The 143,611-nt window shown below is 43.5% G+C and overlaps 5 protein-coding genes and 1 pseudogene across 6 annotated transcripts; 5 read left to right on the top strand and 1 right to left on the bottom strand.

Moving 5' to 3' along the window:
• The first annotated feature begins 1,794 nt into the window (after positions 1–1,794).
• On the top strand, positions 1,795–19,376 carry CILP (cartilage intermediate layer protein). Its single transcript, XM_070420741.1, has 9 exons — positions 1,795–1,867; positions 3,333–3,503; positions 5,399–5,491; positions 6,350–6,619; positions 7,736–7,915; positions 8,532–8,846; positions 10,361–10,469; positions 11,623–11,780; positions 15,009–19,376. Exons 2-9 carry the CDS (start codon positions 3,416–3,418, stop codon positions 17,375–17,377), a joined length of 3,582 nt encoding a protein of 1,193 aa, XP_070276842.1. The 5' UTR covers positions 1,795–1,867; positions 3,333–3,415; the 3' UTR covers positions 17,378–19,376.
• A 16,732-nt stretch (positions 19,377–36,108) lies between these two features.
• CLPX (caseinolytic mitochondrial matrix peptidase chaperone subunit X) lies at positions 36,109–81,660 on the top strand. Of its 2 annotated transcripts, XM_070420755.1 has the most exons (14): positions 36,109–36,384; positions 43,354–43,514; positions 44,421–44,538; positions 56,010–56,164; positions 57,989–58,148; positions 59,769–59,810; positions 63,898–64,074; positions 64,682–64,846; positions 65,867–65,955; positions 66,937–67,101; positions 72,513–72,812; positions 75,143–75,235; positions 77,625–77,731; positions 79,642–81,660. In XM_070420755.1, exons 1-14 carry the CDS (start codon positions 36,306–36,308, stop codon positions 79,730–79,732), a joined length of 1,902 nt encoding a protein of 633 aa, XP_070276856.1. In that variant the 5' UTR covers positions 36,109–36,305; the 3' UTR covers positions 79,733–81,660. The 2 variants fall into 2 exon arrangements, with proteins under 2 accessions (XP_070276856.1, XP_070276863.1); XM_070420762.1 differs by lacking the exon at positions 59,769–59,810.
• LOC139012681 (deoxyuridine 5'-triphosphate nucleotidohydrolase, mitochondrial-like) lies at positions 45,435–48,026 on the bottom strand (annotated as a pseudogene).
• A 6,036-nt stretch (positions 81,661–87,696) lies between the features above and the next one.
• PDCD7 (programmed cell death 7) lies at positions 87,697–99,196 on the top strand. The gene is made up of 5 exons (XM_070420773.1): positions 87,697–88,604; positions 91,300–91,438; positions 96,221–96,457; positions 96,700–96,787; positions 98,198–99,196. Exons 1-5 carry the CDS (start codon positions 87,732–87,734, stop codon positions 98,319–98,321), a joined length of 1,461 nt encoding a protein of 486 aa, XP_070276874.1. The 5' UTR covers positions 87,697–87,731; the 3' UTR covers positions 98,322–99,196.
• An 8,107-nt stretch (positions 99,197–107,303) lies between these two features.
• UBAP1L (ubiquitin associated protein 1 like) lies at positions 107,304–121,897 on the top strand. The gene is made up of 5 exons (XM_070404150.1): positions 107,304–107,423; positions 112,542–113,120; positions 115,429–115,635; positions 120,045–120,146; positions 121,041–121,897. The coding sequence occupies exons 1-5, from the start codon at positions 107,304–107,306 to the stop codon at positions 121,173–121,175; spliced, it is 1,143 nt and encodes a 380-aa protein (XP_070260251.1). The 3' UTR covers positions 121,176–121,897.
• Positions 121,898–126,520: 4,623 nt separating this feature from the next.
• On the top strand, positions 126,521–128,184 carry LOC139001995 (protein SON-like). Its single transcript, XM_070403483.1, is given in 2 exon segments — positions 126,521–126,887; positions 126,890–128,184. Coding segments are annotated over 2 exon segments (1,650 nt in total). The 5' UTR covers positions 126,521–126,532.
• Positions 128,185–143,611: the final 15,427 nt, after the last annotated feature.

Consider the following 143,611-nt stretch of genomic DNA (forward strand, 5'->3'; position numbering starts at 1 on the left):
GCCCTTGATGGTCACTTAGAGCTTTCGTCAAGTCCTCCAGGCCTCAGGGATCATCAGTGGCCTGTCCTTAGCCAGGCCTGCAAAGCCTCCCCAGGCCACAGGGGGCGATGACGGGAGCATGGGAGAGGGCTCAGACCGTATCCTCCTCTGGAGCCACCAGCATCAGGTCAGACCCCTCCCACTGTTCACAAGCTCCTTTCCCCTCAGCAGCATGAGAACCCCTGGCCATAGCTTGGGTCACAGGTGGCCTGGCTACACTGGGCCCTAAGCCCCCCAGTCCCCATCCTCTGGAGAGGGGTGGGGTGATTGATGGGTTTTCAGTGTGTTCCAGGCAGAGGCTTGGAGCTGCTGCAGACTAGCCTGGCTTGCCTAAGCCCCAGGGGGGCACTCATGGCTCGGGCTGACCCATCCAGGTCAAGTCCTGGGCAGTCCAGACCTGTGGCTGCCTCCCAAGCCCTGTCTGTCTGTCTGTCTGTCTGTCTGTCCTGGGGTTCTGGCTGAGGAGAGCAGCAGCCTCTCCCACCAAGGAGTCCTTAGAGGAGGGGTTAGGGGTAGTCTCAGATTCCCCCAATCTAGCCCTGTGTATCTCACAGCTCAGGCCACTTGGGGACAGGAAAGGATCCTTGTGGCCTCTCAGTGCTCAGCCCCACATAGGAGCTCAATGAGGGTATGTGGAAAAACAGAGCTGATGCTGGGGTGGGGGCAAGGCCACAGGTGCCGGACCTCCATCTCCAGGCCCGGCATGAGGCAGGAAGACCACCTGGGCCAGATGAGCCCAGGACCTGAGGCAGGCCCTTCCCCATCTTCTGCCTCCAACTGGGATTCTATCCTTGTGCAGTTCATGAACCAGAATCTTCCATAGCACTTGGGAGCTTTTAGAAATGCAGACCTACTGAATCAGAAACTCTGGGCATGGGGCACCGCAATCTGTGTTTTAAGAAGCCTTCCAGGGGCTTCTGACAAGTGTTCAAATTGTAGGACCATTGTCTGAGACAACAGGCAAACTCATGCTGAGGGGGAGGTGGGTGAAGTCCTGAGCACAGGCGGCTGCTTACGCCACCTATGGGTGAGACTGGCTGTTCATACGCTGGTGGGTGTCTATACCCAGAGTCAGACGCATACTCACAGATCAACACAGAGAATCCACATGCAGGGGCCCTGGGGTCCAATGGGCACAGACAGGCATCCAGATGGAAGTAGGTAGGGTCAGAGAAGAGCTGTTCTCACCAGGTGACACCCTGTGCCCCACAACGCCTTTGTCCCTTGTCCCTTCTGGGGTTCTCTGCGTGCACCCTCAGAGGCCAGAGAAGCTGAGTAGTTGTCCAGTTCTAACCAGGCACCCCCCAGCTGGAAGGTCAGGTGGCCTGTGTGCCTAAGAGAGTTGGATTATGTGATAAAACCAACAGTCCTTTCTCAGCATGAGTGGGCCACGGCCAGGGGAGGGTGGGGGATCAGCAAGCAAAGTTTAGGCGAGAGCACACCACCCCCTGAGCGATGAAATCCTGCCCAGATGTACAATTCCCCTTGGCCCCTTCCCAGCGCGTCTCAGTGCCCACCCCAGCTCCCCACCCATCTCTCCGCTCTGGCCTGTGGAGCCCCAGGCCGCTGTCCACTTGGCCCATCACCAGGCCCCGCGGCATCTTCCCATAAGGATCTGGAAGTGAAATCCCAGCCTCTGGGAGCTGCCTGGGACGTGGGGAGGGGAGAGAGAGGCCGAGCTTCCTTATGCTCAGATCTGGTTTCGCCGCTTCCCGTGGCGCACTGCCACAGGCTGAGCCACCAGCTGTGCTATATAAGGCCCAGAGGCTGGACCGCTGGAGAGACAGAGACTTGGACCCCCCAGCTGAGGACTCCCACTCAGGACACGGTGAGCTCCACTCCCATTCTCCTCGCCCCAACCCTGCACCCCCTGCCCGGCTCAGCTATTCCTGCCCTCCCCTGATCACTCCTCAACCCCCTTAAGAATACCCCCCTTGCCGCTTTAGAGTTCTCTTTTCCCTCATTGGCCCAAAGTCCTCTCCTTCCCCCATCTGAGGTCAGGGGCCCTCAAATGACCCCAGTCAGGATCTTTGTAGCTCTGGGCGCCCTGCTTCTTTCCTGCGGTCAGCCCGTCTGCTTTGTCCGAGAGTTCTGAGGAGTGTGGGATGGGGAGCCTACCCAGCAGACATGTGCCGAGGAAACTTCCGTGGGCTGCCAGATGGGAAATGGTTTTTCCACAAGGTGCCTCAGGCCACCTTGGCCTCCCAGACAGTCCCGGAGCGGTCTCAGACTGAACGCCGTGCAGGCCCGTGGAGCGCTCTGCTCCCTGCTCAGAGCCCGGAGCTTGGGGTAAGACACACAAGAGTGGAGACCTTGCGGAGGCCCGTGCCGCTGTTCCCTGGGCTGAGAAGCAGCTGGTGGTGGGGATAGTAGATGGTCTGCAGTGTGGGATTGGTCTGTTCTTCCCCTGGGACAACGGAGTATTTTCGAATCTTTTTTCCAGAAAGGAGGAGTCTCCCCCCTTCCCACTATACCCTGGACTTTGGCGGTTGAAGGGAAGCATTTTTTTAAATCTCTAAGAACTGGTCAGGTTCTGGGTTGACCAGAGCTCTGGGGAGAGAGACAACAGGAGCCTGGACCATGCCCCACGGGCCCGAGTCCTTATTGCCTGGCTGCTTTCCTCGTCCTACTCCTGCAGCCTCTGACCCACAGCCAGCAGTTACTGGGGAGCCCTGGACTCTAACGGTGCAGCCCCCCTGCTCTCCTTCAGGGGGCTCCTGGTTGTGTAACTCCCAGCTAGACCCCAAACAAACAGGCCAGAAATGTGTTCCAGCTGCAGCCCGTGCACATCTGGGAATGTGTTCATGGAGGGGGCATGTCTGAAGCATCTGTGCCCTCCAGCTTGCTTGCCGTGTCACTATAGTCGGGGTTGGGGTTTCACAGCCTTAATATTGTAGCTTCTTTATGAAAGAATGTGAGCCCCCTGAAAGGGGAGCAAAAACATGCCCCCACACCCAGGTCTCGGAAGTAATTAATGACTCACCCAGAAGTCGCTGGGAGGGAGCCCAGGCCTCTCCTCATTGGCAAGGAACCTGCTCTCCCTTGTGCCCCATCTCGATGTGGGGCCCTGGCACCTGGACCTTGGGGTGAATCCAGGTCTGCCTCATCTGAACCCACATTCTGAGCCTCCGCACCGCCCTCGCTGCCTGCATTTGCAACTTTGGCAGGTGTCACCTTCCACAAGACTTCATTCTGTGCACTCTCCCACCCTTGACAGGTCAAGAAATAATTCTGCTGAAGCTGTAAGAGGTGACTCAGAAACACGGGACCTGACAAGCTCTGTTTCTTTGCAGGTCACTGGGTCTGAGACGCTTCCTAGGGGACCACGTTCCAGGGACAACCTGACGTGGTGAAGCACCTTCACGCATCTTCCGTCATGTTCCCCACAGAGCCCGGGGGAAAGATGGTGGGGACCAAGGCCTGGGTGCTCTTCTTCCTGGGCCTGGAGATCACCTCTGTGCTGGGTACAGGCTAAGTATCTGCTGTCTCCCAAATCCCCGACTTGACACAGTGAAGTCATGTCTGGTTTGGAACTCAACTACGCATCTGCCTTAAGCCCTGAGGCTGGTTTATAGATGTATTTAACATTTATACCCTGCTTGTTTCTCCAAAGGATTTGAGATAGTTCCCGATATTAAAACTCACAGAACAGAATATTTTAAGTGAGGAGAAGAATGAGCTGTCATTCAGAGGGAGGAAAAAAGATAAGAGGTCTACCACCCCTGAGTGATAAATTTAGCTCTGAGCTTCCTGGCAGCCAAAGCAAAAGGAAATAGCAAGGGATTATTTTCTCAGAAGTAGATTTTGGGGTCGATCTGGTTTTAGTTTCATGGAAATTCTTTTGGCCTAAAGCTCAATTTTATTTAGACCCTGCAGCCAAATTTCACAGACTAGAGAACCCCTTCTGGTCTCCTTGTCCTCTAACCCCATCTTCTGGTGACACTGAGTTCTCAAAGGAATAGGTAGAATTTGCTTACTAGACTCTCCAAGGCATCTAAGTGTCAGAACTCCTAGTCCTATCCTGTGTACTCCCTCCCATCTGCCCTTTCTCTCCTGATCTCTAACCACATACTCAGGTAAAGCAAAAAAAAAAAAATATATATTTTTAAATGCTTAAACCTCTCTTTTAAAGCTGCATGCCCTGCAGGCTTAGTGACCACAGATGCAGGAACAAAGACTGGCTCGGCGTCTTGCCAAACCCTGTGTGCCACCTCCTGCCTTGTTTGTTCTTTTCACCCTGACAGCTGCTGCTGTGTAGCTGATTAAAATTCAACCATCTGAGGGGAAATCAGAGTCGTCTGATTAGAGGAGCTCCTATCACCCCAATTAAAGAATTCTGATTTGGCTCCTCACATGAAAGTTAATTGCCTCTTAAAGCTTTTGCAGCCCTCTGCTCTCCTTTCTCTTTCCCATTCTGGAGCCCCAACCCAGCCTCGGGTGGGTGGGGCTGGAAGCGATCTTGTACCCACCCTAAGGCAGAACCCTCCACGCTGGGGTCAGAAAATTGACAACTCTGCTCCAATTAGGCCAAGTAAGTCCTTTAGGGGGAGGATGGACTCTCAAAGCCAACTTTGCCAAGAGAAGGGAAATGGACATCTATGGTCCAGGCATTGAGCTAACAGGAGTGGTTGCTAACGCTTACTCAGCAGGCACTACGTATGAGGCGTTGTTCTGGGTGGATTTTATGAATGTGTTTATTTAATCTCCACAATCCTCTGAGGCAGGAACTATTATAATCCTCTGTTTATGATGAGGGAACAGGGGTCAGATGAGTTAAGTATCTGGTCCAAGGTCACACAGGTAGGAAGTGGCAGAGTCTCTGGATCTCATGTTCTCAATCTTCATATACTTTAGAGATGTCCACTTGTGTTACCTCACAGACTCCTCATGCCAACCGGACCACCCTGTGAAGTGGGAATTAATATCTCCATCTTGCAGATGAGGAAATTAAGCCTCTATTCTTTCTGGCAAGGACAGGGCAGGACCCTAATGTAGGAGCTCTCACCCACTGGCTGCTCCCCATCATCCAAAGATCCATTTCTAGAACACGAGCAAAAAGAAAATGACCGTTTGTTGAGCATGCACTACAGGCCAGCTCCCTTTCCACTCGTTATCGCCCTGAACATGCCCCAGGGCCCTATGATGTAGGATTATTAATACAGCCCTATTATGTGGGGAAGCAGATTTAGAGGAATAAAGCTCTTAATGAGGTTGCAGAGCCAGTAAGTGGCAGAGTAGGGATTTGAACACATGTCCTGTGTTTATGCTCCATCCACTATTCTTGAGAGGCTAGTAAGAGGACCCGCTGGGCCCTGATAACTAACAGTTCTGGCCTCCCCCTTCCCCTCCTGGCCCCCAGGGAGGCAGATGATGCTCACCCAGTCTGTGAGAAGAGTCCGACCTGGGAAGAGGACCCCCAGCAACTTTGCCAAGCCTGCGAGTCCCCTGGAGAGTGAGTTGTGGCTGGAACTGGGAGGGGCCACCAGGGGGGTGTTTACTGAGCTTGGGCATGATTTCAGGGTTGTATGAAAACCCGCTTTTAAAAAGTTATGTTTTTATTGATTTCAAAGAGCGGGAGGGAGAGGGAGAGAGAGAGGTAGAAACATCAATGCTGAGAATCATTGATCAGCTGCCTCCTGCACACCCCCTACTGGGGACTGAGCCCACAACCTGGTGTGTGCCGTGACCAGGAATCCAGTCATGACTTCCTGGTTCATGGGTTGACGCTCAACCACTGAGCCACATTGGCCGGACTGGAAACCCACTTTTACAAGGCACTTGGCCTACGTCTTTGTCCAGGCAGAGGCACCTACTAAATAGAACAGTCCAGAATCGTGAATCTGCCTGATATGTTTCAGGAATGCTGGAGGGCTTGCTGGGGCCAGAGCATAGGCTGGTGGGGAGAGAGTCGGGGAGATGAGGATGGAGAGAGAGCAGGGGCCAGCTCATACCACCCTAAATGCTTGGCCAACGGAGTTAAAGCTGGGAGTGTGGGATCAACCCACATGAAGAAAGCTCACCCTGACTGCCGTGTTGGGGGTGGGGTCGGAGGGAAATTGAGGTAGAGAGACCAGGCAGAAAGCCAGGCTGCTAATATGGAGTCCTTGGCGGGAGTGGAGGGATGCGGAAGGGCAGGAGATTGGAGAGATGCTGGAGAGACAGATGCGATGGGCCCTGAGACCAACAGAGGGCGTGGGGCGGGAGCATGAGTGATATCAGGGATGACTCCCAGAACGGAACAGAAAAGGGAATTGGAGCTCACCTGGGGCTCCAGGGCCTGGCTCCTCCCCAACCTGGCTCTATCTCTCAGCTCCTGGCGAGTGGACTACATGGTTCAACGTTGACCACCCAGGCGGGCAGGGTGACTTCGAGCGGCTGGATGCCATTCACTTCTACTATGGGGACCGTGTGTGTGCTCGGCCCCTGCGGCTGGAGGCTCGGACCACTGACTGGATACCCGCGGGCAGCACTGGCCAGGTGGTCCACGGCAGCCCCCGTGAGGGCTTCTGGTGCCTCAACAGGGAGCAGCGGCCCGGCCAGAACTGCTCCAATTACACCGTGCGCTTCCTCTGCCGACCAGGTGAGCCTGTGAGGCCCCCACCCTTACCTGCCTCTGGCCATGAGATCTCTGGATATCACACATACACAGGCCTTGATTCCCTAGTAATAACCAGCCAGTGTCATGAGAGCCCGAATCTTCCTGTTGTGTGTTTCTGGGTGCTCTTCGTTCACTCCACGTCACTGGGGACGTGTGCCCATGTGGTGAAAACCACAGACTCTGGAGCTGGGCTGCTTGGTCCCAGCCTGGGCCGGGAACTCTATTCCTTAGTCCCTGGGCCTCAGGTTCCTCACACGTAGAACAGGTAATATTAGTAAATCTTCATAGGTTTGTTTTTTTAATGAGGATTAAGATAATGAATATAGAGGGCTTAGCCCAGGTAACATTCACTAAATGTTAGTTTCCATTTAGTCCCTTTGTGCCGGATACTGTGCTGGTGATCAACATCATTCAGACTTTACAACTGGCCTGTGAGGAATCACTATATTCAGAGAGGCTAGATAACTTCTCATGATCACACAGCTGTAAGTGGAGAGCGGAGGTCTGAACCCATGTCCGTGTCTGCAGAGTCCAAAAGTCTATGCTCTTTACTTCCTCCCTCCCCACACTGGGTAACACAGAGCAAGCTGCCGGCTGCCCACTTTGTGGATGGGTACCCTCACCTCTTGGGGTTCCGTCAGTGCTCACAAGGCCCAGGTGGCGGTGATGGTCATCTGGAGTTGGGAGCTCAGGCTGGGCAAGGTCTGAAGCCCCCATTATTGCACAGAGACCTTAGACCAGAGGTGAGGAGGGTAGGCAAAAGGGGGTTTGATGTCTGAATCACCACAGCCCCAGGCCCTGGTGGCTGTTTCCACACTGGTGGACAGAGAAGATGATGCTAACCCTGCACAGCCTGGGGCAGCATATCAGCTCCCAGTGTTTGACCATATGGTGTCTTTGTGCAAATTAGCGATGCCACTTCCTCAAGGCTCTTGACTTCCTTCCATTGGAAAAATCATTGTAGTAAATATGAATATCAGTGACATCTGTGATGTAAGTAAAGTCCTGCTCTCTGAGCAAAACTAGCCTCAGGGTCAGATTTCCTGACAGAGTTCCCCTGGGAGGGAAGTCAGACTGTCTGCCGATCCTGCTTTGCAGGATCCTTGCGCCGAGACACAGACCGGACCTGGAGCTCATGGTCCCCCTGGAGCAAGTGTTCTGCTGCCTGTGGTCACACTGGGGTCCAGACCCGAACACGCACCTGCTTGGCAGAGACAGTGTCACTGTGCAGCGAGGCCACTGAGGAGGGCCGGCTCTGTATGGACCAGGCCTGTACAGGTACCACTCTTGCTCCTGGTACGAGGCAGGGAATGGCGTGGAGGCTGAAGCAGCCTTTAGTAGGTTAAAGGGTCAGATTGAGATGGATTCATTCATTCATGCATTCACCAAGTATTAACTGAGCATCTATTATGTGCTCTGATGGGGGTTAGCTAGGGCTATAAGGGGTAATGTGGGAGGACAGAGGTCCATTATCATAGCTTAGGGCCGTGGTAGGCAAACTTCGGCTCGCAAGCCACATGCGGCTCTTTGGCCCCTTGAGTGTGGCTCTTCCTAAGCCTTAGGAGTACCCTAATTAATAACAATGTGCCTACCTATATAGTTTAAGTTTAAAAAATTTGGCTCTCAAAAGAAATTGCAATCGTCGTACTGTTGATATTTGGCTCTGTTGACTAATGAGTTTGCCGACCACTGGGGAATCAAAGAGGACTTCCTAGAGAAGGTGTCCCGAGCTAAGTCTTGAAAGATAGGTAGGAATTAGTCGTGCAGGCTGATAAGGAAGGGTAACAAAGGCCTAAGGGGGAGGGGAAGCATATGTGAGTCCACAGGCTGAGATGGGGCTAGGGGAGGGCCCGGATCCACATAAGCCCTCCTGACGTGGCCCCTTCTTCCACAGCCTGTGACCTGATCTGCCACATGGGCCAGGTGAACGCTGACTGTGATGCCTGCATGTGCCAGGACTTCGTGCTGCATGGGGCTGTCTCCCTCCCTGGGGGTGCCCCAGCCTCAGGGGCCACTGTCTACCTGATGACCAAGACACTGAAGCCACTGACCCGGACGGACAGTAGTGGGAGATTCCGAGTCCCTGGCTTGTGCCCAGATGGCAAAAGCACCCTGAAGATCACAAAGACCAAGTTTGCTCCCATCAAGCTCACAATGCCCAGGACTAGCCTGAAGTCAGCCACCATCAATGCAGAGTTCGTGAGAGCAGGTACTTAAGCTCTCTGGGGTAGGGTGGGACTTTTAAATAAAAGGACTGCAGTGTTAAGAACTGGTTTCCCAGTTTGCTTAGACCAGTGGTCGGCAAACTGCGGCTTGCAAGCCACATGCGGCTCTTTGGCCCCTTGAGTGTGGCTCTTCCACAAAATACCGACTTCAGCGCACGGGCCACAAAGTTTCAATCGCACTGTACGTGTGTGCCCGCATGTGGTATTTTGTGGTATTTTGTGGAAGAGCCATACTCAAGGGGCCAAAGAGCCGCATGTGGCTCTCGAGCCGCAGTTTGCCGACCACGGGGCCTTAGACTAAAACTCTAAATCAGTGGTTCTCAACCTCCCTAATGCCACGACCCTTTAATACAGTTCCTCATGTTGTGGTGACCCCCAATTTCATTGTTACAAATTGAACATAATTAAAGCATAGTGATTAATCACAAAAACAATATGTAATTATATATGTATTTTCTGATGGTCTTAGGCGACCCCTGTGAAAGGGTCGTTCGACCCCCAAAGGGGTCGCGACCTACAGGTTGAGAATCGCTGCTCTAAATCCTTACCATGACCTACAAGGCCCAACATCATCTGCTCCACCCCCCATTACTTCTCTGCTCTGCTCTTCTATTGTCCTCCTGTCTGCCCCCACTGAGTCACTCTACTCCAGCCACAACGTCCTCCTATCTATTCCTCACACACACAGGCACACTCCTGCCTCAGGACCTTTGCACTTGCTATATACTCTGTTTAGATATTGGCATGGCTTGCTCCCTGAAATGAGTTCTTCCCTGGACCACCTGATTCAAATAGTCATTACAATACAGTGTGAGGTTTGGAGGTCAGGAAGAGACAGAGGGAGTCTGGGGAGTTCAGAAGTGGTACAGAATGGCTAGAAAATTCTGCTGGAGGCAGCACAACAGGAATATCGTATTATTTAAAACAACCACTCTCTTTCTTTTTTTCTTTTAAGAAACTGGAAGTCTTTTATATATATTTTTTTTTTTTATTAATTTTTTACAGAGAGGAAGGGAGAGGGAGAGAGAGTTAGAAACATCGATGAGAGAGAAACATCAATCAGCTGCCTCCTGCACACTCCCTACTGGGGATGTGCCCGCAACCAAGGTACATGCCCTTGACTGGAATCGAACCTGGGACCCTTGAGTCCACAGGCCGATGCTCTATCCACTGAGCCAAACTGGTTAAGGCCCAACTCTGTTTCAATGGCCGTGCTTGGGAATCTTGGCTGGCACAAGATCCCCTTGGTTTTCCATTGCCTCACCTGGATGCTGCTTGAGAGGCCCTGGAAGCAGGCCCTAAGGTAGAAGAGGTGGGCTCCATTCTGGATCAGTACCCTAATTAGGATCTTTACAGAGGGGCAGGTGGGGTGTGGGGTGGTGGGATGTGTGTCAAGTCATACAATTTTAGCACTTGTCAAAGAACCCGAGGAAGCAAGGCTCTGGAGAATCTGTCACAAAGGAAAACCCAAAGCACCATTTCTCCTCTTCTGTCCCAGAGATTCCATACATTGTGAAGAACCCCGAGACAAAAGCACGGAGAGCTGGGCAGAGCGTGGCCCTGTGCTGTAAGGCCACGGGGAAGCCCAGTCCAGACCAGTATTTCTGGTGAGTATTCTGCCAGCTACCCTGCCCGATTCTTCTCGGGGCAACCAGGTCTTTCTTGCATTCGGTCTGGTCTTATTTTTATTTTATTTTATTAAAAATTGATTTCAGAGAGGAAGGGAGAGGGAGAGAGAGATAGAAACGTCAAAGATGAAAGAGAATCCTCAATCGGCTGCTTCCTGCATGCCCCGCACTGGGGATCGCGCCTGCAACCGGGGCATGTACCCTGACCGGGAATCAAACCATGACTTCCTGGTTCATGGGTTGACACCAGCTGGGTGGCCTGATCTTATTAATCATAATACTAACCAATAGAATAAAGTTACAAGTAAGGCCCAGGTTCAGAGCCCAGAAGTTGGCACTTATGTTTTTTTGTTAATCCTCACCTGAGGATATTTTTCTGTTGATTTTTAGGGAGAGTGGAAGAGAGAGGGACAGGAAACATCAATGTGAGAAAAACACATCAATTGGTTGCCTCCTGCATGAGCCCTGACCAGGGCTGGGGCCAGGGAGGGAGCCTGCAACCCAGGTACATGCCCTTGACTGGAATCAAACCTGGGACCCTTCAGTCTGCAGGCCAACCCTCTATCCACTGAGCCAAATTGGCGAGGGCCGGAAGTTCGCACTTACAAGTGGGGGCCACAGGGTTGAGGCCACACAGACAACCAGAAAGCCCTGTGTGGCCTTCTCGAGGCTGAGGTCCCTACAGAGCGGCTCTGGTCTCTGGGTCATGACTTGCGTATCCTCAGGATACAGAACAAGGTTCCTCAGCCCTGCTTCCCCGACAAAGGCAAACGAGGTCAGCGTCTCCTGTGGCTGTGAGTCCTTCACCCCTCAACCCTCACAAACATTTTACAGCCGTTCTCTTGTTAGACTGCCCAGTGTTGCTGTGATGTCAGCTAGGAGGCACGGCTCCCATTTTATTGATCAGGAAGCTGATGCTAAGGAAGGTGAAATGATTTGTCCAAGGATCCATAGCCAGCGAGTGATGGGGCTGAGACTCAAGCAAGTCCCTTGACTCCCAGGCCAATCAGTGCTCTTGGATGAGCTATGTCACAGGTGGTATTGGCATCGGCAGGGACCCATCCGCCATCTGTCTCTCTGGCTGCTTGCTATGGCGCTGCCCCCTCAGGCTGCACCTCTCCATCCCCTGCAGGTATCACAACAACACGCTGCTGGACCCCTCCCTCTACAAGCACGACGGCAAGCTGTTACTGAAGAACCTACAGCGGGACCAGGCTGGGGAGTACTTCTGCAAGGCCCAGAGCGACGCGGGGGCTGTGAAGTCCCAGGTCGCCCAGCTGATTGTCATAGGTAAGCCTGGCAGGCTCCCTGGGGAACCTCTACTGCAGGACTGGGGAGCACCTCAGTGGACATAACTGGGCAGTAAAAACCCCAGTTTTCCTGTGCTATGTACAGTGCTATGTCCTCTGGGATACAAAGATGTCACAGACCCCAATTCTACCCTCTCAGAGCTGCCACCCCAGGAGAGGCAAGGAACTGTAATGAAGGGACGAGTAAAGATAGACAAATGCAGTTAAAGCAAGAGATAATGGGCTGTGGACTTTCTAGACGAGAAATAGAAACTTTCCAGGCAGGAGTGACTATGGATGGCTCTTTGAGAGAGCAGCATTTCAACTGGGGCTTAAATAGTGGTTCTTAGATTTGGATGCCCAGTGAGTTCACCTGGTTGGTGGTGTTAACAAAAACCCAGATGCCTGGAGCTTACCCCCTTCTCCCTCCCCAAGAGAGTTTTTTAAAGAAAACATATTTTTATTGATTTCAGAGAGGGAAGGAGAGGGAGAGATTGAAACATCAATGATGAGAGAGAATCATTGATCGGCTGCCTCCTGCATGCCCACACTGGGAATCAAGTTCAAAACTTGGATATGTGCCCTGACTGGAATCAAACCATGACCTCCTGATTCATAGGTCGACGCTCAACCACTGAGCCCTGCTGGCCAGGCACCCCCAGAGAGTTTTATTTCATTGGCTTGGGATGTGGGCTGGGTATGCACAGTTTAAAAGCTTTCCCAGCTGATTCTAATTTACAGCCAAAGTTATAAAGCCCTGACCTTAAAGCAGTGGTTCTCAACCTTGGCTGCACATTAGAATCACCTGGGAATCTTTTTAAAATCCTGATTGCTGGGCCTCATCCTCTGGAAATTCTGTTTCTTTGTTATGGGGTGGGGCCACAATATTAGTAACAAAGAAACAGAATTTCCCGAGGATGAGGCCCAGCAATCAGGATTTGAAAAAGATTCCCAGGTGATTCTAATGTGCAGCCAAGGTTGAGAACCACTGCCTTAAAGAATGGCCAGATTAAGGGGCCAGTGTGAGCAAAGGTATAGAAGTAGCAAGTTGAGAGGCTTTACAGAGGTTCTCAACCTGTGGGTCGTGACCCCTTTGGGGGTCGAACGACCCTTTCACAGGGGTCACCTAAGACCATCCTGCATATCAGATATTTACATTACGATTCATGACAGTAGCAACATTACAGTTGTGAAGTAGCAACGAAAATAATTTTATGGTTGGGTCACAACATGAGGAACTGTATTTAAAGGGCCAGAAGGTTGAGAACCACTGCTTTATAAGAAAGGGTGACCTGATTAGAGCTGGCTTTAAGGAGTTGGTGCCCTAGCTGGTTTGGTTCAGTGGATAGAGCGTTGGCCTGAGGACTGAAGGGTCCCAGGTTCAACTCCAGTGAAGGGCACATGCCCGAATTGCAGGCTCAATCCCCAGTTGGGGGCGTGCAGCAGGCAGCCGATCAATGATTCTCTCTCATCATTGATGTTTCTATCTCTCTCTCCCTCTCCCTTCTTCTCTGAAATCAGTAAAAATGTTTTTAAGAAAAGAAAAAGAAGTGCGCTTGAGGGGAAAGACTTAAGGTCAAAATCACTCAGGAACCTGTACTTGGAAAGTGAGAGAGAAGGCTGATAGCTTAGTAATTGGCCTAAACAAAACCAAACAAAAGGCAGAGGAAGAGAAAATTTATTGGAAGGGTTCTGGAATAGTTTACAGACTCCAAGAAAGTTGAGCAACAGACCTCAAGGCACAGGACAGTTGGACCTTGGCAACAGTGGAGCCCTGTCAGCTGTGGTTCCCAACCCATAACACCAATGCTCCCCCTTTGTCACAGTTATTTTTAATACTTCAAATGTTTAACACTTCACATTTACAAAATATTTTCTATTCTGAAGTTAAATTTATGGATAATAAGTTAACTACATATAATTGCCAAGTATATATGCACACATCCCAAACTATCCCATAAAGGAGAAATAAAAAGAAAATAATTTTAGTACAAAATAATATGTGTTTCAATATCTAAATGCCGGTGTGTGTTTCTCGGCATCTGCAAGGGGTTCCAGGAATCTGGAGAAGGCTCTGTGTGTAAATTAATCAATAGTCCAGAGACAAACATAATTTTGGAAGGCATTTTGGTTTCTTAGCTAAAGAAACCAAGTTCTCCTGTCTCTCTGGACCCCTTGCTTTTTATTAACACAAATTGTCCTAAAGCAAGGTAGATGTACATATATCAAAGGCCAAGGTTTAGTATACAGAATCAATTGTCAGATTGGAGGAATTGCCTCTGGCTGTTCAGGTGTTTGGCCAATAGGAGGCAGTAACATGTAGATTGAAATGCCCTCAGCTGTCTGGCAGCCAAGCAATCATTTATGCATCCTTTTCAGGTTTGGGGAAATGCCCTCAGCCATCCCAGCAGGCAATAACATATGTGATTCAGCCCTTGCTGAGTCCCCAAGTTCCACCAACCTTTTGCTGAAACTCTTGCATTTGTGACATGCTGGAATTGGCTTCCGGCATCTAAAGGCTTTGGCATAATTGCACAAGAAAGCCAACCGAGAGGTCACATACTTGCACTGTGAATGTGGCAGCTGCAAACACTGAGGGATGCAGGGGTATCATTGTGGTGGTTCACATTCCTTGGGTAAGGCAGTAAGTACATGATTTTTCTGAGACAAGGAACAATCCTTGGTATTTTCCCAAGCTAAACAAAGTATAATCCTAGCTTGATTTTTATGGTAGCTGCATTTTTGGAAAAATTCAAAGTATGGTAAAGTCGCATAAAAAAAATACTAGGCTCTGATCATTTTAAACAAGTTTTCCACCTACATGAATGTCTGGTGGGATATGTGAAAGTCATGCAGGATACAGAAAAAGTCCTTATGCAGAAAAGGGCCAGGCTTTCCGGGTCACAGAGCAGTAATGCCCCCACCCACTACATGCCAGCAGCACTCCCAATTCGGGTGGTAACTCAACATACCCTCACAGATTTTAATGGCTCATCTCCAATAAGAGCCATTACTGTAGTGGTCTCAGCAACCAACTCTACTTCTCCATGTATAAAAGGGGCTTAGCAACAACAGCTGCTCATCTTTCTCAGAGAAATTTGGTGAGAATCAGGATCATGGATATGCAAGTACTTTGAAAACGATAAAGCACTGTATAGAGGTGAGGTTAAGGTATCTTTTGTGTAGGATGTGAACTTACATTTAATAGCCACACCGTTTCCCTCCACAGCCTCTGATGAGACTCCGTGCAACCCAACCCCTGAGAGCTACCTTATCCGGTTGCCTCATGACTGCTTCCAGAATGCCACCAACTCCTTCTACTATGACGTGGGCCGTTGCCCTGTCAAGACCTGCGCAGGGCAACAGGATAATGGGATCAGGTGCCGGGATGCTGTGGAGCACTGCTGTGGCATCTCCAAAACAGAGGAGAGGGAGATCCAGTGCAGTGGGTACACGCTGCCCACCAAGGTGGCCAAGGAGTGTAACTGCCAGCGGTGCACGGAGACCCGGAGTATTGTGCGGGGCCGCGTCAGCGCTGCTGACAATGGGGAACCCATGCGCTTTGGCCACGTGTACATGGGGAGCAACCGTGTGAGCATGACTGGCTACAAGGGCACTTTCACCCTCCACATCCCCCAGGACACGGAGAGGCTGGTGCTCACATTTGTGGACAGGCTGCAGAAGTTCGTCAACACTACCAAGGTGCTGCCCTTCAACAAGAAGGGGAGTGCAGTGTTCCATGAGATCAAGATGCTTCGGCGGAAAGAGCCCATCACCTTGGAGGCCACGGAGACCAACATCATCCCCCTGGGGGAGGTGGATGGTGAAGACCCGGTGGCGGAGTTGGAGATCCCTTCCAAGAGTTTCTACAAGCAGAACGGGGAGCCCTACACAGGAAAAGTAAAGGCCAGCGTGACCTTCCTGGATCCCCGCAATATTTCCACAGCCACGGCCACCCAGAGTGACCTGAACTTCATCAATGATGACGGAGACACCTTCCCCCTTCGAACATATGGCATGTTTTCTGTGGACTTCAGAGATGAGGCCACCTCGGAGTCACTCAATGCTGGCAAGGTGAAGGTTCACCTTGACTCGACCCAGGTCAAGATGCCAGAGCATGTGTCCACGATGAAACTCTGGTCGCTCAACCCAGACACGGGGCTATGGGAAGAGGAAGGTGACTTTAAATTTGAAAACCAAAGGCGGAACAAGAGGGAAGAGAGAACCTTCCTGGTGGGCAACATGGAGATCCGAGAAAGGAGGCTTTTTAACTTGGATGTCCCTGAAAGCAGGAGGTGCTTTATCAAGGTGAGGACCTACAGGAGTGAGAGGTTCTTGCCCAGTGAGCAGATCCAGGGGGTTGTGGTCTCTGTGATCAACCTGGAGCCCAGGACTGGCTTCTCATCCAACCCCAGGGCCTGGGGCCGCTTTGACAGTGTCATCACGGGCCCCAATGGGGCCTGTCTGCCTGCCTTCTGTGATGACCAGTCTCCTGATGCCTACTCTGCCTATGTCTTGGCAAGCCTGGCTGGGGAAGAACTGGAAGCAGTGGCATCTTCTCCTAAATTCAATCCAAATGCAATTGGTGTCCCTCAGCCCTACCTCAACAAGCTCAAGTACCGTCGGACAGACCATGAGGACCCACGGGTTAAGAAGACGGCTTTCCAGATCAGCATGGCCAAGCCAAGGCCCAACTCAGCTGAGGAGAGCAATGGACCCATCTATGCCTTTGAGAATCTCCGGGCATGCGAGGAGGCACCGCCTAGTGCAGCCCACTTCCGGTTCTACCGGATTGAGGGGGATCGATATGACTACAATACTGTCCCCTTCAATGAAGACGATCCCATGAGCTGGACTGAAGACTACCTGGCATGGTGGCCCAAGCCAATGGAGTTCAGGGCCTGCTACATTAAGGTGAAGATCGTGGGGCCAGTGGAGGTGAATGTGCGATCCCGCAACATGGGGGGCACCCACCGACAGACTGTGGGGAAGCTGTATGGCATCCGGGATGTCAAAAGCACACGGGATAGGGACCAGCCCAATGTCTCATCTGCTTGTTTGGAGTTCAAGTGCAGTGGGATGCTCTATGACCAGGATCGTGTGGACCGCACATTAGTGAAGATCATTCCCCAAGGCAGCTGCCATCGAGCCAGTGTGAATTCCATGCTGCATGAGTACCTGGTCAACCACCTACCACTGGCAGTCAACAATGACACCAGTGAGTACACCATGCTGGCGCCCCTGGATCCACTGGGCCACAACTATGGAATCTACACGGTCACTGACCAGGACCCTCGTGTGGCCAAGGAGATCGCTCTTGGCCGGTGCTTTGATGGCACGTCGGATGGCTCCTCCAGAGTCATGAAAAGCAACGTGGGAGTGGCCCTCACCTTTAACTGCGTAGAGAGGCAGGTGGGTCGCCAGAGTGCCTTCCAGTACCTCCAAAGTATCCCAGTCCAGACCCCTGCCCCCAGCACTATCAGAGGAAGAGTGCCCACCAGGAGGCAGCAGCGGGCAAGTAGGGGTGGCCAGCGCCGGGCTGGAGGGATGGCCTCTCTGAGGTTTCGTGGGGCTGCTCAGCAGCCTCTAAACAACTAAGTCTTGTGGTACTTCTCTTCTCCCCCGACCTCACGTGACAGCCATTGTGAGACTGACGCACAAACTGTCACTTGGTTAATTTAAGCACATCTGTTCTGGTGCAGTTTGCTTGTTTGTTTCTTCATGCCTTTACTTACTGTCTTTGTCCCATGATACTGATTGGCGCGTAGCCCCCAAAATGGCAAAATAAAGCCTCTTTGATCTGTTCTTTAAAAGAAACACCAGAAATTGGCCATTGGCAAACTTTGTGGCTTTGACTGTTTTTCATCTGGTGCCATCAATAGAAGTCCCCTTCCTTTTCTTTTTGCATGGTTTTGCCCACCTTTACGATCATGATAATCTGAAGTTGAAGGTGAAATAACCAATATAAAGTATACTTCCTGGTCTTGCTCCACAGGACGTAAGCAAGGTCTTCATCACTGTTCATACGTATAAATGGTGGTAAAATAAAATAATAAACTCCAATATTTTTACTTGAAATGTAAATAAGTTATTTCTTTACTGGATCTGGAACTCTTAGTGCACATTTCATGTTAAGCTATTGAATATAGGATCATTTCTCCATCGAGTCTGGAAAGTACATCTCGTATCCAATGCACCAGGTTGGTAATTACATTAGCATGTTTCCCTTTACATTTGCTTTGTTCTTGCTAGAAGCCCAGTGCAGCTCAGAGCAGATGTCAATAAATGTACGTTTTGTACTTGATTTTGAGACCGCTATCCTGTCTTTTAACCCCAGCTGCTCAGGGAGAGGAGGGGACTCTGGAAAGTGATCACAAGGTGGCATGAGCCACTGCCCCCTGTAAGTGGCAGGGCTGGGGAATTAGACACACACTCCACGGTCGAGTTTGCACTCATGGATCATATTTTCCACTCACAGAGAAGAGCAGAGATTCTTGGAGTTGTGAGCATGTTCTGGACTCCTGAGCAAAGCTAAACACATGTCCCAATATGTTTTTTTTTCCTTTCTTTCCAATACTGGGAAACGTATACAATGGCTGGGCCCATGGTCTGGTGAGCTGGCCGAGTGGTCTTTCAGCAACCCCCACAGCCTGCTGCCTTCTCCAGCTGGGCTGGCTGGCCTCACTCAGAAATTTGGACTTTGTCTTTCTTTCTTTCTTTCTTTTTTTTTTGCGCCTCCAAGCTCTTCTAAAGACATCCACCTTTTCCAGACACCAGATTTCTATTGTGTGACAGCCCCTGTTCCTTGAGTAAAATAACTGGCCCAAATGAATAGGGCTTTGTTTTTGGAAAAGAGGTTTGGTTTAAAATAGTAAATCAGAGGCTGGCGGATGGTTCCAAAGTGATCTTGGAGACATGGACAGTCAGGGCAGAGGGTGTGGGGTTGGGTAAGATGCACTGACTGCCCCTCTCCCAATCCCTCCTGTCAGGAAGGAGGCCATGGGGATTGGGAGAGGAAAGAGCGTTATTTATAATCAGGACAAAAAGCTTTCCTTGATCCCCTGGCTGGCCCAGTGCAGCTCCTTTTGGCCGCCTCTGGCCTGGACTGGATTTGTACTCTTGGATCAGTATCTGCCCAACTCCCAGGGGTTTGGTTCATAATCAATTAGAAATGTCTCTGGCGGAGCACCCCTTCCCCATGACCTCTGAGAAAGGGAGCACATGCAGGGTTGGGCCCAGTGGCTTATGATTGATTGCTCCTTGACTCACTTCCAGACGATGCTTCCCAGGGAGCAGCTCTCACTGACTGCTTGGGGGTGGGGCTTGACTGACCTTCCCAAAGGGTCAGTGTTCAACTATCTGCAGCACAGACGCCTTGCCATACTGCTTTAGGAGTCAGTGCGTGCTGCTTCCACCTTCCACCAGTTCCCTTCCAGCTCACCGGGAGGGGTGCTGGGAGCGTGAGCTGGCTGGGCTCCCATCCCATGACCTTTCTGTTCTTCATTGAGGGCCTGAATAACTGGACTCCAGCAGGTGGCAGCTGGCACCTGACTTCTTCACTTATCAAACATTTATTGAGTATCTATCTACTCTATGCCAAGCCATGTGTATAGGTGGACTGGATTGTATGAGTATATAAAATATACCATACAGAGTGGCACTACCACTTGAGGTGGTAGTCAGAGGGGGCTTCTTGGAGGAGGTGACATCTAATTTAAGGACTAAATGCTAGCTAGGAGCTTAAGCTGTGGCTGTCAGGAGCAAGGAGCACAAGCAGAAACAGCTTGGAGGCTGGGAGGGAATGGCAAATACCTCGCTTTCAGAAAAGGAAACACTGTTGAGCTCATGGCACCTAATTTCTAAGCACCTTGCTTCCAAAGACAGGTGTGCTGCCTGCTAGCTGCATGACTTTGGTCCATTTCCCTGGACCTCATTTTCCATATCTATAAATGAAGGAGTTGGTTATACACTAAAATTAATATAATGTTAGAGGTAGAAGAGGGTGTAGGGGGATAAATGGTAATGGGAAAAATATTTAAAAATAAAGAAAAAAACTAATATAATGTTATATGTCAATTATATCTCAATAGCTTTTTTGCTTTTTTTTTTTTTTAAGTGAAGGAGTCAGTCTAGCCTAGAATCTAAACCATCTCTAAAGTCCTTTCCATGATTTTCAGTGAGGCTAAGAGCACAGTTCCCAGGATGCCTTCGCTTGACCAAACTGCTGATGACTCATCGGGTGTTTCCTTACCCCGTGGAGACTCTGCACACTGGATGGACAAAACGTTCATTTCAGAAAAACCCTGGGGTTTCGGTCTCAGCCTGCTGTATACTGGCTGGTCACCCAGTTACTGAGCGTGAACTGTATGGGGATGGACAGCAGATGGCAGGGAGGAAGGGCACAGGCCGAAAGATAGCAGGGCCAATCAGGCTGCTTCTGCTCCAACCAAGGGAGCTTTCCAGGCAGAATGCTCTCTATAGTTTGGAGCGCTCTAGCAGCTAGGGTGATAGAGCAAAATGTCAGTGAGATATCAGGACAAGAACAGAGTCTTGAAAGATTGAGAAAACTTAGACAAGCCAAGTTGGAGGCAGTGCAGGGATAGGTGGTTTCCAGCACAGTGATTGCCCAGAACCAAGGAATGGAGGTGGGACTGAACAAGGAAAGGCTTTTAGTTACAAGTAACTGGGGTGCCGGTAGACAACAGGAAGGACTGGAACCAGGAACCGCAATGCCATTGAACCCAGGCCATCACTCTCTCTGGTTTTGATTCTCTCATTCCCTCACACTCAGTGGTTTTTCTCTCTCTCAGTCTCTAACCCAGTCTTGCTCTACTTCTCAGATGGGCTCTCTGACTGTTTCTCCCTCCTCTTTCTAGGTCTCTCTCTGGTCAGCCTATTTTGCAGTCTCTTCTTTTTGCAGGCACCCTTAGATTCTCTTTGCAGATCAGCTATCTTGCTAGCCTGGATTCATAGAAGAGGTGGCCATTTCTCAAGTCAAAGAAGAGTCCTGTCCTAAGCCCAGATTTCTTGGAGAGAGAATCTGATTGGCTCAGTTTGAAATGGGGCTCCACCTCTGGTCTAACCAACTGTGGCTAGAGTCAGGGTGGGGTGAGGGGGATGCTTAGGGGCAGTCCTATTAGTCATGGTTGCTGAGGAGATGGGGCAATTCTTAGAGAAAGGGAATCCTGGCGAATTGGGGAGACACTGCAAAAGGTGACTACTTCAGGTGACAGTGAACAGATCATTGTGGGCTTACTGGAAGTTAGGGTTTTTCATTTCCAAACATCAAGAGATTTTAAATACATCAAATGAGATCTGTGTGGTACCTGTTCTTTGAAATCTGATGTCTTGCTTCATGACTTAGCGCTTGATCAGTTTTTGTAGTTTCCATGTGCGATTGAAAAAAAAAAAGTGTATTCCCTAATCATCGAGTGCAGGTTTCTACATAAGACCATTAACTCAAACTTGTTAATTGTTCTGTTCAGTAAGTAAGGAGTGTGTTGAAATTGTCCACTAGATGATGCATTTGTCCATTTCTCTCTGTGATCCTCAATTCGGCTTTACATATTTGGAGGTTATTTTAATGGTTGCCTATTATGTATTGAATTTTTATGCCTTCTTGTAAGTTGAATCTTTTATTGTTATATGTATAACTATGTTGTTTGTTCTCATAATGCTTTTTTGTCTTACAGCCTATTTTGTATAATAATATATCTCCAAATTTTCTTTTGGTTAGTATTTGCTCAGTATATCTTTTAACATCTTTTTGCTTTTAACCTTATGTATCATTTTTTTGTTAGTTTATTTTGTTCATAAGATTCCACATATAAATGAAATCATATGGTATTTGTCTTTCTCTGACTGGCTTATTTCACTTAGCATAGACCCTCCTGATCCATCCATGCAATTGCAAAGGGTACTATTTCCTTCCTTTTTTTTTTATGGTGAGATGGTACTCCATTGTGTAAATATACCATAGCTGTTTTATCCACTTATCTACTGATGGGCACTTGGATTGCTTCCAGATCTTGGCTATTGTAAATAACACTGCAATGAACATAGGGGTGCATGTATTCTTTCGAATTAGTGTTGTGGATTTCTTTGGATATATTCCCAGAAGTGGAATCACTGGGCTTCTGTGTCTTTTAAAAATGTGTTTCTTGTAAACCGTATATAGCTGAGTTTTAGTTTATCTAATCTAATAATCTGTCTTTTAACTAGCAAGTCTCATAAATATATATGGTAATTAATTGTGTTTGCACTTGTTTTTATCATCTTACCTGTTGATTTTTTAAAATCACCTTTTCTCTTTTACTGTTAGCATTATGGTTGAGCAATAGTTTTCTTATTCAGTTTTTCCCCTTATATTGATATGGGAGTCTTACACTTTTTCTGTCCTTTTAGTGTTTTTTCTTGAATTATTTTTATAAACAGACTTTAACAAAATCAAAGTTAAATAGTATCTTCAGCCCTCACCGGTGTGGGTCACTTGGCTGGGCATCATCCTGTGCACCAAAAGGTTGCTGGTTCCATTCCTGGTCAGGGCACATGCACAGGTTTCAGCCTCGATCCCCAGGAGGGGGCGTGTGGCGGCAGTCAACCCATGTTGCTCTGTTGGCCCTAACTCTCTCTCTAAAAATCAATAAACTATTTTAAAGAACTGTATCTTCGCCCCTCAGAATATTTTAGTTATTTTTTGCCCCTCAAAGCAAGCATTTTAATATTACCATGTTTGTTTAGATTTATTTACATGTTTATCACCTTAGGCCTTACTTTTAAGGTTATTTTTCTTCTTCCTGAAAAATATCTTTTTTTAAAAAATATATTTTATTGATTTTTTACAGAGAGGAAGAGAGAGGGACAGAGAGTTAGAAACATCGATGAGAGAGAAACATCTATCAGCTGCCTCCTGCACACTCCCCACTGGGGATGTGCCCGCAACCAAGGTACATGCCCTACACCAAAATTGAACCTGGGACCCTTGAGTCCGCAGGCCGACGCTCTATCCAGTGAGCCAAACTGGTTAGGGCCTGAAAAATATCTTTTAGATATTATTTTAGTGAAGGTCTGTTGTTGGTAGAATTATCGGGTTTTTGAAATTAGAATATAATTCATATACCATAAAATTCAACATTTTAAATTGTACAATTTAAAAACTCAGTATATTCACTGAGTTTTAAAAACCACTATCACTGTCTATTTCCAAAACATTTTCATCCCAGGAAGAAATCCCATACCCAGTTGCTCCCTAATCCTCCTCCCCCACTCCCCTGGCAACTACTTTGTCTTTATGGATTAGCCTATTCTGGACATTTCCCATAAATGCATTCATATAATATGTGGTCTTTTATGTTTGGCTTCTTTCATTTAGCATGTTTTCAAGGTTCATTCATATTGCAGTATGTATCAATATTTCATTACTTTTTATGGTTGAATAACATTCCATTGTATGGACATACCACATTTTATCTATTATACAGTTGAATATTTGAGCTGTGTCCACTTTTTCCCTATTTTGAATAATGCTGGTATAAACATTTATGTACATGTTTTTGTATGAACATATATTTTCAATTCTCTTAGGTATATATCCAGGAGTGGAATTGCTAGGTCATGTAGTAACTCTATGTTTAAGTTTTGAATAACTATAAAATTGTTTTCCACAGCAGCCATCCATTTTACATTCCACCAGCACTATATGTGGGTTCTAGTTTCTCCATGTCCTTGCTAATACTTGGCGTTTTTGTTTTAAGTCACAGCCATCTAGTAAGTGTAAAGTGGTACCTCATTGTGGTTTTGATTTGCATTTTACTAGTGGCAAATAATGTTGAGCATATTTTCATGCACTTATTCATATCATTTGTATATCTTCCTTGGAGAAATGTCTATTCAAATCCTTTGCCCATTGTCTTAGTCTGTTCAGGCTGCTATAACAAAAATAGCAAAGACCAGGTGGCTTATAAGCAAGAAAGAAATGGATTTCTCAGTTCTGGAGGCTGGGGAGTCCAAGATCAAAGTGCTGACAATGTGGTGTCTGGTGAGAGTTTGCTTCCTGGTTCATATAGATCAGTGATGGTGAACCTATGACACGCGTGTCAGAGGTGACACGCGAACTCATTTTTTTGGTTGATTTTTCTTTGTTAAATGGCATTTAAATATATAAAATAAATATCAAAAATATAAGTCTTTGTTTTACTATGGTTGCAAATATCAAAAAATTTCTATATGTGACATGGCACCAGAGTTAAGTTAGGGTTTTTCAAAATGCTGACATGCCGAGCTCAAACAGTTCGCCATCACTGATATAAATGCATGGTGGGAGGGGCAAGGGAGCTCTCTGAGGTTTCGTTTAATAAGGGCACTAATCACATTTATGAAGGTCCCACACTCATGACTTAATTACCTCCCAAAGCCTCATCTCCTAATACCATTACATTGGGGATTAGTTTTCAACATATGAATTTGGAGTGGGAGGTGGGGGACACAAACATACAGTCTATAACCCATTTAAAAAATTGGATTATTTGTCTTTTTATTGTTGAGTTTTAAGAGGTCTTTGTATATTCTGAATGCTAGATCCTTATCAATATTTTCCTGTGGGTTGTCTTTTTTAGTTCTTGATAGTGTCTTTTGAAGTACAACTTTTTTTATTTCGAGGAAGTGTAATTCATTTATTTCTGGTTGCGTATGCTTTTAGTATCATATCTAAGGAACTGTTGCCTCAGATAATCCAAGATCATAAACTTAACACCTACATTTTCTTTTAAGAGCTTTATAGTCTTAGCATTTACATTTAGGTTTTTGATTCATTTTGAGTTAAATTATGTACATGTATATAGGTAGGGTTCCAACTTCATTTGTATGTGGATATCCAGTTGACCAGCACCATTTGGTGAAAAGATTCTTCTTTCCCATTGAATGGGCTCGGCACCCTTGTTGAAAAGCAATTGACTATAAATGTAAGGGTTTCCTTCTGGACTCTTAAATATATTATATTGCTCTATTTGTCTATTCTTATGACAGTACCACTTTGCCTTTTTTTTTTTTTTACTCCTCACCCGAGGACATGTTCATTGATTTTTTTTTTTTTTTTTTAGAGAGAGACAGGGAGGTGGGGGAGAGAAAGAAACACTGGTTGGTTACCTCCAACCAGGGATTGAACCTGCAACCTACGTATGACAATACCAGGAATGAAACCCTCAACCTTTTGGTGTATGGGACGATGCTTCAGCCAACTGAGCCACCCAGCCAGGCTGTACCACTCTGTCATGATTATTGTAGCTTTGAAGTTGGTTTTAAAACCAGGAAGTGTGAGTCCTCCAACTTTGTTATATCTAGTTTTTATTATCTGAAAATGTCTTTATTTTGTCCTAATGCTTAAGATAGTTTTGCCACGACATAAATACTAATTCAATTTATCCATATAATTTTAACAATTATATTTTTCATCTTAAAAAAAGATTTGCAAAAGAACAACAACAAAAACCATCTGGTCATGTTTGATAACCTCCAATTACTTGATCATTTTAAAAACAATTCCTGAGTTTAGTTTTGATTCTTTAAAACATTTACATCATAAATTTTCATTAGTAGAGGAGAATGGCGGGTTACAACCGTATTTATACATTGCCATCAAAGGAAAGGGGCGTAGGTGGGTTACAAGAAATCCATTGGTGATAGACTAGAGAGGCGGGAGAAAGCAAAGGGGGGGGCAGGGAGGGGGGGACCACTGGGATTGGATAAAAAGTAAAATGATAGACACATACTTAGGTGGGTGCAGGAACAATTAACATGATAATGAAGGAATCTGTGGTATCTGTTCTGGCTCCCAGCATATTAGGTTGTGCCCCAAGGGGTCTTGGGGGGGGGGGGTTACAAGTTACCCAGACATTTCAGATATGTTATCTTAGATGCAAAAAGACAAATGGGCTCAGTAAAGATCTAAGTTGATCTTTGTCAGGGAAAATACTGGCCTAGGACATGACTACCCACTATAACCTGTTTTTAGTTAAAGTTTAATTTCAGACCATCCTTTGTGGTTACTCTAGGTCTCTGATTTTGCAAGACTGCCATGCAGGCCTTCCCTGAGCTTGTCAGGTTAGCATGTGGCTCCTTTTGTCCACAATAGGCATAAAAGGAAAGCCATAAATTACACACTGCACAGCAAAAAATATATTATTTATGAAGCAATGGATCAAAGAATCATTTATTTCTCACATTAACCCTAGGAGGTCAACACCCCCATTTATAGTTGAAAAAACAGGCTTTTGAAGTAACTTGTCTGAAGTCACACAGCTGGTAAGTGACTCAGCTGGGATCCACGCACCAGTGATGCTACCATTGACATCTGGACCCTTTAGAAAAAAATGAAACAAGTATTTCCTAGCACTGTCTTCAAGAGTGGGTATTCCATTTCCAATGATTAGCTTTGAGAACACTTCCCATCCCCCAACTCCATTCAAAGAGGGAAGACATGGTGAGTTAGTGCCACCTGCTGGCCATTTCCCTGAACATTAGAAAGAAGGACTGACCTTTAATTGAGGACCGGGGGAGGGGAGGGCGGGGATCCTGTGCTATCTGGTTACCACCAGCCCTCAAGGATAGGTCTAAGAGGATGATGAGCATCCTGCAGTAGATCCCATTGTTCTCCCTACAATATCAAGACTGGGCAGTGAGTCTCAGAGGGAGGAAGTGGTGGCAACTGCGGGGAGCCTAAAAAAGAGACCTTTAGAAGTAAAAGCACAGGCTTTTACCACCAAAGTGAAAATTCACCTTATTCGTTTCTACAAATACACCTTAGCGTCTCTCGATTTTAGTATTCTAGAAAAACAGATTCCCATGCCCACTCCAGACTATTTTATCAAAACCTTTAGTGGAGGGGCCTAGGTATATTTTATTTTATTATTATTTAACTAGAGGCCCAGCACACAAAATAGTGTGCAGTTAGAGTCCCTAGGCCTAGCCTGTCCTCCAGCACATGGCCTCTGCCGCCCTGCGACGCTATATGACGCTCCGTGAACCCCGCGACTGCTCCACTAGGCTCCACCCCCCTCCCCCCCAGCCCCTCTACTGCTCCTCAGGCTACCCCACGAAGCAGCCAGCCACCCGTTGCTCAACAGTCCCCAGGCCCACCCCACCACCAGCCCCCCCTCATGGTGAGCAGCTTGGGGGCCGTGGGAAGGGGGGGACCGAGAGGTGCTCCATGGGCTTCATGGTGACTGGTCGCCCGTTCGGTCATGAGGGCACCTAGCTCTTTATATATATTAGGATCTTTATTGTTGAAAGTATTACAAATGTCCACATTTTCCCCCATTGACCTCTTCTAGCCTGCACCTGCCCCTGCTCCCGGCCTCCACCACACTGTTGTCTGTGTCCATGGGTTATGCATAAAAGCATACAAGTTCTTTGGGTAATTTCTTCCCACCCACCGGAGCCTTCCCTCTGAGATTTGACAGTCTGTTCCAGGCTTCTATGTCTCTGGATCTGTTTTGTTCATCAGTTTATTTTGCTCTTTAGATTCCACATATGAGTGAGATGATGTGATACTTGCCTTTCTCTGACTGGCTTGTTTCACTTAGCATAATACTCTCCAGGTCCCTCCATGCAGTCTCAAAGGGTAAGAGATCCTTCTATTTTAGCCCAAGTCAGTGATCGGCAAACTGTGGCTCAGCAAACCGCGGCTCACGAGACACATGCGGCTCTATGGCCCCTTCAGTGTGGCTCTTCCACAAAATACCGGCTCTTCCACAAAATACCGACTTCTGCGCATGGGCCACGAAGTTTCAATTGCACTGTACGTGCACGCCCGCACGTGGTATTTTGTGGAAGAGCCACACTCAAGGGGCCAAAGAGCCACATGTGGCTCGCGAGCCGCCGTTTGCTGACCACGGGCCTGAGTATACCCAGGTCATTCTTTTGTTAATCCTCACCCGAGGATATTTTTTCATTGATTTTTAGAGAGAGTGGAAGGGAGAGGGAGAGACAGAGAGGGAGAAACACTGATGACTGAGGTACATGTCCTTGACTAGAATTGAACCTGGGATCCTTCAGTCTGCTGGTCGATGCTCTATCCACTGAATCAAACCGGCCAGGGCAACCCAGGTCATTCTTAAGGAAAAATAAGGAAGGGGGGTAAGGGGGGCGGTTACTGCCTTAATGGAATGGCAGCTTTATAGTCTCTGATGTGAGATATTTATGGGTAGGATGTGGGAATTATACAGACCTTTTAAATCTTACCGGCTTTTGGAGGAGGATATAGGAAGTGATGAAAAAGGTGAGTCCTGGTTCTGCTGTGACCCTGGGGAGTCGCTTAAACCCTCTATGTCTGGATTTCCTCAGCTGCAAACTGGAACGCAGACAACAATACCTCACTTGCTGAGACTCAAGATGAGAATAGAGTGAAAGTGCCTGGCCAGTGTGGCTCAGTGGTTGGGCGTCAGCCCATGAATCAAGATCTCACCTGTTCCATTCTCTGTCAGGCTGGGTTTCTGGCCAATCCCTAGTGGGAGTGTATGTGTGCAGGAGGCAGCTGATCTATGTTTCTATCTATCCCTCTCCCTTCCTCTCTCAAAATCAATAAAAACATATTTAAAAAAATAAAAGAGAATAGCGAAAGTATTCAGTACAGTCCTATACAGTGTTGTATTATTTGAATCTCATACTACCTATCGACATAAGCCCTTTTTTTAAGTCCTTATCTTTTAAAAGGTAAATGTTGAGTTCCTGTTACGTGCCTGGCAGCATCAATGTCTGATCACTAGTATCTGAAGGATCAGTGTTCAGCCATAAAAAAAGAAATGCCTTTATTCAGAAGATACAGTGATTCCCAACAGAATGATGGCTCTCTGAGAGGCTGTACCAAAATCTTTGGTGGAGAGGTAAGATTTTTATGTTTATTAGAAGGAGTTTTAGGTTCAAAAAGAAAAGATTAAGAAACAAAGTTTTGGTAGAAACCAAGATGGCGGCATAGGTTAACGCCGGAGTTTGCTGCCTCGAACAACCACTTCAAAAATACAACTAAAAGACGGAACGGACATCATCCAGAACCACAGGAAGGCTGGCTGAATGGAAGTTCTACAACTAGGAGGAACCGAGAATCAGAGGAGGCGCAGTGCTGAAGTAAAATACTAAGGTGCGGAGTGCGCGCAGCGCGGGCTGGTGGCTGAGGGTGCGGTTGTCTGTTTCAATCCGGAGGGAGCCTCAGACTCAGAGCTCCAGATCCGGGCGAGTCTCTAGGGACCCAGACTCAATCGGGAGGAGCAGGACTGTCTGGCTACGGTCCCTCCTAGGTTTACAGCTGTTGCTGGGACAGAGAGGCAGAGCCCCTGGGGACGGACTGAGAGCAGCCATAACTGCTCCCTCCTCCGCCCTGTTGATCCCGTGGGACCCACCCCGCCCAAGCCCTGCACAGAGGCATTTGCCGGATTGCCTCAGGCAAAGGCTAGATTAGCACCTCCCTAGAGGACACAAGTTCTTCCACTGCAAACACAGCTGATTATCACAGCCAGTCGGCCTGGAGGTCAAATCCCTCTAGTATTAACTATAACAATCAAGGCTTAACTACAACAAGACTGCGCACAAAGACCACTAGGGGGTGTACCAAGAAAGCGTAAAAAAATGCAGAGACAAAGAAACAGGACAAAACTATCAAGGGAGGATATTGAGTTCAGAACCACACTTTTGAGGTCTCTCAAGAGGCTTCTAGAGTCTGTCGATAAACTTGATGAGATGTACAGGAAATCTAATGAGACCCTCGATGGTGTGATAAAGAACCATCTAGAAAGTAAGCATACACTGACTGAAATAAAGAATATTATACAGACTCCCAACAGCAGACCAGAGGAGCGCAAGAATCAAGTCAAAGATTTGAAATATGAAAAAGCAAAAAACACCCAACCGGAAAAGCAAAATGAAAAAAGAACCCAAAAATATGAAGATAGTGTAAGGAGCCTCTGGGACAGCTTCAAACGTACAAACATCAGAATTATAGGGGTACCAGAAGATGAGAGAGAGCAAGATATTGAAAACCTATTTGAAGAAATAATGACAGAAAACTTCCCCCACCTGGTGAAAGAAATAGACTTACAGGTCCAGGAAGCGCAGAGAACCCCAAACAAAAGGAATCCAAAGAGGACCACACCAAGACACATCATCATTAAAATGCCAAGAGCAAAAGACAAAGAGAGAATCTTAAAAGCAGCAAGAGAAAGAGACTCAGTTACCTACAAGGGAATACCCATACGACTGTCAGCTGATTTCTCAACAGAAACTTTGCAGGCCAGAAGGGAGTGGCAAGAAATATTCAAAGTGATGAATGCCAAGAACCTACAACCAAGATTACTTTATCCAGCAAAGCTATCATTCAGAATTGAAGGTCAGATAAAGACCTTCACAGATAAGGAAAAGCTAAAGGAGTTCATCACCACCAAACCAGGATTATACGAAATGCTGAAAGGTATCCTTTAAGAAGAGGAAGAAGAAGAAAAAGGTAAAGATACAAATTATGAACAACAAACATGCATCTATCAACAAGTGAATCTAAGAATCAAGGGAATAAATAATCTGATGTACAGAATGAACTGGTGATTATAATAGAATCAGGGACATAGAAAGGGAATGGACTGACAATTCTTGGGGGGAAAAGGGGTGTGGGAGATGTGGGAAGAGACTGGACAAAAATCGTGCACCTATGGATGAGGACAGTGGGTGGGGAGTGAGGGCGGAGGGTGGGGTGGGAGCTGGAAGGAGGGGAGTTATGGGGGGAAAAAAGAGGAACAAATGTAATAATCTGAACAATAAAGATTTAATAATAAAAAAAAAGAAACAAAGTTTTAAAATCAGAAGACTTGAACTCTATTTCTCTTTCTATTTCTGACTCATGTCACCTTGGTCAAGTCCCTGCTTTTTCACATGCCTATTACCTCATCTGAAAAATCCAGTGCTAAATTGGATGACTCCCTGACTCTAACCTATAAAACATTTTTCACTTAGCAACTCACAGTGTTCACAATCTTAGAAGGTAGAATCAAGTGTTAAAGGGGGAAAAAAGACTTTTTTTTTTTTTTAAATATATTTTATTGATTTTTTTACAGAGAGGAAGGGAGAGAGATAGTTAGAAACATCGATGAGAGAAACATCGATCAGCCGCCTCCTGCACATCCCCTACTGGGGATGTGCCCGCAACCCAGGTACATGCCCTTGACCGGAATCGAACCCGGGACCTTTCAATCCGCAGGCTGACGCTCTATCCACTGAGCCAAACCGGTTTCGGCAGAAAAAAAGACTTTTATGTAAAATGGAGACATGTAAAGTTATGTGTGTTCAGCTATGTTGTTCACAAGAGGTAAATAACTCAAGATAAGGAGTGGAGTAGATCCTGGAAACTATTTGAGCTGGAAAATTGCATTTGACTTTCTTTTTAAAGCATCATTAACCTGTCAGAACAGAGCTGAAAGTACGTGTGATGTGAACGTATTTTGTTCCAAAGAGTTGATAAGATGTGGCCACAGGTATTTCTATCACTCTTCTAATAGAGGAGCCATTTTATTACAAGGAAAATCTCAAATGAATCTGTTTCCAAATCCATAACTTGTGGGGATGGCTTGATAGGAATCTGGCCAGAGGTTATCCATGAATTGCCAAGTGAGAGAGAAGGGTCCTAGTGTGCCTCTGGAACCTCATTGCCCTTTGCCCAGATGCCAAGCTCAGCTCCATCTCATGGCTGTGTGGCTATACCCTGGAGCAAGGACACTGTCCCAATGCCGGAGCTGACCGGCAGACCCTGAATGATGGATGAATGATTACTTGACACACATTTCTGTGAAAGAGAAGGCTAAGGGGCTGATTTGCTTTAGAAGCAAATAGCCTTGATTGCCTGCCTCCTTAGGCTTTTATTGTAACAACAGCTTGAACTAAAATTAACTATTAGATACAATCAGCAGGGTAAGTATCCTTGAGAAAGCACATGCTTCTATAAGGTCGGGTTTGAAGACTAAACATAGAGATTCCAGTAAAACACCCAAGAGCTCGGACTTGTTGGGAAAAGTCAAGGCAGAGGCTGCCGCCTTCACAAGGTCCCCCTGAGAGGCCCTCAACCTTTCGGAGAATCTTCCTTACAGACTTTCTAACCATGTCCCGTGCTTCCCCACATCCCAACCTGTGAATTTCAGCTCAGGGAATGTACACTTGCAAAATGGAACATGCTCCTTTGTCAAACAGTCACATGGTTCCTAAAGAATGATCCTTTTGCTGAAACTGGTTTGGCTCAGTGGATGGAGCGTCGGCCTGCGGACTGAAGGGTCCCAGGTTCGATTCCGGTCAAGGGCATGTACCTGGGTTGCGGGCACATCTCCAGTAGATGTGCAGGAGGCAGCTGATCAATGTTTCTCTCTCATCAATGTTTCTGACTCTCTATCTCTCTCCCTTCTCTCTGTAAAAAAATCAATAAAAAATATATATAAAAAAAAGAATGATCCTTTACATTCAAACCCTTTCCAATATAGATGTTATTTTATTTAAACTTAACACTCCTCTAACAAACAAAAACCAAAACAAACAAGCAAATAAAAACTTAACACCCCTCTGTGCTCAAACACCAAATGGGAAGTCTTGGTATATCTCTGCCGGAAGCCGTTCCACCCTTACTGCTTGACACAGTTGCTGTAGGGAAGAAACATCTGCACAGCATATGTTTCAAGGGACCTGGCGTATATGGCATACTGTTCTTAATATGTTTGCTCCCCTTCTTAGCGCTATGTGTTATAACCAGAGCCACCTCCCCGAGAAAGGTTGTTTCCTCAGGTGGGAATGTTTCCCTGGAGTTAAGGATTAACAGGGCTAGGGAAGGGAATAAATCAGTAAAACCCCTTAACTAAGTCCCAGGCGGGTAGTTAATCACCTTAACTACGAACAATCATGCTTAAGCTACATAATCATTACTTAGGCCATAGAATAAAAAAATTTCCTTCAGTTATTTCCTAATAGTTAACAGTAGAATAATAGGATAATGACCTTGGAATAGAGACAACAAACTAGCCCTTATAATGGAACACAGAGACTAACCTAGACAAGATTAAAATCAACAGAGCTAGATAGAGAGAAGATTTTTATCAAAGGTCAGATAAACTATAAACATAAAACAAGGAACTGTAGAAGGTAAAAGGAGGACCCAAAATATATGATGATATAACTATAGAGGCATGCTTATAGGATCAAATGGTATAAATACAGATGTAACAGGACAATAAACAGAGAACCTGGCTATGCTGATCATTTGAACACTGTCTCCATGTCCTTCATTCTTCACCGACTCTGTCCACACCTTTGGGAACCCCTGGACCACTGGGGCTGAACCCCGGCAATCTCCATGGTACAAGTTCCCCAATTTGAACACAACTATAAGACCTACACCAACAAAGAGCCTAGTACACAGGTAGTGTCCCAATCCATGCTTGTTGGGTGATGATCCTAATAATCAAGGTATATTCTGACCTACAGAGCACAGATTTGGGGTGATATATTGAAACTACCAAAATCATGTTGCCGGTGTGATGAAACCATCACCAGTCTAATGCCAGAGCCACATGACCCTTGTTCACATTACTGAGAAAAAGTTAAACAGTTGTGTACAGATCCCTTTGTTTTTGTATTTTCTAGGGCAAAGTCTACACTCTTCTAATCAGGAATCTCCTGGGAATTTCTTCTGAGACACTCAGTCAGTTGGATTAACCGTTGTACAAATTTGTGTCTATTAACACTCACTTCTTTGTCAATTATAATTTGCTCTGATTATATGACAGATTTTCTGGCCTAGGTATATAATAAAATACCTGCCTTCAAAGAGCTCATAGTCGTTGGGATACAGGCAAAACAGAAAACATCAGCCCATAAATAAAATGAAACGCTCAATTGTCCTGCGAGTAACATAAGAATATATTACACAACAATATAAGGATATCTATGTCATCATATCAGTGGAATATATATATATATATATATTTACTTACTGTCTTATATTTCCCCACTACAATAGAAGATCCATGAGGGAAACATTTTTGTGTGTATGTGATTCAATGTTATTTCCTCAGTGCCCAGCATGTAATAAATAGTGCTTAATAAATAGTCATTGACAGAATGAATGAGAAATCCAGCTCTTAGAATAGACAGAGAAAGGGAAAGCTCCATGGAGTGTTCCCAGATGAGCCTTAACTTCATTAAGCTTTTATTTAGCTTCCTTTATAGCAATCTATAGATTTTATTTAAAAATTCATTATTTGTAGACAAAGGAGTGTTGTAGGCATTTAGACAGACGTGAGCAGAGCAAGAACGATGAGCCAGGTAGAGAAGGTCACCAGGATGGAAAGCCCCAGGTGCCTAGCAATGGACAATCAATTGTAGGGTGGGACCTTGCCCCCAGGATGACTTTCTCTCCCCTAGCATATTGCTGGTTGGGCCATTGTGTGGTTTGGACCCCCTGACCTTTTGTCCTTAGAGAGAATATCTGTGCCTCAGTTGTATTTCAGCTCCAGGCTCAGATAAGCAATAAAATCAGCCATATCTGGCCCTAGCCGGTTTTGCTCAATGGTTGGAGTGTCACCCCTTCGACTGAGGGGGTCCCAGGTTCAATTCTGGTCAAGGACACGTATTTCCTTTGGTTGCAGAATCCACAAAATATCAGCTGACATCAGGACCAGCGTGATCTCCTTGGCCACTTGAGGGTCCTTCCTGGACTCTGAATTATTTTCTAGCCAGAACCCAAGTACCAAGGTTGCTGAACCCAGGTTTGATCTGACCCCACCGGTCATACAACTGGTGCCATTCCTGCCACCTACAACAGAAAGAAATGTGCATGTAATTGAAATAGAAGGTAGGGGAGGATGAATATTTAAGTTGGGTGTTAGGATCCATGTGACCTGCTTAGGTCATTGCTAAAAGGAAAGGTTTGTCCTAGAATCAATGGTTTTGAAACATTGCTTTAGAGCTAAAGAACTCTATTTCCAAACAAAACCCTAATACATTAAACAGATAAAAGCAGAGCTGTTTTAATTGACCTTGGGGTGGGATAAGAGACAGAGGAGGTCCTCTTAGTCTCCTCACCCCCACCAGAGAGCAATGGTTTCTGAAGGATTCTAAGAACATAATTTGAAAACACTGTATTGAGAGAACTTTAGAGTCTTTCCTTCCTCAAAATTATATTAATGGAGGCAGCTGAGGAAGACCTGGGCGCTGGTTCTGGTGTCTGCCACTTTAAACTGAGGGAATACCAGGAGTCAGCTCCCTTAGAAGAAACACAACACCACGTGCTGGGCCTGGGCCTGGGCCAAGGCCAATGCCCCATTCTCATGGCCAGACCCTCGGAACTAGAAGCCACATTTCTCTAATCCAAGACTGATGAGGGCTAAATAGCTTGGGTGGCCTAGTCCTGACTCTAGCTTGACCAATCCCCCCAAATTCAGAACTAGAAGCATCCAAGATCACTTGGCAATTTCTCTGGGCTTCTGAGTTAATCAAAATCTTAATACACAAATAGTCTGGCGCCAACTCAGATGGTAAGAGTCTGATTAATTTGTCACCATCCTGCACCTTGTACAGGGTCGATCTGTTTTAGCTGTCCAGAGAGGAACCAGCCATGCAGACAGAGGACTCAAAGAGAGTTAATGAAGGAACGATTTACCAGAGTGTGATCAGGTTGAAGGGAACCATCAAAGGATTGTAAAGCAGTCAGGGACTAGCAACAGTACTGGCTTATAAAACAAAGAGAGCCATCATCCAACAGTTGTTGCTAGGGGGACTCGGTAAAAAGAAGAAAAAAAAAAGCCACTTCCATGTTACAAGTAGGAAAACAAGGAGCCAAGATATGGAATCCCCACGAAAGGAATTTCTGAAACATCCCGCGGCAGCCAAAGGCCTTTAAAGACTCCACTTGGGGCTGGCTAAGCCACCGGTCTCACTTTCATCTTCCCTGCCACCAATCGAAAAGGACTAGGACTTGACTGCGACGGGTTCGGACTACAACTCCCGGCCTGCACCTCTGTGTTTACCTCCAATTTTTTTCCCAACACTAGGATTAAAGTTGCTTCCGGAAGAATTGCCTTTCGGGACTTGGAGTTCCTGCAGTTAGGGCCAGCCACCATCGCAGCGTGCTCATTGGCTCCGAGGTCTCCGCCCCCTTCCCCTCGCCGTACGACGGTGTCTCACGTACACACACGTAGCACGTGCCAACGCCCCTCCCTAGGCCTAGGACGCAGGCGCGCGCACGCTCCCCGGGCCCGGTAGGCGGGTGTCGGGTCGGGGGGTGGGGAGGAGGAGGAGGGGAGGGAGGGAGAGGGGTTAGGTGTCTACAGTATTGGGTACACGACCGAGGGCTGCTGAGAACGCGCAGACCTGGCTTCCTGGCAGGCGAAGTCTGCACTGGGCCTAGGGGTTGGCGGGAAGGTCCGGAGCCTGGTCAGCGCGCCCTGCAAGTAGGAGTCGGCCCCCAGAGACTCGGAGGAGAGCCGGGGAGAAGCCCGGCCTAGGCCCCGCGGAGATGTCTGGCTGCGGCGCTTGTAGTTGCGGAGCGGTCGCCGCGCGGCTCATCACTTCCTCGCTTGCCTCCGCGCCGAGAGGTAACTAAGTAGTACTTCCCCTGAGCCTTGGGACCCGGGCTGTCCCGGCCGACGGTGGGGACCCGGGGAGAACCAGAGGCCTACCCATGGCGAGAGAGTGCGGGATCCGCGGCGCTTCGCCTGGCGCTCTGCTTTCCCGGGAGAGCGGCGCTCTGCCAGCCTCTAGGGCAGCTGTTCCTCAAACTGGAAGTAAACTCCGGTGCTCCCCCGCTCGCGCACTTTCCAGCCTCCGGACTTGAGGGCCAGAATGGGCCCACTTCGCAGACACCCCGAAAGGCACAAAATGCTCCTCCTCTCCTTAAAAATGTCCCCGGGCCCTACGCAAAGCTCCTCCAAAGACTGCTGCCTGCCCCGCTGCGATTCCTCTTCCGGAGCGCGACCGGGCTCCCTGCGGGCCTGTCGGGAGCTCAGAGGAGGCTCCGGTGGGGGGCTGCCCGGTAGGGGCCGCGGGGCGCCGGGCCGCTGTCCCAGCCGCAGGCCGCGCGGGACGCGCCGAGTCACTGCCATTGTGCGGCCGCCGACGCCCGCAGGGACGCGGGTTGCGGGAAACTTGCCGGGGAGCGGCGGGGGCTCGGGAAATGGTTCAGGTGCTCAGGTCTCGGCAGTTGTCATCACAACTGGACGGTCTCCTAGTCTCTCCGGGGCGGCGCTGTTTGCCTCTCCTTCTGTTTATCAGCAGCTGTGAAAGTGGCACTGCAGCCGGGAGGTCCCGGAAAAGAAACCCATGTTTTCTCTTCCCCGAATTTATGACTCTCAGACTATGAGGCTGGATCCTGTTATAATCACCTCACTTCTAGACACACCCGTTTCACTTTTGGGTTGACAGCTTATGACCCTTGGATAAATTTTTTAAAAGCCCCCTTTTTCTAAATGTTAGGTTAATGATAAAATTTTTGTTGTTTACTACATGTGCATTTTTTTCTGACAGTTTATTTCACAGAGGAATTAAATGAGCATGTGGGCAGAAGCATTTGTAAAGTGATCTATAAATGTAAAGGTGTGAGTTTAGTCCCAAGGCCTTGTTAAACCTGAGCAAGTACATGCCCCTATTCCAGGAATTTGAGTTGCAAACACTTGGAAGTGACAGATTTAACCCCTAGAGTGCCGGGGAGCGCAATCGCGCTCCTGTCTTTCTCCGAAAGTACCGGGAGCGCTATCAAAGCTTCGAAATGGCGTCCAGTTCTAAGTCTGCTTTTATTAGTGATGATGATATTGCTAAATATGTCAATGTAGCAGAGGTTTCCTTAAGTTTTTGAATATGTAACTTCATTTACTTGCGATTCATAATTTTTTTCCTAAACTGCTGTAAAAGCAGCAAAAATGGCTTGGCAATTTTAGCATAGTCCCTAGGATATTGGTTGGCACTCAAAGGGTTAAATGTTTTCCTTGACATGTATTTGTTGAGGGCCTGCTGGGCTGTGTTGGCGCTGGAGGTGGAATGGTGAACAAGGCCTCACCTTCAAGTTTCAATCTGGTAGAGCAGACAATAATACTGTTTCTCGGAATGGACAAAGTATATGTGTGTTCAAGGTCATTATAGAATTTCATATTTTTACATGACAAACAGCAAAATACTTTTCACATTGATTTAAGACTTTCCCAAAACATAATTACATAAAATGTTTATTTTTCATAGTAGAAAAGTCTAAAAAAGTCTGTAATAATATAGAGATATTTTCTTTAAGGACTTAAAAAAACACCAGGAGGATTATTTTTATTCAAAACTCCTGAAAAAAGGGAAGAAAGGCAAAAGATAGAAAAATCTGAATTGAACTTTAACTAGTTTATTCTTATAAACAGTAGAGTTAAGAATTTCAACAACATAATAAAAACAAAAGAACTTGATCCAATTAGTCTTCTAACACAAAATTGTAAAATGAATTAAGAATAAAAGGGGACATTTCAGAGCTCTGAAGTACAGTGTTATTCTTTATTTCCATTGGTCTGTCATGTTAGACTTTAAATATGTTATATGGTAGTTTGAAAAATTATTTGGAAAATTAAATTGTCATCCTAGATACTGGATCTATTTTCTTTTCCTGATGTCCTATGTGTACCCAGTTTAATGTGTTTTTCCTCATTAGTTTCTTTGAATATGAAACCTATGGTAAAGAGAAATTTTAAATATTTTTTCTACCCACATCACGTGTATTTTTAAATTTTAGTGTATATTTTAAAAAATGTGCTTTGCATGTATAAGTAAATTTGTTTTCTAAATATGTGTATTCAGAAATGCTTGATTCCATTTAAAAGATTCTGAGTGGCAGTATTTGGTCTGAATTTGGCTGTGAGACTTGTAGGATCAGAATTGTGATTTCTGGCTGCTTTCTGTCCTTGTCTGTTTAAACATTACACCTCATGAAGGTGTAATGATATGAAGATGCTTGAACATGTCCATAATTTTCATGATTGTTACATAATATGCCTAGACTATAATTTTAATTCTCTCTTTCTCTGTAGTTAAATACAGTACAGTTTAAGTAAGGCAAAGTGAATAAATGATACAATATCTTTATTTCTTTTCAATATCTTTATTTCTTAACGTTTCTGTTTTGTTGGCGTGTTTATCTTCAGAGCAGCAGACTAGCCTTAGTGAAAACCTGTCAAACATTTTTAAACTTGAAGAAAGCTATCATAGGAGTGATGCTATTTTTTTTCTTAAGAAGTATTTCAAATTCATGAAACAACCTGGGCATAATATGAAAATTTGAGGTTAAAAGCAGTAAGCATGTACTAAATTGCTGATTTTGTTTGTGAGTTTTGAATTTTCCCCCAATTTGTGTTAGAGGTTAGAGGCCAAGTGTTTAAGTGATCATTTACCTTGATTTGCCATTTCATCAATCGTTATGCACTTAAATATTGTCACAGCAAATAGTTTAAATTTTTCATTAGTTCTATATTTCTAAAATATAAATTAAAGATTGGTCTATCTTTTAAACTGAATCATTTGTATGTTTTGGAGAATGCTTAATTCAAGATTGAATATACGCAGTCAAATATTTAAAAGTTGAATAAATAACTCACCTACTTTGTAATAGCCCGAAAATAAGTGTACCTTATTCTAATATTTCTTTTTAAAAACACTTATTCTGAAACTCAGAAAGCTTTATCTATATAACAGAAGTTTGTAAATGGTTTAACTTTTAACTGTCTTTTGTCATGGCTGCCAAGTAATCTTTTGAAATACACTTCACAAAAATACTTTTCTTTTTGGCTTTAGGATTTTTTCATTTGGAGTTTACAGGCCTCCAAAAGGGTCTGGGGATAGAATTCAGAGGTTCCATGAACTTTATTTTCACTAATCTTGATGTGAAATACAGCATTTCCTTCAATTCTGAATGAAGGCAACAAATCTACAGTAGCCGCAGTATCTGAATTTGTCACCAATCAAAATTACAAATATTTTCATGTCATTACAGTTGCATATATCTCAAAATATATTGTTTATACTTTTCACATCTTTGAAATCATGGTAGTTATAATAGCTGTTAGGTCTTACTTAATTCTGTTAGTAAAGAAGAATATTTTTTAAATATTTTGATAACTTCAGTATAATTGGTTTTCTTTATTGTGTATTCTATACATTTAAAAACATTCTGAGAAGGGGCCTGTCTGTAGGCTTCACCTGACTGCCAAAGGGGTTCATGGCTCAAAAAGGGTTAAAAACTCCTGATTAGTTTGCTGCAGTGATTTCTGTGAAGATTTATATGATTGGTGAATGGTTATTTAAATTGTTTAGAAGTACGTACAGTGGTTTAAAAGTGTGGTTTCCAGACCAGCAGCATCAGTATCACCTGGGAACTTGTTAGAAATGCAAGTTCCACCTCATACCTTCGGAATCAGAACCAGGGAAGGTCCCCTACTATGTTTTAACAAGCTCTCCAGGTGATTTTGATGCGTGCTCAAGTTTGAGAGCCATAGGTTTAGTATTAATGGCATCTTGTTGGTATAGCGGCTATAGCCCATAGATTATAGAAAGTTAAAACAGCACTACAGTACCATACCATTAGGGCCAGCAAAGAAATTCTTAAACTTTGAAGTTTAAATGACACAAACACGTTTTTCAGATAGTATTTTCTGGGGTGACTGTATAGTTGCATTAATAAGTTATTTAAGGGGACTTATTTTTTTTTCTATTCAAGTAGACTTTAAAAGGATTATGTTCACAGTTTTTATTTCTCTTAAATTTCCAAAGATAATTTCCTTTCACCTTATTTTCTAATAATATTAGGTACTGTAAATTGTTAAACACTATTTTAAAAGATATATTTTATTGTAAATGGGAAAAAATATATCCACTGTATGTGATAATTCAGGGTAGTTTTGTCTAAACATCTAAGTAAAATAGCCTCACATAATTTTGTTATAATTGTAGTTTTCTTTTTGAATACATTGTAATGGCTCAATTTAAAAAGCTATACTTGTTACATAGATTATAATTTTATTTTGCTACCTTTCATATTAATTTATTATGAACATTTTCATACACACACAAAATAGACAATGAACTGCCAAATACCCATCACCTAGCCTCAATGTCCATTAACTTTCTGCATTTCTTGATTTCCTCTCCCCATTATTTTTTCTAGACTTGATTTTTATATTGTCATAGTCTTTAAATCATATTCTGTCCTTGGAAAAACATTAAACATGTTTAGCTTAAAATGTATGAATTACCTTAAATCTCATTTTTATGAGGGAGTAATGGCAATTGTCATTTACTGCAAAAAATGAAATGTTGCATTTGAAAAAATTTGAAATGTCTTTTGAAAACATTACTTAAGAGAAATCATCAATTGTATTTTTTAAAATTAATTTTCAAGTTTAATTGTGTTAAGCAAAGTTTTACAGTCTAGATTAGGGATTGGGGTGTCAAACCTTAAACCGTTTTCGGTATTTATATAGAGATGAAAAAATTTGGTTCCTCTTATTTGTATCTTTCCCGAGAAGTTTGATGCATTCAGTTTTGTACTTTGTGGAACAGATGATGGCCTAGGGCAGCAATTTTCAACCTTTTTCATCTCATGGCACACATAAATAATTACTAAAATTTTGTGGCATACCAAAAAACATATATTTTGCTGATCTGACAAAAAATAGGTATACTTCTGATTGATTTATAAAAAATAATAGTAATTACCTACCCTTTTTGCTCCAAAATGACTTAAAGTTTGTGTGTTTGTTTGTTTTTTAAATTTGTTGATTTTAGAGAGGGAAGAAGGGAGAGAGAAACATCTTATTTATTGTACCACTTATTTATGCATTCATTAGTTGATTCTTGTATGTACCCTGACTGGGGATCGAACAAGCAACCTTGGTGAATCAGAATGATGTTCTAACCAACTGAGCTACTCAGCCAAGGCTCAAAGTGACTTTTTAAAAAATCAGGTGCATATACTTGTATATAAAGCTTTCTAATACCAAGAATTAACCAGTCAGACCCAACCTTATGCGACGTAACCAATAAGATGCAACTCTGTTGTATGGCCTATATATTTATGGTTCAAGATAAAGCATTCACACTGGACTGCTGTTGTTATGTTGGCTGTTGTCATTTTTTTATTTAACAATCTAAGGGAAAAGAGGTCAGTGCCCCTGCTAAATAGTCAGGTATTGCACATTTTAGAAATTCTTGTGGCGCACTGGTTGAAAATCGCTGGCCTAGGGTGATAAATAGCTAAAGAAATTAGTTATTCTAACATTGCATACTGTTGGAAAATTGGAATTAATAAACTAGTTATATAACTAAGCAATTTATTTGTTTGAAGGACTTAATTTTAAACCAGTTTTTGGCTTTGGATACAATACATACATATGTGCATGAGCTCCTAAAAGCTCTAACAGGTGTAGAAATAAAAATTTAAAGCCTGAGTTGAGAATTTTGCAGGGAATTAAATGAGGGAGGCAAAAAAATACAATATGTATCTTAAATTTATTTGAATATTAACATAAACACACATACCCTTTCTGTTGTTTATTTTATTATCTCCTAAGAGCACTCTGGTAAACTGATGGGGAACTTCCTTCTTGGCAGTTCATTAATGTAGGTTAGCTTATGCAAGGTTCTGAATATCCCTTCAGTACTGAAATATATGGCATTTTCTTTAATCTAGGATCATTCAATTTTCTTGTGTAAGGAATACTTTTAAAGTCCAGCTTGGGAAATGCTGCCTCATAGTATGCAGTATGGCTCTTTTGTTGTTGCCTATAATTTATTTTGGATTTATTTTGTATTTATGTAAGAAAAATGAGGGGTCAGCAAACAATGATCCCATGGATCAAATCTGGCCACACCCATTTGTTTACATATTGTTTACATTTACTTTCCTGTTATAGGCAATAGACTGAGACTATGTGGCCCACAAAGCTGAAAATATTTACTATCCTGGTCCTTTACAGGAAAAGTTTGCTGAATAATAACTTACATTCTATTAAAGAATTTTAACTTTCTGTCAGAAAGTTAAAATCCTTGAAAGCAGAATGGTGGTTACACAGTATTTACTGAATTCTATTTTTTCCTGTAGGATTGAAATATTTCATTAGGCCAGGCTGAGGACCCTCCCTCCCCCCCAGTGCACAAATGTCGTGCGCCAGGCCTCTAGTATAAGAAGAATAAGAATATAGGACATAAATGGTCTTTTCCCCCTACAAGCAAGGCAGATGTTGAACTACTTATCTCAAACTTTGAGTCACTCATTGTTATGACCTTGGTGGTCTTTCCTCACTTCCAAAAGACAGGCTTGGGAAGAAAAAAAATTTTTTACTCACCTGGAATCTGTCCAAGGCCCAGGTCTGGCCTGTATTTGAGAGGGCTTTGCCTCTAATGATATTAGTTTATTTACCAGTTTGTACTACTGTGAAAACTAACTTTTTCAACCTCTTGTGCTTAACAAATTTTTGTTTCCAGGGTATTTATTGAAAGAATGTTAATATTTGATGTGCAGACTAATAAATTTTTTATACTTTCAGGTATTTCTTGTGGTCGCATTCATATACCTGTTTTAGGAAGGCTTGGGACCTTTGAAACTCAGATTCTACGAAGAGTTCCTTTTAGAACCTTTACAGAAACACCAGCATGCTTAGCCTCAAAAGATGGAATAAGTAAAGATGGCTCTGGAGATGGAAATAAGGTATTGGCATCTATGTACATATTTGAGTTCCCTTGTTTAAGCAATCTATATACCTAAAATCCTAAGCAACTGTTATGACCGGTTGGGTTGACCAAATGACCGGTTGCTATGACAATGCACTGACCACCAGGTGGCAGACGTTCAATGCAGGAACTGCTCCCTGGTGGTCAGTGCGTTCCTACAGCCAACCTCCCGCGGTAACACCCCCCCTCCGAAAAAAAAAAGCTGTAAAGAAGCTTCATTAAGTAACCTATGTAATTAGTCTGTAGGGTTGAATTAGGAATAGCCATCACTTCCTACTTTCATACAACTTTTACAACTCATAACTGTAAACCCCACTTCATCCTCTACTAAAAATCTTGGATATCTTTATGACAATGCTGGGCTACTCTGTAGCTAGCAAGTAGATAATTGGTGATTGTATTGGGTCAGTGAATTATCAAATTTTTTATTATGTTAATTTGACTGACACTTGAGTTAATATTAAATGCGAGACAAAATGCTTGGTGCTTTCATATTTGTACTTAATCCTAACAGTGACTCTGAAGTAGGTGATATCTTTATTTTAGAGATGAAAAAAGTTAGATTCAAGAAAGTGAAGAATCACTACTTGCCATGGTAATAACACCCAATTCAATTTAATTGAAATGTAGTTTTATATTTACAGAAATTTTTTTCCTAGTTCTTATTGAGTCATTAAAAGAAAACTTTTTATTATACATGCTGGCACATACCTACATGTGCCAGCAATAGTAGAAATATCAATTATGCAAATGATTTCATTCTAGAAATTGTAAAAATTGTAAGATTAATTATAAACTATATTGTTTATATTTGTTTACATATAAAATGGTTGCCCGAAATTAATAATTGACACTCTCCTTTTTCCTTCTCCAAAACCTTTAGAAATCAGCAAGTGAGGGAAGCAGTAAAAAATCAGGCTCTGGGAATTCTGGGAAAGGTGGAAACCAACTACGCTGCCCTAAATGTGGTGACTTGTGCACACATGTAGAGACCTTTGTGTGTAAGTATTACTTCTATTGTTGTTCTTTTTCTCTACCTTTTCTATAAATTGTTAACTGCATAGAAATATATAAATTATATAAACCGAAGTTATTTTCTTCCTGAACTTACATGATTCTCTCCTATGTTCACCAGATACTAAAAATCCCCAGGACTAGTAATATTTTACACTGTGTATAGGAGAGAATTTAAGAAAACTATTTGCTTCTTTATTTGGTTAAGTGTTTATTTTAAATTTGGATCTTAAGAATTTTTTATTATACTTTATTTGTTTGTATTATATATTATATCTGTAAAATAATTCAAGTTTATTGAATGAGGCCCTGGCCATGTAGCTCAGTTGGTTAGAGCGTCATCCTGATACGCCAAGGTTTTGGGTTCAGTCCCTAGTCAGGGTACATACAAGAATAAACCAATGAATGCTTAAATAAGTGGAACAACAAACTGATGATGTCTCTCTCTCTCTCTCTCCCCCTCTTTCCCTCTCTCCCCCCTCCCTCCCTCCCTTCCTCTCTCTCTAAAATCAATTTTAAAAATTTATTGAATGAAAGGCTTTGCTTATAATTTATAAAACAATAAAAAAATAAGTTGTTGAAGGGGTAGCATTTAGTGAATGAAATAATATAGTTCTGGGAGGAGGGATCTGTGATTGATATACATTTGATTGAATAAAGAAACTGTATTAGGTTACCGTGCAGATATATACCACAGTCAAATGTAGAAAAACACAAGAAAGTATAAGTTCTGTGATCCCAACAGGGTACTCTTTCTTTGATATAAGAACACCAAATATTTTTAGAAGCTAAAGCTATTAAGTTCACAGAAGTGCAAAACACTAAACAAAAACACTTTATTTTTAAGAAAAAAGTACATTTTTTTCATTTTCTGTTCTTGGCATCAATTTTCATTCTTTCCAGTGGAATCAAAACCTCTTGAACCCCTTTCAGTGTCATCCAAAACTTGAACTTACTCTATTTCTGGTTTTAAAAATCCATTCACAAATGAGCTGTGTAATTTGGTCACCCTTTTTTACTTATAACTTTTCTTTACCAAAATTAAACAGTACAACAAGATTTGCTATAATTTTCATTTATGACACCAGCTCCTACATCTATGAAATGTTTGCAGCCAAGACAGAACATGAAACTACTCTTCCATAGCACCCAGAAGGAAGAGCTATCTGAATGTTGGTTTTCGCAAGGGTTTTCTCTATAGGTGGTACTGTATAATCATAGGCACTGTACAGGTCATAGCCTGCTACCCATGCAGATCCCGTGGTCGGGCAGTGGCATGCTCCAAAAGCCCGGCAAAGTCACTTGCTGAGAGATGGCAAGTATCTCTTCAGAGCACAGCATGGCAGAGCAGAACAAGAGTGGTGAGGGGGGTGGGGAGAGAGGCAGAGAGGGAACGAGAAGGTGCAGGGTCGGTTTTTGTAACCATGAAGCTATACAAGAACCAAGGCTTGCTTATTCTGTATTTATTATTCTGTTCTTCACCTACCTATTGATCGTGTCATAAAACTGGAGAAGGGGTGCCGAAACCGGTTTGGCTCAGTGGATAGAGCGTCGGCCTGCGGACTGAAGGGTCCCAGGTTCGATTCCGGTCAAGGGCATGTACCTGGGTTGCGGGCACATCCCCAGTGGGAGATGTGCAGGAGGCAGCTGATCGATGTTTCTAACTCTCTATCTCTCTCCCTTCCTCTCTGTAAAAAATCAATAAAATATATTAAAAAAAAAAAACTGGAGAAGGGGTCATTCAAATATTAAGGTATTTTCCTTCTCTAAGTACTTTTCAGAGGAGCAATGCTCTCAATTCTAGAAAATGTCTGATAATCATGATTCAGACACTAAGAGAAAGAAGAAATTAACAGTCCTACTTTTGCTTAGTGTCAGTAATTCTCTCTGAAATGGAACAGATATTTTGTTTAATGAATCAAATAACTAATTTCCTATATGATCAGAGTTAATGGTAATGACTTGAGTAAATTACATTATACTAACATGTCAGCCTTCCTATACAGTCCAGTTATGAAAAGGTTGATGGTAAGGTGTGGCAGAAGTTTCAGTTTCTGATTATTAACTGGAGAGGATTCTCTGTATTCTAACCCAAATAACTTCAGTTTCACATTTATCAGTGCTATTAATTGGCCACTATATGAAAAAGTACTATATGTAGCATGTTTTCACAGTTTTAGAAAGACTTTAAAGTAGTTCCATTCTGTAGCTGCAATGTTAGAGGTTCTGTTTGTAGTTTTTACCTAGTAAGAGGTCAAAGAGAAAAATCAATCTGAATGAACAGTAATTTGAATTGCAGTATAAAATGAAAGTAGTAGAACTGGATGATATAACTTCTAAATAACATTTTCTATTAACAAAATTTGGTGTGATATACTAAAATTCTCAAAAATCTGAGAATTGCTCAATTCATAATGGTAATGTCATATTATATATATATATATTTTTAATATATATATTTTTAATAAACTAGGTCCTCTCAAGATTAAGTTTAGTTTTCTTTTATGCAGTGTTTTCAAAACCTGCCAGGTCACTGTTGTTTAACAGTGATTAAGTGAACACTTTAAATATTAAAGCTATTTTTTTAAAAAAATGAGCACTGAGGGTGATTGTTAACCATAGATTCCCTCCTTCCCTAGAGATTAACATTCTGTAGATATTGGGTAGGATCCTAGAATCTGTAAATATAATAATGAGACCAAGTGTGGAAAACACTATACACTAATCAGCTCAGTTCTGAGGTGGTCTATTTTCTTTGGGACTTCTAATGGGGGAGGGGGATGTGGAAGAGAAAAGTAAAAGAAGAATACATACTCAAACATCTGTTGAGTCAGACACACTGCTGGGCTCAGAAAATTCACAGATGAGCATGACACTGTTCCTGTTCTCTGATCTTTACTACTGAGGAGTAACAGGCCCCAGCAGTGAGACTAGGCCCTCCTCCTTTGGTTTTTTTGACCCATAATAAAAGTCTCTTCAGAATGAATCCCTTTTGAATGCAGTGGATTTTCTGTCTACTTATTGAAAATTTGGTCATCCTAGTTCTAAATAGTTTTGTTTTATCTTGGGCGATTTATTTTATTTAAATCTGTATTTATATAGTTATTAGTTCATAAACATCTTTAATTGATTTTAGAGAAGAAAGGAGAGAGAGAGGAAACACTGATGAAGAAAGAGAAACATTACTTACTTGGTTGCCTCCTGCAGGCCCCCCTATTGGGGATGGAGCCTGAAACCTGGGCATGTGCCTGGACCAGGAATGGAACCGATGACCTCTCAGTGCATGGACCATTAGTTCAACCAACTGAGCTACACTGGCCAGGGCCATAAACATCTTTTTATGTGCTTTTTGTCACTTATAGTTCTTTTATGAATGGCCTGTTTAAGTAATTGTCTACTTTTTTGTCATTTTAAATTATTTTTAATTACCTGAGGAATACACGTATATGTCCCTCTTCATGAAAAAGTAGAGCATTATAGATAAAGTTAAAGATATATTTTGTAATATATCTTCATTGAACATAAAACTTTTTAAAAGCATAAGTGCTATCATATTCAAGTTTTTGTTTTCTTTCAACTCAGCAATGTTTTGAGAGCTATATATGTTAATACATACAGATCTAGTCCTTTTCCTTTTTAAGAATTTTTTTGAGGTTTTAGTTTCTTGTTTTTTTTTTAATCCTTACCCAAGGATGTTTTTTATTGATTCTAGAGAGAGAGGAAGGGAGAGGAAGAGAAAGAGAAACATCTGTGTGAGAGAGAAACATTGATCGTTTGCCTCCCATATGCCCTGACGGGATCGAACCCATAACCTTTTAGTGTCCAGAACCATGCTCCAACTGACTGAACCACCTGTCCAGGGCTGTGTCTGACTTCTTTTATTTAGCACTAGAGGCCTGATGCACAAAAATTAATGCAAGAGTAGGCCTTCCTTCCTCCAGCTTCCGGCACTGGCTTCCCTCCACCGGCTTCCCTTCGGCACCCGGGCCCTGGGCTTCCCTTCTCCAGCCACCAGCAGGCACCCAGGACCCAGGCTGGCTTCCCTCGGGCTGCCCACAGGCACCCAGGGCCAGACTGGCTTCCCTCCGGCCCCAGCTTCGTCATGAAGGACTTCCGAATGACACCCAGAAGACACCCGGTTTAATTAGCATATTACCCTTTTTTTATTGTAGATATTTTTAAGGTTCATTTGTGTTGCATTATGTATCAGTCCTTCATTGCTTTTTATGGTTGAATAGTAGTATTTCATTGTCCATTCATCTATTGATGGACATTTGAGTTGCTTCTACTTGTTAGCTATTATGAATAATGCTACAATGTCCAGGCCAGTGTGGTTAAGTGGTTAAAACATTGGCCCACGCACTGAAGGGTCATGGGTTCGATTCCCAGTCAAGGGCACTTAGTTTGCAGGTTTGATCCCTGACCCCATTGGGGTGCATACCGAGCAATGTGTGTCTCTCACATTTTTTTTCTCTCTCTGTCTCTCCTTTCCCTTTCTCTCCCTGTTTCTCTCTCGCCCGTCCTCCCTCCCTTCCACTCTGTAAAAAAAAAAAAAAATCAGTGGAAAAATTATCTTCAGGTGAGGATTAACCAAAAAAAAGCAATGCTACTATGAACATTTGTGTACACATTTTTTGTGTTTTTACTTGGGCATCTGCTTAGGAACGGAATTGCTGAGTGAAATGGTAACTATGTTTAGCTTTATTAAAAAAAATTTATTTTTATTTTTTATTTATTGATTGGGGAAGGGAGGAGGTATGGAGGGAGGGAGGGAGAGAGAGAGAGAGAGAGAGAGAGAGACAGACATCGATTTGTTATTCCACTTATTTATTTCTCAATTGGTTGCTTCTCGTATGAGAGAGAGAGAGACATCGATTTGTTGTTCCACTTATTTATTACTCGGTTGCTTCTCGTATGTGGCCTGACCTGGGATCAAACCTGTAACCTTGGCGTATCAGGCGGATGCTCTTACCAACTGAACTACCTGGCCAGGGCCTATGTGTAGCTTTTTAAGAAACTGCCAAACTGTTTTTCAAAGAGACTATACCATCCTACAACCCAACTAACAATGTATAAGGGTTCCAATTATTCCACATCATTTTCAACACTTACCTTTTTTATTGTAGCCATCATAGGAATTTGATTTATACTTCCCTAATGAGTAAAGATATTAAACATCTTTTAATGTGTTTATTGGCCATTTGTATGTCTTTTTTGGAGGAAAGAATAGTATTTAAGTCCTTTGTTCATTTTTATAAGACCAGTGCTCTAATCCTGAGCTATAGGGCCCACTCCTATGTTCATTTTTAAATTGGGTTGTCTGTATTGTTAAGTTATGAGTTCTTTATATATTTTGAATGCTAGACCCTTATCCAGATATGTGATTTGCAAATATTTTCTCTCATTCTATGGGTTGTTCTTCCCTTTTAAATGCTGTATAGCAGGAGTGAGCAAATAGTAAATATTTTAGGCTTTGTGGGCCATATGGTCTCTATTGCAACTATTCTCCTTTATAGTTATAGTGCAAAAACAACCACAGACAATGTAAATGAATGAGGACGCTGTGTTCCAATAAAACTTTGTATATGGCTCTGACTGGTTTGGCTCAGTGGATAGAGCGTCGGCCTGCGGACTGAAAGGTCCCAGGTTCGATTCCAGTCAAGGGCATGTACCTGGGTTGCGGGCACATCCCCAGTGTGGGGTGTGCAAGAGGCAGCTGATCGATGTTTCTCTCTCATCGATGTTTCTAACTCTCTATCCCTCTCCCTTCCTCTCTGTAAAAAATCAATAAAATATATTTTAAAAAAAAAAAACTTTGTATATGGACACTGAAATTTGAATTTCATAAATTTTCATTGTCATTTTTAGCTCATGGACCTTGCTGTATATATTTAATCTAACAGGTTTGTTTGTAGTAATGTTTGTTTTCTTATAGTAGTATTACTCTTGCTTGTCTTTGTTGAAATAAAATACCATTTTTATAGATACCATTATGAATATATAGAAAATCATCAGAAATTGAAATTAAGAATAATATCTAAGAAAGTTGATTATAATGACTAAGATATACTATTCTTTAGCCCATTTAAAAAATAACTTGTCAAACATGAATAGACTCCCCTCTTTAATTTAGAGCCTTTAGTTGTTCTTTTTTTTTTTTTTTTTTAATTAAATCTTTATTGTTCAGATTATTACATTTGTTCCTCTTTTTTCCCCCCATAACTCCCCTCCTTCCAGCTCCCACCCCACCCTCCACCCTCACTCCCCACCCACTGTGTTCATCCATAGGTGCATGATTTTTGTCCAGTCACTTCCCGCATCTCCCACACCCCTTTTCCCCCCAAGAATAGTCAGTCTATTCCCTTTCTATGTCCCTGATTCTATTATAATCACCAGTTCATTCTGTACATCAGGTTATTTATTCACTTGATTCTTAGATTCATTTGTTGATAGATGCATGTTTGTTGTTCATAATTTGTATCTTTACCTTTTTCTTCTTCTTCCTCTTCTTAAAGGATACCTTTCAGCATTTCATATAATACTGGTTTGGCGGTGATGAACTCCTTTAGCTTTTCCTTATCTGTGAAGCTCTTTATCTGACCTTCAATTCTGAATGATAGCTTTGCTGGATAAAGTAATCTTGGTTGTAGGTTCTTGGTATTCAGCACTTTGAATATTTCTTGCCGTTCCCTTCTGGCCTGCAAAGTTTCTGTTGAGAAATCAGCTGACAGTCGTATGGGTATTCCCTTGTAGGTAATTGAGCCTCTTTCTCTTGCTGCTTTTAAGATTTTCTCTTTGTCTTTTGCTCTTGGCATTTTAATGATGATGTGTCTTGGTGTGGTCCTCTTTGGATTCCTTTTGTTTGGGGTTCTCTGCGCTTCTTGGACCTGTAAGTCCATTTCTTTCACCAGGTGGGGGAAGTTTTCTGCCATTATTTCTTGAAATAGGTTTTCAATATCTTGCTGTCTCTCATCTTCTGGCACTCCAGTGACTCTGATATTAGACTGCTTAAAGCTGTCCCAGAGGCTCCTTACACTATCTTCACACTTTCGGATTCTTTTTTCATTTTGCTTTTCCAATTGGGTGTTTTTTGTCGAATCTTTTGTTTGATTATTGTACTCCTCTGGTCTGCTATTGGGTATAATATTCTTTATTTCAGTCTGTGTATGCTTACTTTCTAATTTCTTTATCGTAGCATCGAGGGTCTCATTAGTTTTCGTGAGGCTCTGCACAAATTTATGGCAAGCCCTCAAAATTGCGATTCTTAGCTCCATATCCTCCATTTCTGTCATGTTTTTTTGTCTCCGCATCTTTTATGCTTTCTTGGTGCACCCCCTTGTGGTCTCTGTGCGCAGTCTTGTTCTAGCCAAGCCTTAATTGTTGTAGTTAACACTAGAGGGATTTGACCCCCAGGCCGACTGGCTATAGGAATCAGCTGTAAGGAAAACGTCTGCCTTCTGGGGAGGCGCTAATCCAGCCTTTGCCTGAGGCGATCGGCAAATGGCTGTGCGCAGGCTTTGGGCGGGGCGGGCTCAACAGGGCGGGCGGAGGGAGCAGTTATGGCCACGCTCAGTCCCGTTCCCAGAGGCTCTGCTTCTCAGAACCCCGGCAGCCGCTGCAAACCTCGGAGAGAAAGCTGCCCTCAGGTTCCAACTGATGCCAGATAATCCCGCTTCTCCCGTTTGAGTCTGGGTCCCTAGAGACTCGCCCGGATCTGGAGCCCAGAGTCTGAGACTCACTCCCGACAGAAAACGACAACCGCGCCCTCAGCCACGAGCCCGCTTTGCGCGCGCACCTCGGTACCTTTGTATTTTCCACACTGCGCCGCCTCTGAGCCTCGATTTGCTGTTCTCTTTCCTTCTAGTTGTAGAGTCTCTCTTCAGCCAGCCTTCCTGTGGTTCTGGGTGATGTCCGTTCAGTCTTTTAGTTGTATTTTTGAAATGGTTGTTTGCGGCAGCGGTCTCCGGTGTTTACCTACGCCGCCATCTTGGTCTCTCTAGTTGTTCTTATTTTTATGTATGTAATACTTTTTGAATGCTTACTGCACTTATCTGTTTCATAGGGCGGAAAATAAACTTTTCTGCAGTGTTTTGGAAATTTTGTATTGGATCCTGAAACTTGTTTAAAATCATGAGAAACTTTCATTTAAACAAATTTCCTAAAAAAGTTTTTACTAAGGTAGACTTTCTGTTGTTGGCATACTATACAAGCATGTTTACTGGGATCAGTATTCTGTATATAAAGGAATATAGAGTACTTGTAGTAATCATTTAAAGAAAAGACATTTAACCCAGCCAGAGTGGCTCAGTGATTGAGCATTGAACCAGGAGGTCATGGTTTGATTCCCAGTCAGGGTACATCCTGGGGTTGCAGGCTCCGTCCCCGGTGAGGGGCATGCAAGAGGCAGCCGATTGATGATTCTCTCTCATAATTATGTTTCTATCTCTCTGTACCACACACACTAATAAAAGGGTAATGTGCTAATTAGACCGGACATCCTTCCGGACAAAGCTACGGTGGCAGGGGCCAAGGCAGAGGCAGTTAGGGGCGATCAGGCCAGCAGGGAAGGGCAGTTAGGGATGATCAGGTCGGCAGGGGAGTGGTTAGGGGCGATCAGGCAGGCAGGCAGGTGAGTGGTTAGGAGTCAGCGGTCCCGGATTGCGAGAGGGATGTCGGACATCCCCTGACAGGTCCCGGATTGGAGAGGGTACAGGCTGGGCTAAGAGGCCCCCCCCCCACATGAATTTCGTGCACCGGGCCTCTAGTATATATATATCTAAACTAATAAAAGGGTAATGTACTAATTAGAGCAGACGTCTTCCTGATGTCCATCCAGACAAAGCCCCAGGAGCTGCGAGGGCCTAGGGCCAGCGGCAGCACGGGAGAGGCGTGCTGCGGGGGAGGAGGCTGCTCCAACGAGGGAGCAGGAGTGGAGGCGGGGCCACGGTGGGAGCAGGAGTAGAGGAGGCGCCTCCCCAGGAGCAGAGGCGGGGCTGTGGGGCCAGGGTCGCGCGAGCAGAGGAGGCAGCACAGCACCTCCACAGGAGCAGAGGAGGCGGTGCTGCCGTGGGAGCGGGAGTGGAGGCAGGGCTGCGGGAGCGGAAGTGGGCCTAAGCAGTCAGTAGAACTTCCCCTGAGGGCTTCCGGACTGTGAGAAGGGGTAGGCCCGGCTGAGGGACCCCCCACAGTTCACGAATTTTCGTGCACCAGGCGTCTAGTATATATATAAATAGAGGGTTCTAGCTGGTTTGGCTCAGTGGATAGAGCATTGGCCTGTGGACTGAAGGGTCCTGGGTTCAGTTCCTGTCATGGGCACATGCCTGGTTGCAGGCTCAATCCCAGTTGGGGTGCATGCAGGAGGCAGCCAACTGATGGTTCTCTCTCATCATTATGTTTCTATCTCTCTCTACCTTTCCCTTCCTCTCTGAAATCAATACAAAAAATATATATATATATTTTTTAAAATATATTTTATTGATTTTTTACAGAGAGGAAGGGAGAAGGATAGAGAGTTAGATGCATCGATGAGAGAGAAACATCGATCAGCTGCCTCCTGCACACTCCCTACTGGGGATGTGCCCGCAACCAAGGTACATGCCCTTGATTGGAATCGAACCTGGGACCCTTGAGTCCTCAAGCTGACGCTCTATCCACTGAGCCAAACCAGCTAGGGCCAAAAAATATTTTTAAAGAAGGTTTTATCCCCTTATAATTTAGCAAATTTAGATTTTTGCTCTTAGTTTTTAAGAGTAAAATATGCATTGCAATGCTTTTTTTTAAAAAAAAAATAAGCATTTCAATAAATAAAATTGAATCTTTGAATTTGGGTATAAGTTGAATATGTTTCAGTGTAAAATTGTATTGCAAATATTCAAGTGGAATTTAAGCAACCCTTTAACAGTAAGCAAAAAAGGATGATTGTTGATGTTTAATCTCTTCCCCTTTGACCTAATTTCTTTAGAGAAATGTTTTGTTTGTATGTTCTCAAGCCAGATTTTCTTGTCACACAGCCTGAATTAAATCAGAGGCTTCTCTGCCCTTTAATCCTTGCCCTGTTTACCATCACTAACAATTGTAAGCTGGTGCCTCATAAAATAGAGGCACTGACTTTTCCCTGTTGATGGGAAATGGTGATCATGTATTTGGGCTTGGGTTAATTGAAGGTACTTGGAATAGTTTGATATTTTCTTTAGATAATCATTCTGTCTTCTGGTTTAAAATTTGCTGCTATAATTTATCCTGAATGAATTTTTAATTGGCCTGTGTTTAAGAAGGAACACCTAAGAATCAAATTGATTGGATTAATAATTACATTTATGTTTCATTTGTGGGATTGTCTATTGTATAAAATTTAGATTATTTTCTGAAGATTTAGGTGTATTTGCCAGTGAAGTTTTTCTTGTAATCTGTGTTATAATATTTCCAAAGGAGAGAGATTATCATATTTTTAAAAATTATTTTAAAACTATGTTTAGTTTTATTAAAATTCACCTTAGTTATATTACACAAAAAATATATTACCTAGACCTACCAACATGTAACTAGTTTCTATGCATCTTTTGCTTTGAATCTGTGTAGTCTGTATGGATTTCTCTACTATCATGCTGCTTTCTGAGTTCCCTAGTTACCTTTAGTAAAGGTAGGCTTAGAAAAGGTTAAGAGTTTATGGCCATATGTCTATATCCTAAAGCTGTGTTTTAGAAAGAGAGAAAGGAAGAAGTCACTTTTGGCTTAACACAGGATATTATGTAGTTGATGTATTGCCATTAAGAAAGCATTTTTACCCTCACTTTTAACTGCCCTTGTGTTGTTTTCAAAAGCTGTATGATTATCTTTAAATGAAGTAAATATGGCTGAGAATATTGTTACTTTGTTAGTTTCTCAGTGGTTTTTAAGTCAGAGACATAGGAATCAGTGGAAGTATTAAAGATAAAAATAAGGAAGGTATGAAATAATTTTATCTTCTTACCAAGTTAGTTTTAGGCTTGAAGAACCTAAAAAATATACTTTTTTATATTTTGGGGAGATTAAAATAGATTTCTCTCTCTCAGCTTCTGTGTATGAAATTTTTAATAATAAAATATTAGGGAAATAGATTAATTTACTTGTATTTTACTTTTTTTACAGTTCACATATTTCAATGAAATAAACAATATTTTAATATTCTTATGGTGGTTTTAAAAATTAACTTTAGTGTTTGGGAAGTTGAAAGGTCAGTCAGTCTTTTAATGTGTTAAGATTACAAAATGACAGAACCTAGTGGAAATGAAGAAAATGTAGTTGACTAAATTCATCTATCTTTATCACCTGTCTTAGATGTAAACTAGGCTGTTTGTGGCTAGTGGAGTGAGCTACAAGCCTACTTTTTGTCAAGTACATAGTTTTATTTTTCATTGAATCTTTGAGGTGAAATACTATTTGAGTTATTTCTTTTTCTCTGCTGACTCTTCTTTTACAGCATCCACCCGTTTTGTGAAGTGCGAAAAATGTCATCATTTTTTTGTTGTGCTATCTGAAGCAGACTCAAAGAAAAGCATAATTAAAGAACCAGAATCCGCAGCAGAAGCTGTAAAATTGGCATTCCAACAGAAACCACCTCCTCCCCCCAAGAAGGTATAAAGTCTTACAAGCATTTGATCTTGAAAGCATTTCATTGCTCCCCTCTCCTCAGTCTATAGTGTATCCTAATACTAGTACCTAAACACATATTCTAAGTTATTAATATGGACTATATTTGGCCAAATAGTTTTTGATATTTGATACTTGGAATTTAGGTATGGAGTTCGTTGCTTTTTTCCCCATGTCATGATTACTCTATTCAGTAGCAATGAAATGTAGTTGGATGATTACTAAAATAGTGTTAATACTAAATTAATCTAAAATGATAACCTTCAAATAGAGCAACTATGGATTTATTTTTGTTAGTTTGACCACCTAAATAATACCAGCCTGCAATTCCCCTCCCCCCATTAAATTAGTGTATGGTAAAATAACCTCAGGCTAACAGTGGAAGCGAATAATTTTTTTTTATGGCACTCTCCTCGATAGCTGTGGCTCTTTCCAGGAGTCTCAGACAGATTGTGATTTGGCTGTGTGAAACACAACAGAGTGTACCACCAGCCCCATTGGGTGGGTACTTGATGTGCACCTTCTGCGAACAGGGAGCCCTGCTCCTGGGCTGTGTGCCCTGTGTTCTGGCCATGTTTCAGATGTTTGTACTCTTCGCTTATTTCTCATCCTCTGTCTTGGTGTAGCTTTCTTCAACTCTATTTTGATACCAATGCATTTGTCTCTTCATCTAAACTTGCTGAGGCAGATTTAATAATTCATGAGTGTAATTTGTGAAGAATGAAGATTTTTTTTTAAACCTAATGCATATGGTCAACAACTAAAGAATTTGTCATGTAAAAATAAATGATGTAATAGAAAATGTAGCTATTAAGCTTTATATTCTCCTCTGATTTATATAGACTTTAGATATTCGAGTCAAAGTTCTAGAAAATAATTAGGCAATTTAACTTTTTTTCCAGAGTTAGTTAATATTAACAGTTAATTTCTACTTACTAAAAGCTGAAGGAATTTACCCCACGTCCCAAGCTGTTGGCAGTATCCAAGAATCAAATAGAACTTTAGTTTTTTCGAAGAATAAAGCTTTTATATTGCCATGTAGATAAATAAGTAGCTTTAAAGTTAATATCAGAAAAAGCTAAATGCTTGTATTAAAACGCATAGATACTGGTAGTATAATGGCTTTTGATTATATAGTGCCTATTTTTTAAAAGGATACCTTTATCTCTTTTTAAAATATATTTTTATTGATTTCAAAGAGGAAGGGAAGTGGGGATAGAAACATCAATAATGAGAGAGAATTATTGATCAACTGCCTCCTGCATGCCCCCCACTGGGGATTGAGCTCACAACCCGGACATGTGCCCTGACCTGGTTCATAGGTCAACAGCTCAACCACTGAGCCACCGCAGCTGGGGAAGGATACTTTTATATATATTGTCTTTGTGAAGAATATTATTCCTATGATTGAGAAAGGTTTAGAAAGGATTAATTGTAATGTTTATATTAATGATAATATCTTTAGACTCTTGGTGGCATATGTAGGTATTCTAAGTGACTTTAATATTAACTTTTAAAAATTAGGATCAGTGCCATTGTTTATAGAATAGAAACTAGCGTAGCACTAGAAGAGGCCAGTGATACTTTGTTAGGCTAGAGAACAAATAAATTGTGTTTTTGTACATGTAGGGTTTGGGACCTTGAATCATTGCTACATAATGTATCGTGCCCTTGCATTGTGTTTTTGATGATGTGTCTTTGTTCAAACTTAAAACTGGAAGCAAATATGCTCACTGTATAACTTTCTTTTAAATGTGTGTTATTTTATGATAGCTCACATTAAATTATTCATACCTGATTATTTTTCAGATTTATAACTACCTCGACAAGTATGTTGTTGGCCAGTCATTTGCTAAGAAGGTGCTTTCAGTTGCCGTGTACAATCATTACAAGAGAATATATAATAATATTCCAACTAATCTGAGGCAGCAAGCAGAAGTTGAGAAGCAGACATCATTAACACCTAGAGGTTAGTGTTTTGATAATTGACCAAAATAGAGATTACTATGCCTAGAAGTAATACTTATTGCAACTCCTTGTTTTTGTCTTAAGATGCTTTTAGCATAGTACAGCGTTTTTCAAAGTACTGAAATGATTTTGGCATTAAAAAAAGTTAATAGATATTAATAGAAAATACCAGAGTGCATTTAACTGTATTGTTTAAAACTTTTTCTTTTAGTCATATGTGCATGGGTTCTCAGTCACAGAGTAAAATGTATTTCTTACCAAGGTTCTCAGTGAAAAATGTTTGAAAGTTACTGAGGTAGAGATTGAGATAACACCTTTGAATTATAGACCTCACCACAACTAGTTCCCCATGAACCTATCTTTGCAGTGCTCTTTTTGACTCTGAGTTCTCTTCTCTTTTGAGTTCAGGATACAGAATTTCATTTGCCTAAGTCATATACATATATATATAATTCTTGGAGAATGTATAGCATTCTTTTCTTTTTGGACCCCTACTACAGTGCACAAGGTTAGGGGCAAATTTGTAAGTGATTCAAAGTATAATTCCTATTAATGATTGATTCTACTATACCAATAAACTGTGTAATCTCAACATTCTGTGCACAATAATGTGTCGTGTATATTTTTTATAGAATAGTTTATTGATTATGGGAAGGAAGGGAGAAGGAGAAACATTGATGTGAGAGCACAACATCTATTGACTGCCTCCTGCACGAACCCTATCCAGAATTGAGCCTGCAACCTCGGCATGTGCCCTTGACCAGGAGTGGAACTGGCAACCTCCATGGTGCACAGGATGATGCTCAACCAACTGAGCCATACTGGCCAGGGCAATGTGTGTTATACTAATAGAATGACTTTATTTTTTAAAAAACTGAATAGAGTAAAATGTTAATATTTAAAATTTTGTTGTTATGGGCCATGGAGTCCTGATTTCTTACTTAGGCCTACAGCTATCATTTTATATTCTTTTAGTCATCATTTTACAATTTGAGGGAGTTCTGCTAACTACTTACATTTATAAAACTACAATATCTTTTGATTTCTTTCAGTAGCTACTAAATATAGAACTAGCTCAATGAAAACACTTGTTCACTTGTTGAACTTACTGCAAAATAGTTATGTGGTAGCATCAGTTACTCTATTTTTAGAAAGCATAAGTCATAATAACTAATGAAGATTTAAAACCTTCATTTTATAAGGTCCAAATAGCACGGCCTAGTCATGAAGCAAAAGGATTTTTTCTGGTTTCTTCAGTCAACAAATCAGTAATTAGCTGTTCTAGTTCTAGAAAAATAAATGGTTATGAAGTATTTATAGTATGAGGGGTTTAAACACTTATTGAAGACTTAAATTATTACTACTCTTTTCTTAAAATAGACTTTATATTTGACAAATGTGAACATTAGCAACTGGACAGCCATCATTAAGTATGCTTGGGTTGTTGTTTTTTAATGTAGAAAGGATGCAGCATATAGATTCTTCATAATGTTTGAAAAGCTAAAGAAAGTTAATGAACATATTCTTTATTTGCAAGAGACAAGAAGTGGACTACTCCTTGTTTGTTCCCCTAAACAAATATATAATATTTTCATGTTGCCATTTTCATCCTCTTTCTTAGAGTTAGAAATAAGAAGACGAGAGGATGAGTACAGATTTACAAGTAAGTGACCTTTCCTCAGGTCCTCTGTAATCATTCTTCCCTTTGAGATTTACCTCAGTGAAGTATGTCAGCAATAGTAATGGGGGACATGTATCTGTTTGTGTATTACCAAGAAAGATGTTGTATATTATATAAACATGTTTATCATATATGGTATATATAACTTTGGAATAGTTTTTCATAACTAATTTGTGTAGTTTGTATATATTGGCTTATTTCAGATGGTTGATTTGATCTATTTTGTTGTATATTGTAAAGCATAATGTAGAGAGATAAAAAATATTATATATAGTTTTTCTCTATAAATGTAGACCTACATAATAACAGGAGTTGTATTTGTAAAAATCTATAGTTTGCCATATATATATTTTTTTTTCTTATTTTATTTTTTTTTTGCTTTACAGTTAGAGTTGGTCTGCATAATTGTAAGTGACAGAAATTTTGGGAAAAGTCGATTATTTTATGGCTACTCTTTGCCAAAAACCACTTTATTTTTTAGTGTATATGAAGCTTAGTGTAGCTTGTAAATTATGAATAAACCCAACTCACTGTTTCCAGCCCTTGATTGCCCCTATAAGCATCAGAAGGTCTGATTGAGGGTGTGGAACAGGGGTCCTCAAACTTTTTAAACAGGGGCCAGTTCACTGTCCCTCAGACCATGGAGGGCCGGACTATAGTTTAAAAAAAAACTATGAACAAATTCCTATGCATACTGCACATATCTTATTTTGAAGTAAAAAAACAAAACGGGAACAAATACAATAGTTGTATTTGCATGTGGCCCATAGGCCGTAGTTTGAGGACCCCTGGTGTGGAAGGACCTGATACATCAAGGATAGTGGCTATTCTGATTTCTTGCACCCATTCCTTTGGAGGTGGATATAATTGCTACACAGAGAGGGTGAAGATTCCAGGGATATCATAAAAAGATTTATGTGGCCTTTGTTTCAGTAATTAAAATAACACAAGTAAACAGATAATAAACCAGTATGAACATTTTTCACTTATTCACTTAAGTTTGATACTTTTACTTTGCCTTTGACTAATCAGTATTATATACCTACTAATTGAAGTGGTACTATATATATAGGATGTGCCATGAGAACATATCAGTTTACCAACTCTGGCATAAGATTTATTATAAGTAATAGAATGATATTATCTCTAGTTATTTTTAAATTGTATGGAAATGATTATACCATGCATGATAAAATTAAGAAACACAGTAAGTGCAATAGAATTAGATTACATACTGTAAGACTGTGAGATCTAAATAATACAGTTTAAGTGCATGTATAATACATATTTTATAACCTAAAAATATAATCAAATATGCTGTCAATATTCATAAATTTGGGCAGATGGCTTGTAAAACTAGTAAAGAAAAATTTATAGTGAATATAAATATATATGACATATGTAGTGATTTAATGTAATTTAAATGTTAACAAGTAATACTACTTACAAACCTAGGTAAAAGCAATTTATAATTATATATATATATATATTGATTGACTTGGAAATTAATATATTGAAAGCTTAAATAGAATTTATTTTCAGTATAATTTAGTCTTGTCCTATGTGGGGCTTTAAGTTCTAAAGTTAGGGCATTAGGCCAAAGACATATATAATCAAAATATTCTTGAAAGTTCCTTTGGAAATCACATGATACCAACATACTACATAATAAAACTGACGACTGATGGTAGATGTACCCCATGCCATAAAAATTTACAGTCTGTATTTGGAACAAAGTGACTGGAAACTGGGACTGCGACATTATTCAGGTCTTGTCCATGAGCTTGTTCATTTCCTTGTACAAAAAGAAGAGAAAACCAACTAAAAAAAAAAAGGTGATAGTTTTTTCTCCATCATTGGAACAGATGTTTTTCTTAAGCTGAGCATTAGATGAAATAGTTGGCTTGCATTTAAGGGCTATATTATAGAAATAATTAAACACTAGCAAAATAGCAATGCTGATAGCAAATTCTTCTATGACACTTATAAAACTACTAGAGGCCCGGTGCACGAAATCCCCTCCCCCCCAGCCTGCACCCTCTCGTAGTTCGGGAGCCCTTGGCGGGGAGCGGGCCTAAGCCGGCAATTGGACATCTTTAGTGCTGCTGTGGAGGTGGGAGAGGCTCCTGCCACCGCCTGCACTCACCAGCCTGGCCAGCTCAGGGCTTATGGCTGAGTGGCGCTCCCCCTGTGGGAGTGCACTGACCACCAGGGGGCAGCTCCTGCGTGGAGCATCTTCCCCTGGTGGTCAGTGCACATCATAGCGACCGGTCGTTCTGCCGTTCAGTCAATTTGCATATTAGCCTTTTATTATAGGATCTGCCAGGCACATATATTACATATATTAACTCATTTAATCTTTCCAATACCTGTAAGACAAAAATGTATTTTCACTCTCATTTTACAGATGAGAAAATTGAAGAACAGAAATTTTAAGTAATTTGTCCAGGGCCACACACAGCTGATGATGTTCATGCATCTAATCACTGTGCTAGCCTGCCTGTCCATAGTTCTGCCCATTATAGAGAGGTGCTTTTGCAGGGAGAGATATGCAGAAACAGAGACTAACCAAAAGAACAGGAGAGTTATCCCAAGCTTACTGTGGCATATTTTCATAAAATGTAATAATTAACATAACTGTTCTGCACTATTTAAAGAATTCCTCTTTTTAAAACTTAAATCATTGAGTAGGTTAAATACATGCATCATGTGACTCCATTGTAGTTAATGTGCTTCTTGTGACTTTATTCAAATTATTCACCTAAATTATTTTTTCCTTATGGGACAGACCTATACTTGAGCCAGCCTCTTCTTATATTGTCACAATTTCTATCTAGATTTTGCTGAAATTTAAAAAACAAACAATTTTGTTAGGGACAACTAGCTAATTTCACTAAAATAGGGGACTGCATTTTTTTTTTTGCATGATGTGGATTGTAATGAGGCATAGCATTGTGAGTTAGTCAATCATTAATTCTCAACTGTAGTGCAATTTACTTAAATTCAAATGTTTATTAAATCCTATTATTTCTGATGAATAGAATAACACTTTACCTTAAGTGTGACCACTAAGATAGTTTGAAAGTGACCGCCAGATGGAAAGGACCGTAAATATTTGTGTCTGCTCACACTATTGGTTTCATTAAAATAATGCATTGGAAAGTACTGATATTCTTAGCCCATTTATTAGAAACAACCTAAAAATAAATTCAGAATATATAAGCAAGTATAATTAGTTTTAGAGATCTGCTGATAAACTGATAGTTCACCAACAATATCAGTCCCATCCACTTAAGCTTTGTATCTTTAATAAACGGACTAGAAATATCCAGTGGAGATTCTATAAAATTAGATTCAGATAGGGCCAGGGATAGTGAGTCTTACCATATTTGGTTTCTCTGGGAGACTCACAGAATTATTCTTAGATGTGGAAGAGACTGGAGATCATATGGCTCAGTATTTTCACTTTATAGTAAGGTAGCAGGCCCAGTAAAGTTAAGTGACTTGCCATGGACCTCTGAGACCAGAACCAAGTCCTGTCTTTCTTAGTTCAGTGTTTTCCTCTACGGCTATGCTTCTTTTCATATGTACTGAAAAAAAAAAAAAAAATCTTTCAAGTGCCTCCAAATCAATTGCATTTTATTCTTTTACTTAATTGTTGCCATTTTATAGATTAGGAAACAGCACTAACTTTATAGACTTGCCCCAAATCATATAGCCATTTACAGACAAAGGATCAAAACTAAGATTTTCTGACTCCTAACACTGTTCTCTTTCCATTATATTGCCTTCCCTTGAGTGAAGGGCTTTCTTCATACAGGTTTACATAAATAAGGAGGGGAGGATAAAAAGAATCAATTTTCTTTGCTTGAGGTTCCCTAAATAATCACTGTGCCTTGTAATTTTGTCACTAGATAACTGGAAATTTTCTTTCTTTTTAGGTAAGACAGATTCCCAAAATACTTAAATTTTTCTAAATAAGTGATTGGTTTTAGACATAAGGTTTTATGAGGCATTTTTTCAAATAAAATAAAATGAAACTCTAGTAATTCCTTTGACTTTTTTTCAGAATTGCTTCAGATAGCTGGAATTAGTCCACATGGTAATGCTTTAGGAGCATCAATGCAGCAACAGGTAAATCAACAAATGCCTCAGGAAAAACGAGGAGGTGAAGTATTGGATTCTGCCCATGATGACATAAAACTTGAAAAGAGTAATATTTTGCTGCTTGGACCAACTGGGTCAGGTAAATAACTTCCTGAAAAAATGTACTACTCATTTTAAAAAATAGAATGTAAATGATTTTGTAACCTGTGTTTTGTGATTGAGAGACCTTGGCTCTTGAGAAAAAAATCTAAGGCCAATCTTATTCATACATTATCAATATTTCTGCATAGGCTTCAAGCTGAATTTGAGACCTTGGTATTGCCCTTTAGGCCAATTTCTAACATCTTGTTAGGAATAATAAAAGTAAAATGGCATTAGATCTGAATAATAGTGGAGAAAAGATGTAGCAGTGATTTTCTTTTTTTTATAATTTTTTTTTTTTTATTGATTTCAGAGAGGAAGAGAGAGGGAGAGAGAGAAACATCAATGATGAGAGAGAATCATTGATTGGCTGCCTCCTGCACACCCCCTACTGGGGATCAAGCCCACAACCTGGGCATCTGCCCTTGACAGGAATCAAACCTGTAACTCTTCAGGCTGTACCGACGCTCTATCCGCTGAGCCAAACCGGCTAGGGCTCAGTGATTTTCTTCTTATATACCATTCCAATTTATTTTGTATTTTAGTAGAAAATTTGTACTTCAACATATTTTCAGTAAACTTTTAGTTACTGTTTCTATTTGTAGGTAAAACTCTGCTGGCACAAACTCTAGCTAAATGCCTTGATGTTCCTTTTGCTATCTGTGACTGTACAACTTTGACTCAGGCTGGATATGTAGGTGAAGATATTGAATCTGTGATTGCCAAACTGCTCCAAGATGCCAATTACAATGTAGAAAAAGCACAACAAGGTATGTTTTCAGAATAACTTGCTTGTCTATCCCCAGATGTAGTCTATTGAGGAAGCAGTCTAATATTCAGTAAGAGCTAATGTAATTATTATTTTGAATCGAGTAAAATTCTGTAATTACATATAAGTACCTATGTTAAATGTTTTCTAGTATACTGACTAAGGGCCACAAAGTTTGCTTTGTCCTATTGTCATTAGTTGATTACTAGGGTGAAAATTGGCTAAATTATTATTCTGTTAGATCCTTATTACTATTATTGTGTTTGCTGTTCTGACTCTCCAGACTCTGATTGCTAGGGTGGGGAGGGGAAGGAAGCCAGGGTAGGGGAGTGCAAGATGAATCTAGAAACAGGTTAGCCTGTTGCCCTATGGGATATCATAGATGCTGCATTTCTCCTTTCCCCATCTAGCATCTGTCCTTGTTTACATGAAGAGCTCGACAAATTCCTTTAAGACAGTAATATAGTTGGGAAAGAGTAAGCCAAAGTTTTACTAGTATCAGCACTACGTGTACCTCATGCTTCTAGAACAGGGGTGGGCAAACTTTTTGACTCGAGGGCCACAATGGGTTCTTAAACTGGACCAGAGGGCTGGAACAAAAGCATGGATGGAGTGTTTGTGTGAACTAATATAAATTCAAAGTAAACATCATTACATAAAAGGGTACGGTCTTTTTTTTTTTTAGTTTTATTCATTTCAAACCCGCGGGCTGTAGTTTGCCCATGGCTGTTCTAGAATCTACACTATGCCTCTATCTCAACTACTAGAATAAAGAACCTGAAAACATGAGTGGGACAGACTGCTATTGTCAGAGAGAATTAGTTATCATACCCAAGTGGTATTCTATAAAATGAATTATAAAACATTTGCACGAAATGATGAATGGGACAGATAGCAGTTCATGTTTATATATTTCTATATGTTAAGTGTGAAAGATTAAATAACCTTGCTCTCTTAAAAGCTGAGGTGATCTTGTGTATATCTTTTTCATATTATAAATAGACTCCTCCTTAAATTATAGGAATTGTCTTTCTGGATGAAGTAGATAAGATTGGCAGTGTGCCAGGCATTCATCAGTTACGGGATGTAGGTGGAGAAGGCGTTCAGCAAGTAAGCAGTTGAATATTTTGTTCAAGCCCACTAAAAGGAAGGGAATACATCAACCTCCCAATATTGTACGTTTGGTTTCATATTCAATTAGATTCTGTTTTGTTTATTTTTCCCACCCCCAAACTCCACATAACCACTTTAATGTACTTCAGATCCTAAGAGAAAGCTCTTGGCAATTTTAAATACCAAATAACCTTTCTTAGGAAATTGAAAATATTTTAAAGAGCAGAAAAAAAGTAAAATTTAATTTCTGTTGGTTTTATTCCTCAAAGGCCCAGTTAAACATATTTAGAGGACTCTTAAAGAAAGTTCTGGTTTTAACTAGACACAGATGAACTATGTACTTGTATCTTATTCTTTTCAATTAGTTATAAGGTGTGATGAAATAGTGTTTCATTCCTTGTAGGGTCATAATTGAAGTCCTAATGATATATTGGTCAAATGACCTTTTATTGGTAACAAATTATGACATAATTACAGGATAAGGAAATTGCTTTCTTTTTCTGACCAAGACAGAGAGGTACAATCACAGTTAGAAGATGTGCTGGATAATTTTTTATAAAGGCATCTCAAAATATAGATATTCTCAAAGTTCAATACTAGGAGTATAATAAAATTTTTATTTATATGAAAGATAAATCTTTAACTATTTTCAAAATTTTGAATGTTCCTACAATGGTTGGGTACCATCTTAGAGGCATAATTCTGTCTTAATGTCAGAATTATGTCTTTACTATCAAAAACAACCTGTCAGTTGATTGATTTCTAAATGCATCAGGAGTCTCGAAACTATTCCAAATAAATTTATTAATTATTAATGTGATAGTGCATTAGATTTTCATGTTACTTCTAGAAATGGAGTTTTCTTTAGCTATGCTCATTGATCATAACCACATATTATTTTCCCCATTGAATCCCATTATCTAAAGTATAATAAATAATACACTTATATGATGATGCTAAAAATCATTCATTCTATAGGGCTTATTGAAACTACTAGAAGGCACAATAGTCAATGTTCCAGAAAAGAATTCCCGCAAGTTACGTGGAGAAACAGTACAAGTTGATACAACAAACATCCTGTTTGTTGCATCTGGTGCTTTCAATGGTTTAGACAGAATCATCAGCAGGAGGAAAAATGAAAAGGTAAGTTTTTCTGAGGAGTTACTGGGATACAGAACATTTGAAGTTACAGAGGATGGATACTCATTTTCTATTCTCATATGTGCTGGCTGCCAGTTGTGAATTTTAAAGAGTTAAGGTTTTCTTAGAGCATACCAGAAACATATTTCTAGTTTTTTAATTTTTTAATTTTAGGGTAGCAAATTAGAATATTTCCAAATATCATCCATGTACAGGATGTCCCCAAAAAATGTATACACACTTGGAATGATTAGTCAGTACTTATTAACATACAGTTCATTTTCAAAATGTAAAAGAATCTACAGAAATGAATATTGTTTTTTTCGTCAGTGCCTGTTTTCAAACTGATGACTGTTCTGGTCCAGGCACAGCTGATAACATCTATACTAATAAAATGGTAATATGCTAATTAGACCAAGAGACTGGACATCTTCCTACTGTTTGACTTCCGGGCAAAGCCACGGTGGTGGGGGCCGAGGCAGAGGCGGTTAGGGGCAATCAGGCCAGCAGGGGAGGGCAGTAGGGGGCCATGAGGCTGGCAGGGGAGGGCAGTTGGGGGCCATCAGGGAGGGCAATTGGGGGCCATCAGGCTGGCAGGGGAGCAGTTAGGCAGCAATCAAGCTGGTAGGCAGGCAAGTGGTTAGGAGCCAGCAGTCCTGGATTGTGAGAGGGATGTCCGACTGCCGGTTTAGACCCCATCCCATGGGGCCTAAACCGGCAGTCAGACATCCCCCGAGGGGTCCCAGATTTGAGAGGGTGCAGACTCCACCCCCCCACCCCCCCACGAATTTTGTGCACCAGGCCTTTAGTGAAGCAATAGAATCTCAAACATCAAGAATCATTTCATTTGGTATTTGTGTGCCCTCAATTCATTGATTGTTGCTGGTTTTATACCATAAAACTTTATCTTTTATGTATCCTCATAAAAAAGAGTCTAGTGGCACTTCAGGAAAAATTTTCTTTGTTCAAAGCTTAATCTAACTTCACCCATTATTTCAAATCAGTTAAACCTGAGAAGGAGTGAAACGTGAGTTATCAGCTGTTAAAGTGTGTATATATTTTTTGGGACTATATATATATTTGGACATTTAAAAAAGTATAACTTGATTATATCAATTTTCTATCTCCTTTAAGGTGTTATTTTATTATTTGAGGTAGGTGTTGTATCAGTAAAATTTCTATTCATTCCTCTTACTCAATTCACTGAAGCCCAATAAAGAGCTAGTCTCCATTGCCCCTGCTGACAAATGGAAGGGAGCAATTTGGGGATTGGAGCAAGGGTTGTGAATCCCACATAGTTTTATAGATGTTTCCTGAATATTCTTATAAACCTTGATTTTTAACTGGAACTTATTTCTTCATATCTTCAAGGTACATGCCCAGTATCTATTTATTGACTGATTATAGTAAAATATAATAGCAACATAGAAGCCCAAAAGACCTGTATTTTCCATGTGTTTTATATAATGCCTAGCCACAAATCATCCCTTTTACATAACATAACATTCTACCTAAATGAATATATCATATCAGCTCTTTGCTGTATTACTTGCTTTAAGTCTCTCTCCTTGGCTTTGCATGCACTAGTTTCAGTAGCAGTTTAGTAGTATAAAAATACAGTGCTGCTAATGGAAGGGTTGCCTGTGGTAATCCCTTTGCATAGTCTAGATGAGAAAACTTTTGTACAAATACTAACAAAGCCATGTAATGCTGTTACTCCTCAGTACCAGGCCTTACTCAGCATGGATAGCATTTCCATATCCTTAATTGGTGTTTTTTTTGCTTTTGAAATTTTGCATAAATTAGCCAAATAAATTAGAAAGATGTTATTTCTCTATGTGAGAGAGAGAGAAAGATAACTTTATATTTGAAATTCTGTAACCTAAGGCAGGGACCATGTTCTGATATTTATTTATAATTCATAATTTCAAAAGAGAATTTGAAGCTAACATGTAGAAAAGAACAGTTAAAAGTAATATGAGAAAAGAGATGAGAAGAATATAGAAGGAAGGTTTGGGTCATATGAGGTCTTGAGGAGAGAGATTAAAAAAGTTTGTCATATAGATCTTTATGAAAATTCCTTTTCATAAGGGTCTTCAACTGTGATTTTACAGAGGGTTAAACACATTTAATCCTAAACACATGTCTTTTGTTTTATCAACCCTCACTGAAAGCCAGGGTTACAATCTATCTATAATAATCTATAATAATAAAAGTGTAATATGCAAATCGACCAAATGGCCGAACAGCAGAACTACTGTCCAGACGAAGTCAGGGCTATGAGGGCCTACTCTTGCACGAATTTCGTGCATCAGGCCTCTAGTGTTAAAATAATATACTTTTATTCCAACCATATCAAAGTGCTTGTAGTCCTAAGTTTTATTCCTTGAGCTCATGCCCTCCACTACCTCAATCTAGTTGGCAAATATGTGTTCATCCTTAAAGACTGTCTGTTAAATGATTTGGCAATTCCTCTGTGAAGGCTTTCACCTCCTACCTTCACTCCCCTGCATGTGCCTTTTCCTCCTTTCCACTGCCATTGTTTGCTGTACAGTTGTTCTTTATTACATCTATGATACTTCAATACCTTCATGTGTTCTCACTCTCAATAAGTCCTTTTAGGGTAAGGACTGTGTTCAGGTTTGTATCCCCAGTGTTTTATAGAAATTCAGCGTTTCTCAACCTGTGGGTTGTGACCCCTTTGGGGGTCGAACGACCCTTTCACAGGGGTCGCCTAAGACCATTGGAAAACACATATATAATTACATACTGTTTTTGTGATTAATCACTATGCTTTAATTATGTTCAATTTGTAACAATGAAATTGGGGTCACCACAACATAAAGAACTATATTAAAGGGTCGCAGCATTAGGAAGGTTGAGAACCACTGTAGTAATTGCTTAATGTTTATACTTACATAAAAATATGTATACTTTTATTACTAGATATGCCTATATATGAAATATGCTTAATAAGTGTTTAAATTATTGAATGAAAGGTATTTTGCTTTCCTATACACTAACTGTTCATGTACACAGCTTGGAGAATCAGAGGAATTGATTTTTTAAAAATACGTTTTTATTGATTTTTTCAGAGAGAGAGAGAAAAGAAGGATAGAGAGAGAGAAACATCAGTGAGAGAGGAACACCATCAATCGGCTGCCTCCTACACATCCCCCACTGGAGATTGAGCCCACAACCCAGGCATATGCCCTGGCCTGGAATTGAACTGGTGACCTCTTGTTTCCTGGGTTGATGCTCAACTGCTGAGCCACACCTGCCAGGCCAGAGGAATTGATTTTTAACTTACTCTGTTTTCTCATACATCATGTGCTTATACTTTTGACAAAAGCTGTATGACATCAAAATTAAGCTCTCTGATAATTACCTAGAGCAGTAGTCGGCAAACCGCGGCTCTTTGGCCCCTTGAGTGTGGCTCTTCCACAAAATACCACCTGTGGGCATGTACAGTGCGATTGAAACTTCGTGGCCCATGTGCAGAAGTCGGTTTTCGGTCTGGGCGAGTCTATTTTGAAGAAGTGGTTCGGAAGTGGGAGGTGTCGGGAGACACGGCGCAGGCGGGTTGTGGAATACGCAGCACCGGGGAGGTGCGCGTGATTCATGCACGAGTTGAGTGAGCCAGTCAGTCAGCAGTCTCATGTGCAGTGGTTAGTGCTAGTTGCGTCCACAAATCGCACGCTGGTGACAAAAGTACCTACTTGAAGCATAAAGTTACCTGTATTTTTCCAACCAGCTGCAAATCCTACAGGTATTTTTGTCATCAGTTTAAGAATTGTAATTATTTTGTGTTGGTGACTTTATTATTATAAAGTGAAACTTATCTGCTTAGAGGGGTTTAAATGCCTAACCTTGCTAAATAACTTCTCTCGCTTACTGTTTATTTCCTTCCTTAGCACTCATGACAACTGCAATTATTTGATGTGACTATTTATTTATTTAAAGTTGATCTTCCTCACTAGAATGTAAGTTCCAGAAGGATGTCATGTTTTCTCCAGCCTTAGACACATAATAGGCATTTCATAAATATATTAGTGTATTGAACTCATGTTGTTAATACTAAGTACTCAATCCAAAATTATTAATTAAGTTAATAACAATGTACCTACCTATATAGTTTAAGCTTAAAAAATTTGGCTCTCAAAAGAAATTTCAATCGTTGTACTGTTGATATTTGGCTCTGTTGACTAATGAGTTTGCCGACCACTGACCTAGAGTATAGTTCTTTTATATTGACTGAAGCAAGATCCACACACCTTAGAGGTCCAACCTTTTGCAGCAAACTTAGCATTCTTGTTTGATGTTATCCTTATGTGTTCTTTTTAAAATCGAATCTTAAATTATTCTAATTCATAGGTTGATATATGTAACCCCAAATCATGATTTTAATAGAATGCTTAGCAGTGACTTACGACCCTTGTGGATAATTTTTTAAAAATACATTTTTATTTATTTCAGAAAGGAAGGGAGAGGGAGAGAGAGAGAGCAACATCAGTGATGAGAGAGAATCATTGATTGGTTGCCTCCTGTACGCTCCACACTGGGGATCAAGCCTGCAACCCAGGCACATGCCCTTGACTGGAATCAAACCTGGGACCCTTTATTTTTATTTATTTATTTATTTTTTAATAAATGTGTTTTTGTTTGTTTGTATATTTTTATTATTGATTTTTTTACAGAGAGGAAGGGAGAGGGATAGAGAGTTAGAAACATCGATGAGAGAGAAACATCGATCAGCTGCCTCCTGCACACTCCCTACTGGGTATGTGCCCGCAACCAAGGTACATGCCCTTGACCGGAATCGAACCTGGGACCCTTGAGTCCGCAGGCTGACGCTCTAGCCACTGAGCCAAACCAGCTAGGGCAAACCTGGAACCCTTTAGTCCGCAGGCCAACGCTCTATCCACTGAGCCAAAGCAATTAGGGCTGGATAATTTCTTTATCACGCTGCTTGTTCTGAAGGCACTACTCCTGTTTAAAGTATTATAAAATTAACTTTGGTTACACAATAATTACCATCTCCATTTTCACAGTTCTTACCTATTTTGGAAATCACACTAGTTCACAGGTCTCAGAAAAACTCAAATATCATTATCTGAGTTCTAAGGACTTCTTACTTATCTACTTTACTAGAAATCATTCTTTGAGAGTTGGTTATTATAGGTTCTCAATTCTGAAGATAGATAGACCTGAGTTCAAATCCTGCCTTTACCACTTCAGCAACAAGAGCTTTGACAAGGTACTTAATCTTTCTAGACCCATTTGCTTTATTTGTAAAATGTGAATGATGATAGAACTTTCTTCTGTTGCAAAGATCACATGAGACATGCATAAAAAGTACTTAGTACAATGCAACTTCATTCTGCTGTTTATAACATCCATCTGTTCTTTGGCAGTATCTTGGATTTGGAACACCATCAAATCTTGGAAAAGGCAGAAGGGCTGCAGCTGCTGCAGACCTTGCCAATCGAAGTGGCGAATCAAATACTCACCAAGACATTGAAGAAAAAGATCGATTATTACGTCATGTAGAAGCAAGAGATCTCATTGAATTTGGCATGATTCCTGAGTTTGTGGGACGGTTGCCTGTGGTAGTTCCTTTACATAGCCTAGATGAGAAAACACTTGTACAAATACTAACTGAGCCACGTAATGCTGTTATTCCTCAGTACCAGGCCTTATTCAGCATGGATAAGGTTAGATTTTTATTTTTCATACTTAGTTAATGTTTTTTGCTATTGAAACTGCATATATTAGCATTTATATATATAAAAGCCTAATATGCTAAGTGTCCAACTGTTCGTTTGACCAGTCGCTACGAAGCATGCTGACCACCAGAGGGAAGACGCTCTGACTGGTATATTAGCTTGCTGCTGGGGTCCCGCTGATGGGGACTGGGTGAGATGAGCCAGACATGCCCTGCAGCCTTCCCGAGGTCCCTCCCCAGCCATGATCATGCACCGGTGGGGTCCCTCAGCCTGGCCTGCGCCCTCTTGCAATTTGGGACCCCTTGGAGGATGTCAGAGAGCCAGTTTTGGCCTGATCCCCGCAGGCCAGGCCAAGGGACGAGGGACCCCAATGGTGCACGAATCTGTGCTCCAGGCCTCTAGTAAAAAATAAAAAAGCAGTCATATTCATCTGGAATACCAGCCTATTCCTCATTAAAGATAGATCTTGAATCAGGGAAGGTACATTTTATTATATTAGACATTTATGAGTTGGCTTTATTTGTCACAATTAAAATGTTCATTGTAGTCTAAAGTTTAAAGATAAATAAACATATATATACTAGAGGCCCAATGCATGAAATTCGTGCAAGAGTAGGCCTTTCTTCCCCCTGGCTGCCGGCACCAGCTTCCTTCTGGCACCCAAGACCCTGGCTTCCCTCTGGCCTCCGGCAGGCACCCGGGACCCGGGCTTCCCATGCAGCCCCAGCTTCATCTGGAAGATGTCCTGTCTAATTAGCATATCATGCTTTTATTATTACAGATTATTCTGGCAGCCTACTCTAAACCCCTCAAGCCAGACACAGGATTGTCCTTTCAGCCTTGACATTCTAAATGCTTTTGTTGTGTTATACTGTGTATACTTTTATATAGTTTTTTTCTATAAAGTTTTATTAGCTCCCACATTTACTTCTCTGTACCAGGCACCTGGAGGTCACTCAAACCCACACAGTCAATCTGATAGCAGATGTTTTGGGTTTTATTAACTTAGTATCTCTAAATAGTAGTCTTCTCTCCATTGCCTTGCCACTACCTCAACTCAAGCTCCTTTGTCTTGACCCATGCATTTGGTTCCTAATTGGTCAGTTTCCCTGTCTCAAATCTGTTTATGACCATCACCACCATCATTATCTTCCACTTTACTTCCAGATCGGACCGTTTTTAAATTATTAAGCACAGTGCCCAGCAAACAGCTATTAAGTTCTTAACAAATATTTATTGAATGAGTAAACACAAAGCTAATTATCTTACACCCCTCCTTAAAATCCTTCTTGGTCTCCTGGTCTTATTTAGATGCCCCCACTTTGGTGCTCCCTTAGCACAATGTGCATACACTGTGTTGTAAATGGTGGTTTGCTAATTTGTCACCACCTAGTAGAGTAAGTTCTTTGAGGTCAAAGAGAGTGTCTCATTCATCATTTAGTCTCTAAAATATAATCACATAAGAGGTTCAGTAATTGTTGAATGAAAGTCCATGTTAATCTAGAAAAAAACCTTTTCAAGAATTAAGGACAGAATAGGTTAATTGATAGAAACAAGTGGTGGTGGTGGTGGGGGGGGGGGTTGTTGTTGTTGTTTTTTATCTTAGAGGAAGGGAGGGAGAGAGAGAGAAACATCATTATGAAAGAGAAACATTGCTAGATTGCCTCCCACACGCGCCCCAACCAGGGATTGAACCTGTGACCTGGGCCTGTGCCCTGAGCAGAAATCAAACCCGCCATCCTCTGGTGGATGGGACGACACTCCAACCACCTGAGCTATACAGGGCAAGTGGTGCTTCTTGAAGGCAAGGTTCTAAAAAACCATGAGAGACAAATATCTCACTTAAATTTTATGTTTTCTGGAGGTAGAAATTAATAACAAAAGATGCTTAATACTAAGGATTTATAAAATTTATGTTCCAAAGTACTTTGAAAATGTCTTGGGGGTATATTCTCAATAATTTGAACTCTATTTGGAAATGCGTGGTAATTTAGAGAGGCTTATCTAAAGTTTAGTAACACTCTTTAAAATGTATGTTTTCTAGTAAGAAATTGAGAGTCTAAAAATCCTTTATTCTGAAAAGGGATAGATAGGGTCAGTCAAAACATAAGATTCTGGCCCCGTATTTCTAAGTGAATCAGTGTACTTACTCCTCTGACTCTTATCTGTAAAGTCTAGGCATTGCTTCCTTTTTGTTCTAAATAGACTAGTAATGGTAGTAGGTAGTAACAGTTAATAGATCAAATGCTATGTGGTTATATTAGGAAAATATCACCAAGTATTATCTAAGTTCTTATTTCTTTTAAATCTATTTTTAGTGTGAACTGAATGTTACTGAGGATGCTTTGAAAGCTATAGCCAGATTGGCACTAGAACGAAAAACAGGTGCACGAGGTCTTCGGTCCATAATGGTAAGTTGGTGTTATTATTACAAAAACTAGATTATTTATTGATCTTAGTTTTGAGAATATTAATACTCCATGTTTTTCCTTTGGAAATATATCCAGAGAGTTGCCCAAGTGCTTTTGTGGTTTTTTTAAATTGTCATAGTAGATTATATTTTTCTTCTTTCTAAAAAGAAACTTTAAGATATTTGCAGCAAAGGATACACATACTATGATTAATGAAATAGAGAAAAATCAGGTTCAAGGGAGGGAGAATTTCAGAAAATTCTATACAGGCCTTTGGACTAAGCCCTAGAGTGCCTTTTCAGACCCATTGAAATCCTCATTTTTGTGTTTGTTTGCTTGAAATTTATTTGCAAATACCTTGATCCTATACCACTAAATTTTTCAGTATGGTATGAACTTTTTTTTATTTTGTAACAAATCCTAGAGACCCAGTCTGTTTTCAGCCACAACCCACTTTCTTCTTTAGAGCTCTCTCCCCTACCTGCACAGTGTGTTACTATTTCCCTACATACTTTCAAAGCAAGATCATGTTCCTATTTTCTTTTAAGGATTTCACTGCTAAATATTACTTCATCTCAGTAGGACATTTTGAGATTATACAGTCAAACCTCGTTTCTCGAATATATCCCATCTTGAACAATTAAGTTCTGGACCACACTCACAGAAAAATATGTCTTGGTTATCGAACCAAACTTTGTTTTTAGACCTGGCAACCCTTTCATGCTGATACCGCAGCATGACAAAAAGTGTCTCGAAGGCAACAAACAAAAGAGAGAATACTTTTGTTGCTGGCAGAAAAACAATTAGCACAATTTTAAAGCATAAAGAGGCCAAGAGTGCTCATGTTGCTAAGGGTGTGAAAGAAGCATTGAACACAGGCAATTGAACAGGTAGAAAAACTTGTTGATTTGGATAAATGAAAATTAGTTAGCCAGTGACAGCATTTAGGAGGCAATGATATATGAACAAGCAAAAATGCTGCATACAGACCTGAAAGACACCCCTGGAACAAGTGCTGAAAGTGGTTCCTTTAAGGTTAGTAGGGGGTGGTTTGATAAATTGAAGAAGTGTTTATTTATAGATTAAAAAGTACATTAGACATGTACTGTATATAAGAAAGGATAAAATGGAATCATTTGGGGGTCTGGAATGGATTAATTCAATTTGCATTATTTCTAATGGGAAAAAATGATTCTGTTTTTTGAACAAGTCACTTCTTGAACAACCTTCTGGAATGAATTAACTTTGAGAACCGAGGTTCTACTGCACTAATGAAGGCCTAGACTTTAGGTGCTACTGATTAAGGACAGATTTATATAAAAAATGCACACTAGAAAAGTAGGTGATAGCAGTGACATTTTAAAAGAAATTTGTTGTACTCAACCAATATTTATTATACAGAGCTTGACATTAATGTTACCTACACAAAAATTAGGTTTCTGTTTTAACTGTCACAAGGTATGTTATATTTGATGTTTGCTTATCTTCTGAGATAACTTAAGAGGCAGTTGATTGGTTTTGAACAACTTTAGTTATTCAAAGAACAGTCTTTTATTGTTGTTTTCAAATGACATTACTATATAAAGGAATTGTGGTAGTCTGATCATAATTTTGATTAGTTTGAGTCAAGTCAGATTTGGTCAGATTTTCCTTAAAATGGAATATAATCCAGCCCCAACTTGTAGGCAAAACTAGTTTCCTTTAGTAAAGTTTTCTTTAATATGTTTTTATTGATTTTTATTTTATTTTTTTGAGTGAGCTGGAGGGAGAGGAAGAGAGAGATAGAAACATCAGTGATGAGAGAGAATCATCAGTTAGCTGCCTTCTGCATGCCCCCTATTGGGGATCGAGCCTGCAACCCAGGCATGTGCCCTAACTAGGAATCGAACTCTGACCTCCTGGTTCATAGGCCAGTGCTCAGCCACTGAGCCACATCAGCTGGGCATTAGTAAACAACTTTAAATCTGAAGCACTTGAGACAAAAGCTTATTTGAAGTCATGGTAAAAATTGAAGAGCTTGGTAGAGATGATTTAGGAATAATCATTTTTGAAGTAAGACTAATCATAGAATATGCCATGAATGCTTTTGAGAGACATCCAAATCCAAAAGTATGTAGTCCTTTTGTATGTGTATGGTGACCTAAGTAGGCAGAAGTACAGACAAATAGCCTTCCCTTATAGAATGACTTCTTTCTGAATTTATTTAGAAGCTGTTTTAATATGAATATAAAAACTTTTACATTGACTTTTTCAACTTTCAGTTCCTGGTACATAATAGGACTCAGTAATGTTTACTGAGTTAATGACTTTGATTTGTAGCCTGTGGAATACAAGTATGTTATATGTAACCTCAGTTTTCCATGCCATTCATTACTTTCTGTCTTTTTAGGAAAAGCTATTATTAGAACCAATGTTTGAAGTCCCTAATTCTGATATTGTATGTGTGGAGGTTGACAAAGAAGTAGTAGAAGGAAAAAAGGAACCAGGATACATCCGGTAAGGTGTTCTGTCAAGCTAGAACAGCTCTAAAATTTAAGATCAGCTCTTCAGTGCTATAATTTATTGGTTTGTCATAAAAATTGCATAAAAATCCTTATATTCATAAGAGAAGCAATAATCATAACTTTTCTGTAGAAAAATGTTCTCATTTTGGTTTATAAAATATTTTGTGAGTCTTTTGAAAATTGATCTTCAAAATTGGCCTCTACTTTTTCCATTAAGGGAGAAGATTTAGAGAGACATAAAAGTAATCCAAATGAAAAAATTTAAGTGAACTTTACTGCTAATTCTGTAATTTGTTAATGATTTGTTTTATGTCTTTCACAAGACCAAAACTTTGTGGACATAATTTTTCTCTCATTTGTATCATATCAGTTGACAAATTTGATACATCTTTCATTGCTTTATCTATTCCAGGGGTCAGCACACTTTCTTGTAAAGGGCAAAATATTATAGGGCCATACAGTATGTATTTGCAATTACTCACAGTGTGATAACAGCTATAGACAGTTTGTAAATGAATGAGGATGTCTGTATTACTCTAAGTCTTTATTTACAAAAACAGATGATGGGCCTGTAGGCTGTAGTTTACTGACCTGATCTATTCAATAAATATTTATTATTTAGTGCTTGACATTAATGTTACCTACATAAAAACTAGATTTCTGTTTTAACTGTCACAAGGTATGTTATATTTTATGTTATCTTCTGAGATAACTTAGGAGGCGATTGACTTTGAGCAACTTTAGTTATTCAAATAACAATCTTTGATTTTTAACAACTTTCGTTATTCAAAGAACAATCTTTTATTTTTGTTTTTAGATGACATTACTATATATTAGTGGTCTAATTAGTGGAATTGCAGTGGTCTGATCATAATTTTGATTAGTTTGAGTCAAACTAGATTTAGTCAGAGCTTCATCTTCTTTACCATAGACATATGCTAAAAGTCAAGCATTTGAGTTGAAATAATAGGTTTTAGCTACTTGCTGGAAAAATGGATTTTTAAAAAAATCCTCACCTGAGGACATGTTCATTGATTTTTAGAGAGAGGGGGAGGGATGGGGGGAGGTGTCGGGGGTTCTTGTTCCAGCATTAAGAAGGGTTCAGGAAATCTGGAGAAGGCTGTGTGTAGATTAAATAGGAGTCTGAAGACAAAGCATAATTTTGAAAGGCATTTGGGGGTCAGAGGAGCTTAGCTTAAAGGAAGCTAAGATCTAAGTTCTAAGGTCTAAGTTCTAAGTTCTCCTCGTCTCAGGACCCCATGCTTTTTATTAACACAACTTGTCCTGAGGTAGGCAGAGATATACACTTCAAAGGGTATACACAAGCATTGTCAGAATGGGGGAATTAGCCTACAGCTGTTCAGGTGTTTGGCCAGTAGGAGGCAATAACATGTAGATTAAGATGCCCTTTAGCTGTCTGGCAGCCAAGCAATCATCCCTTTTCAGGTTTGGGGAAATGCCTTTAGCCATTCCCAACAGGTAATTACATATGTGTGACTCAACCCTGTTGAGTCCCCAAGTTCCATCAACCTTTTGATGAAACTCTTGAAATTATGACATGCTAGAATTGGCTTCCAGCAGGGAGGGAGAGAGAAAAGGAGAGAGAGAAAGAAAGAAACATTGATGTGAGAGAGAAATATCGATTGGTTGCCTCCTGTATGCACCCCAACCAGGGATCAAACCTGTAACCTACGTATGTGCCCTGACCAGGAATTGAATCCACAACCTTATGGTGCACAGGACAACACTAACCAACTGAGCCACACTGGCTAGGGCAAAATGGATTTTTAAAAGCCTTGTTGTCAATTTATTTCAGTAATACATTTGTTAAGGAAAATGTTGAGCCTAGAAATCATGTTTACTCCTCATTTTTATTTAAAAAAACATGTTTTTTTATTATAGGGCTCCAACAAAAGAATCCTCTGAAGAGGAGTATGATTCTGGAGTTGAAGAAGAAGGATGGCCTCGCCAAGCAGATGCTGCAAACAGCTAAATTGTCAGACTTTTGTCCTGTATATAAAGCTTTCCTTCTGTGTTTAGGATCATAACTGTCTCTGCAGTCTGACATTAAAAGCATTGGATCTGTCTTGGATATCATACATGGTCAGAAGCCTTTAGAATAAAAATCAGATCATGTATATTAAGTAATATCACATTGATTGGTACAAAAGACTTTATGTGGACTTTAATGACACAGTGTTCAGCGATAAAATGTACATTATTTTGGTTCAGTTTTTAAAAAAAAATGCTAAAACAAAATTCTAAGGAGTTCTTTTAAGCAATGCAGATGTTGCAATAACTATTTTACAATAATGTTACTCTACAAATGGGAAAATAAATTCTTTAAAATTGAAGATCGAGATACCATTCTTTAATCTTTTTTACCCTTATTTGTTTCCTGAAAATATTAGAATTTTATTTATCTTAAACATTTTAACTACTTGGAAACTATGTTTAAGATATTTTTATCTTAAACATAGTTTCCAAGTAGTTAAAATTTTCATGGAAAAAGTATCCTGAAGAACCATATTTTAACGATTTGTTTAGCTGTATTCTTATTCTTACCTGCTAAGCATGACACTAACTTCCCAAGTGGTACTATAAGAAAGGCCAATCTCTTCTGACTTTTCTGATTTATTTGCCATCTTTAATGCATTTTAGTACCAGGAGTGAGCAGATGGAATTGAAGTCTGCCATAAATCTTCAGGAAAAGACTACGTCTAATACTAAAAGTAGCATGCAGCATCAGTCATAATAACAGCCATGTGCTGAACTAAATAAAATATCTTAATATTGTGCATTTACCTAAAATACTCAGCTAATTTTTTGTTTTGTTTTTCTGTGTGCTGGATATTTGTCTAATTTTTTGGCTTCATAGAACATTAAAGAAAACTGCTTTGCTATCAGCATAAGTTAATGTGGTCACACTACAATATAAGTTATTAATCCTTGTTAGAGGGTGGGGCAAAGGATTTACAGTTCATATGGAAAATAATTACAATAATCTATAATAAAAGCATAATATGCTAATTAGACAGGACGTCCTTCTGGATGACCTTCGGATGAAGCAGGGGCTGCAAGGGCAGAGCCCCTTGCACAAATTTTGTGCATTGGGCCTCTAGTTAATAAATAATAATACAAGAGTAAACTGTTCCACATACTCACAACTGTAAACCTATTTTTGCCCCAACCTGCATAAAATTAAACAGTGGGGGAAATTTGGGGGACTTAAAAATGAAAATTACTTGTTTGCATAAATATTAAAATATTTGTGTACCTTTTAAGCTTTTTCTTCCCTTCTATAATATTGATGTAATTTTTTATACTATTCAGTTCAAACTTATTTGAAATTGTTTAAATCAAAGTACATTGAAATGTTTGTTTTTATTTTTTGGTTTATAGACTTTTTCCTTTTCCTTTTATCCCCTTTTTCTCAGGAAGAGAACCTTAAGCTATTAGCAAATTCTAAATCCTGTTAATGAAGAGTTGGGCTTTCTCTGATGTAATAAGGGATGTGAGATATCGATGGCTGAGGTAGAACCAGAAATGCACTTTTGCAGTGTTTAAGTCTGACTGCTATAGTGTGGAACAGAAACAAGTATCCTTGTTATTGTTAGTCTCCATAGGAATGGTTAAGTTTTTCTCAGGAAGTCTTTCATATTATAACTGTTCATTATCTTTCTCTTATGACATCATTATTTTCCTTTTTGTAGAGTGAAAATTGAAGTAGCTACTAAATATAAGAGTAATCCTCCAGAAATGGACTTGGAGACGTTTTAGTCACAACAACTCACATTTGGTTTGGAAGTTGTTAACGAAACATAATCAATGTTTTTAAATCAAACTCAACTGAGTATAACTACGGTTTGTATCTTGAAACTTATGTTTTGGCATTTGAATAAAACAAAAGGACTAAATGAATGCCATTGTGGTGGTGTGTCCATAATGCAGTGCCATTTTTAAAAGGACACAGATATCTGAGCTGCTTTATTTCAATGTTTACTTAATCCTTGGCACTTTCATAACCTGCTAATTGTCCTAATTTCAAATTCCACAGAAAAAAAGACTTTTTAAAGTTTATGTTAAACATCTATTGAAAATCCTTACATATCCTGCATGGGTCCCACACTAGGGACACACACCAAGCTTTTCAAGAAGATTACTAGTCTACTAGGGGAAGCAAACACAAATATAAATATCAGTGCATTATAATAATGGAAGTGAGGTAGGTGCCAGGTGTGGTGCATAAAGAGTAGTGGCCCAGATGATCTGGAAGAGCAAGTATGACTTTTCCAGAAAAGAGTAATGAAAATATCAGAAGTTTTAATTACTAGGGAGCTTTAGGAGTTGAGAAATAAGCAACAAGTATGACTTCACATTGCTGCTGAGATGACCATGTAATATATTTCCCCCCTTCTCCATTCAACTGAAGACTTTGCCTCGTATTTCATTGAGAAACCATCAGAAGATGAAAGTCATCTTCCCATCATCAAATCTATAAATCTAGCTGCTTCAGCACCCAATCTTTTATCCAATTACAACTGAAGAATCCCTCTTACCCAAACTCAGTCACCCCACATCATTATGAGGGAATCCCATCATCCCCTCTCATTTCTCAACACCTTTATTTCTTTTTGTTAGTATGTCTTCTACATTATTCGTCTCCTTCTGAATCATTCCCATCAGCATTTAGACAAGTGCCTAGTATTTCCTATCCTGTAGCAAACCTCCCAAGTTTATTTTTCACTTGTCTTTCTGACTACACATGGTGAAGACAATGCCTATTTAATTAAAACATCACCTACCAAAGTGATTCGTGAATTTGGTGCTCCATACATTTTAAAACAAGTAACAGAATATCTTGTATGCCAGATTGACTACTTCTAATTTTATGCAGAAAGGAGAAGGGGCCTAAAAGGGTTTTAAGTAGCCTTGGCCAGTGTGGCTCAATTGGTTAAGCATACTCCTGTACACCGAAGGTCACGGGTACAATTCCTGTCAGGGCACATGCCTAGGTTTCGGGCTTGATCCCCAGGTGGAGTGCCTGTGGGAGGCAGCCAATTTATATTTCTCCTCAAAAAAAAAAAAAAAAAAAGAGGTGGGGAGTTTAAGTAGAAAAGTTAGACATTAGATGTGTTTTTATTCCCCCACATTTTTAAAAAATATATTTCTTTATTGATTTCAGAGAGGAAGGGAAAGAGAGAGAGAGAGAGAGATAAAGGGTGTCCCAAAATTCACGCAAGAAGTAATTTTGATAGAAAAAACAGGTTTATAATTAAAAATTGTAAATTTTTTATTGATTCATACAGTATACAGTATAGGGTTATGTATGGAATAGCATATCAGGTAAATGGCCTCCACGGCTTTGTTGGCACATATGCACTCTTTTGGTAGAATTTTCCATGACCGTTTTGCATAAATGTGGCTGAATTTCGATGAGGCTCATTTTCATCTTGATGGCTTGGTTAATCGACAAAATTGTCGCATCTGGGGTTCAGAAAATCCAGGAGTGATTGTTGAGAAACAAATGTATCCACAATGTGTCACTGTTTGGTGCGGATTTTGGGCTGGAGGCATCATCGGACCATTCTTCGAAAATGCGGCTGCTCAGGCAATAATAGTTAATGGTGCTCGCTATCGCGACGTGATAATCCAGTTTACCCGATATGCTATTCCATACATAACCCTATACTGTATACTTTATGAATCAATAAAAATTTACAACTTTTAATTGTAAACCTGTGTTTTCTATCAAAATTACTTCTTGCATGCATTTTGGGACACCCTTTAGAAATATCAATGATGAGAGAATCATTGATCGGCTGCCTCCTGCACACCCCCCACTGGGGATCAAGCCCGCAACCCAAACATGTCCCCTTGGCCAGAATCGAACCCAGGACACTTCAGTCCACAGGCTGACGCTCTACCCACTGAGCCAAGCCAGCTAGGGCAATTCCCCTGCATTTAAAAAAAATTTTCTTTATGGTTGAAAGTATTACATATGTCTCCTTTTCCCCCCATTGACCTCTCCCAGCCGGCTCCCACCTCCCAACACAGGCCCTCACCCCCCTATTGTCTGTGTCCATTTGATTATGCCTATATGCATGCATATAGTGTTTTGGTTGATCTCTTACCCTCCCCCCAACCTTCCCTGCATTCCCTCTGAGGTTTGACGGTCTGTTCGATCCTTCTATGTCTCTGGACCTATTTTTGTTCACCAGTTTATGATCATTTTATTCCACAAATGAGTGAGATTATGTGATACTTATCTTTCTCTGACTGGCTTATTTCACTTAGCATAATGATCTCCAGGTCCATCCATGCTGTTGCAAGTGGTTAAGAGTTCTTTCTTTTTTACAGCAGTGTAGTATTCCATTGTGTAGATGTACCACAGTTTTCTAATTCACTCATCTGCTGATGGGCACTTGGGCTGTTTCCAGATCTTAGCATTGCAAATTGTGCTGCTATGAACATAAGGGTGCATATATTCTGATTGGTGTTTCTGATTTCTTGGGATATATTCCTAGGAGTGGGATTACCAGGTCAAATGGGAGTTCCATTTTTAATTTTATAGATGATAGAGGAGCAAGGATTGAATCACGGACATGTGGGACTATTATAATAAGCCTGCCAGATGATAATGGATTGGACTAAGGCGATAACAATGGAAGTGAAGAGTAGATGGGTACCTATTTTTGAAAATCTGATGAAAAGTGGTATCCCATGTTGTTCAATGGGGAAACTCAGTATTATAAAGATGTCTGTTACCCCTACATTAATTTATATATTTAATGTTCCAATAAAACACTGGTAAGGTTTTAAATTAAAATTGACAAATAGATCTAAAGTTCATATGGAAAAGTAGGTTAGAATGGTAAGCAAAATGATAATGTGCACTCATGTAGTATTTACTGTGTCACTGTTCATGTAATGCAACAATTCTATGAGTTAGATTATATTAACCCTTTTTATAGATGAAACTGAAGTCCAGTGGTTAAGTAGCTTTCCCAAGGCCACACAACTAGTAAGTAACAGGATTTAATCCCAGGCATATTGGTTCTAGGGCCTCTCCACTTAACCAAGAGGTGCTGCCTATTCTATTAAAAAAAAATTATAGCTTCACAAGTTTAAGTGCATACCAGTGTATGAATGAACAGACATCAAAGGAAAATAAAGTTCAGAAATAGACCCCAAATATATATGGGAATTCAATATTGGAAATGGTATTTCAAATTAGGAAAAGAATCCTATCTAATAAAGAGGGAATATGCTAATTGACCGCCATGCCTCACAAAATGGCAAAGAGGGAATATGCTAATTGACTGTCACACCTTCACAAAGATGGCGGTGCCCATGGCCACAAGATGGTGGTGCCCAGTCCCCTCAGCCCCGCCTCATCCAGCCTCAGTCCCCCAGTCCCCTCAGCCCCGCAGGGGAAGGCAGTTGGGGGTGATCGGGCTGGCAGGGGAGGGCAGTTGGGGATGATCATGCCAGCAGGGGAGCAGTTAGGTGTCAATCAGGCCAGCAGGGAAGCGGTTAGGGGGCTATCAGGCTGGCAGGCAGAGTGGCTAGGGGCAATCAGGCAGGCAGGCGAGTGGTTAGGAGCCAGCAGTCCCAGATTGTGAGAGGGATGTCCGACTGCCCCCAAGGGGTCCCAGATTGGAGAGGGTGCAGGCTGGGCTGAGGGACATCCCCCGCCCCTGTGCATGAATTTTGTGCACAAGGCCTCTAGTATTCAATAAATGGTAATGATAGCTGAGTATCCATCTAGAACAGCGGTTCTCAACCTGTGGGTCGCGACCCCTTTTGGGGTCGAACGACCCTTTCACAGGGGTCGCCTAAGACCATTGGAAAACATATATAATTACATATTGTTTTTGTGATTAATCACTATGCTTTAATTATGTTCAATATGTAACAATGAAATTGGGGGTCACCACAACATGAGGAACTGTATTAAAGGGTCACGGCATTAGGAAGGTTGAGAACCACTGATCTAGAAAATATAGGGTGTCAAAAATGTATATACACACTTAGAATAATTATAAAGGCAGTGTTCATTAAAATACATTTCATTTAAAAAATTGAGCTATTAGCTGTTAAAATGTATACATTTGGGGGATACCCTATATAAAGTTAGAGTCATGCCTTACCTAATACATTTTAAGATAAGCCTTTAAATATGCAGAGTATTACAAGTTACTTAATACATAAGATACAAGTAAATATGTAGAGTATTACAAAGAGTTTCTGAGAAATATGAGAGGTCTTTTGGGAAGTGGGGTCAGGCTTTGATTGGTTCTTTACATGGGACAGAGCTGGGCTCTTACCCAAGAAGGCATCCATTACTTTTGCTTTAAAAAGTAAGGTTCTGCCCAGCTGGTGTGGGTCAGTGGTTGAGTGTTGACCCATGCACCAAGAGATCACTGGTTTGATTCCCAGTCAGGGCATATGCCCAAGTGGCAGGCTCGATCCCCAGTAGGGGGCAGCCAATCAATGATTCTCATCCATGTTTCTAACCCTCTCCCTTCCTCTCTGAAATCAATAAAAATATATTTTTTAAAAAACACTAAACATACAACTGCTATATGACTCAGCAGTTGCACTCTGGGCATTTATTCCAATGCAATGAAGGTTTATGGTCACAGAAAAACCTGCATACAAATTTTATAGCAGCTTTATTCATGACAGCCTCAAAGTGATTAAACCAAGTGTGGTTTAACTTTACCCGCTCTCTTTTTGCACACTTTTATTGCAATAAAAGGGAACGCTATCAATACAACAACCTGGATGAATCTCCAAAGGATTATACTGAGTGGAAACAGGGAGTCCCAAAGGTTATGTTCTATATGATTGCATTTATATAATATTCTTGAAAGGACAGAAGTTATAGAAATGGAGACCGGGTTAGCAGTTGCGGTTAAAGGGAAGTGGGTGTGACTATAAAAGGGCAAATGAGGGATCCTGGAAATGATGGAAATAAATGTTCTGTATCTTGACTATCAATGCCAACATCCTGGTTGTGATATTGTACTACAGCTTTGCAAGATATTACTATGTGGAGAAACTGAGTTAAGAGTACACAGGATCTCCCTGTATTTTTCTCACAACTGCATATTTCTTACAATGATCTCAAAATAGAGTTTAACTTAAAAAACAACAACAATCATGTAGCTTAAAATCCCCCAGTTTCCCATTGTTCTTAAAATATGAGATCCTGGACGCTATATCTCTGTCCACGCCAGGATCACCAGGCTCCCTTCAGGCTTTCTGTGCTCCATCCGCTCTGACATTCTTTCAGTTCCCCCGCTAAGCCTACTCCTACCAACTAGGGTATTTTGCAAATGCTGTCCTTATCTGAACCCTGTTTCCCTCTCTTCTATTTAACTCCTACTTACCCTTCAGACCTTAAACGAAGCCTGAAGTCCTTGGGACAACCTTTCCCCAACCTTTCTAAGTCAAATTGTCCTATAAGCCCTTCTTGCTCTGCGCTCTCCTCTTCGGTAGTACGTGTATTCACCGCGGCACTTTCACAATTGCTTGCGTCATTACTTGATTAACGTGGACAGGTAGTTCCACAGGAGAGGATCTGTGTCCGTTAGTCTCGCTGTCTGCAAAGCAGCTGGCTTCACACCTAAAATGATCATTAAGAACATGCCTGAGCCGGTTTGCCCCGGGCAGGGCTCGTGCAGGAGGCAACCGATGGATGTGTTTCTCCCACATCGATGCTTCTCTCTCTTTTTTCCTCACCTTAAAAATCAAAGGAAAAACGGGTGAGAATTTAAAAAAGAAGAAAAAACGAATAACAAAAAAAGAACAGTATTTTTTTTAAAAAAGGAACAGTATTAATTGAAGGATTGAATGAACGCCCACCCACGCGCCGGGCGGGTCACACCGGCGTCGCGCGTGGCATACGTCACTTCCTCCCGGAAGACACTTTCTCGGGAGACCATCAGATTCCTGTCACTTCTCAGAACCCTCCGGTGGTGGCCATGGCTCTGCCGCCCTTCTTCGCCCCGGGTCGCCCGGGCCCGCCGCCGCCGCAGCAGCTGCCGCCCGCTCCCTTTGGCTGTCCGCCGCCGCCGCTGCCCTCGCCGGCTTTTCCGCCGCCTCTTCCCCAGCGGCCCGGCCCCTTTCCGGGGGCCTCCGCCCCCTTCCTCCAGCCCCCGCTGGCTGTGCAGCCCCGGGCTCCTGGGGAAGCCTCCCGCGGCGGCGGCGGCGGCGGCGGCGGCGGCGCCTTCTACCCGGTGCCGCCCCCTCCGCTGCCTCCGCCGCCGCCTCAGTGCCGGCCTTTCCCGGGGATCGACGCCGGCGAGCGCCCGCGGCCGCCGCCTCCAGGCCCGGGGCCGCCCTGGAGCCCGCGCTGGCCTGAGGCGCCGCCGCCCGACGTGCTCGGGGACTCGGCCCTGCAGCGCCTGCGCGACCGGCAGTGGCTGGAGGCGGTGTTCGGAGCCCCGCGGCGAGCGGGCTGCCCGCCGCCCCCCCGCGCGCCGGCCGGGCCCACCCTGGGTGAAGTGCGCGCGCGGGTGCGCGGGGCTCTGCGCCTCGTGCGGCGGCTGCGGGAGCTGGGCCAGGCCCTGCGCGAGGCCGAGGCGGACGGCGCGGCCTGGGCACGGCTGCACGCCCAGGCGGCGCCGCTGCGCGCGGAGCTGGCCGAGCGGCTCCAGCTGCTGACCCAGGCCGCCTACGTGGGCGAGGCGCGGCGGAGGCTGGAGAGGGTCCGGCGCCGCCGGCTGCGGCTCCGCGAGAGGGCCCGGGAGCGCGAGGCCGAGCGGGAGGCGGAGGCCGCGCGAGCGGCGGAGCGCGAGCAGGAGATTGACCGCTGGCGGGTCAAGTGCGTCCAGGAGGTGGAGGAGAAGAAGCGGGTAAGAGCAGCGGTTGCGCACGGGGGTGAGGGTACTGGCGTTTGGAACGTGAAGGGGCACGAGGCTTTGCGCTGCCATTTCCCAGGGCTACGCCTCCTTATCTTCACTTGTAAAGTAAAAAGTTTGCCTCTCCGACCTCATAGCTCCGTATTGATTGCGTGTTAGTAATGAATAGTAGCAACACCAATGCTTTAGGCTGCAAAGCCCTGTATACATTATGTAGGAGGATTACACAGGGGCGTTGCAGGGATGACAGATCTGCACCGACATTCTGACACCAGCACTAAAGACTAACAAGCATCTGGTGCTTTTATTTTTTTAAAAGATATTTTTATTGATTTCAGAGAGGGAGAGAGAGATAGAAACATCAATGATGAGAGAGGATCATTGATCTGCTTCCTCCTGCACGTCCCCCCACCCCCCATGTGCCCTGACCGGGAATTGGTGACCTCCTGGTTCATAAGTCCCCGCTCAACCACTGAGCGACACCGGCTGGACCCTCGGTGACTTTAAAAATACAATACATAGAGAACTTGTGGCCTTTCCTTAAGGAACATACATCCTAATTAGCTGATGGGTCAATAGTGATGATTTCCCCATAAATCCTTTGTTTATGAATTTTAAACCACAAATCTTGAGATTCAACAATGGTGTTTTTTGAGCACTTACTATATACTAGGCACTGTGCTAAGGTCGGTACATACACCAGATCTTGAATCCTGGTAATAACCCGGAGAGGTAGGTGGTATTATCCCAATCTTACAGATTAGGAAAATAAGGCATAAGGAAGTTAACCTGCCAACAACCACACAAATTGGTTTGTGGCAGTTTCACTTCTGATTTGAGCCCAGGTTGTGTGATTTGAAGAAAACCTGTTGATCTCAAACTCTTAAGTGGGGGCCAGAGTGAAACTGGAAATTGGTCAGGTAGTTGTTTAAGATATTGTCATTACTTCTGCATGCCTCCACGTCCCCCCTTCCTCCACTCCACTACCAGCTAGTGTTTCCTCCTCTCCCTTCTCCTGGTGTCTGCTACTGCCCTAGAGTCTGATGTAACTCCCCCTCTGAAGTGTATTGATGTCAAGCTTTGTTTTCAAGCCCCCAAAACATCAGTGCTTTTAAGAATACTTGGAGCCAAGGCCTTAATCTAAGAGAGTTTGAGTCAGTTCAGATATTTAATGAGGGCCCATTAAGTACCAGGCCCAGTGCAGGGTGCTGGGGATAGAGATAGATGGGACATAGTGCTTGTCCTTGAGGGGCTTAGAGCCCCATGGGGTATCATGTCTGTATAGCATTGTGCTTTACGATTTCACATGTAGGTGCTATAGAAGCCCAGAAAAGGAATAGCTAATCCTTTGGGGAAGGTGTCAGGGAAGGTTTGGATGATGAAGTAACAACTGAACTGAGTCTTAAAGGAAATGTCAAAGCCAAGGGAGAGCAACAGGTGCATTTCAGGCGAGAAGAGTGAAACAGCATGGTAGCTGAAATGGTGCAGTTACAGTGCTGATTTGAGAGATGGGAAAGAGAGCTTTAGGCAAAAGCATCCTCCCTACCACCTATGGTGAGGGTGTTAGAGACAGAGTCCTTTGAGTAATTGCTGAGAGCAAGCATGATTTAAATAAACGAGGCATGGCTGTGACTTTGACATGCTTGGCTTAGCCTTAGAGTAACCAGAATTATTTATCTACATGTGAACCAACTTAAGAAGAGTACAATAGGGTCTTCAGATGTTTGAAAGGCTGTCATGTTGAAGAGATTCTTGGCAGTAGAGTCTTTTAGGTTGTCACTGAGCATTGTAGAGTCTTGGGCTTTTATAACTCCACTAGAGGCCCGGTGCATGAAATTTGTGCAACGTGGGGAGCGGGCCTAAGTCAGCAGTCAGACATCCTTAGCGCTGCTCAGAGGCAGGAAAGGCTCCCGCCACCGCCACTGCGCTTGCCAGCTCTGAGCCTGGGTTCTGGCTGAGCAGCGCTCCCCCTGTGGTAGTGCACTGACCACCAGGGGGCAGCTCCTGTGTTGAGTGTCTGCCCCCTGGTGGTCAGTGCATGTCATAGCGACAGGTTGTTCTGCAGTTCAGTCGATTTGCATATTAACCTTTTATTATATAGGATAAGATTCCTTATCTTCCCTGCTATCCTCAATCTTTGGATCCAGGTGTCTGCTTTTTTTTTTTTTTTAAAGTCTTCACCCAAGGATATGTTTATTTGTTTTAGTAGAGGAAGGGCGGCGGGGGGGGAAGGGGGGGGGGGGACATTGGTCTGAGAGAGAAGCATTGATTGGTTGCTTCCTGTACATGCCCCAACTGGGGATTGAACCTGCAACCTAGGTATGTGCCCTGTTTGGGAATTGAATCTACAACCTTTTGGCGCATAGGACAATGCTCCAGCCAACTGGGACCCCCGGCCAGGGCCAGGTGTTTTCATGTTTAATGAGAGCCCCAACTTAACAAGGTAAGTTGAATGCAGATGTTCCTTGGACCACACTTTAGAAACTCTGAGGAAGAAAAAAGACCAGTGTCCAGGTGGAAGTGCAGAGAGGATAATTCTTTGGCTGGACCAGTGTAGAGAGGTGTTTTGGGCATGGCCCAGGGAATTGGGGTGTAAATCCAGTAGAATCTTTCTTAACCCTGGGACTGTCTGATTCTCTAAAATCTCACTGCTGGGCAGCTGTTCTCATGGGCTCTCTTTCCTCCCCAGGAGCAGGAACTTAAAGCTGCTGCCGATGGTGTCTTGTCTGAAGTGAGGAAAAAACAAGCAGACACCAAAAGAATGGTGGACATTCTTCGGGCCTTGGAGAAATTGAGGAAACTCAGGAAAGAGGCTGCAGCAAGGAAAGGTAACTGTGGCTTTGCACTTCTGCTTGCATTTCTTCCTTTATTCCCCTGTTCCTTCCCTTTCTTTACCATAGCGCTTGCCCTTCCCCAAAAATCTTGAAGGAAAATGCTTGATACTTCAAATTTTTCACCCAGTAGGGTAACTGAGCTTGTCAGCAGTATCTCAGAACCTTTGAAGTAGAAACCTTCTGATGTTTAGCTCTTGGTAGCCCAGGTTGAAAAGAGAGGCAGGTGTGGGAATCCACTGCACCATCTTCCCCTGGACTCATCATTCCCCCCCCCAGGCATTCCTGGCCACATTATTCTGAGTGAGGTTGACAGGGCTGGTCAGCTTTACCCGTGTGCCAAGGTGAAAGCTATCCTATCCTGTCCTTACTTGAGGCTTCAGAAGGTGTTGAAAATTTGGCATGTTCTTTCAGATACATTTCAAATCTGAATCATGGATATTTGAAGAGGTGTGATTGGGATTTGGCTGGAGGGCCCTCAGTCCCATCTTTGCTATTTTAAGCTCTCACTATCCTTCAAAACCAAATTTAGATGTCATATCTCCCATCCTTCTCTGCTCTGGGCTCAGGTGACCTGCTCCTTTCACTTGCACCTGGTTTGGGCCACATGCTGCCTTATTTAGTAGGTTGTAGGCCATTGACATTCACCAGTGATATCTGAGAGTACACAAGTTAGCAAATACTACTATAGCAAATGAATTCCTCTGTGTGGTTTAAAATATAATAAATGAAAACTATAATTCAGACCCTTAAAAAAAAGTTTTGTTGGGCCCTAGCTGGTTTGGCTCAGTGGATAGAGCATGGGCCTGCGGGCTGAAAGGTCCAAGGTTCGATTCCAGTCAAGGGCATATGCTTAGGTTGCAGGCTCGATCCCCAGTGGGGGGCATGCAGAAGGCAGCCAATCAATGGTTCTTTCTCATCATTGATGTTTCTCTCCCTCTCTCCCTCTCCCTTCCTCTCTGAAATCAATAAAAATATATTTTTAAAAAAAGTTTTGTTGGGATACGACCATTGTGCATTCAGCCAGTGTTACTCACTAGCTAAGTGATGAGCTCCTGCATGCTACCCCTTAGAGTGGCTGGTTCAGATTCAGGCCTCAGAAACGTGATTCTGTAGGGCATTTGTGAATCATCGACTGTGGGTCATCTAGGTTTGCTTCTACTGTGTCTACCCATGCCTCTTGCTTATGAGAATGAAAACTTGAGGACTATTTAATGTTCCTCTGCTCCATGTCCTCTGTGAGGGGAGGGTCTGTAATATCTGCCAAGTGAATTTACCAGCATAATTTCTCATTGTTAGTCTCCCCTCTACTTGGTCCAAAAGAAAGAGGAAATTTTAGGAGGAATTATGGTCTATATAATAAGCAGGCTGTGTGGAGTTAATTGACTTGAATGTAAAATGATTTGGTAACTAGTAGCTGGTGGCCTTGTGTACTTTAAAAGAAAACAAGCAGCTTTCTAACTTCTCTCTTCAAGGCGTATGTACCTCCAAGTAAGTGCTGAGAGAATGAGGCTGGATATGTAAGTAGGGTCACATCACAAAGTGTCCTATGGGCCCTAGCTGGTTTGGCACAGTGGATAGAGCATCAGCCTGTGGACTGAAGGGTCCCGGGTTCGATTCAGGTCAAGGTCACATGCCCAGGTCGTGGGCTCGATCCCCATTCGGGGATGTGCAGGAGGCAGCCCATCAATGATTCTCATCATTGAGGTTTCTATCTCTTCTCCCTTCCTCTCTGAAATCAGTAAAAATATATTTTTAAAAAACCCCACAGTGTTTTATGGGCCAGGCTAGACTTCTCACCTATGCTTAAAGCTGAGGGGAACCACTGAAAGATTTCAAGCAGAGTGAAATGATGACAAATCATTGGTTGCAGAGCAGAGAAAGGTTTGGAGCATCTAGGAAGAGAGACTGATAAAGGCTGTCATAGCCTGGGCTGGGATAGTATGGGAGTGTGAACTAAGGACCACAGTAGGACAAAAGTAAATGGATTTAAGAGATATGAATAGAGTGTGTGTGTGTGTGTGTGTGTGTGTGTACATGTAAATTAATAAATAACTTGGGGAACTCAGCACGTGGGAGCTGAAGAAAAAAAATGGCTTCCAGGTTGTAGCTTGATGCACTGAATGAATGATGATACCATTCTAAATGACCAGGAAAACAGCAGGAGGAGTAGGCTTTGGGTTGATGAGTTCAGTTTGGGACCTGTTGAGTTTGAGGTGCCTGTGGGACACCCTGGATAAGGGTTCATCAGCATGTAAACAGACCTTAAAGAGGTTGTGCAGTGTGAAATGAGAGCCAGAAAGACAGTATCAAATGAATAAAGAGGATTCCTTAAAAGAGATTGAGAGAGGTCAGAGAGAGAGGAGGAAAAGGTAGACCCACTACTTCTTCTGCAGAGTGGCAAATGCTCACAGAGATTGTGCAATCTTGGCACATTTACTTAAACTTCTTTATGCCTTGGTGTCCTCCTCTGTAAGGAGGGAATAATGATAGTACCTACCCATGGGGTGTTGTGGTGATTAAATTAGTAGACATGAGTTAAGTGTTTAAAGCAGTCCTGGCAAGTGTTTCATCTTATTTTTATTTTCAAGTTATAAAAAGCTTGAGAGACATCCATGGGAATTAGTGACTGCGCTAGGGGCATTTCAGGGGGTGGTAGAAGTAGAAGCCCGACTAAAGTAGAGTAAAGACGGAGTAGGACATAAGAAAAGCAGACAGTGAGATCAACTCATTAAACATTTGCCTGTGAAGAAAAGGAGAGTATAAGATCAGCATCCGCCTGTGTGTGTGTGTGTGTATATGAGGGGTGGGGGAGATGGGGTAATTGGTGCTAGCTTAGGGTCATGGGAAAAACTTGAAAATGTTTAAATCCTGAGCCAAGGAGTGAGTATGAATAGAGGGAGAAAGATCAACGAGAAGCAGAGGAATAGTTGATGGCTCAAGGTCTTGGAGGAGGTAGTCAGATTCAGGTCCCTGGTGGAGGGATTAACTTAAGTGGAAAAGAACCATCTTCTGGAATGAAATGAAGGAGACAATGAAGGGTAGTAATGCAGATGAGTGGAACTAGGGGCAGAACGTTAAGGAATTTTCCTTCCTGGTGGCCTGTCTCCTCCGGGAAATAGATTAGAGGGTTTGCTCTGAGAGTCAATAGAGAAGTAGGACTTTCAGAGAGTGGTGAAATGAGCAGTCAGTGAGGGCCAAGCAGAGACTCATGGCAGTGTGGTTGCAGGAAGGTCCTATGGGCCCAGCTGATGTAACTGTATACTGGCACCAGGCCAGTAATCAAATGGCTTCTTCCGGGAGCACTCTACAGCTAGCACATGAGCACAGAGCACTGGGCTGTTGGGGTTTTGCTTTGTGGGTGACTACAAGTTTTGGTGAGAACAAATAGAAGATGGGTGGAATCTGATACATTCAATGAGAGATTTTAATGAAATTCACAGAATCTTGAGGGAGAAGAAGGTGAGAATACTGAAACGGTAGGAAGTTGTCAGAGAAGAGAATATTTGGGTTTAAGATTTCAGGGTGGAAAGTTTTTTCTCATTATGCCAAGGTCCAAAGACCGGATGAGGCCCCATGGTGCCTAAGATTATTCATTGTAGCATTATATGATAACAAGTCATTTGGAACAGCCTAACTGTCCAGGACGAGAGAGCTTATTAAGTAAATTATGGTAGGTACATTGATTTGGTGAAACAGGATGGAGCCATTAAATAATTATAAGGAGAGGGAAAAAAAGTAGAGAATTGACATGGAGATATGTAAGTTACACACATTTTACATTAAACTATGTGAAGTTGCTAATATATGGACAAAAATGGCTGGAGGATCAACATGGGGAAATAAAAAGGGTTGATTATGTTAGCAGAATTAGGATTTTTTTCTTCCATGTATCTGGTATTGTTAAAATACTGCCGCAATACATACATTTTCCTTTAAAACCTTTAAGGACTAATAGGATTGAGCACACACCACTCTAGGATGAATTGGCAGCTTCGGCAACTTTTTTATTGCAGGGCCATTATGGTAGTGAGTCACTGTTGCAACCTACTTGAATATTCAATAAATTTCAAAAAGTTTTCCTTATGAAATTTTATGAAAACTTTCACATGTGTACAAAAATAGAATGCCTAAGTAAATTGCTCATCATCAATTACGATGCCATTATCACATAAAATTAGTAATAATTCTTGCATATCACCTAATAACTAGTCTAAAATGTTCCCAGTTGTGGCTGTAGCTATGTTGGCTATACAGTTAGCTGATCTCACAATTAAATCAGGGTGACCAACCATCCCAGGTTTCCCAGGACACTGGGTTTTCAAGTGCTAAGACCGGGCAAACTGAAACATTTGGTCACCCTACTCTCAGCAGCACACTGTGAGGCCAGTGTATTTCTTCTCAATATCCATATGTGCTTTCCCAGAACTTCACACTCAAAGAGAGAATTGTTTATTAGCAGTGGGAATTTCAAAATGAAGAATACTAAGACAGTTTTTTTCCTTTTGGGAGCCCACTCTCCAACTGCAGGATCAAAACATTTAGAAACAAAATCAAAAGTTAAGTGGTAGTCTCCAGAAAGAGGAATTAGAGAAAAAAGAAAGTCAGGGTGGGGTCAGATTAATTGGAGATTCAAATTGATCTGTGAAGAGGGATTAGAATTTATAAATGCTAAGCAAATTCATACTATAAGTAGGACTTTGAGTTGGCTCATTAGAACACAGATCTGGAGATAAGAAAAAGTTGTAACTAAAATGCCATTTGCATCTCTTTGCCCAGGGGTCTGTCCTCCAGCCTCAGCAGATGAGACTTTTGAGCATCATCTTCAGCGACTGAGAAAACTCATTAAAAAACGCTCTGAACTATATGAAGCTGAAGAGAGAGCCCTCAGAGTCATGTTGGAAGGAGAACAAGAGGAAGAGAGGAAGAGAGAACTAGAAAAGAAACAGAGGAAAGAAAAAGAGAAAATTTTATTGCAGAAGCGGGAAATTGAGTCCAAGTTATTTGGAGATCCAGGTAAGTTCCTCTGTAACCAGGGGAGAAAAGGACAATACTAGATTGACTTATTCTCATGGGTGACCTCAACCTAAGCTAAGAGATTGTAGGCAACAATGACACGTAAACTATATCCTGGAAATCATGGATAAAGATGAAACACATTTGATCATATTGTCATCATAGGCTCAGTCACCTTGCCTTGAGAAATACACTCTGGATAGGAAGTGTGATGGTGTGGTGTTGTGCCTTTTCTTTTTCAGATGAGTTCCCGCTCGCTCACCTCTTGCAGCCTTTCCGACAGTATTACCTCCAAGCTGAGCACTCCCTGCCAGCACTCATCCAAATAAGGTCAGAGGGGCACTCTCCATGTCGCCTGCATCTTTTTTTAAAATTTCTCATGGGTTTCTATAAAGTTTCCAAGTGTTAGGGATGCCACAAACATCTCTTTAGTCCTCACTCATCCTTGAGAAATAGATGTCCCTATTTTAACAGGTGAAGAAACAAACTCAGGTGTGACTTGCCCTTTTGTGTTCTCCCAGGCTGTGCTGTTATGTTGACTTAAAGCACTGGCTACCTTTTCTAGTTCTCTTCTGCTGCTAAACAGACCCTCCCTGTATACTTGCCTATGGAGACTGTTTAAGACCCGGCTGCTGACTTGTGAGTTCTTAGAGGCCAGAGTCAAGAGAGCGAGGAACAGAGAGTCTCATCTTCACATGCAGTTAATAAGGGGCTATACTTTGCAGCTCTCTGGGTCTCACACTTTCCTCACCTATAAAATGAAGGTGGTGGACTAGAGTGTGGCCTTCAAACGTGGGCAGTAGTACTCTTCCCAAATGCAGTCTTTGGACACATCAGTTTATAAAACAATGAATGACTGGGTTCCACAGGTAACTTAAATCTGTTATTGATTAGAAGCACTTTGTTGCTTCTAGACTCCCAGAGCATCTACTTGGGGCTCAGGGGTCTTCAAAATCACGGACCTAAGTGATGTCTAAGGTTCCTTCCAAAGCTCCAAAATGCTCTTTTGCACACCAAGTTGATGTCTGGGGAAAGTGCATTTCTGGCTAATATACAAGTTTTAGCTTCTAAACATAACTACAGTCAATCTTGTTATTTACAGTAGCTGTGTTCTATAAAGCCACCAACACTGAATTAGAGACTACTGAACGGCTGCTGCTCCTAAAGGAAATATATGATTAGGTTTCTGTGGGCCTCTGGCCACATTTTTGTCAACTGATCAATACATAACATTGTTTTATGTGTATTTCTTTTGAAAGACACCTCATTTAGTATATCTTTCTTAAAATATATATTTTTATTGATTTCAGAGAGGAAGGGAGAGGGGGAGAGATAGGAACATCAGTGATGAGAGTGGCTCAGCCAACCTGTGAACTAGGAGGTCATGGTTCGATTCTCGGCATATGCCCGGGTTGTGGGCTCAGTTCCCAGTGTGGGGCATGCAGGAGGCAGTCGATCAATGATTCTCTCTCCTCATTGATGTTTCTATCTCTCTTTCCCTTCCTCTCTCTCTAAAATCAATAAAAACATATTTTTTTAAATGACTATAAGTTCTTTGGAGTTTTTCCCCCCTTTATATGTATATTTAAGAAATGCAGTCTTTTGCATAATCCCTGATAATCTAGTTCTTTAGTACATCAGTCCTTGAAAAGGTAAGTCCTGAAATAGAATATTTAGTTGCTGAACATCTTGCTTGGACTAAAACAGAAATAAACAGTTGTTTTATAATTTCCTATTAAGGCACGATTGGGATCAGTACCTGGTGCCATCTGATCATCCTGAAGGCAACTCTGTTCCCCAAGGATGGGTCCTTCCGCCGCTTCCCAGCAACGACATCTGGGCAACTGCCATTAAGCTGCATTAGTAAAGACGCTCCGGGAGTGTGGACCAGGCAACGCTCTCTCCAGCTCTGAACATTAGTGATGCCGCCATCTCCTTGTGCTGCAGACCAAACAACAACCTGTAAACTCCACATGGCATGGCCCTTCCCAGAAGCTCCATTTTCCTACCATGCTCTGTCCTGGCCAAATGTGCTTTGGAATCAGATTAACATGGTTCTTTGGAAAGGACCTAGGTGGAGTGGGGCTATTGCCACATGCCTTGGCTCACTGAATTTGCCTCTGTTTTGAGGGGCTTGGTCCAGAGTGACTGGCTCATTTACTCAACTTCCTGTGTGGCAATGGGTAAGTGCATGCCATACACTCAACACAGGTGTGCTCTGGGTAGTTTGGTAGCCCTCCCCCAGGACAGAGTGTGAAGGCAAGCTTGATGCAAAACCTCCATATCCTTCCTACCCGTGTAGCCCTCTAACTTCCAGGAAGAAAGGGGAAAGATGCTTTATCTGGGAAGCCCACTTTTGGTGCAGCTTGAGAGGCTGTGGGCCGCAGGCTGGGCTGGAGTAAAGCTGGTGGCTTAGTCGGGTACTCATTTGGAGAACTCAGAGTACCTACACCTACACTGGATCGTGTTTTAATGGGTGACGGCTGCATTCTCCCTATGTTAGAAGGATCCTAATGAAAGGAACTGCTTTGTAAGTTCCTAGAGGTCTAGTTGTTCAGAATCCCTAAGGATAGAAATTTATTTCCCTATGGGAGTAGGACCTTAACCTCATGTACTCAGAAGGGGCCGGTATAACTGTGGAATTTCTTAGGAATATTCATGTAGTTAAAGCTGGGGGGAAAGCAGATAAAAATAATGTTTATTTTTTTATATTCATTAATAAATGCTCTTGTGCCTGGAGATGATCAGTGCTATAACATGTTAGTTTTTCTGTTTTACTTTGCCTTTTGTCATTTATTGTTATTTATATTTCCAAAAACCTAAATAAATATTTTTATTTTTTAGTTTGAGCCTTTCTCCCAATTTGTTGACTCCCAAATCACTGTACACATTTTCACACTGATAAGACACATTTTCAATCTAAAATTCAAGTTTATTAAATAGGCACTTGCTAGAGGAGAGTGAATCTACACCACCGAACTCTGTCTGTGGAACCCAACGCCAGGTAGGCAGGAAAGGACGCCATCAACCTTAGAAATGATTTCATATCATCAGAAGCTGTTGGGTGCAAGATGCTAAAACCTTTGTCCTTTTCCATTGTTTAATTTGCACTGTTAAGTTTATGTAGTGTGCATTACAGCGTTAACAGTATATGAGCCAGCACTCCTCCAAAGTGTGTCTAAGCTCATAATCTGAAATCTGATGTGATTAGCTTCACTTGACCCCATAGGCTTGTGTGCCCTTTTGGGATACATCTCCACCATTTGCTCTCTGATGAGGTGCAGGAACATAGAAATAAAAGAGGACTGGTACAGTATGTTGTATGTTTGGTGTCCAGATAGCCTTACCACTACGACATCTGCATTGATGGGTCAGGGAGGGTAAAGCAGGGACTCAGGAAAACTCAGGCAGCACAACCCAAGGAAAAGGTGTTTAATGCCAGGTGGGAAAAACCATTCCCTCTTTCCTCTGGCAACTTCAGTGTTTTAATAAAGCGAGTGTTTTCTTTGTCTGGTTTTTATTTTGTAAGTTTTTCTTGGTTTGCTGCCTTCAGTGGTGGTGGCAGCAGGCACTGGTACTTTATAGGCTTAGAAAGAAAGACTTATAGTGGTGTCTTTAACAAATGATTCTTCTGAGAATATGAACAGTGCCATTGTAATCTTATCCCACAGTCTTTTATTAAAAAATTGTGCAGTCCTGGCTGGTGTGACTGGGTTGGAGTGTTGTCCACCGGAAGGTCGCCAGTTTGATTACCCGTCAGGGCACATACTTAGCTTGCAGGTTCATTCCCTGGCAGGGTGTGTACAGAGGCAACCAATCAGTGTATCTCTCTCACATTGATGTTTCTCTCTCCCTTCCTATCTAAAATTAATAATAATAAAAATTAACAATAATAAATTATTGTGCAAAATTTCAAACATCTCAAAAGTAAAGATAATATAATTTCCCCCCATATATTCATCATCCAGCTTCAAATAATTGTCAACTCCTGGACAAGCCTGTTTCATCTGTACCCCACCACTCACTCTGGATTATTTTGAAGCAAATCCCAGACATCATATTACTTTATACGTTTTTCAGTATATAGCTCTAAAAGATGTTTTTAAAAAGTAACCAAAGTGCCCTATCACACCTAACAACGAATAACTCCTTAATAGCAGAAAAAAATCAGTGTTCAAATTTCCTTATCTCACAAATGTGTGTTTTACACTGTTCAAATCAAGATGTAGATGCAGTCTATGCATTGTTGGGTGATAAGTCTGTTAAATTTCTGATGATCTTTAGAAACTTAATCCCATGCACTTTGCACTCTTTCTCTCCCTTGTAATGTTTTGCTTGAAAAAATCAGGTCCTTTTTTCCTTGAAGTTCCCAGTCTGGATTTTGCTAATCGCATCCTTGGGGTAGCATGTTCCTCTGTTCTGTATTTCTTATAATTTAGTGGTTAGAGCTGTACTGTCTGATATGGTAGCCGTGTATGGCTATTGGGCACTAGGAATTGAGAGTTTGAATTGAAATTGGGTTTGAATTGAGATGTACAATTACATATTTGGCTCACATTTCTATTGGACAGTGCTGATCTAGACACTTGATCACACTTAGATTGGAATATTTTGGTAATACTATTGCATAGACCTGGTGTGTAATCTAGGAGGACTAATGTCTGGTGGTCTCTTTTTGGAGCCTTAACAGTCATTGATAATCAAGTTGCATTTGGGGTTGCCAAATAGTTTAATTCTGCCATTCTTTCTTTCTTAGCTGGAATACTTCCAAAAGGAGAAATATCCCCTCACCAGCTATTTTGTTATCCTCAGGTACAATTTGCATAGGAAAGATGAGATAAATATGTAATTGATTTACTAGTTTTCAAAATAGTGGTTTCCTAGCCTTGTCCAAGCATGACTAGTGAATTTTGTGGTCAAGTTTCGTTATGAATTCCGATCTAAACATATTTATCTTTCAACTCATTTTATTGTTTTCTTTATTGTTTGTCACCTTGAGCCAATGGGAGTCTCTCTAACTCAGCTCCTTAGTTCCCATTCGATCCCAGGATTCTCCAAATTTACTTTTCACATTTCCTACCCCAGTGGAAGAAATGACTGCAGTCTTCAGTGGAAAAGGCATTTACAGGCCACAACCTGCATGATAGGGGGCTCATTGTTATTGCTGATCATTGCTAGTCAGTTCTTATTTCTTTTCTGTTAGAACTAAGAACTACAGTTCTGTTGAGTCTCCAGCTCTCTTCTAAATCATGCATTTTTAACACCTATACATAAATGCTCTATGTATTGAACAAAAATGAATGAAAATAGAGAAACTCACTCAAAAACTAACCATAAATGTATTGATTCATCATGTCTTATATGCAAGAATATTGTTTATCTTTCCAGTAGAGATGACCCTGGACTTGTGAGAAGCTTAAACAAAATAATTTATTTTTAAGAAATTAAGTAAATACAGGGAAGAAGAGAAAATTAAATAAAGAGGTTAGTTATACATTAATACTAAGAGTATTAATCCCAGTGGCTGAGTTTATGACGTCAAAGACTTTGGTATAAGCCAACCAACTTAATCACTAAAACCATTCATGTTTCTTGTCCACGTGACTTTTGTGCAAGGATATATCAAGCAGTTTAGCTGGGATTATACCATCTGTTGTAGCAATTCACTCACTTCTATGAGTTTTGCCACAGGGAAGTTATCCTGGGAATTAACAAGGTAAGTACAAAGCATGTCTTGTTCCATTCAAACAAGTATAATATATAGCAGGAATGTGAATGCTGTAAAGTATTAGCACTGGTATATAGTAAGGGCTAGAGATTATATGAGGCATTTCCAACTTAATCTTTTTTTCTTTTTAATGCTTGTAACCAGTAAGCTATTTCTGAATAATTAACTGTTTACTTTTGGAATAAGCTGCATTTCTTATAGTCTCTGAAGCAAAGATTGAAGTTTTTGAGGTGATTGGTGTTGAAGTGCATAACTATACAGAACAGGAGACACTTCTCAACTTTATTAACTTGTGCTTGACAGAATCTAGATACCTGGATTTGAACCATATACTTGGGAAATTATTTTGATTTACCATTTTCCAGGTATGATGTTAAGTGCTACAAACATAAAAAGGAGCAAACAGGATTCCTGCCATCCTGGAGTTAGAGTAGAGAAGCCTAATGACTGTTCAGATAATTAGAGTCAGTTACAATTGTAATAAGTGCTAAAAGTGCTTACTCACCAATTTATATTTTTCATTATTCAAATATTTACTAAGTGACTGTTGAGGGTCAGATAATTTGTCAAATACAAGGGCTATCACAGTGAGCAAAATACCAAATACACCCTAACACACGTTTTGAGGGAGATAGACATAATCCAATAATCATAAAAATGTGCTGAGTGCTTTGAAGGACAGATATGGTTCTATAAGATTAGGCCTTTTTTTTTTTCTCAAACTGAGTGTTCTGTAATGCATTTATTTTTTTTAATATATTTTATTGATTCTCCACAGAGAGGAAGGGAGAGGGATAGAGAGCTAGAAACATCGATGAGAGAGATACATCGATCTGCCTCCTGCACACTCCCCACCGGGGTTGTGCCAGCAACCAAGGTACATGCCCTTGACTGGAATTGAACCTGGAACCGTTCAGTCCGCAGTCTGGCGCTCTATCCACTGAGCCAAACCGGTCAGGGCTGTAATGCATTTAGATGAAATAAAGAAAATATCTATATCATATAATAAGGGTAAGAAATTTCATTATTCAGTTTACATATGTATATGCTATGTCACAAAGTCAAATATATTTTATCCTGTGGGTCACAGTTAAAAAAAAGTTGAAAGCCACCGTACTAGGTAAACCTATCCAAGTTTGGGGGTCAGGGAAAGCTTTTTTGAAGAAATGATGTTTCAACTGAGCTCTGAAAAATGAACAGCTATTAACTAGTTGGGAAGAGACAAGGAAGAACATAGCAAGTATCTGGAATAGCCTATGCAAGAGCCCTGTGCTAGACCAAGAGACTAAAGAGACTGAAGGTCAACATAGCTAGAGGTGAGAGGTGAGAGGGGAGAGGGGAGAGGGGAGGGGCCAGGCTCTGCATGGCTTTGGAAGCCCTTGTTGGGGGTTTGAGTTTGATTCTGAGAGCAGTGGAAATTGTTGGAAACTTTTAGGAATGGCTTAGTTTGCTGCTTTGAAGTGATCCCTTTTGTCCAGTGTGTGGAACACAATTACAATAATAGGGCATAAGAGGATACATGGACACTAATGGTCCAAGTGAGAGAGAACTGGGGGAGGAAGAGCAGTTTGGGGGAGGGAAAATCAGGAGTTCACTTTGGATATGTTGGGTTTGAGGCACCCTGGAGACATCTTGGAGGAGATGCCTTGTAGGTAGCTGTGCTTTTGAGTTTCATCTCAGAAGAGAACTGGAGAATTTCATGTGTGAGTCATTGGCACATAGATTATTGACGTTATGGGCAAGGATGAAGTCATTTAGAAAGTATAATGGAGACCTTTAAACATAATACTAATGTTATTGCCTGGGCTCCCTGTAGACTGATTACTATAACCCCCACCCACCCTGCCCCTTGCCCTCAAGCTCAGTCACAGCCAAATGGACACAGACCATTTGGAGATGAGGGGATTAAGGGATTTGCCCATCTAGTCTCATTTGTCCTCTCTATACTCAGATTACCTACTCTTCATCTTTACATGATGCTCTCATGTGGGCATGGGGATGACCCCGGTGACCTTACATTACATCATACACAAAAATCAATTCTACGGGCTTTGCACCATGCTGGTAGGGATGACAGATTGTATTAAACCAAAGGTACTCCTAGGTAAACCCTGATTGTTTGCAAAATGACAGACTGCAGTCAGGAGTCTGGATTACATATTATAGGCAGTCATGAGCTTGAATTCCTGTGAATGAGTGCTGATTTGTGTTTTAAGGTGACAGAATCTTTATTTAATGTTTAAAATACAAAAATTAAATCCATGGCTATTGTGATTATTAAACTAACAGATCCTTCACTTGATAGGCCCAGAGGCTATGTGTCGATGCGTTTTTAATTCTTAGATTTCGGCATTAGTAGATACTGTTGACAAACACTAATTGACTTTCTCACCAACAGTGCACAAGAGTTCCAGATATTTCCACGTCCTCATCAGTTGATATTATCAGGCTTTTAAAATGTTAACTGTATGGTGATACCTCATTGCTTTATTTTTCATTTCCCTGATGGCTAATGAAATTAACTTATATGTTTATTGGCTATTGGCTAGTCTCTTTTGTGAAGTGCCTATTAAACTTTCTTTCCTATTTTTTGTATTGGCTCTTTTTCTTATTGTTTTATAGAAATTGTTGGTATATACTGAATATGAATCCTTTGTCAGATACATGCACTGCAAATATCTTCTCCCATTCTGATTTTTAAAAATTCTCTTAATGGTATATTCTGATGAATAGAAGTTCTTAACTTTATTTTTTTAAATCTTTTTTTTTTAAATATATTTTTATTGATTTCAGAGAGGAAGGGAGAGGGATAGAGAGATAGAAACATCAATGATGAGAGAATCATTGATTGGCTGCCTCCTGCATGCCCCCCGCCTGGGGATTGAGCCCACAACCCAGGCATATGCCCTTGACCAGAATTGAACCCAGACCCTTCAGTCCACAGGCCAAAGATCTATCCACTGAGCCAAACTGGCTAGGGCAGAAGTTCTTAACTTTAATATAACCCAATTTATCAATATTTTCCTTTATGGCTAGTCCTTTTTGTATTCTGTTTAAAAAACTTTTGCCTATTCTAAGGCCATGAGTATATTCTCCAATTTATCTTCAAGCTTTACCTTTTTACCTTTTACATTTAGATCTATAGTCTACGTAGAATTGATTTTTGTGTATGATATAAGGTCAAGATTTTTTTTTCTAGGTGGCCATCCAATTGACCCAGAACCATTTATTAAAAATACTTTTAGCCCTAGCTAGTTTGACGTAGTGCATAGAGTGTCAGCCTGCAAACTGAAGGGTCCTGGGTTCAATTCTGGTCAAGAGCACGTACCTCGGGAGCCACTGGCCTTGGTCGGGGGCATGCCAGAGGCAACCAATTGATGTGTCTCTCTCACATCGGAGTTTCTGTCTCTCCCTCTCCTTTCCACTCTCTCTAAAAAAATCAATGGAAAAAAATATCCTTCGGTGATGATTAAATAAATAAATAAAAATACCTTCATTTTCCTACTGCTCTGCAGGGTCATATATCAAAGATCTATTTATATATGTGTGGACATGTCTCTGGATTTTCTTTTATGTTCTATTGGTCCCTTCATACGCCCTCATGTTAGTACAACACTCTCTGAATTCCTGTAACTTTAAAGTCTTGATTGATATCAAAAAGTATATCTTCCAACTGTGTTGCTTCTTCTTTCAAGTTTGTCTTGATTTTTCTTGGCCCTCTCCATTTCATTTAAATTTTAGAATTAGTTTGCCAATTTACACCAAAAAGTGTGATGGAATTTTGATATGTGGGATCTGTAAATCAATTCAGGGAGAACTGATATCTTTACAATATTGAGTCTTACAATCATGGTCGTGGTATGTTCCTCCATTTATTCTAATATTTTACAGTTTTCTGTGTAGAGGCCTTATACATCTTGTGTTATACTGAGTCCTAGGTAGTTGATGCTAATACCAATGGTATCTTTTAATTTCATTAGAGATTGAAATTTTTAAAATATAGCATATGGTTTGTTGTTTGTATATAGAGATATAATTGATTCTTATATATTGACCATATATCCAATAACCCTCATAAATTCTTTTGGATTTTCTACATATAATTATGTCATCTATAAATAATGGTGGTTTTCTTTCTTTCCAATCCTCATACTTTTATTTGTTTCCCTTCTCTTTTTAACAGGCTAGTACTTCAGTGTAATGTTGAACAGAAGAGATGATGGGGACATTCTTGTCTCATCATTTCCAATCTTGAGGATATCTTTCAGTATTTACCATTAAGTGGGTTGTTTGCGTTAGATATTTTGGAGCTATTTTTATTAGGTTAAGGAAATTCTTTTCTATTTCTAAGTTGCTAAAAGGGTTTGTTGTTCTTAAAATAATGAAAATATATTAATTTTATCAAGTAATTTTTCTGTATCTATGGAGAGAAATAATTATATAATTTTTAATTTTTATTCTATTGGTGTTTATCTTTACTCCCATTGATTGATTTTGGAATGTTAAGCCAACCTCTCATTCCTGAAATAAACTCAACTTGGCAGTATTTTTTTATCCATAATTATTTTTGTTAAGATTTTTTTCATTTATGTTCATGAGAGATCAGCGTCTAATTTTCTTGTCAAGTTTGGTATCAAGGTGATGCCAAACGAGTTAGGAAGTATTCCTTCTTTTCTTTTTTGGAAGAGTTTTTGTAATTTGATATTTTTTCCTTAAACGTTTGAGTGAAAACTCTTTCTTGTTAATTTTAACCCACTGATTTTGATATTTATTAGGTTTACAAGAACTATACACTTTTTGGGGGATGAAAACTCTTTTAATGCAAGACTTTAGAACTAGAGTTCTAGACCTTGTTTTGGTAAACAATGCCCTAGTAGTGTAAGACTTAAACATGAAGTAGTCAATCCCTGTCAGTTTGAATGGTCTTGTTTTTATCCATTTCCTCCCTTATGCAGCACTGGCCACATTACCTTTCCTTCTTGGCTGTGTGGGACTCAGCTAAGTCACCACACAGGAGAGCACTGAGGCCATTTGAGGCCTGAGCCTGGTCCTCAGGACTACACTCTCCCGCTGCCATCAGGCAGCCTGCCTCGGCCATCCCCACACTCCTCTGACAGAATGAGTGCCCTCGATGGTGTCCCTTTCAAGGTGCCCAAGGGCTTTCTGACCAGCACAGAGCTTCTCCCTGGGCCAGAACTCAGTGTCCCAGCCTGCAGGGAGCTTCTGCTGGGTTCTATGGTAAGTGTATTTCTGTATTTCTGTCTGTCTGTCTGTCTGTCTATCTATGTATCTCCTAGTCCCTGGGTCTGTGGGCCTGATGCTGAGCCTCATGGGACCTTGCTCCTTGATTTTAAAGGGCAGCGAGGCCTGCTCTGGTATATTTCAGGGAGTTTGGAAAGAACCTAAGAGGGAAAGGTGTTTCATGAGGAAGGCTGGTTGCCTGGTGATGAGGATTATTTACTGGTCTTATTTTAGCCTAGGATAACTGGAAGGTCACCTACATAAAGTGACTGAGGATCATGGCACCTATGTTCCAGTTCCTCTCTGCTGCCGTATCTAAAATTCCATTAGAATCACTCCTTAGGGTGAAGACACTAGATCCAGAATCCTCTGTTAAAATGCCACCTGGGGCACATTAGAAAGGAATACCATTCCCCATGTCTGCCCCAGAGGCACTCAAAGCTCCCCTTGCCCCATGGCTCACACACTGGGATAGGCACCCAGTGTGTGTGATCGTATCACATGTGGCCTCAGGATAAACATGATTATTTAACTTCCAGGAAAATCAAGTTTACTTAAAGAATTAGGGGGAACCTATTGCATTCACATTAGAACACAGACGTATCATGGGGTAGCATGCAAAATTCGCATGAATTCTTTAAAAATGAAAGAATAAGCCCTAACCAGTTTTGCTCAGTGGATAGAGCATCGGCCTGTGGACTTGAAGGGTCTAGGTTCAATTCCGGCCAAGGACACGTATCTTGTTTGTGGGCTTGATCCCCAATAGGGGTCATGCAGGAGGCAGCTGTTCAATGTTTCTCTCTCATCAATGTTTCCAATTCTCTATCCCTCACCCTTCCTCTCTGTAAAATCAATAAAAATATATTAAAAAATAATAATGATAAATAAAAATGAAAGAATAAGATTGCAAAGAACTGTGGAGCTGGCATTGGGCCTCTTAGAACCGAGTGTTCAGACTCCTGCGTGCTCATTCTCCACTGCCTGCAGGGTGCTTCGTGGAAAAGTTTGAGAATCTAGATCAGCTCTCACTCATTTTGAGGAACCTGAAACCCAGAAAAAGGAAATGATTTGTGCAAAGTTAGTGGCCAGACTAAAACCCAGGTCCTGACTCCAGATCATTTTTTATTCACTAAGAGCAGGACTGGAACAGGAGAGACACTGGACAGGGGATGTTTGAAGGCAAAGGGTTGCGGGAAGTCAGCAGAGAGCACAATCAGAAAGGAGAGGCCTGGGGAGAGGGGCTCGAATGGCCTGGGACACAGGAGCAGGAGGTGTGGTGCAGTTTTGCTCCATCTGCAGACCCCGGAGTTGCCCCGAGGCTCCTCAGGACAGATGTTTCCAGAGTTGAAATAAGCTCTGTGAAGCCCAGAGCACTCGCTGTGGGGCAGGAGCTCTTGCTCTCTCTCCCCCACAGCCCGTGTTGTGGGCGCTCACTCTGGCAGGAGAGCTTGTGTTGTTGGGAAGAGGAATTCGCTGTACTGAGCTCCAGTGGCGGTGGATTATCACAGCTTTTCCTTTCCTGCTGAGCTCAAGTCTAGCTGGGAAGAGGCTATTTTTCCCTGGTAGCAGAAACAGGCACCCTTCTGCCAAGCCCACGTCCAGTGTCTTAGCCAGATGCCGACTTGGCTTTGCCTCCTGCTTTCAGGGTGGGCGCCTGCAATCCCTTAAGCCTATTTCCCTTCCTAAACTCCCATTTCATTAACTGTTGGGCCAAACTAACAAATAGAGAAGCCTGAGACTCCGAGTATGACTTACAGCCTCTCCTGATCAGTCCTTCCAGTTCACTGGGCTGTATTCCCAGTGTTAAGAGCTTAAAATGCATTTTCCCATAAGGATGATGTTATACATGGTGGTTAGATTTCCCGACGAACCTGTCGTGCCCTAAAGGGAAAAGTAATAACAGCTTCCATTTATTGAGCCAGTCAATGTTTACCTGCTGTGCACCAGGCCCATGTGAGGGGCTCTTTACATGTTCACTCTTCTCTCATTTTTATGACTCTTTCAGCTGGGTGTTCCTACCCCACGGCACAGGAAATCAAAGCCCCCACCGGGTGATCCGCAGGGTCTCAGGGCCTGTGAGTGACACAGCCAGGGTTCCCACCGGGGTCTGTCACACCCCAGAGCCCACGCCACCCCTTCACCCTGCTCCTTCCCAAGGAGCCCTTCCTTACGTGCTTAACGTCTCTCCGAGTCTGTTTTGTTGTTTCATAGTATAATTGCCAGAGTTTTAGGGGAAGGAGAGGTTGGACATGGCTCTGTTTCAGTAACACTTTAGTTACAAAATCAAGGTGATGGGGTCAGTTTGGCCCCCAAGCAGTGTGCCTTCCCATCTGCCCTGTTCCCCACCTCCTCCCCATCACTGATGACCTCTGTTACTCATTTTTTATATATTCTTCTAGAGGCTCTTATGTGTGTATATACAAGCAAATACAGATATTTCCCCCCTTTTACACCAAAGGTAGCATTTTATATGCACCGTTCTTCTTGCTTTTTTCACAATATATTTTAAGATCTTCCATATCTGTACCTAGAAAGCTTCTTCAGTTTTGTTTTTCACTGAAGTATTGCACTATATGGATACATCATACTTTATTGACCGAGTCCCCTCTTGATAGACACTTAGGTTCTTCCCAGTGCTTTTTTAATTGATTTTTATTTTATTTTAGTCTATTTTTTTAGAGAGAGAGGAAGGGAGAGAGGTGGGTGGAGAGAGAAAGAGAGAGGGAGAGAAAAAAAAAACATCGATGTGAGAGAGAAACATTGATTGGCTCTGATCAGGGATAGAACCCACAACCTGGATATGGGAATTCTCTGACTGGGAATTAAACCCACCACCTTTTGACGTTCCAACCAGCTAAGCTAAACCGGCCAGGGCAGGTTCTTCCCAGTCTTTTGCCAGTACAAACAATGCTGCAGGAAATGAGTATATACAAACGTCCTTTTGAATTTAAGTACATTACCAAATTGTTCTCCGTAGGGATTATACTGATATATATCCCGACCAGCACACTACACGAAGTACAAGAGGCCTGTACCTCCCATACTCCCAACAGAGTGTATCAGACTTTGGGTCTTTGCCCAGGGACAGGCAAATGTATTTCAGTGTAGTTTTATTTTGCTTATTTACTTTCTCTTATTACGAGTGAGGTTGAGCAGCTTTTTCTATGTTTAAGAGAGATCTGTATTTCTTTTTCTGTGGACTGTCCATATTATCTTTCGTCCACTTTCCTGTTGGGCTGTGAGTCTTTTTCTTGTCTATTTTTAGGCACTCCCTATATTAATAAAGTTAGCCCTTTATCTCTGTGTGAGTGCTATTTCCTCCCCCACTCCCCCCCTTAGTTTGTCACCTGTCTTTGACCTTGCTCATGACATTGGCCATGCAGATTTTGGACATGTGCCTGTGTGTACTTTTATGGCTTCTGGATTTTGATTCTGAGTAAGAAAGGCTTTCCCCTTGATGTTATGAAGGATCTCTGTATTATTTTCTTCTAGTACTTTTATGGTTTCATATCACACATTTGAATTTTTTATCTTTTTTGAATTTTTCTTTTTCTATATAATGTGAGAATGGATCTAATTTTATTTTCTTCCAGATAGCTAACACCATTTATTGATTAGTTCCTCTTTTTCCCATTGCCTGAGATGCTATCTTATTATTTACTAAAGCCCTATAGATATTAAGGTCTATTTCTGGACTTTCTATTCTCTACCTTTAATCTATCTGAGCCAGTGCCATAGTTTTAATTATTGATGTTTTATAATATAATAAAACAGTTGTAGGGCCAGTCCTACTTATCTTTTTGTCCCGGGAGTTTTTCTGACTATTCTTATTTGTTTATTTTTCATGTGAACTTTAGAATCATCTTGCTTAGTTCCAGCAATCACAAGTGTTGGTATTTTTATTGGGTCTTCATATCATTTTATCCCTGAAGTCCTGCTGGCTGTCTCTTTAATTTAGTCTCTCTCTTCACAAGTCTGTCTCACCAGTTCTGAAGTTGTCTTTTTCCTCTTATGTTTTTCACAACTCATCTATTTTGCTCCAATCTCTTTCTCGAACCATGTATTCTGCACACCTTTACAAATGTCCACTCCGTGCCAGGCTTGCCCTAGCTCTGAGGATACAGAGGAGTCAGCCACAGTCCTTTACCTCAGAGAGCCACACTGGACCAGCTAAATTATGCTTCTCTCCCCAGTGCAGGGTCATGTCAGAAGTGGGAGGGAACAGTGCCTGTGTCTGTGTCTGTCTGTCTGTCTTTCTGTCTCCCCTTTCCCTCACACACAACATTCCCCTAGCCTCTCTTTTCCTTAAATGGCCATCATAGAGCATTGAAATTGCCCTTAAAATTTTTTTTATATTTTTAATGCCATGTTATATTCCTGGTTCTTAATTTTAAAGGTATGTGACAGGAATATTTTATTTTTGCCTCATTTATAAACTCTCAAGTTAGGTTATTTATGTGGGCTCCAGACTGCTTTCTTAGGTGGCCTTATATGTAGTGGATAAAGCCCTACAGTCAGATGGACAGAAAAATCCCAGCTCAGCCACTCACCTCCAAGCTGACCTCCAGCAAACTAAACTTGCTGAGCCTCATTTTCACAATCTGGAAATAAGAATAACACTAAACCGACTACGTAGGGTTCAACGAAGCTTAGCACGTTTTATATTGCCTGGGTCCCAAGCAACCTCAGATGGCAGCCAGGAGGATGGGGCAGACACCACCCCACAGGGAGGTTCTGTGCCTGGCGGGCTGCCAAGGCTGACTGCCTACTGGCAAACGGTGCTGGGCTCAAGGGAAGGCGCCTTGAGCAAGTTTTTAAGCTGCTACTACTGTTCAGTAGCAAACTAAATGGCAAAGGACTTAGATATTAGATTTCACTGCATTTGTCCTTCATGCAGAGTTTACCTGTACAGTGTTGCTATCCACCTACCCCAGTGCTCGCTAAAACGGAGGGCGCGGGGGGACTGTGCTGGCTGCCTGGGCTCGGAATTGGAGGCTGTGCAGGTCTGGCAAGTCTCTGGCTGAACAGGGTCCGGGGAGCCAGGGGCGGTGGTGCGCCCGCGAGCCCTGGTTTGCGGGGCCCCGCCTCACGCCTCACGGAGCCTTCTCTCAGCAGCACGACTTCAGCCTGGAGAGGAGGACGCTCTTCTGGGTGGAAGCTGTCACCCGGGGCCCCTGCCAGTTCCAGTGCGATGCTCCCGGGACAGCGTCAGCCCCTCCAGCCTGGCTCCTGCTGGTCAGCCCGGAATGCGGGCTGGCGTCCGCGCCGGCTGCAGCCGCCGGCCCCGAGGCTGGACCCCAAGAGCAGCCCGAGGAAGAGGAGGAAGAGGAGGAAGAGGAGGAGGAGGAGGAAGCCACCCCTGGCAATGAGGAAAAGCCGGGTCCTCGCAGCCCCCAGCCCAGCGCTCCTGCGAGCCCCAGCCCGGGCCGTCACCGGTGCTCGCTGCATGTGCTGCGAGGCGTGAGGTCCGAGCTGGCCGGTGTGCGGCGCAGGCTCTCCGATGGCAGGACGGCCGCCCGACCACGCGCCTTTCTGCAGCGCATCCGCCACCGGGCGTGGAGCCTCTGTCCCAGCCCCGAGCCGCCCCAGAGCCCCGCGCCCCCGCCCCCGGGCCCCTGTGTACCCGCCCCGCCCCCGCGGCCCTCCACGGCCGGTGCGGTGCCCCCGCTGCGGAGCCACAAGCCCACAGTCCCGGTAAGGAACTTGCCGGCTCTGCCGAGATCAGCAGCAAGGCCCCCATAGTCTGGTCCCCAGCCAGGTCCATAGCTACGGTCCCTCCTCTCTGTGCTCCTCCTCCCTAGCCTTACCTGCGGCTCTTCCTGCAGCCTCTGCCTAGAATGGTCCCTGCTCAGAGGGCTCCCATTCCCTCTGCTTCGCACTGTGCCTGCTCTGCCTCTGCTCGGGCTCATGCCACATAACTGTGCTTATCCAGTGCCTGTCTCTCTCTCCCGTGGAATATGCGCTCATGTTCTTTTAGGGCAGGGGTTGGATCGCATTCATTTGTGTTTCCAGAGCACCCAGCAGCAGACTGGGCCCCTAGGGGGTGCTCAATGAATGTGACTCAAATCCAGGGCTCGCTGGGCAAGGCTTGCTGAAGAGTCGGTGAGCTGGGCGCTCAATCAGGGAATAGTCACTGTCTGTAAATTCCTGCCAGACACTGTGTTGGAAGAGACAAAGTCAAAACCACTGGACAATCGCCCAAGGGGGTGTGGAGACAAGGCAGCCCTGTGTAAGGGTGGGATCGGGTGTTGAGAGAGAGGTGAGGGTGTTACAGGCTGGGAAAGCCGGGGGCAGAAGGCTGTACCCAGCAGAATGGGGAGCACAAGTGAATTTACCATGAAACCAATGAAGCTAAGCCTCAGGCTCTGACTTGGCTCTTTCCAAAGCTTTATGCCTAATTTTATATGTATAATTCTGTCTTTTTTAATTTAAGAGGTCCAAATTGTATAAGCACCAAATTCCACACAACCTGGATCCTGAGTAGATGGGGTGGGTCCGGATTAGTAGCAGGAGGTAGCAATAGGGCACAGCTTTCTGTCCCCTCAGCGGCCCCAGTCAAGCCAGTAGGTACAAAAGAATAAGGCCCACATGAAATTAAATCCAAAAGAGACTCGAGGCCTGGCTTTTCCACTCACTGGTGTGTGATCTTATGCAAGTCGCTGAAGTGCTCTGAGCCATCCCCTCTCCACCTTGTAAAGAGGGCCAGCAGCCCTTCTCACCGTCGCTGGGAGCAAACAGAGAGAAGAGGCTCTGTGAGCTGGACTGGCCGTGCCCACATCAAGGGCCAGATGTTAATGCCAGGATGGCTCTTCCCTGATCCAGATTAAAATAACTCTAGCAGCAACCGTGTGTATGTGTGTGTGTGTGTGTGTGTGTGTGTGTATGTGTGTGTGTATGTGTGTGGCATGTTCTGTAGAGAAGGAAACTGGGGCAGACAGCAGCTAAGAATCTTTTTTAAGGTCACAAGAATAGACTCAGATCCTAAGATTTTGATGTTTTCCACTGGGGGGGCTCAAGGGCAGACCCAAGGGTAAGGTCATGGCAGAGAACCCCCTGAGCAGATGGGGATGGAGGGGGAATTTAAATGTCACACACACTCTACTCCAGGAGCCAGGGCAGTGGGGCTTGGGGAGGAGAGGACAAGGCAGTGTATTCAGGGCTGGCAGATAGGTGCCTCTTCATGGGGGAAGGCTTGGGGTGATGTTGGCCAGGCCAATTAAAAGGCCTTGAAGCCACCCATCTCACCCCGGCACCAGAGCTGCGCCTGGTCTGTACCCCTCTCTGTGCCCTGCCAAGTCTCAGCCCAGCCAAATTCAAGAATGAGGCTCTGGCTGGGAAGATCCCCCTAAAGCAGTGGTTCTCAACCTTCTGGCCCTTTAAATACAGTTCCTCATGTTGTGACCCAACCATAAAATTGTTTTCGTTGCTACTTCATAACTGTAATGTTGCTACTGTTATGAATTGTAATGTAAATATCTGATATGCAGGATGGTCTTAGGCGACCCCTGTGAAAGGGTTGTTCGACCGCCAAAGGGGTCGCGACCCACAGGTTGAGAACCGCTGCCCTAAAGTGTGGGGTAAAGAACCTGGGTCTGATTCTGAATAGGGTTCAGGTCCCAAATGTGTGCTGCTTACCAGGTCATTAACTCTCTGAACCTTGATTTCAATATCTGTAAAATGGTACAATAGGAGCAGGGTTATTCTAGCCTGTAAGTGAAATGTATGCAGGTCCTTTGCTACATACTTTTCTCACATTGTCTTATTTAAGCCTCGAAACAACCCTTAAGGTATCTAGTATGATTGCCTCCATTTCACATATGAGTAAATGGAGTAAACAGTAGAGATCTGGGGTTTGAACCAGAGTAGGACTCCAAGCTCTCCACAGCACTCGCCCCTACGCTCTGTATAGAAGGTGGCATGCAAAGGCACCTTTAAAAGTGTCCTGCCCAACCAGATGTTGCTCCCAGTGGTAAATGACACATCCAACTTGTCTGTATTTCAGTCCCTCAGCCCATACGCCTGCCTGCCACCTCTTGCGCGGGAGCCCCAGCCTCTCACCGCCCACAGATCACACCCTGATTCCGCTGACCTGCTGTCCGCCCTTAGCCAAGAGGAGCAAGACCTCATCGGGCCAGTGGTCGCCCTGGGGTACCCCCTGCACAGGGCCATCGTGGCTCTGCAGAAGACGGGGCGTCAGAGCCTGAGCCAGGTGAGTGATCCTCCGGAGTTGGGGGACTGGAGCTGGAACCAGACGGGTGGCCACGTGGTTTTTACCTTTAACTTGAAGAAATTTTGTTTCTTTCTCTTCAGAGGCAGAATCTCAGCCTGGCATTAATTACTTGACGGTATGAGCAAGTTTCTAGATCCTAAAGCTACCGTCTGCATAGGAGTTTAGCAGGAGTCCCCATGCTCACTTGGGGGAGACTTGATATTTTACTCCTCTCCTGGTTTGTGCCCCAAATGCAGGGGTTGGAGCTTTGGGCAGCCAAGAATCTCTGCAGCTGCCCAATAGAACTTTTTGTAATGAGAGATGTTTTGTACCTGTTGTCCAATACAGTATCCACCAGCCATACGTTATTACTTGAAATGTGGCTAGTGTGACTGAGAATTTTCTGTAATTGTAATTAATTAAAATAGTTACATGTGACTACTATTGGATGGTGCAGCTCTAACCACTTCCCTCAACGAAGGAACTGTGTTCAGTTTACCCATACCCACCTATCCATCTAGTCAACAGTATTTATTGGGTACTTCCTGGGTGTTTAGACGTGGCTAGGAAGTATGAGGGAAACCAGGGTACATAAAAACCACTGTTGTAGGTTGGATTCCCCAGGAATCTGACTCAGATGGAGTTAATTAAGGAGGCTCTTGGGATCAACCCCTGGAGAAGGGAGTGGACAGAAGCGGGAGTGGGTAGATGGAGAGGTTGAGCTTTGTAGACCCAAAGACAGGGTCAGCCATCCTCTCAGCTCTGGAGCAAATATGGCCCTTCAGAGTCATCCTAAGTGGGGCTGAGATGGTCAGACCTTTATATCCCTTCATCAATCAGGAATTAGTGGTGTTAATATTTATAAGCACTTTTTTTGTGCCAGTCCCTCAGTCTGAGAGTATACAATTAGGTCTTCTCAATTCTTCAAGGTTGCTGTTACTATCCTCACTTTGCAGATGGGGTCACAGGCTGGTTAGCTCGGGATCTTTGTTGTTCAATGCTTTTCTGTCATTTTCTGTGTGAGAACCTTTCAGGGCAGCACCCCAGGCTCATCTGAGATTTAAGAATAGATCTAAAGTTGCCTCCACCTTCAGCTGCCACTGAAAGCCAGGACCATGGCCAAGGAGCTACACTGAGGATTGTGAGGGACCAGGTCCACAGAGGGGGCCCTGACATGTCCCCCCAACCCTAAGTCTCTAGGACTGGTGACAAGGCTGAGGTCTCAGGCTGTCGCTGTGAAGATCTGAAGATTAGTTGGAGCCAGCAGAGGCACTGGCCTCCCTGTGGGTGGCCTGGAAGAATCCCACTGTATCAGGAACATTGTGTTTCCAGACATAAGCTGACCACCTGGCTGGCCGCCGGGTCTTTGGGTGGCCGTTCTCCCCGCTGGGCAGTCAGGGGCTAGGCCCCGAGGGGTGGGCCTGAAGGGCCATTGCATGACTTCATCTATCCTCCTGCACCACGTTAGTATTTTCCTCTATTCTCTGAAGTTCCTCCATTAGCTAAGAAACTCCTTTGGGTTCAGTTTCCTTCTCCCCTTGAAACATATATACTTCGGTACATCTGTTATGGCCAGAGACGGCTCACAGGGTAGGACATCAGGCGACCCTCACTTCGAAGAGCCAGGGAGAACGAAGGAGACACAGAGACAAGCTTTGTCCATCGCTCCTTCCTTCCTTCCACAAGGATCAAAGTGCCCACTGACTGCCTGCAGGACACATGGGTGGCACATGTGAGGGCCCATAGGCCAGGCCCAGACTTGCCATATGACTCCAGGCACATCAGGGCGCCTCTTTGAGTCTCACTTTCCCTATTCACAGAATGGGGTGAGGGGGGAACATGTGCTTATAGACTTGTGGGGGCCCCATCCTGGGGTCTGAGGTAGGCCTGGTGGCTTTTACAGTCCCATAGGCCCCAAAACTGACCAAGCAGCAGAATCTTTACAAATGCAGATTCCCAGGACCTACCCGGGAGGGTCCCCATCAGTGGCTCTGGAGTACCCTCAAGAGCCTGTTATTTTCAAACACCTGTAGATGGTTCTGATATGCAGCCTGGCATGGGATCCTGTAGTATGGACTAAGGACAGCTCTACCTTAAGTAAGTGGTCCTCAACCTTGGCTTCTTTTTTTTTTTTTTTAAATATATTTTATTGATTTCTTACAGAGAGGAAGGGAGAGGGATAGAGAGTTAGAAACATCGAAGAGAGAGAAACATCGATCAGCTGCCTCTTGCACACTCCCTACTGGGTATGTGCCTGCAACCAAGGTATATGCCCTTGACTGGAATCGAACCCGAGACCCTTGAGTCTGCAGGCCGATGCTCTATCCATTGAGCCAAACCGAACAGGGCAACCTTGGCTTCTTATTAGAATCCCCTGGAGAGCTATAAGAGTCCAGTGCCCAGGCGGCACCCCCCGTATCAGAGATTCTGGAGGCAAGAAAAAACGGTTTATGGGTAGTTTTAAAATATATATATATATATATATATATATATATATATATATATATATTGATTTCAGAGAGGAAGGGAGAGGGAGAGAGAGATAGAAACATCAATGATGAGAGAGAATCATTGATTGGCTGCCTGCATGCCCCACACTTAGAATCAAGCCCGCAAACCCCGGCATGTGCCCTGACCGGGAATCGAATCGTGGCCCCCTGGTTCATAGGTCGACGCTCAACCATTGAGCCATGCTGGTCGGGAAGTTTATGGGTAGTTTTAAAACTCCCAGGTAGCTACAGTCAACACTAAGGCCAAGATCCATTGCTGTGGATGAGCTGAGAGGTGAGGGAGACCTCCCATATGCCGTTGCCCCCACTCCAGTTTTCACCTTCAGAAACTCTGTCTACTTTTACGCTCAAGCTCCTCGTCTAGTAGTGGCCCCACGATGGACAAGGCCTTAGCTCGAGATTAGGTGATCTGGGCCCTCGTCCTGGGACCCTGGGCAAGCTGCCCGCATTGCCTGGACCTCCGTTTCCTCAGGTGTGCAAGGAGGGCTTGGCTGGCTGGTTTTCCAGTTGTGCTCAGAGCAAGGTCTAGGTGTCCTGGGGCAAGTGCTTAGACAGTTCAGAAGCTGAAACCATTAGTGTGTATGGTCCATGCTTCCCGCCTAGCTCTGAAGGTCTGCAGAAACCCAGCCTCTTTCTTCTCCGCTTATACCCACAGTTCTTATGGTCTGGCACTAACTTCATTTGGCACTGACTCCCTATAAATTCTGTTTTGATTTGTCTGGGCCTCATGATTTCCAGTATCTGGTTTATCTCCCCCACTGAGCTGTGAGCTCCTTGAAGGTGGTTCTTAATTCACTTTATAAACACAGCATGTATTTATCAAGCTCCTTCTGCCTGCCATGCTGGGTGCTGGGACACAGTGGTGACACAACCCTTCCCTCATGGAGCAAAAAGCCAGTGGATGAGAAAGATGAGGAAGGCAGTAGAGCAGTTACAAAGTTGTATGTGCTGTGGGGCCACCAAGCATGGCACCTTAGAAACGGGGCAGAGAGGATCCCCAGGTAAGAGGAGTGAGGCTGGCCTTGCTGAGGGACCTAGGGGGCTGGGGGAGGAGCAGAGGTGACTGACAGGCAGGAATAGGCCTTTGAGCCCCGGTTGGGAGGCAACACTTCATCCTGAGGGCCAAAGCAGCCCCCGAGGACTAGGCAGGAAGTGACCAGAACAGGTCTTCAGCCCTGTGAGGTCCACTCTGTCCCTTCCCCTTTCCAGCATGGATGCAGGTCTGTTGCTTAGTGGGGGCTCATGAAGTCCTGGGTAGCAGAGATGTATGCGCCTAGGGGTGGGGTGGGGGTATACAGGTATGGATGGCACCTTCCTACAGGTAGGTGCTCACCAGGGAGGGTGAGTAGGCTGCGGTGGGTGGTGAGTGAGAAGAGACTCCTGTGTTGCAGGCCTGTCCCACTCCCCACTTAGCTTCTGGGAATCCCTTAGCTCACCCTAACAGCCCCTTTCCTGGATCCCAGCCCCTAGTTGGGGATTGTTGCTGTCTACCTGTCCACAGGTCTCCAGAGGTGGCCTCTGCTTCTCTTCTATTGGTTCATGGGGTTTCTGGGGCCATGTCATGTGTGGTGGATACCAAGTCAGCTGGCCTGAGCTCAGGCCTTACTGAGGTCCTTGGGGTGTCTCCTCTACCCCATCCACTGCCCCTGCCGTTCCCCTTTAAAAACAAACAAACATGTTTTCATTGATTTCAGAGAGGAAGGGAGAAATAGAAATAGCAATGATGAGAGAGAATCATTGAACAGCTGCCTCTTGCATGCCCTTTGCTGGGGATCAAGCCCACAACCCAGGCATGTGCCCTGATCGGGAATCGAACTGTGACCTTCTGATTCATAGGTCGATGCTCAACCACTGAGCCACTCATCTTAATCCCTCCTTCTTTGCCCCTTTCTGGCCCAGTTTCTCAGCTACCTTAGTGCCTGTGATCGGCTGCTGCGGCAGGGCTATGAGGAGAGCCTGGTGGAGGAGGCCATGGAGATGTTCCAGTTCTCTGAGAGCCAGGTCAGCCGGCCACCTGCCTGAGCCCCGAGGCAGAGAAGGGATGGGGTATACACACGAGCCTGGTGTGCAGGGACATGCGGTGCCAGAGCCAGCCTGGGGGCCACAGGGAGAGAGCTGCTTGCTCAGCCCCGGGGAGCAGACAGCCCAGGGAGACGAAGCACAGAAGGCGAGGTGATGAGGTGGGAGGAAATCAGAGGCAAGGCTTTTGTATTATTTAACTGAATCAGCACACGTGTTATTGAATGCGCTCTCCTTGTTAGACACGCAGACGGGAGCCACAGGCAGCACACAGATGCTTGAACTCTCTGCTCAAAGAGTTGGCCGTCTATCTGGAATCCAGAATATAGGCAGCTGTGGGCCCAGCAGTACCTTCTGTGTGCCCGATGAATATGACCTGTCCGTGCTCAGCAGCTGGTTCAGGCTGGAGAGCAACCCTTCACAGAGGCGGATGAAGGGTCAGAGGGTGGGAGAAATAGAGGAGGAGGAAGGAAGAAAAGCAGGGATGTTTAAAGCGCTGGTGCCAGAGGGGGAAGGGGGACCAAAGCTGTACTATGTGAAACCTTGGCAGAGTTTGGGGCCTGGCAGAGACCCCGGGCTACACATCCTCTGGGCACCATTATCTGACTTTCCTCTTCCGGCCCCAGCCCCCAAGCACAGGTAGTCAGGAGAGAGCCGGAGGGGGGAGTAAAGCCAGGACCAAGTCAGTGGCCAGGCTGGGGCCTCCTTCCTTGGCCCATGTCACCTCACAGGTACAAAGGAAATGCAGGTATGGCCCAGGATCAGGTTTACCTGGCCTGTGAGGGCCACAGCTTTCTGGGCGTAGAGGACACCAGGGAGGGGGCTCCCCAGAGTAGAGGCTAAGCCTCAGTGCCCTCTCTGCCTTCCCTTCCTCAGGCAGGGGAGTTTCTGCGCCTCTGGGAACAGTTCAGCGACATGGGCTTCCAGCAGGACCGGATCAAGGAGGTGCTGCTGGTCCATGGCAACCGCCACGAGCAAGCCCTGGAGGAGCTGGTGGCCTGTGCCCAGTGACCACTGGGGCACGCTGCAATGCCCAGCATCCCAGACCTGTGCTAAACCTGGCAATCCAAGTCTACAAAGCAATGCATGCTTGTTGTAAAAATGCAACAATACCAAGGGTGGGAGCAAATACTATAGGGGAGGCAAAACTTCACCCATCTTGGGTTTTCAGCTGGACCAATTAATAAGAGAAAAACAGTTTATTAATATATGCAGCACACATTATGTGGGAGACCCCTCCGTGAAAAGTAGCTGAAAGCAGGGGTTTAGAACTCTGGCTTGTGTAGCATCAACAAAGAACACATTTGCATAGGGATAACAAGACAAAGGAAATCAGTTTTAGGCTTCCAAAAATGACAAACTAGGAAGGTAAATAATGGGAGGGAACTAATGGAGTACGGCTCACTTGCGGTATCTCCGGAAGGATAAGACTCAATCTCAAGAAAAGGAGAATTTGTATCCTGCCTTTAGACAGAAGAGAGAGAGGGGGAAGAAAAGCTCTTCCTGCATTTGCTGCTTCTTAATTGCCTTCAGCTCGAAATAACATTTTTATGTCAAAGAAACATATTTTGGGTGACATTCTGGCTTCCTTCAATACCCAAAGAATCAGCTAAGAGTTGAAAGTGGGGAGGGGGAGATGGCAGGGTGTGGACAAGGAGCTGTGTTTTCTCACACAAACCTTGTAAAACTACCTTTATTTGACCCTTTAAATTGTGTGCTTTGATTTTAAAAAAATTAAAACAAAGAAAATGATGGGCAATTCTTTTGGGTCTTATCGGCTCCTGGTCTTTTTGTGGAAATAACATCTAACTGTGGGTCCAAAGATCTAATTTCTGATTTTGGTTCAGCTGATGACTGGCTCAAAGCTTTTTTGGGCCTCAGTTTCCCCAGGAAAAGAAGAGAGATTGGACCTGGCTGCTATTCATAAGAATCCCCTGGGGAGTTTGTTAATGAGTTCCAGGCCCCACTCTTGGAGAATCTGACTCAGAAGGTCCAACTTGGTAGCCCCTAGGGATCTGTTTTCTTTTTATAAGAAGCTCTCTGGGATTGTTTTTTAAAAATCTTTGTTTTTAATCTGCTGTTTGTTGTTGTTGATTCTCTTCACCCATTCTCCCACCTCCCATCCCCTGGGCCCACCTCTGGCAACTGCTATTCTGTTCTCTGTATCTATAAGCTTAGTTTTTTATTTTTAGATTTCACATATGAAGCCATATGGTATTTGTCTTTCTCTGTCTGACTTATTTATTTAGCACAATATCCTTGAGGTCTACCCATGTTGTCACAAATGGCAATATTTTATTCTTTTTTATAGCTGATCTAGAGGCCCAGTGCACAAATTTGTGCACAGGTGGGGTCCAGCCAGCCCGCCCCAATCGGGGCGGATCGGGCCAGGCCAGCCAGGGGGAGGGGACGCAGGAGGTTGGCTGGTCAGCCCTGCCACCTGGTTGAACTCCCAGTCAAACTCCCAGTTTGCATATTAGGCTTTTATTATATAGGATAATATCCCATTATATATCCTATAGAATATTTCATTATATATCCTATATAATAAAAGGCTAATATGCAAATTTCCCCCTCAACCGGGAGTTTGACTGAGAGTTCAACCAGGGGATGGGGCCAATCAGCCAACTGCCTGAGGCCCCTCCCCTCTGGCCAGCTCCACCCCTGACCACCCCCCCCACCCGGGGCCGGCCCACCAACTGCCCACTGCCCCTCCCCTTGGCCAGCCCGGCCCTATCAGCCCCGATTGGGGAGGGCCAGCCAGATCCCACCCATGCATGAATTCATGCATTAGGCCTCTAATATATATATATATATATATATATATATATATATATATATATAATTTTTAAAAATATGTTTTTATTGATTTCAGAGAGGAAGAGAGAGATAGAAACATCAGTGATGAGAGAGAATCATTGATCAGCTGCCTCCTGCACACCCCCCACTGGGGATGGAGCCTACAACCTGGGCATGTGCCCTGGCTGGGAATCGAACCATGACCTCCTGGGTTCATGGGTTGACCTTCAACCACTGAGCCACACTGACAGGGCATACACAATTTCTTTATCCATTCATCCATTGATCTGTTGATAGACACTTAGATTATTTCCATATCTTAGCTATTGTAAATAATGTTGCAATGACTATGGGGTGTACATATATTTTTGAGTTAGTGTTTTCATTTCTTTGGATAAATACCCAGAATTAAGATTCCTGGATCATATGTTTTATTTTTAATTTTTTGAGGAACCTCCATACTGTTTTCCATAGTGGCTTCACCAATGTACACTCCCACCAGCAGTGCACAAGGGTTCCCTTTTCTCCACATCCTTGCAACACTTATTTCTTATCTTGTTGATAATAGCCATTCTAAGAGGTATGAGGTGATATATCATTGTGGTTTTGATTTGCATTTCCCTAATGATTAATGATGTTGAGCATCTTTTCATGTACCTTCTTTGGGAAAATGTCTATATAAATCTACCTATTTTTTGTTGTTGTTAATCCTCACCAGAAGATATTTTTCCATTGATTTTTAGAGAGTGTGGGAGGGGAGAGACAGAGAGAAACATCAATGTGTGAGAGAGACATTTGCCGGAAGCCGGTCCATCCTTGCTGCTTGACACAGTCGGTGCAGGAAAGAAACATCTGCACAGCATATGTTTCAAGGGACCTGGCATATATAGCATATTGTTCTTAATATGTTTGCTCTTCTTAGTGCCATGTGTTTTAACCAAGGTCACCTCTCCGAGAAAGGTTGTTTCCCCAGGTGGGGATCTTTCCCTGAGGTTAGGGAGGGGATACAACCCCTTAATTAAGTGCCAGGAGGGTAGTTAAGCTACATAATCTTTACTCCCTGGAATGGAGATAAGAAACGCCCTAACCTTTGTAATAGAAATTGACAGGATTAAAATCAGCTGGTATAAATACGGATGTAACAAGACAATAAACATCAGATCCTCATCAGATCCTCATCAGATCCTGATCAGATCCTAACCAGAACTTTGGCTGGAGATCCTGGCTAGAGGTCCTGACTAGGCTGCTGATCAACTGAACGCTGACCCCGTGCCATTCCTTCTTCGCCGACTCTGTCCACACCTTTGGAGACCCCTGGACCCGCTGGGATTGGACCCCAGCAGACATTGACTGGTTGCCTCCCGCAGTCCACCTGACCAGGGCTAGGGATTGAGCCTGCAACCTAGGTATGTGTCCTTGACCGCAATCGAACCCAGCACCCTTCAGTTGACAGGCTGACGCTCTATCCACTGAGTCAAACCACCTAAGCCTAGATCTGACTTTTTTTTTCGATCTGCCTATTTTTTAATCAGATTGTGGTGGTTGTTTTTTTGTTTTGTTTTGTTTTGTTTTGTTTTGTTGCTGTTGAATTGTTTGAGTTCTTTATATAATTTGGATTTTAATCTCTTATCAGATATATGATTTGTAAATATTTTCTCTCATTGCTTTTTGATTTTATTGATGGTCTCCTTTGCTGTGTAGAAGTTTTATAGTTTGATGTAGTCCCACTTGTTCTTTTTGTGTATGTGTATGGTTTTTATTTATTTGCTTGTTTGTTTGCTGCTTTTACTTTTGGCGTCATGTCCAAAATATTGCCAAGACCAGATGTCAAGGATCTTACTACCTATGTGTTTTTTTTTCTAGAAACTTTATGGTTTGGGGCCTTACATGTAAGCCTTTAATCCATTTTGAATTGACTTTTGTGTATGGTGTAAGATAGTGGTAGAATTTCATTCTTTGGCATGTGGCTGTCCAGTTTTTCCCAGCATCATTTTTGAAGAGATTGTCCTTTTGCCATCATATATTCTTGGCTCCTTTGTCATAAATTAATCAACCATATATGTGTGGGTTGATTTCTGGGCTTTTTATTACGTTCCATTGATCTATGTGTCTATATTTATGCCAATGTCTCTGGGGATTCTTATTTATTGTAATGGGCCCAGGGCTAGTGTGTGACCCTCAGGGTCAGCTGATCTGGGCTCCCTTCTGCTCTGACAGTTTGTGGTGCTATGTCAGTCTCTCCTCCTTGTGAGGAATGGGCCAGCTGGGAGCAGAGTTGCCTTCAATCACCACAGGCCTACCTTCTGGAGGCCCCAGGGGCTTGAGAGGACCAGTGTCTGGGCTGCCTGTGACAAGGGCAAGCAGAGGTCAGAAGCCAAAACACTGATACTCCTGCCCTTCCCAGCTGGTCCTGTGCAAAGGCCTGCAGCAATTTCCACAGAATAAAAATTTCTCACACCTCCACCCAGCAAACAGGGCTGGACCTAGAGCTGAGCCTGTAAAACAACAAGTAAAATCTTCCACATTTCTCATGGCTTCAACCCAGACACCTTGTTTGAGCATGGAGTGAGGGCTTCTGCAGGCCCACACAGGTCTAAACAGCAACTTTGGAACTAGAACCCAGTTCTCCTGAGGCCCATCAGCCCCTGGTGCTTTCCACTAAGCCTCAATGCCTGCCAACTTAAAATCACATTAAAAATATTTTTTGGCCTTAAAACTTGAATTAATGCCAGAAGCCGGTCCACCCTTGCTGCTTGACACAGTCGCTGCAGGGAAGAAACATCTGCACAGCTTATGTTTCAAGGGACCTGGTGTATATGGCATATGTTTGCTCCCCCTCTTAGCGCTATGTGTTTTAACCAGGACCACCTCCCCAAGAAAGGTTGTTTCCCCAGGTAGGGATTTTTTTCCCTGGAGTTAGGAATTAACAGGACTAAGGAAGGGAATGAATCAGTAAGACCCCCTAGTGTTACAGAAATACCATGTACTACTTATGAAGAACTTGGACTAAGACTGTTGGCAATAAATGTGGGACTTGTTGGGCCCACATCCCCAGGGGTCTGCCCACCAGGGAAAGCACCAAAGCCTATACCCCTGGAGACCCAGTGACACAGGGTAGTCCCAGGGAAGGCAAGCAGCGAAGCTGGGAGGACATAACCTTTACTGGGTAGGATAATCTCCTTCAGTCACTTCCTTGTAGAGCAGTGACCTTGGAATAGCCCTTATAATGGAACACAGAGATTAACCTAGACAGGATTAAACTGAACAGAACTAGATTGACAAACGCCCTAACCTTTGGAATAGAATGGATAGGATTAAAATCAACTGGTATAAATACAGATGTAACAGGAGAAATAAACACAGAACCTGGCTGGAGAACCTGGCTAGACTGCTGATCAACTGAACGCTGTCTCTGTGTCATTCCTTCTTCGCTGACTCCGTCCACACCTTTGGGAACCCCTGGACCTGCTGTGGCTGGACCCCAACATCTGGTGCCCAATGTGGGGCATGAACCCACGACCCTGAGATTAAGAGTCTCATGCTCTACCGACGAGAACGGAACGGACGCCATGGCGACCAACATCGAGCAGATTTTTAGGTCTTTCTTGGTCAGTAAATTCCGGGAAATTCAACAAGAGCTTTCCAGTGGAAGGAGTGAAGGCCAGCTCAATGGTGAAACAAATACACCTATTGAAGGAAACCAGGCAGGTGATGCAGCTGCCTCTGCCAGGAGCCTACCAAATGAAGAAATAGTTCAGAAGATAGAGGAAGTACTTTATGGGGTCTTAGATACAGAACTACGCTGTAAGCCAGACTTGAAGGAGGCCTCCAGAAAAAGTAGATGTGTCTCTGTACAAACAGACCCTACGGATGAAGTTCCCACCAAAAAGTCAAAGAAGCATAAAAAGCACAAAAATAAAAAGAAGAAAAGAAGAAAGAAAAGAAAAAAAAGTATAAAAGGCAGCCAGAAGAATCTGAATCAAAGGCAAAATCACATCATGAAGAGAACATGGATTTAGAATCAGATTCCTTTTTGAAGTTTGATTCTGAGCCTTCAGCAATGGCACTGGAGCATCCTGTAAGAGCGTTCGGGCTCTCTCAGACCAGTGAAGCTCCTGCAGTTGTGCTAGAACCTCCTGTAGTCTCAATGGAGGTATCACAGCCCCACACCTTAGAAACTCTGAAGCCAGCTACAAAAACTGCAGAACTGTCACTTGCATCTACATCAGTAATCTCTGTGCAATCAGAACAGTCTGTGGCAGTAACGCTGGAACCACCCATGACAAAGATTCTGGATTCTTTTTCAACAGCACCGGTGTCTACTACAACAGCAGTGCTAAAGTCATCTGAGCCAGTTGTAACAATGTCAATGGAGTATCAGATGAAGTCTGTGCTGAAATCTTTGGAGTGCACATCTCCGGAGCCATCAAAGACCATATTGGAGCCTCCAGTAGCAAAAGTGCCAGAGCCATCAGAAACCCTTATGGTATCATCACAGTCACCTATTGAGGCACACCCTGAGCCAAGCACATCAACAATGGATATTGCAGACTCTTCTGAAACTGAAGACCTAAGATTGCCAGAGCAGCCTGTAGAAGTACCATCGGAGACTGCAGATTCATCCATGACAAGATCACAGGAGTTGCTGGAGCAACCCAAGCCCACAGCATTGGAGCTGCCGGAGTCGTCGGTGGCCTCAGCGATGCAGTTGCCGGGGCCACCTGCTACCTCCATGCCGGAGTTGCAGGGGCCCCCTGTGACTCCAGGGCTGGAGTTACCTGGGCCCTCTGCTACCCCGGTGCCAGAGTTGCCAGGGCCCCCTTCTACCCCAGTGCCTGAGTTGCTAGGGCCCCCTGCGACAGCAGTGTCTGAGTTGCCGGGGCCCTCAGTGATATCAGTGCTTCAGTTGTCACAGGAATTGCCAGGGCTTCCAGCACCATCCATGGGGTTGGAGCCAACACAGGAGGTACCAAAGCCACCTGTGGCAACTGGGGCACTGGAGTTCGCGGGGCAGTCTGGGGCAGCTGGAGCACTAGAGCTTTTGGGCCAGTCTTTGGCAACAAGGGTTCTGGAGTTGCCAGGACAGCCTGGGGCGCCAGAGTTGCCTGCGGCAACTGTGAAGTTGGAGATATCTGTTCAGTCTGGTGATAAGGGAGCTGTCAACAATGACCGTGTCGCAGTCCCTGGAGGTGCCCTCAACAACAGCGCTGGAATCCTATAATATGGTAGCACAGGAGCTGCCTACTACATTAGTGGGGGAGACTTCTATAACAGTAGGAGTGGATTCCTTGATGGCCCAAGAATCCCATATGTTAGCTTCTAACACCGTGGAGACCCATATGTTAGCATCCAACACCATGGACTCCCAAATGCTAGCGTCCAACACCATGGACTCCCAGATGCTCGCAACCTGCTCTATGGATTTTCAGATGTTAGCATCTGGCACTTATGACTCTCAAATGTTAGCTTCCAGCACCATGGGTGCACAGATGCTAGTGTCTGGTACCATGGATGCCCAGATGTTAGCATCTAGTACCCAAGATTCTTCTATTCTGGGTTCAAAATCTCCTGATCCCTACAGGTTAGCTCAGGATCCTTACAGGTTAGCTCAGGATCCCTATAGGTTAGGTCATGACCCTTATAGGCTAGGTCATGATGCCTATAGATTAGGGCAAGACCCTTATAGATTAGGCCATGATCCCTACAGACTGACTCCTGATCCCTATAGGATGTCACCTAAACCTTACAGGATAGCACCCAGGTCCTATAGGGCCATTCCTAGACCATGTAGGTTAGCACCCAGACCCCTGATGTTGGCATCTAGGTGTTCTATGATGATGTCCTATGCTGCAGAACGTTCTATGATATCATCTTATGAACACTCTATGATGTCTAATGAGCAGTCTATGATGTCCTCTATGGCTAAGCGCTCCATGATGTCCCCTATGGCCAAGCACTCCATGATGTCAGCTTAGGAGCGCTCTATGATGACTGACCGATCAATGATGGCTGACCAGTCTATGATGTCATCTTACTCTGCTGCTGACCAGTCTATGATGTCATCTTACTCTGCAGCTGACCTAACTATGATGTCATCTTATACTGCTGATCATTCAATGATGTCTATGGCAGCTGATTCTTACACCGATTCTTATACTGATACATATACAGAGGCATATTTGGTGCCACCCTTGCCTCCTGAAGAGCCACCAATGACACCACCATTGCCTCCTGAGGAGCCACTGGAGGGCACAGCATTACCCACTGAGCAGTCAGCATTAACAGCTGAAAATACTTGGCCTACTGAGGTGCCACCATTACCTCCTGAAGAGTCTGTATCCCTGCCTGAACCTCCTGTGAGTCAAAGTGAGATTTCAGAGCCTTCAGTAGTGCCTGCTGATTATTCAGTGCCAGCATCAGAGCCTTCAATGTTGGCATCAGAGGCTGCCATGACTGTTCCAGAGCCACCACTGGAGCCAGAGTCTGCGGTTATATCAACACCTATAGAGTCTGCTGCAGAAGCAGAGGAGCATGAAGTTCCAGAGAGACCAGGGGCTTATATGGTATCTGAAACTGCCATGATGTCAGCTGAACCAACTATGTCAACATCAGAGCCTTCTATTATGTCAGAGACAGCAGAAACCTTTGATTCCATGAGAGCTCCAGGACATACTGCCTCAGAGGTATCTGTGTCCCTCCTGGAGCCTGCAGTAACTATTCCAGAGCCATCACAGAGCGCTCTAGAGCTGTCAGCCATGGCCATCTCAGAGCTGCCCTCCGTGGCTGTCCCAGAGCCTCTGGCTGTGACTGTCCCTGGGCCACTGGCCATGGCTGTACTGGAGCCATCACCTGAGGCTGTCCCAGAGCCCATGGCCTTGGTTGAGCCAGAGCATGTTACCATTCCTGTGCCAGTTGTTTCTGCCCGGAGCTTGCTGTACCTGTCCTGGAACCAGCATTATGTCCAGTTCAGCCTAACATTATTTCAGAACCACCTGTTGTCCAAGAATCTACAGTGACAGTTGCAGAGCCTGCCGTCACTGTCTCAGAGCAGACTCAAATAACACCGACTGAGATGGCTTTAGAGTCTGCCTCTGTGATGCTGAAGTCTGGTGTTATAACAGGAATGAGTTTTATATCTACTTATCTAGATCTTAGTCCAGAGATTGGTATGCAGGAGGTTCCCATGCACTCAGATGAAGAGCCACATGATGAAGAGCACCTGAGGAATGACTCTTATGAAAGTGAACATGGTACAAATAGAGACCTTGATACAAATAATCATTTAATTGCTAAAGACATGGAACATAGCACAGTGTCCACTGCCAGCACTGGTGCTGTTGGTGAAATTGGTGAAGAGAAAATTTTGGCCACCAATGAGACTAAACAATGCACAGTATTGGATACCTGCCCTAGTGTTAGTGAAGCTGATGTAGGAGGAACGCTATCTTGTGCTGGTCCTCTTGCTGTCAAACCTGATACATTGGGAACTAGTAAGGGTATTGAATTTGCCACAGTATCTGCTCTCAGTTCAGTTAGTAAATATGATGTTGAAGTATCTTTAACTACTCCAGATACTGAACATGACATGGTAATTTCCACTAGCCCCAGTGATGATAGTGAGGCTGACATAGAGGGACCTTTCCCTGCTAAAGACATTCTTCTTGACTTGCCATCTAATAACTTTATTAGCAATGATACAGAAGGACCATTACCTATAAAGGACAGTGACCAGACATTAGCAGTTGCTCTCAGCCCTAAAGAAAGTAGTGAAGATAAAGAGGTACCACTCCCTACTAAAGAGACAGTGTCTGAATCTGCATTCCCTGCCAATATTGAAGATATTAACTAAGCAGATTTAGTGAGACCATTACTTCCTAGGGACATGGAACGTCTTACAAGCCTCAGAGCTGGTATTGAAGGACCTTTACTTGAAAGTGAAGCTGAACGTGACAAATCTGCTGCCAGTCCAGTTGTAATGAGTATACCAGACAGAGCTTCAGAGTCATCTTCAGAGGGAAAAGATGATTATGAAATTTTTGTGAACGTTAAGGACACTCATGAAAAAAGCGAGAAAAATAAGAACCATGAGAAAGGTGAGAAAGAAAAGAAAGGAGACTCTTCATTAAGATCTCGAAGTAAGCGGTCCAAGTCTTCAAAACACAAATCACGCAAACGTACCAGTGAATCTCGTTCTAGAGCAAGAAAGAGATCATCTAAGTCCAAGTCTGGTCACTCTCAAACACGTTCAAGGTCACGTTCAAGACGCAGGAGGAGGAGCAGCAGGTCAAGATCAAAGTCTAGAGGAAGGCGATCTGTATCAAAGGAGAAGCGCAAAAGGTCTCCAAAGCACAGATCCAAGTCCAGGGAAAGAAAAAGAAAAAGATCAAGCTCCAGGGATAATCGGAAAACTGTGAGAGCTCGGAGTCGGAGTCACACTCCCAGTCGTCGAAGAAGATCTAGATCTGTGGGGAGAAGGAGCTTTAGCATTTCCCCGAGCCGAAGGAGCCGCACCCCAAGCCGAAGGAGCCGCACCCCAAGCCGAAGGAGCCGCACCCCAAGACGACGGAGCCGCACTCCTAGCCGAAGGAGCCGCACCCCCAGCCGAAGGAGCCGCACCCCAAGACGACGGAGCCGCACCCCCAGCCGAAGGACCCGCACCCCCAGCCGAAGGAGCCGCACCTCAAGCCGACGGAGCCGCACTCCTAGCCAATGGAAGAGATCAAGGTCGGTTGTAAGACGAAGCTTCAGTATCTCACCAGTCAGGTTAAGGCGATCACGGACACCCTTGCGAAGAAGGTTTAGCAGGTCTCCCCTCCGCCGTAAGCGGTCTCGATCTTCAGAAAGAGGCCCATCGCCTAAACGCCTGACAGATCTGAATAAGGCTCAATTACTTGAAATAGCCAAAGCTAATGCAGCTGCCATGTGTGCTAAGGCTGGCGTTCCTTTACCGCCAAACCTAAAGCCTGCACCTCCACCTAACATAGAAGAGAAAGTTGCTAAAAAGTCAGGAGGAGCTACTATAGAAGAACTAACGGAGAAATGCAAACAGATTGCACAGAGTAAAGAAGATAATGATGTAATAGTGAAAAAGCCTCATGTTTCGGATGAAGAGGAAGAAGAACCTCCTTTTTATCATCATCCCTTTAAACTCAGTGAACCCAAACCCATTTTTTTCAACCTGAATATTGCTGCAGCAAAGCCCATGCCTCCAAAAAGCCAGGCCACGTTAACAAAAGAGTTTCCTAGCCCTAACCGGTTTGGCTCAGTTATAGAGCATCGGCCTGCGGACTGAAAGGTCCCAGGTTCGATTCCGGTCAAGGGTATGTACCTTGGTTGCGGGCACATCCCCAGTAGGAGATGTGTAGGAGGCAGCTGATCGATGTTTCTCTCTCATCGATGTTTCTAACTCTGTATTCCTCTCCCTTCCTCTCTGTAAAAAATCAATAAAATATACTAAAAACAACAACAAAAAAGAGTTTCCTGTGTCATCCGGATCTCAGCACCGAAAAAAAGTGGCAGACAGCGTTTACGGAGAGTGGGTTCCTTTCTCTCTGGCCTCCAGGGCTGCACCTCCCTGGTACTCCCTGGCTTCAAAGGCCCTCGTCCTGGTGGCTTTGTTAGTTGAGCTTCTTCCAGGGAATTTCTGGGTCTAAATGTTTGGGTATTTTTGGAGGGCAGGGCGGGGCCGAGTGTGACCGCCTCTCTCCCACAAGGAAGAACAGCCATTTTCTCTTTGTTAACTCAGCTACAGACTTACATTCATAAACGAGAAAAGGCTTTCTATATTGGACATATTAGAGCTCATTCCTGCCTACCAGGACCCTTAAGCGAAGGAAATTATCAGGCAGATTTACTAACTCACCCAGTAGTTTGTACAGCTCTAGAAGAAGCCCGGTGGTCTCCTGCCATTCACCATCAAAATGCTTCTGCTCTCCGTCTATATTATCGCATATCTAGAGAAGCTGCTCGAAGTATTGTGCGTGACTGCAGCCATTGTCCTACTCCTTTTTCTAGCCCTGCTACTGGAGATAATCCAAGAGGACTCAGACCCTGTGACTTATGGCAGATGAATATTACTCATGTCCCATCTTTTGGCAAACTTTGCTATGTGCATGTTTGTATTGACACCTTTTCTCATGTTATCCTTGCTTCTGCACGTACAGGAGAAGCCTTTAAAGATGTAAGTCAACATTTACTCCAATGTTTTTTCTACCTAGGAATACCAAGGGCACTTAAAACAGACAATGGGCCTGCCTATACCTCTAGAGCTTTTAACAACTTATGCTCTATATTCGGCGTCGCACATACTACAGGAGTACCCTACAATCCTCAAGGCCAAGCAATAGTAGAAAGGGCTCACCAAACTTTAAAAACACAAATTAAAAAATTACAAGAAAATGAGTTTAAATAGTCCTCTCCTCATCATGTTCTACAACATACTCTATTTGTAATTAATATACTAAATGTAGAGTCTGAGGGAAATTCCCTGATGTACAGGCATTGGAACCCTGATCTAACTAAACCTAAAGCCCTCGTCAAATGGAGAGACTTGCTTACAGGAGCCTGGAAGGGATCTGATGTACTTTTAACCCGGGGGAGAGGATATGCTTGTATATTTCCACAGGACGCAGACTCCCCTGAGTGGATTCCAGAATGTCTAGTCCGACCTTATGTATCACCGCCCCCCGTCTCCGCCTCACACTAGCACACCTGGTCAGTGCCCATCCACAGCAGATGTGCAGCCCTGAGCTGGAACCACCTGTCCATTGAAGATCACACGTGCCTCCTTTTTGTCTGTCCTCATGTCCCAGATCTGCCCCACATCTCTCCTTTCCTTTTCTTTTTCTTTTTCTTTTTCTTTTTTTAAATCTGACTACTTGTTTGCTGGTTCTTTGGCCTTTCTCCTTCTCTCCTGATGGACCATTTGATGCAGCCCTTTTCTAGAATCTCCCTACCCTACTGTTCCAGGAAGGGCACCTCCCTTTTCAACCGTGACTGGGGGTGTCTGGTATATGCCCCATACGTGGACTTGTTTTGTGCCAAGAGCCTGACATCCTGGGCTGAGAAAGCCCTGTCCCGGAACTACATGCTGATAGGCCAGTCCTCCTTTGTCCTGTATTGGCCCCTCTTGCCCTTGTGTCAAGAGGGTCCCTCTTCTCACAATCCAATTGCCCACAGCTGTTGCCTGAGTTCTCTGTTCTTGCTGAGGTCATGGTGGCTGGTATCATGGATCTGTCTCTAGCCCAATGGTGTGAGCTGGGCCCTCTCTGGAGAAGAAACCTGGGTTCCCCAAGATATGTGACCACAACTGGGGCCCTGCCAGCAGGCGAGGGGAGCCCAAGGCAGGTGCTGGGCTTGGAGGCCACAGGGGCATAGGCTACCAAGGAGACAGAACTGAACCTCACATCACCCTGCTTGGCCCCGGAGGATGGCTGGTTAGCCAAAGACGGGTAAGATTCCTCAGGGAGGAACAACCTAAGACAGGCACAGTCGCAGAGGGGCCAGAAGGAGAGAACTTGGAGGTCAACAGAGGTGGGGCACAGATCCTCCCCCCGCCCCCAACTATGCAGGGGCTTGAACATTCGCCCCTTCTGAGGGAGGTCTCCTGCCCCCATGGCTGCTTCCCACTTCCCATGCCCAGCTCAGATCGGGACCCAGATAACAGAAAGAGACTTGGCCCGGCTCAGTTCGGGACCCAGGTAAAGACAGAAACTGGCTGACAGCAGCTGCCCTCTCACTGCAACAGGACTTGTTTCCCATTTCTACCTTGGACCACAGGGAAAGGGGCAGCTGAAGGAAAGGGCTGTGTCAGGATGTTGCCTTCTTCCCTTTCCTCTCCCTCTTTTTTCTAAACACTTCCATGCCTTGTAGTTCTTTTGCTTTCTCTTCTTTTTCTCTCTACTACCCTCCATCTCTGCCTCCTCCTCCTTCTTCCCCAGGATCTTCCATATCAGCCGACCCAGAGGGCACAGCTGACTCCTCCCCAGACACTGACACCACCATCAAGCCCGGCCCTGATGGACCATTTGATGCAGCCCTTCAACGCGATGATGCTTCGGGAAGCCCTTCCCCAGTGCCACCGCCCACTAGCCAGATCAACAAGGACAACCAAACCACGGACTTGGGGACAGCTGAAATCCTTGACTGAAGAGGCCACCAACCTTCTACAGGAGCAAGGCTCCATGTGCACTCCATCCACTATGTATATAGCTATGCTCACTATCATTGCTTGCCAGTCTTCTTCCGAGTCTTAAACAACCCAATCCGAGAGGTGGCCGCTGATTTATATGTGCTATCATTTAAAAAAATAAAAATGGGGGAATTTGCCAGAAGGCAGTCCACCCTTGCTGCTTGACACAGTCGCTGCAGGGAAGAAACATCTGCACAGCCCATGTTTCAAGGGACCTGGTGTATATGGCATATGTTTGCTCCCCCTCTTAGCTCTATGTGTTTTAACCAGGCCCACCTCCCCGAGAAAGGTTGTTTCCCCAGGTAGGGATTTTTCCCTGGAGTTAGGAATTAACAGGACTAAGGAAGGGAATGAATCAGTAAGACCCCCTAGTGTTACAGAAATACCATGTACTACTTATGAAGTACTTGGACTAAGACTGTTGGCAATAAATTTGGGACTTGTTGGGCCCACATCCCCAGGGGTCTGTCCACCAGGGAAAGCACCAAAGCCTATACCCCTGGAGACCCAGTGACACAGGGCAGTTCCAGGGAAGGCAAGCAGTGAAGCTGGGAGGACATAACCTTTACTGGGTAGGATAATCTCCTTCAGTCACTTCCTTGTAGAGCAGTGACCTTGGAATAGCCCTTATAATGGAACACAGAGATTAACCTAGACAGGATTAAACTGAACAGAACTAGATTAACAAATGCCCTAACCTTTGGAATAGAATGGATAGGATTAAAATCAACTGGTATAAATACAGATGTAACAGGAGAAATAAACATAGAATCTGGCTGGAGAACCTGGCTAGAGAACCTGGCTAGACTGCTGATCAACTGAACGCTGTCTCTGTGTCATTCCTTCTTCGCCGACTCCGTCCACACCTTTGGGAATCCCTGGACCTGCTGGGGCTGGACCCCAACAAATTAAATAACTTGTAGCAATGTAAAACTATTTGAGACCATCAACAAAATGTTTTGATTAAAGTAATCTGGCCTCAGTCTGCCCCTTTATTAAGTTCCCATGATTCATAGTGACCACTTGGCAGGCCCCTCAGACATGTGACATGTCCTTCCCCAACTATACTCCTCCCACCCTTCTCTCACCTGCCCCAAACTACCCTATCCATAGAATGCTATTATTTGATGAAAAAATGAGACATCAAGATATCATCGTTAGTTTAAAATGTTTTTAGGAGCTAGAATAGTGTGAATTAAATGTATGGACTCTGAAGTAGACTGGCTGAAACTACAGTCCTATCATGAACTAGCTGTGTGGCCTTTAGAAAGTCACAGAACCTTTCTGTATCTTAGTTCCTTATCCATAAAATATGGCTATTGAAACTTCCCAACTGGGCTGATTAAGCAGGATAGTGCACAGGAGGCTTGTGGCATGGTATTGAGTAGCTTATCCATATTTATACCCTGGCTTATTGTATAATTAGTACTATCTTTACTCTGATCATGCTCCTCCTCATTGTTATGATGAACAGGTCAGCATTTACAATCAAACTGAGAAATCCTGGCAGAACCTCTCCCCACCTCTGGTCAGAGGGTTTAAGAAGGTGCCTGGAGCAGAGATTCTGGGTGTACCACCTTGGTGAAGGACAAGCTCTACAGCTAATTCTAAGGGTCAGGTGACTGCATTGGTGGCTCCTTGAAATAGCAGCAAATGACACATTCCACTCCCCGAAGGCAGGATTTAGACAAGATAACCCTTGGTGCCCTGGCTGGTGTTTCTCCATGGTTAGAATGTTGGCCCATGCACCGAAGGGTGGAAAGTTTGATTCCCAGTCAAGGGCACAAACCTGGGTTGCAGGTTCCATCTGGGCGAGTGCAGGAGGCAACCAATCAATGTATCTGACATCAATGTTTCCCTCTCTCTTTCTCTCTCTCTCTGCTCCTCTTCCTCCCTCATTCCCTCCTTCCCTTCTACTCTTGTACTCTCTCTAAAAATCAATGGAAAAAATACCTTCCAGTGAGAATTAACATAATTATTTCTATCTATCTATCTATCTATCTATCTATCCATATAACCCTTGAAGAGGAGGCCAGGAGTATGGTAGAATCTAGGCTCCAGGTGCTGAACCAAGGCCTGGCCCAAGGATGCAGAATAAAGCAAGTTCTACCTTGATTCTTGGTCTCACTTCTGTCCCCTTATGCTCTGTCTCCTCTCCTGTATCCCTCAGAGGCCCAGTGCCAGCAGGTTGAAGAAGGTCTCCTGACTGATGAGGAAGAGGGTGAGGAAATATTTTTAGGAGGTAGAATAGTGTGAATTAAATGCATAGACTCTGAAGTCAGGCCTGGGCTGACACTATAAACTCATAAACTATTTCAGGCTGAAATCTCCTTTTCTGTGTGTTCCCTTCCCAGGGAAATGTGCACATTGCCTCTGTTAGTTGATCCTTATGCCTCCTTGTTGTAAGGACCTTTGTAATTAAGATGGGTCCACCTTGATAATCTAGGATACTCTCCCATCACAAAATCTCTAATCATATCTGCAAACTCCCTTTTACCATGTAAGGTAACATAATTCCTGGAATGAGGACATGAACATCTTTGGGGGACCATTCTTCAGCCTACCACAGAGGGGCAATGCTTAACCCAAAATAATATGTGACTAACGGTGGAATTTCAGGCCGTCATCTAGAGGATGTTGATACACAAAGGACATTTCTATTTTGGAGCAGAACGACTGTGGCGTCGGCCTTACCCAGGGGTCAGGGTCTCAGGCAAGGCTGGAAGCTCCCTAGGCTCAAGCTGACACAGCTGGCTCTGATCCTGTCTCCCCTCCGCTAGGAGCCTCTACGGCTCTTGCTTCAACTTGAGTCCGTCTCCTGTAGCTGACAACATTCTCCCGGCACCAGAAGAAGGGCCAGCTGCCCGGCTGCCAGAGCCTCCCCTCAGCCCTGACCCTTCCACTCTGCCGATGGTGGAGGGGGGGCAGGGTGTACCCTCAGGTCACAGTTGGCCTCCCAAGATCAAGTGGAGAAGCCAGGAGCTTCCTCTTCCCGGACCCTTCCCCATCTCAGGCCCCTTCCTTCTCCCCTGCCTCCCAGTCCTCCCAAGTCTGACCTCTACCTCCCTGTCCTGTCTTTTCTGGTGATTAGAGAATTCTTTTGTGGGCCCCTGCGGGAGCACTGTTTGCCTTTTAAGAGGATTTAGGGAGAGGGCTTAACTCAGGAACCGCATGGCTGATAAATGATGGGGTTTTAGGCCTAGGAAAAGCTGGCGAAGGGAAGGCGTGGCCCTCCAGCTCTTCCTCTCATCTGACCATCCACGCTGTCTCCAGGTAAGACTCGCCCCCAGGCAGTGTTTGGGGAGCTCGGAAAGCCTTTTCTAGTGAGCGGTGGGGAAAGCTTCCAGAGCCCTTCCTCCGCACAGGCACCTCCTGTGTTCGCCTCTCCTCACCCTCACATCCTAAGGGCCAGGGCTTTGTTCCCAGATATGCTTTGTTCCTCAGGGTCAGAGGAACACTTTAACAACCAGGACTCTTCAGAAACTAGCTAACTCTCTCTCATCTCTCTCTCCTGCCCTCTCCCTTACACACACACACACACACACACACACACACACACACACACTGTCCTCAAGGGGACAGGCATTCTCTGGAGGAGTTTGGGAGCGTTCATGCCTTCATGTTGGAGACAAGTGCGACCCCGAGTGGGGCAAGAACTGATTGCTTGGCTCTACTCAAAGTCACGGCCCATTCAACCACCAAATCCTTTATTAAGTTGCTACCGTGCGCCCAGGCCTGCACTGGTCCCTCTGTGTAGTAGATGCTGTGCCTGTGTTCCAGGTGCCACAGCCCAGCTGATGAGCCAAAACTACCTCTGAAGAAGCATTCACTTCCTCATTCTTCCGCCCAGCAAGCCTTTATTGCATCCCAGTTGGGCCCAGGAGTGGGCAAGGCGGGAAGAAGAATGAGAAGTGGCCTGTCCTGGGGTGGAGGTTCCCAGTGCGAGGCTGGGCAGCTGGCTGGGAGCAGGGCAGTGCCTGTGCTGGTGATGATGGCCGTGAAGGAGGACAGCAGGCTTCGGCCCAACGAGGGCCTGTGGAGGTGGCGCTTTGCTAGCTTCCCCGCTGGCTCCACTCCCAGGACAGCGGTGGGGCACTGTCCCCACCCCACCTCCCCCTCCTGGCGGGTGGCCTGCCTCCTGCCCACTCTCCTCCTGAACCTGTCCTTATAAGGCCACTCACTCAGGGGACGTGTGTTCCATGTCCTCTGGGAGGTTGCCCACACAGCGTCATCTGCTGTTTTATTGCTCAAGATTTTTAACCTATGATTTTATTTTATTTTTTTTTTGTCATTAAGAAAATGTTTACAGGCTTAGCAGCGACATTAACAGGGTGCCAGTTTAAGATGGAAGGACGGAAGCCAGGGGCTGGGGACCCAGGGTCCCAAGGCATGGCTGCGTCACAGAGTCTGAAAACCCTCAGCAGCCGCACAATTCCATGAACCTCAGCAGGCCCGGAGCTGGGCCAGGAGGGGACGGAGGGGGGAGGCCCTCAGGACCCTGCCATGGGGTCGACAGTTCATAAGCCATAAATTCTGGCGAAGTGAAGGAGGCCTCCGGGCAGACAGGAGACTCCACACTACAGGAGCCTGAGCCAGGCTGAGAGATCAGCCTGGGCTGCCACAAGCATCTTCTAGGAGGGGCCACACTGAGCTGGGCCTTGCAGGGTGGGCAGGAGTTCTTTGCATGGAGAAGTAGAGGAAGGACATCCAGACTGCAGTCGCTCAGGCACGAGACAACCTGGGACAAGAGCGAGGATGGGGAGCTCCTCAGTGTGCGGGGAGGTGGAGTCTGGACCTTGAGCGTTTGGACTTGACACTGTAGCCAGGGAGGAACGGATTGAACACAGAGGCAACAAAAGGGAGACTGTGTTGGTCACTGCTATTTTCTCCCTCCCCCCGCCCCCCCCACTTAGGGGCTATTTCTCCTTATTCTTAAGTGACACCTGGTGAACGTGGAGGAATTACCTTCCTTGCCATCGTGGGCCATCTCAGTGTGTTGTCAGTCAAAGTGCCCTGTCTCCCCGTGGCCAGGGGTGGGCACATGTCACCCACGCAGGGCCAGGCCGACTCTGACATGTGCCCTGGGATCTCGAGTGCACTCACTCTGGCTGCGGCCTCACGGGGACTGTGCACAGTTCCTGCTGCTGCGGACCTTGTAGCTGCTGGGCTCCTGTCCTTTCCTGGCCAGTGCACTCACCTTCCCAGGTGCCTGCAGCTCCGAAGTCCTTCCAGTAGAATCCTGTTCTTAACTTTGCTGACAACCAAAGCCCCCTGATGGATGCAGCGAGAGGATGCGAGTTAAGGCAGCCCCCAAATGGGGCAAAGAGTGCGTCCTGTCACCCCTGGAACCTAGAGAAAGGCCTAAGATGGCAAAGCAGGATGAGGCACGTTGACTGTCAGGAGGCTGGAAGTCCTGGTTCTCACTGAGGGGTGTTATCTCATCAAGGAATTGTCACGTGGGCCTGTAACTGCCAAGGGGCGGCTTCCTTCATTCCATTGGGAAGCCCTGGGGTGGGCGGGGGGGGGGGGGGGGGGGGGGGGGGGGCAGGGATTGCACCTGGTTTGTCTCTCTGCATTCCCTTCCCCCAGCTTGTGGTTAGAGGAGGTGCTCAGAAGTGTTTGCTGAATGAAGAGGAACAAAGGGAGGGGAGGGAGGCAGGAGAAGCAACCCATGAAAGTAAGCCCTCTGAGGGGTGGCCCACACGGAAAGGCTTCCAAAGAGGTCTCACCGAATTGCCAAGTGAAGGATTCGCCAGAAAGTATTAAGGGAAGCTCTGGGTACTTGGATGACACTCTCCGTGGGGTGATTTCAGGGGACAAAGGCAGCCTAGTCCCTCAGAGCCTGGAGGGACCACACTGCTGGGACTGGAGTGAGCAAGAGGTCCTGGCAGCTGCAGGGAAGGCCCTGGAGTTAATCTGCACAAGGCCCCCCAGTGCCCCAGGGAAGGGACAGTGTTCTCAGTCCATGTGTGAGGTGTGATGTGCTCCTTTGGGGAGCATGTGGCCCCTTTGATGGCAACAGGGCTGGGCAGAGACAAGCGTGGGTCACCATCCCTGAGCGGGCCAGAAGCAGTGACCGCTCTCTGTGGTGGGCCAGGCTGAGCTCTGAGAAGAGGGCTGGGTGCTGCAGGTCAAGGAAGCCACTACCCCTGTCTCCGTGATGAGGAGCTTTGCTCTGTGCACCCCAACCCCAGGTCATGGGGGGAATGTGGCCAAGGGGATGGCTTAGTGGCAATCAGAGCTATTTTCAGGGTTCAAGATAGGTCACTGTTTCTAAAGCTAAGAGAAGCATTTTGAGCTCCCCGGGGGTGCAGGGCCTTCATTTATAGGGGCTGGGCCTTCTCAGTATCTGGTGAAAGGACTCACATGCCTACCCCTGAGCCTTACCTGCCCTATATCCCCAAGACAGTGCAGGCTCAAGAAATTAAATTCTGGAGTCGATGCCTACCAGGAGGAATAGGGGGAGAGGAAGGGAGAGGGAGAGAGATCAAAACATCAATGATGAAAGAGAATCATTGATCGGCTGCCTCCTGCATGCCTCCTACTGGGGAACAAGCCCACAACTGGGCATGTGCCCTGACCAGGAATCTAACAGTGACCTCCTGGTCTCAACCACTGAGCCACACCAGCCAGGCAGTAGGAGATAATTTTAAGGCCAAAGCCGCTCTTTGGGGCTCCCAATCATGTAGTCATTAATTGCCTTCTCCATCTGAAGCCAGAACAATTGCTACTGCCAAGTTTAGCCACTGTCTTCCCCTGAGAGTAGAGGGCTTTCTGGTTTATTGACATTGCTGTGAGCTGGGCACCATCCTAAGCTCGTTCTGTGCGCTCTCTCTCTCTCTCTCTCTCGCTTTGACCGCCCTCACTGACAGATGCCACCTGATGTTAGCAGTGACCAAAGGTCACATGATTAGGAGTGCTAGAGCTGGTTTGGAATCCAGAAAGTCTGAGCTAGAAGCTGGAGCATCTTAGCTTCCCTATCCAAGGGCCTGCACACAGTCCCCTCACCTGACCACACAGCAAATGTGTGCATCAGATGGGGGCTACTGTCTTCAATGAAAGGTGCAAAGTTGGGCACAGAGAGGTAAGGCAGCTAGCCCCAAATCACCCAGCAAATGGGTGGCGGGGCTGGGCCTGGAGTGAGGGTATCCAGGGCTCCTTCTGAGCACCCAGCAGGACGTCTGCTTAAACCTGGTAAAGGCCAGGTCTGGCCAGAGAACCAGGCCCTACCGAGAGGTGGGGCCTGCAGACCTGCCTGGTCTCCCACTTGGGAAGGGGCAGCAGAAGCTGTGCATCCTGGAGCGCATGCATCTGGTTCTGTTTCCATTCCTAGCCACTCCTCCGAGAGCTTCTAAAGGTCACTCTGTTCCCCTCACATTCAAGTGGCTTGGGAGGCAAGTCCCTAGCTTCCGGTCACTGAGGCACCACCCCTTCTGGTAAGACATTCCTCTGGTTTCCCATCACTGTACAATCAGGCCAAGGCCCTGAAATGTTGCAGTATTCTTTGCTGTGCCCAAACGAACCACTCAGTGGCAGATGCCCAGAGAGACCAGGGCCAGAGGGGACAGGGCATGTACTTTGGCAGGAAGAAGAAAGCATCTTAAATTGGGAGAAGTGAGGAAAGAAACTATCTACAAAGAGTGGAAGGCTACTGTATGGAGAGTGGGAGGCTAGTGACAGTGGGCTCTCACTTCTACACCTGGGGACTGAGCGGCTGTACAGAAAGGGCCACCTGGCAGGAGCTGTGACCCTGGTGGGTGGAGGAAGAAGATGGGTGCAAGGAAGCTCTGCAGGAAGGGATCCAGGAACAAAGTCCCTTGGCCTCCCCTCCTCCCCATCCCCACCTTCTGCTAGAGTCCCCCATTTGGAGCCAAAATCAGAAGAACAACCCATTGATATAACTCAAAAGGGCAGCCTCCTGGGGTGTGGAGCATGAGAAGGGGAGAGTGAGCCTGGAGGGGCAGACAGGAGCCGTGCGGCACAGGGCAGGGGCTTGGTATTGGTAACCATCTTCCGCAGTTACCACCTCAAACACTTGCTGTGGCTCCCCACCTCCCACAAAGTAAGGCCCAAGTTCTCAGCCTGCCATTGAAGGCTCTTCACACTCAGGCTCCAACCTCCCTCCCCATCCGAGAGCTACGGTGCTTCACACAGCAACTCTGCCTGGGTATGTCGATCCCACCATCACCATTTTACATAGAGACCGAGTTTGCCTGAGATGACACAGCTGTCCAGTGATGGAGCTGGCAGGTGCCCTGCCAGCAAAGCCGACGCCTACCCGTCCTGCCATCCTGAGTGATGAGTACATCGACAGCAGAACCACAGGCAGCTCATCCAACCCGAGCCTGCTTCACAGAAAGGGTCTCAATAAAGGGGTGGAGAGAAGGAGTAAAAAGGAGGAGAAAGGACTGCGAAAGATGAGCATAACATATGCTGAGGTAGGTTCTCATCTTACTCT

This window comes from Myotis yumanensis, unplaced genomic scaffold, assembly GCF_028538775.1.
Source record: "Myotis yumanensis isolate MYYU_CA2020_CCGP unplaced genomic scaffold, mMyoYum1.0.hap1 SCAF_1, whole genome shotgun sequence".
In the NCBI taxonomy this organism is placed as follows: domain Eukaryota; kingdom Metazoa; phylum Chordata; class Mammalia; order Chiroptera; family Vespertilionidae; genus Myotis; species Myotis yumanensis.

Coding starts and splice junctions, on each gene's coding strand:
- PDCD7 (XM_070420773.1), top strand. CDS start 87,732: ATGGCTCTGCCGCCCTTCTTCGCCCCGGGTCGCCCGGGCCCGCCGCCG. Junction 96,458..96,699: donor CAAGTTATTTGGAGATCCAG/GTAAGTTCCTCT, acceptor TTTCTTTTTCAG/ATGAGTTCCCGCTCGCTCAC. Junction 96,788..98,197: donor CCAGCACTCATCCAAATAAG/GTCAGAGGGGCA, acceptor TTTCCTATTAAG/GCACGATTGGGATCAGTACC.
- CLPX (XM_070420755.1), top strand. CDS start 36,306: ATGTCTGGCTGCGGCGCTTGTAGTTGCGGAGCGGTCGCCGCGCGGCTC. Junction 58,149..59,768: donor GACATCATTAACACCTAGAG/GTTAGTGTTTTG, acceptor CCTCTTTCTTAG/AGTTAGAAATAAGAAGACGA. Junction 65,956..66,936: donor GTGGAGAAGGCGTTCAGCAA/GTAAGCAGTTGA, acceptor TTCATTCTATAG/GGCTTATTGAAACTACTAGA.
- CILP (XM_070420741.1), top strand. CDS start 3,416: ATGTTCCCCACAGAGCCCGGGGGAAAGATGGTGGGGACCAAGGCCTGG. Junction 8,847..10,360: donor TGCAGAGTTCGTGAGAGCAG/GTACTTAAGCTC, acceptor CTTCTGTCCCAG/AGATTCCATACATTGTGAAG. Junction 10,470..11,622: donor AGTCCAGACCAGTATTTCTG/GTGAGTATTCTG, acceptor CATCCCCTGCAG/GTATCACAACAACACGCTGC.
- UBAP1L (XM_070404150.1), top strand. CDS start 107,304: ATGAGTGCCCTCGATGGTGTCCCTTTCAAGGTGCCCAAGGGCTTTCTG. Junction 107,424..112,541: donor AGCTTCTGCTGGGTTCTATG/GTAAGTGTATTT, acceptor TTCTCTCAGCAG/CACGACTTCAGCCTGGAGAG. Junction 115,636..120,044: donor GGCGTCAGAGCCTGAGCCAG/GTGAGTGATCCT, acceptor TTTCTGGCCCAG/TTTCTCAGCTACCTTAGTGC.